This window comes from Diadema antillarum, unplaced genomic scaffold (assembly GCF_040938485.1).
Source record: "Diadema antillarum isolate AM-2024a unplaced genomic scaffold, OU_Dant_1.0 seq00001116_RagTag, whole genome shotgun sequence".
Lineage (NCBI taxonomy): Eukaryota > Metazoa > Echinodermata > Echinoidea > Diadematoida > Diadematidae > Diadema > Diadema antillarum.
Window position 1 is genome coordinate 257,787 of NW_027271930.1, and position 121,896 is coordinate 379,682.

Below are 121,896 nucleotides of genomic sequence, written 5' to 3' on the forward strand. Positions count from 1 at the left end.
AAAATATTTGATAACTTGGAAGCTACTTTTTATCGAAATGAGGGGTGAATGCCTTTAAAAAGACCATACTTGAGCTCGTCAGGTTAACTGCTCAATAAATAGGTCAATTCAATTCAAAGTTTATTTCATTTTCCGACAAAACATAAGTTACACTTCTTTTGACAACAGAGAATAAGGTAAACAGAACATTATGTATTGAAAAGAATGTACAACATTGAGGACCTTATAGTAATTATACATTGTTGTGAAAAAAGAAACAGAAGTGATCGAAATGAGGTACATGTATAACTTTGCTTAAAGTGCGAAAAATGGAGAGACCCACTAAAAAGACAGAGCTTGTAGAATGTGGGCCCCTCTGGAAAAATAACATCAGTGGGAAGATAATTGAAGCATCATAAATACAAAAGGAAAAAGAAAAGAAAAGAAGAAGAAGAAGTCTGGAAGCCCACTGAGAATTAGATTCACAGATAAATACATTTACTTTTATAGACGCGAACGAACATAGAAAACGACTAGACAACGAAACAACTACTGAAGAAAAGGTTGTACGGGACAAAACGGAATGGACAAGACTAACAAACAGAAGACAAAATAGCAAACGAAAATGCACAACAGAGACAGCGATCTCCGACAGAAGCATGTCAAGAGAAACAGATGATAGTTGTGGAGAAAAAAAGTGATATTGTAACGCCAGAAAGGAGAAAAGCAAGGAAATGAGGGGACGTATGAACTGGAGTAAGACAGAAATTCAAGTCTTGACGCTTTGGGCGATAGCGTAGATGGCAGCAGACATCCACTAAAAAGAATACAATTTTTTCTTCAAAGAGGAAAAAAGGTAATTAAGTCAGTAAGTGAGAAAGAAGGCCAAACGGCTAGTTCAGTACTGTAGAGTCATACGATTGCAATAGAAAGGACCTCAGTCTCCTCTTGAAAGAATATATAGATGGGGCGTTTTTTATATCATGATTCAAAGAATTCCAATAATTTGGGCCTATATAAATAAGTGTATTTTTAGCAAGGATCGTGCGTAAAAGGGGTAAATGAAATTCATTGGAACGCCTAGTGGGATATTCATGAAATGATTGGTTTTTGAGGAACATAGAATCAAAAATAGATGGAAGCAAATTGTTGCAATAATTGTACATAAATTGGCCTAAATTATACAAAAACAGATCTTTAATTTTCAAGAGCTTGCTAGAGGCAAACAACGTGTTTGTATGAGAACGTACAGGGGAATGGCAGATAACGCGGAGGGCTTTCTTTTGCAAGAGGGACACTCTTTCAAGTAAATTCTGATGCGTGTTGCCCCAAACTAAAACTCCATAATTCAAATGAGGCAATATTAACGACGAATATAACATAAGTAATACTTTTTGTGGAATATAAAATTTCAATCTATTTATAACACCTATATTACGCGATATTATGTTACAAATATTATCAACATGTGATTTCCAGGAAAGTTTATCATCCACAATGACCCCCAAGAATTTAATATTTGATACTCTTTGTAGATGAGAATCATCTAAAACTATATTTGTGTTTAAATTATCAACAGTATTACTAAAAATCATATATTTTGTTTTTTGAGCATTGAGTGATAACTTGTTAGCTCTGACCCAGTTGGTCACTTTTTGCAATTCAATATTGATTTTGTGAACGAGAAAATCAATATCGTTATGGGCGAAAAATACATTTGTATCATCTGCGAAATGAATAAAAGAGAGATCATCAGATACGCGACAAAAATCATTTATATAGATAATGAACAATAACGGCCCTAAAATACTTCCCTGTGGGACGCCACATTTAACTTCTCTGATAACTGAATCATTATTATTAATTGTAACAAATTGTTTTCTATCGACTAAATAACTCTTGAACCACTCCAAGGCCTTCCCACGTACTCCATAATGCGATAACTTATAAAGTAAAATGTCATGATTGATGGTGTCGAAGGCCTTGGAGAAGTCCAAGAAAATACTAACTAAATGAGAATGATTATCAATGGCATGAACTACTCTATCAACGAAATATAAAAGAGCATGCGAAGTACTATGTTTTTCACGAAAACCAAACTGAGAGTTCGTAAAAACTTCATGTACCTTCAAAAAATTGATCATTCTCTTATAAATAAGTTTTTCTAAAACCTTAGACAGTGAGGACAATAATGAAATTGGGCGATAATTGCTGACTACAAATTTATCGCCTTTCTTAAATATTGGTATTACTTTAGCCAATTTCATTTTATCGGGAAACACACCGTTAAAAATTGACAAATTAAATATATGAACAAGTGGATCAGCAATCGAGGAAATAACACCCTTAAGTATAAAATTATCTATCTCATCATAACCAGAACTTCGTTTGTTCTCAAAAGAGGAAACTATATCAATAATTTCAAATCTATTAGTCGGTGTAAAAAATATGGAATCAGAGTTGCGCTGGCCTAAAAATTCAGTAAAATGAGTTTCTGTTGCAGGAATAGTTTGAGCATAGTTTTCACCTATTTCTGAAAAATAGGAATTAAAAATATTTGCAATATGAAGAGAATCATTAATCAATTCATCAGGTCAGGCTGTATGCCGCATTACCAGTTAAACCTTGGCGTTCACCCCGCTCCCCCCTTTCGTCACACACACACACACACACACACACACACATACACATTTTGCCCTTGGCCCAGATCGAGGAAAGTGGGCCGATAGCCTTGATTGCTCTCAGTGTGTGGGTTTGACCGTCACTCGTCTCGCTTTACCACTAACGGGATCCGTGATGCGAAACATGAGATCGAGACCATCGTAGCAGGTTGCCATCAGTTAGCCTTCGTGTGATGTCGGTCGCCGGTTTGAAAGCGATACCGTCTGTCTGCTGTGGTCGCTGTAGGATGTCGCCTCGAATTGTTATTGCTGTCGATACCATGTATCGATACTGACACTACTGTCATTTTTATAGCTTGATACGTTAAAACATTACGTGAGATGTCTAAACAGGAGAAAGGTATCCTTTCAGGCAATGCAGGGAAGCAGGATTAATCAAGCCACTTCAAAGCATAACTACTCTCCACCCCCTGAAAGTCTAGATAATATACCTTCAGAAATCGTAACAGTTAAGCAAAAAACAAAACAAAACAAAACAAAACAATCTTCCATGCATGCGTTTCCTAATTACACAAGCTCCTTACACCACAAAAGTTGTCTAACCCAAACATTTCCCTATGTAATCAGCTCGAGCCCATCAACGAAGTTCTTCACCCTATACAGCGCTTCTCCTAAATATACACAAGCTTTGAAGTGCTTGCATGAGCGTCTTATACGTATGCACACCGCATCGCTAGTGCAAGAAAGATTATCCTTTAACTTCAAAGCTGTGATATAATTATAACGTTTATTTTCTTGTCGAAAAATGTCTTTCATAAGGTCTTTTTTTCACAAGATTAAAACCCATCCATTCTCCCAAGCGAGAAGTGAAAAAAAGGTTCTCTATTCCGTACAAAAAAAGAACTATAAAAGGTTCTCCTTTTGGTACAAAGTTGAAAAGAAGTTATTCCGCCTACACAGTCTCCTTTCTCTCTCCAGGTTTCGAAAGTTTTTCAGTCTACAGCATATTCACATACTGTATACTCGATGAAGTTTCCTCTTTCTAAACCTGCCCACACCGTTAAAAGGTCTTCATCTCATAGCGTCTCACAAGTACAGAGTCATCATTACTATAATTATTATAATGCTAATGATAATAATAATAACAACAAAAATAATAATAGTGATAATAATTATGATTTTTATTATTGTTGTTATTATCATTATTATTATTATTATTATCATTATCATCATCATCATTATTATCATTATCTAATTATAATGCTATACAAGCGGTTCGATGCATATTTGCTCCTGAAGCTCATCAAAAGCTCTTGACTTCAGATTTAAAAAATTTCGTGTGTGTTTAACAGTGCTTTCAGAGCAATGCGTGATGTTCATATCTACCGTAGATAGACAATGGATTTACACTGCGCGCAACTTGAATTAGCCCTCTTGATATTTATTGTTTTGAAGGCATTACGTTGTCACCGGTATTTCTAGTTGAGCATTCCAGGGAAACAACATAAGAAGGGTGACTCTTATTTTTCCCGTCTTTGTTTCTTCACATTTTCCTTATTTGCTATTGTATATTTATCAATCGGTATAGAGAAGTCAGGAATTATTACAAAAGACATCTAGTCTTCAAAGTCTCATCGAAGAGGGCGTCCTTTGACTTTTCGCCTTAACCTGTTCGCATTTTTTTCAGGAACACAGTCCTCTTGTACTTTTTTCACTTCTTGCTTGGGTTGAGGGATGGGTTGGAATCTTGTGAAAAAAAAAAAACCTTATGAAGGACATAAACGTAATGATTATGTCGCAGTTTTGAAGTTACCGAATAATCTTTCTAACACTAGCGATGCGGTATGCATACTTCTAAGACGCTCATACAAGCACTTCAGAGTACTTTGTTTTACATCAATAGTACAGCTTATAGGTCAACATGTCCACATACGTGGTTTTATAAATACGAAGATTATTGGAAATGCATTCGACACTACACGAGAGGTTTTGCAGCATGAAGCAAGCGGAACATCCGTATGGTTTCGTCAATGGGATTATCACTTCTTTGATTTATGCTCGTTCTGCTTTTACGCTAATTGTTAGAGTTGCGAATTCGTTGGAAGAGGCGCCTGTTGGGGATGATTGCATATAATTGCGTCATATTTTCCCCGTATACCTAGTGTAATAGATGAGAGTCGATTCTGTCGCCAGTCACTTCGATAAGGTGGATTAATCCACACGCCCTTGTCAAATCGGCAGAGAGCGATTAACTCGGGATGGAGACACGCGGCGTTAAAGATTTAACGGCACTACGGATTTTACATCCTTGCATGGGCTCAAGGGGATATTCATTTGACCCCGTAATTTGAAGTTGGAGAGGTCAGATTTCAGAGTTGGGGCCACGTAATTCATTTAGCAGCTTTTCAAGTGAAAACAGGATAGCTCGACTACAGCCAAGGACGCGGGAGCTAAAGCATATTTTGGTTTTAGAAAGTGATATTCTAGTCATGTGATTTTTATGATTGCCAACTTCCTTTTCTGCGTAGCGAAAAATTAATAATTACATCATGGAACTACAACCTTCCCCGTAGAATTAACCTCGTACTAAACCACTACTGAAAAGGCCGACACATAAAGTAAACAACATATCTGTAGTGAATGATATATCAACTTGTACATCGGAAAGTGATGCAGAAAAATAATACTCCAATAATAGATGTATGTTTGCCTTATCGGTATTCTCGTTATCTTTTTCGGGTTTCATAACCGGTACGATTCTGTCTGTATGACCATGTTCCCGTCAAATATCTTTCATGTTCCCTTTCATAATATCGATTTTCTGCTTCATCCCTTTCTTCGCAGTACACTATACTCGGCCAAAAATGTTTGTTCGTACTTTAGTGACTCGATTACTGCGATTGTAAGGGAGAATGTCAAGCAGAGGAGGGATTGAGTAAACCATTTCTCCTCTCATCCACCTAGAGACATCTTTGTTTGATTCCAATCACCGGGCAACGATGCTATCACTTTTACAAACCTTCGCCGTTCAGAGTGTCGCCGAAACCAAACACCCAATCCAGTGATTATTGGTCAAGCCAGTGTAATGAACGAGATGTTTGAACAGCTTTCACAACTCGCGGGAAAACAGTTCTTGGTGAAAAAAAAGAAGTGTGTTGCTGGTTAAAAAAACCGCACAAAAACACCCTTTGTATCAAAGCTTAAGAGAATTTCACCTTGAATAAGTATATATATATATATATATATATATATATATATATGACACGTTGCTGGATCGAAGCTTATGTAACAAACATGAAATTAGTCAGAGCTTGCGAGTAATAGTATCTTATAGGAGGATGCTATAGTATTCTAATTGTCTTCTTGAGAAATACGCCCTGCAGTCGCTGATGATACTTATTCACCTTCAAGAGGATGCTGTATTGTTATAAAAAACATTGCAGACATGATTCGGATTGAAAAAAATAAAATAAATCGGTATTACGGTAAGGTTCATCGTGCGTGCTTTGTATAAAGTATGCTTATCACATCCAACATGAATAGCGTGTCTTACAGATAGCAAGAGTGGACTAGCCGCAGGCACAATATCCGTGTGTAGTGCATGTAGTGTATGTATTGCAGTCAATGATATAATATATCAATATTTTGTTTTGTCCGCCCGAAGTATATTCCATTTCCAAGCAGACGATTTGATAAAAATAACGAAAGCACAAGCAAACCTCTTACGATAATATATCGATATGGGTTACGTTTTCTACTGGTTGTGAACAAGATCGATGTAACAATAATAAGTGGATAAGTGATCAAGTTAGTGTTCTATCACGACATAATGAAAAAAAAAGTAAAGCAATGATTATAGTGCAAATAGATTGTGTTCAACATTTAAAAAAAAATGTCGCAAATAATGAGATGTCTTATCGCTAGATCTTACAATATTACCAGCACAACATAACATATATAACTTATGTCTTATGACTGTTTGTACCACTATGAATTTATGCGAAAGTGAAGAAGAAATATTTCGTGCCTCCTATATCATAAAAGTCTACTTTCTCCATCTCTTACGTATTTCGATCTCTTCGGTCGTATTGCTTTTTAAGTTTTCTTTACGTTATTACTCGCTCCTGCCTTCTTTTTCCTTCGTCTACATTACAATACACAACATTCCTGATTTTTGCGTTAAACTTTAACCATCGCAACACTTCCAATACCTAACGTCAAGATGAAATTTGGATATTTTGCACATGGGAGGCCATTTCATCTAATTTGTTCAACTTCAGTGCATGGTTAACATGTACAGCAGAGATCTATGATATGCATAATATGATGTACAGCAATGAGCAATCTTACGTTGGTTTTCAGCTAACCAATCACTTTTGATAAGGCTATCAAGTTTTCAAACAAACCGAGTCGTTATTGTTGCTTATTGGATTAGTGACGTATCACACTTGTCCATGTAACAGCATAATTGAAAGCTCCAAGTCATTCTGAAATCGACAGGAAAATTGTACATGCCCAATTATGTAAGCGCATATTGGGGTTTGCTGTCCTTTCAGGGGTGTGTGTGTGTGTGTGTGTGTGTGTGTGTGTGTGTGTGTGTGTTCGAGGTCCTATACTTCGGTTCATTGAGGGGTTTCTCCATCCCATTTTTGACAATTTTTATGTTGAATATCTATACAGGATAGTGCTTATCAGAGGTTGCTGGTTACATGATATAAGCTGGTAAAATTATCATAAGGATATAGGGCACATAATTACTGCACAACTTAGGTTTAAATCTGACAGAACTCTAATGATAGAGCTGAAATATAATTAAATTTGGAAAATGAGCGGCAGTAAAGACCAAAATACAAAATGATGAATCAAGTTGGCATATTTCATTTCACAATAAAAGAATCTGAACCACTCTGTAAGGAAACATTTGTGGAGCTGATATCGACGGTTTTAATGCACTCGATTGTGGTGACGTCACAAGGGACTACGTATTAATATCAGCCCGGGGCTGGATTTTCTTACACATTGGTTAATTCCCTCCTTAGGGTATCGCTCTTGCGTGTATAATTACTGTTCATCAGTTTCCGACCCGATGCCACGCTCAACCTTGCCTTAGTAAAACCAGCTTTGGCTCTTTTGGTTTGCGGAGGGGCAACGAGGCTGGTAAATCCCTCCAACCTCAGACAAAGAACGGTGGGCATCAAACACCCACTCATCATGCTCGTAGGAGCAGAATGAAAATCAAATGTGTCCACAGGCACACCGGACTAAGCGTGGGTTTAGGGGAGACTCAGAACAAACCATATCCGCTGCGGTCGGGAGTTGAAAAACCTCGAGAGCAATATACCTGATTCTAAGAGTCCACAAGCCCGACCACCTGCACGTACTTTAACTCTATCCTTTCCTCCATCATACTTTGATGTTAAAGTTCATTCCCATCTCTTAACTTGAACACCCCCGAAAGATAAAGTAAAGCAAAAGAAAAATTAAGGGGGATCCATTCGATTTGTTTTTCTCTATCAATGGATAAGATAAAAATAGGAAATTATCGCTGAAACCGGGAAACTTTCTCTTTCCTGTCAGCATTCATGAAATAGCTTCTTTGCCACTGAACACCAGACTCAGACTATTGTATGACGTATATAAAAAGCCAAACAAAATATACACAGTGTATGTATCTAAAGAATTATTCGTTACCTGCTAATGTCGACAGAAGTGAAAGCAAAAACCCACTGCCCCCCCCCCCCCCCTTTAACCACCCCCTCCCCAGTCCTTATTAATTATTCGAGCGATGACATTCTGTGCACGCTTGGCATTTCATTTCAAACAGAGTTGTTTTGGAACTAAAACCTGCTGACTAAAAACCACAGGTCTGTGAAAGATGAGGCAAAATGGCACAATAAATTATTGATAAGGTATATTCATCTGTATATAAAACGTCTGCATATCACAACAACATGGCAACCTCATGGAAAACTTAATAAAAGAGCGTCAAGGTCTAGCGACTATAGCATGACCTACCCTATTATAGCACTCCCTGTCACTAATGCGTCCTTGGCCATGATAGTTCACAAATGGACGCTATTTCATATGACTTCCGACAGTCAAGTGACCTATACCTCTTTTGCAAAATTAGTTATGCCTCCCAAAATGTTGGTTGGTCTTTTGCTTCTGTTTCATTACTCAAAATTATTACACTGAGAAACACTCTATATACTATAAAAGGGCAACAACCGCGCTCTAAGTGAAAGGCTGTTGAGGAACCGTCCTGCTTTTATTTTTAGGAGGCAGTGTATTCTGGCTTTCGCCCCTTCGTGCTAACATTAGACAATCTACCAGCAGTATAGGCGATTAAACCTTGATAAACACTGGCAAATTCACGCGCTGCCGCTTAGGGAGGATTCGCTGAACTCGTCAACGAACCGAGCATACTTTGTTTTTCTCAGAATTTCATCCATGGGTGACGGCTGATGTTGGTGATGTGTTGCAGTAATATACGAGCTCTAGTCCAACTATAGACGGGGGTGGGCGTTGGGATCGTTTCGAGGCATTCGCAGAAATTGGGGAAGGCAGCGGACAACAGTGCTTTCACACTTCCAATACAAGACACAGTGAAGTCAATCTCCGTCACATGTTGTGTATGTGTGTGTGTGTGTGTGCGTGTGCGTGTTTTATTTTTACAATACAAAAACACCTGTGTTAACACGGGGCCTCACCTAAGATATGGAAGACAACGTGCGAAAGTGTCAATCTAGAATCAGTAATCATGCACTAATCGAAATAAGCAATTCGTGTTCATCAAAAATGTATCAATTACGATTGATCCACCTTGTATTTACGAAGACATTCGTGACAGTCTTAAGATGAAAGATTTATTATAATCATTCATATCGATATGCAAGCCGGATGCAAGCCAGCTGGCATCATTTTTTTCTATTATTTCGATGCTATGTATAGATACTGATCTCGTGCTCTGGAATTCTCGGAAGATAGCAGCTGCCTAAACATCATGAGCAGAGGATAGCAAAAGTGTATTGTTTTGCACTCACTCAGTTCCTAGGCATCTGTACCAGCACGCTCAATACGATTGTATTATATTAATGTTAGTACAGTGTACTGAAAATGCTCACCAGCAGAAAGTTCGCGTAATTATGATTTCGTATCACACGTGTTGCCTGAACAATAAACTCTTGCCACTGGCAAACGTGACAATAAGGATAATTCACATCAACAAAGCATTAAGGCGCCATCACTTCATGTTATATTCCATGGCCGGCGTGTCCTTCCTTCCCGCCCTTTTTTAACCAATGGGCTTCTTACGCTATGCCAGGAATGAAAAACTCCTGTTGATCAATGTCATTCACACATTTGGCGTTTTCTGCCAACCAAACGGTCATAGAGGTCATTCATAAAAAAAAAAACCCATTGTGTTTTATGAATGCTTAGCTACAATCCCCACACACATATTAACGTGTACACTGCAGTCAGAACAAGACATGTCCAAGAACCACAGACCTCTGTTGATGAAAGGATGGATAGAATTTGGTATCATTTACCACCATCCTATGCCCTGCCCTACATTTTGTCAGGGACTTGTAAAAAGAGACATGTGGACTGAATGTCTTGCAATTAGCTGACTGCACATTGAAGTAACCATCCTTCAGATTTATCTTGCGAACTCTGTGCTTTATCTCAGAGAACGACGACGGTTTGGGAGATGTCTTTCTTTCGTAGAAAGTGTGGCTACAGAGCGTATAACGTAGGTGTGCCATTAATATCATCAAACACCCTCTTTTGCCCTTCGTTCAATATTTGCCCATCAACACGTAATGATAGCACGTGCTTGCCTGATGGTTCCTCCTCAAACAGCATCTTTTATCCCGGCCCGATTCCCCTTGATTGTTTTTTAGGGGATAGCTTTGCCACTAAATCATCTCCGTAGGGTGCAGTGTTGTGAAATTTGATTGACGGGACTAAAGCCCTTGCTATTACTGTTCCAATTTCCGCTGCTATCCACCCTGTCGCCTCACGGCTTGGAAAAGGAATAAAATGTCTTCGAGGGCCGAAATTTGAGCAATGGAAAAACAAATACAATATGGAATGACCAGCTATTCTGCAAATTAGGCTAATCGATTCCTAACTCATCCCACTTATTCCAAATGAGAATCATAATGTGATCATGTGTATCTTTGAGACGAAACAAATCATTGCCTTTTAAAACGTTACTTGCTTAAAGAAAAAAGCCACACACACACACACACACACACAAACAAACGTACAAACAAGAGATCAATGACTATTGAAATTAGCGTAATGAGTGTTTTACTTTCTCCACGTCTGTAGATTCTGTGTTCGTGTATGTGTTTGTGCATATATATATATATATATATATATATGTTTATCATGTGGGTCTTCTTTATGGAACTCACCCCCTCAATTCATTAAGAAAAGTAATTTTGCTGAAGTATTTGAGAATAATCTCAAGAAGTATTTGTTTAATCAGGCTTACAATAATTGATTATTATTATTCCATATATGGCCTGTACTGTTTCACTTTGTCATTTTCTTTCTCTTACGTACCTGTATGTAATTCATATTTTGCACATGATTGTGCCTAGAGCATCTGTTATTTTGATTGTTCGATGGATTTAAGTCCCATATTATCATTATTATGTTTAAGCGGATGACTAATAAAGATTGGGGCAATGGTGGCCTTGGAAAACAATGTAACTAAAAAACGCGACTATCATAAGAAATCATAAAAAATGAAAATAGCACTGCATATTTACTTGGTCATATATGAAAAAAATTGTTTTCATCATTTTTTTATTTTTGATAGTCAAAAAGAGAACAGTGAATGCATTTATTTTGTATTTTCGAATTTTTCTTACAAACTTGGCAAAAATGCATTAGCTTCTCTCCTTGTGATCCTCAATGTGTAAATGTCAATTAATGCGTGGATAAATCAGTATATATATATATATATATATATATATATACTCTAAAATTAAATGTTAAATCAATATTTTAAAGCTTGTCACTCCTCAAACCTGTTTGAAAGTTGAAAATCTCTCTCCATCTTTGTTCTGTACGTGTACTGCACGGCATGGCCACTTATATACTGTCATGTAATATCCTCCTTGTCAACGATTCTAATTCATGTTCATACGTACGCCTTCATGCCTTGATTGTTCCTTAAAATTTCAAATTAAGAAGTTATTCGCGGACGAGGAGATTGAGAGAGAAGTCTCTTGGTGTGAGACATCCTGTCTGCCAGCAGTGCTGTCCACCAGACTATCATGAAGCGATGATGGCAGTCAAAGGAATATTCGTCCACGTTTACCGTGACATCCGGGAAGCACTCGAGAAGCCTCCAATCGACGTACTACACTGTCAGACGTATCCAAGCAAGACGCCACCGCGTTCTATAAGTACAAGAAATCCATTTTCCAAGCAGTCTACGTCATGATGACGTGCATGAGACTCTCTAAAATTGGACTGCTCGACTCAAAGCGGCTTTGAGGTTGAGTACATCATCTCTACTTTCCCCATTCTATCTCCTGCAGATAGTTTTCGAAATGGTAATTTCTTTTTTCTTTGTTAAAAAATATCTCCATGATACTTTGATATTTGGAGGAAATCACAGACAATATTGAACATCGATTAAAATTGTAAGTCATGCCAGGAGCGCTGGACTTTCAGTCTTCTGATGAAAGAACAAACTTTGAAACGCACACACACTTGAAATGATACAATAAAAATGTCATTATTTATAGAAAACGCTCTTATTGAGTATTCTTCCATATTACAAGACATCCACGAAGAAGAATTAACTCTACCTTCATCATCATCACTACCACAAAAAAAAACAAAAAAAAAAACACACACACAATAACTGCAAGGACAGCGATGACAACGACGACGACAAGGGAATACCAACAGCGTCTTTCTCTGTCCCACTCAAAATGTATTTACCCTGATTTTGGCATTGTCAGGTAGATCATAGATCTATGACCATTATAACAAGAAAAAAACAAGAATATTAATCGGCAGCCAACATGGCCAAAGTAATTTACCTGCAAAATTAGCCAACTTGATCAGTGTGATCGGAGTTGCGTGCATTTACAATATTCTATTGTTATACCAAAAAGAAAGAAACAAGGTCAAGAGTAAGAGTTGAGCCCCTTCCTTTCCACACACAATCTGAGACATCTGTATAATGGCAACTTATAAAAGGATCAAAGCACGAATTTTAAACCAAAAAACATTAGATCTGCGAACATAAAACGCCCTCAGAAGACGCTACATTGAGGTGAAAGAAATGAGGCCATGGCACTGAAGGAACAAGAGGGAAAAAGAGAGGGAAGGGAACGAGAAAACTACGCAAGACAACAGCTTCTCGAAGACACTATAGCCTAGAAGAGCATATTTTCATCGAAGTCCATAATAAATCACATTTTTAATGGCTGAAGTGTTTACGGCAGATGTAGATTTTCTCGCTTTGAGTATATATCCGAATCATCCTCTCAATATATGTGGACTCTGCGCCACACATATTTGACATTTAAAACATACACACACATAGAACTCAGCTTTACATTATTTTGTCCTTCATGGTCTGTACGATTCTACCAGTCTACGTTTTGGCTTAAAAAGAACAGAATAAGAAAACATTCAGAACACTGATTTCGGGGAAAATTTTAAACTTTAAAACGTGTATTTATTGAACAATGTACCATTCATTTCTGAAGGTGTGCGTGAGGTATGAGACGTTCTGTGTGCTAATACTCACTGCTTGATACTCATAAGCCTGATTGTAATTTAGGTGCCTGCGTCGTCTAGCTCTCAAATGCCAGCGATTTACACAGCATGAGACTTTGATACCGTGAGTGGATCGCCCTTAAAGCAGACCGATAGCATGAACTCTTCCTAAGGTTAGGTGGATCACTGACAAATCAGGTAAGATGAACCTCACTGCTATGTTTAGAGGAAGTCTCGACAGAATAATAGAGGTTTGCTGACAAAACTACGAAGGCAGGGGTGCCATAGCAGTGTCGTGACATTATACTAAGTTTCCTCAAGTGTACCAGCAATAACAGAATCATGATAACAATATTTTGCTGCTTCAGCATGTTTACGGAGTTCCATGTGTCGTCAGTGTCACGAAAGAATATACTTAATCACATTTGTAAATATATTCATTTCAGGTCTACATGTACCCTTCTTCATTATCACTGTTGTTGCACATTTAATTCTTTATGTTGATATTATTTCTTTCAGTTCACTTTCAGATACAATTTAGTACACCATGATAGTAGCGTTTTTTATCGAGTCATTTACCCACTGAAAACTTTGAAAGGACAGCTAAGATCCCTTCCCCCTTCTGACCACCATGTTCCATCAGAATGCAGGACACTTCACAGATCGCGTAAATCAAAGAAATTTGTACCACTGCAAAGACCTTCTCCCTCCCCCACCCCCCCCCCCCCTCTCTCTCTCTCTTTATCTATCTATCTGTCTCATTTGCTATCCGCCACACACACATAAATACTTAAATAGCAAAAATCACACTGTCACGAGTCGCGGGTAGATTCCCAAACCTCATTCATAGTTTGAATAGATGTAAAGGCTCATATTAACATCAATGATAGACACCCACACCCACACACTCACTTTTTTATCTCTTACACACGCGCACGTACACACGCACACTCGCACACACATACACACACAACCCCTTCCCTAACGAAAACATGTATTTGATATATTCATATTTAATGCTTATCTATATAGATAAGAAATAGTTGGAGAAACATTGTAACCAGTTCATGGGGGAAAAATGAAGAAGGCCTTGTTCCCAAAAGCAGTAGCGTGATCATCATCAACAGTTCCTGGAAGAACGAGTTATTCCTGGAACCTCCAGGTTTGTAAATCATAGGATTCACTGGATGTCGCATACATGTCTCCCAGCTAGTGTGCTCAAAATGGAAATTCGCGCATGAAAGATGCAAAGTAAGTGTATAGTAAGTATCTAGCATGATTTGCATCAGCTTCGTGATTCTTTCACATCAGATGCTTGTATCAAGTGGAGCGAAAACAAAATATCAACCCTAGAAGCAATCGTGAATGTAGAATGTTGATTACTATTGAAATTCTTGGGGGAGGAATGACTGAAAATGATCGACAGATTCTTTCAATGATTAGTAAGATAACTCGACGGTTTCCCTGAGTGGCCTGTAAAATAAATCAAGATAACTTTATCGGTTTTCTAAATCGTACTACCCATATCTATCACATGATTTCAAGCTATGTATGGAAGATGACAATAAAAAAAAAAAGTCGCCTCTCGGTCTAATAACCGCATACTCATTGTATCTTATCACAATTCATCGTTTCCAGGATCAGTGTATTTATCAATTTTTGGATATTTTCTGTAACAGTATGTTTATTCTTCATTGATAAAGTATGCGATGCTAGGTCTAGTAGGGGAGCTTCTGGACTATCCCTGCTGGCTGGAAAGAACACAGTGTCCCACAGTGTGTTCACAATGTTTTCACATTGTCGACTATATGAAAACGCTCGAATCTAACAGTTTGAAGATGATTTCACACTGTGGTGTGGTTTTTCACAGAGAGTTCACATAATATACCGTTTCGGGTACTGTTCGTTATTCCGAAGGTTCGCTATTCCGAAGGTTCGTTATTCCGAAGGGTCGTTAATCCGAAACACGCAAATTCCCTATACCTACAGGTTCGTTAATCCGAAAATGAAAAAGGGTTCGTTAATCCGAAAATTTGTGGCGTTATTCCGAAGGTTCGTTATTCCGAGGATTGGTTAATCCGAAAATGAAATTCGGAACAATGAACCTTCGAAATAACGAATCTTAGGAATAAAGAGCCTTCGGAATAACGAACCTTCGGAATAACGAGCTGTAACCCCTGTTTCACACCTTGCATTGATGGTTCACACTGTAATGATTCACAATGTGTTTACATAAAATTGTTAAAACGCTCAAATTTAACAGTGTGAAGAGATTTCGCACTGAGTTGACAATGTGTCCACACTGTGTTTCATATTGTGTTTTACATTGTGGGACACTAATGTCGTAGAGACATCCAACATGGCGCATCCAAATCTAGCTCCCAAGGTTAGCTACCAAACATAAAACAAAAGATTACTACCATGCAAAGGATGACTAAAGTCATCTAACTGGGTTGATTAGCTTTAGGAAGGTCCAAGGACACATGATATGCAGCATAAATTGTCACTGAATAATAAAACAATTAATAGATGATAATGATTTATGAATAATACATGTATACTGTCACAAAAATGTTGTATCTTTCTCAATAGTTGATACCATGCACTGATATGCTGCTTTTACGACTATTTCTTTGAAAATGCTTTTGTGGAGGAGCAAACAATAATGGTTATAGTGTACCGTCTGAGAAATCACGAGAGGTACAAATTATTGAACCAATGCCCTTTACCAAAATGAATGATAAGAATTAATAATCAGATTGCTAACTTGAGTCACATTATATACGTATCAACTCGCACACGGCCTTTCCTGTCCATTGCTCGATGCATCTGCGCTCTGTAAGGCTTCTACAGGGGCAGGTGATCACGGCCTTCCCCGGGGGTTTCATGTGCATTCAGCGATTTTCATTGATTTTCGAACCCCGAAAAACATAAAGAATGATGAAAATGGTTTATGATAAACGGCTTTAACCATTCAGCATTCCTTTTTTGTCACAACTCAATGCGTAGGCGATAAGTGGGGTCAAAGTCAGTACTTAGCCATCACGTGATGGGCACGCAGTGGCTTCTTCTTGTCATTTCTCCAAATCTTTTTATCAATTAAGCAGTGGTGATAGCAAAATGTGGGTCAAAATACGTTGGCGAGCAATACGTGTGATACAAAAAGGAGGAACAGGTATTACTTGAATTTATTTTCGCTCCGCAACGAACTTTAAAGTTCATTCAAGTCGTCTTCAAATTAAACGCCCTATATACTTAACAAGATACATAGCTCCATTGTTATCTTTTTTCAATGCAATTTCACACCTGTCAAACGACTTCACATGTGGAAAGCTGCAAAATACATTTATTTCTAAGACATCAAAGTGATCTGCATGGTTACGTTGGTTGATCCTATTTCTGAAGTGCTGTGAAAATGCTTGCCAAACATTGCCAAGTTTGTGAGCGAGAAAGTTTTGTCACGGAACTATATAGCTATAGATATGCTCCCGGAAGTAGAAGTTTATTAAAAGAAAAACCATCAAAATCCACCATCTACCAAATATAATTCTCCGAATAAGAAATTAGTAAAGATTTTGGTTACGATACTGTACACGTTCTTTGTCTTAACTATCCTATCAAAAGTTGTTCATATTGTTATGTACAGTGGTAGTTATATGTTTCTGGAAATTTTCGCAATGACACCAGAAATCCCATCAAACGACGTCAGGAAACAGAACGGTTTCTTCACAGCACACTAACTATTGATGTCCGCTGAAAGTGATTTTATCAAAAATCATATTCATAAACAATGCTGCATAACAAAAAATGCATACGTTGACATCTGAGCAGAAAGAACAAAGTCATAAAGGACGACATTATGACTCAAAGAATTTGACGACCGCCTCAGAAATTACGAAAAGGTTACCTTTGACGTTTCAAATTGACGATTATGATGATGGTCCCCTGCATTTCATTTTTATCATTTCCTATTGCTTCCTTTCATGTGTGATATTCGTTCTTGAAAAAAAAAAAGAAAATGTATGTAAGATCCAAACGTTACGAATATTAGCTGTGTAAATGACTATGTAAGTATTTTGTTGATTTGTTGATTTGTATTGATTTTGAAATGCAGAAATAAAAACTGAACTGAACTGAACTGAATCGTAAGTCCGAAACATTGCGACGATCACAAGATGCACTGAGGTAGGTTGGTTGTATATAGTTGTATAGGGAGGGGCCGGGTGTGAAATAGTGACGTGTATAATATGGCGGATATTCAGACCACGTGATGAAGACCGTCGAAGGACATCACTCGTGCTGGGGACCATGTGACCAGTGTGCCTCGCACGTGATTTGAAGTTCATAAAGCTGATGATGGATAGCTTATTCGGCTTGTTTTCTGGTTTTCTTGTTGTCAAGAATTGCTAACTTCTTGTCAATGAGTGTGGAGTTCAGAAAACATTGTTGACTAAAACTTTAAAACAAAAGCGAATGAACTAAGGATTTTGACTCAGAAATAGCCCAATGAAGACACAGACACACATGAATACACACAGCAATTGGGAAATGTATTAGGCCCTTGTGCACACTAACATTAATGTAATTCGTTGTCCTCGGATATGTTACGAATGACTCACGTGACATTAATTTGCCTCCATGGACAAATTTTCACGCCTCATGAGGGCGTATGCCCCCCCCCTTCCCATTCGCTTGCAACGTACCACTAGAAAAATTGTACAGACGCGGTGACAAAAAGCGAGGGTCAGTATAATGTTATGTAAAAACGATTTGGTCAGTTTTTAGTGTACTGAAAATTGCATCTCGAGAGTGTGAAAAGTAAAGGATCTAGTTCGTCAAAAGAGACAATCATCGCCATTTACAAGTCCTCAGATCTAATTATTTTTCTTCAAACTCTTGATGAAAACAAAGCAGTCATGCCGCAGAGCGTGATACCCAGGCAGCAATACATTGATTATCAGATTGCATGGGATGTCGCTGTACAACAATGGCAAATAATCACCCAGCTCTGTGCACTCCGGGCTATACCCAATTACCATACGATAACATCGTCTGCTTTCCGAAAACACCCTGTGAGGTCAAATCTGGGGTAAATGCGCCATCTTTTCCCGCGCCTGTATACATACAATGAAACTAGTAGGATCTGAACCTATATTGTGCCCTTTGGGTAGATATGAATCGAGAGCAATGCGTGATTTTTTTTTATTCAATGGAAAGACAATATTGACTTCTATTGCAGTTTTACATTCTATTAAGAATATAATTGCAGTACTTTGTTCTAACACAAAAGTATTTCATTAGACAATCACTAAGTAATTCATACAGGTCACTGAAAAATGGAAGTGACAATTCTAATGAAAGGTTTTCAGAAAAGAATCAACAAGAACAATTTTGCTATGTTTCAAGCATTCTAAAAAAGGTCCCGACAAGCCCGACATTATGAATGATGCGAATATCAAATTAATTTGTGTAAGAGGATGTGGTCTTCTGTGAATATCTCGCCTTTGTGGTTTTGAGAGTTTTGTTAAAGTATTTCGTGCATTTTGCTGTTCCTTGAAGACTCACCAGACTGATTATAACATTCAAGAAACAGGAGACGAAATCATATACTAGTAGTAACGACTTGTCAAAACTTAACTTCATTTTTCATACAAATTCACCACAATCACAGCCATCATTATTCAGGTTGTATTGCAGGGTGTATGCTCCAGACATACATTTTGTAATTCCTTCTAGATTCTTTTAATTTTTGGAGTGTTAAAGGTCAGTGAGTGAACGCAGAGATCAGGATAATTGTATGTAATATTTGAATTCAAAGTGGCGTTATTGTGAATCAGCGAAGGGTTACGGTTATGAGTGTAGGTCACGCATGTATCTATGGGGTGTGCGTCGTTCAGGGCTTGTCATACAAGATGGGCTAGTGGCTGGGCTATTATATGAAGAATTTATTTTTAATGTGTATACTGCATGCTCATGTCAGAAGTGGCGGCCCATAGAGTAAATTTCAGTTATCATACATTGTCTTAGAGTGTTGTCATAAACGTATCTGATACTGTGAGACAAAATAAACAAAGAAATGGCGGGAGGCAGTTGTTTGGGTGAGCGTATATTAGTATCCCAAAACGTACTATGGTTATAGATGTTTGAGGCTTTGTCCCTCTACTTCTCTCTATATTATTTAGAACGTTTCCAACAAAAGAGTAGAACAACCTTTTATTTTGCTTCCTATTACTTGTCAAAAGCTAAAATCTCAACCCTGACATACTGAATTAAAAGATGGGACATTAATGGCAGCAGGGTTGCAACCTTTTCCCCGATCAATGGCGAGTTCGTCAAACCGCACTATCAAAGCTGCGTCTCGACATTATATTTGGTGGGGAAATTTGTTTTATTACTGCTGGATTAGATTATGCGTGTCGCGGGAATAGATGGTAATTGATGATGTTATTACAGGATCGGACGCGCACGGCTAGATAGCACTGCGGGACTAAAGCTAATTCTTCCGGTGTGATAGGTTGGGCTTAGGACATGATGAGCAGTTAGTCTCCAATACTAATACCTGATTCATCTCGTGCGTCATTCGGAATACATTGGATATAATACTCATAATGCTGACCCAGAAATGGAGCAAGTCACATCTCACAATTTATAAATCGGTATCAATCAAATACAAGTGAATGTCAAAAGGAAAGAAAAAGAGACTTTCTTGCGGCGTTGAATGAAAATGTTACTTATTCTTTCAAAACATTTAAAGTTGTTATAGAGATGACGTAAGGTTATTTTGAATAGTGGATCCATTTATACATTATTTTTTCTAATGGCCCACATTTATTATTCAGTGAGTCTACCAGGCTAAGGATGGTCAGGGTTGTTGGACACCACTATCTGGTCAGGGTGTAGACTGATAAACATTATGAGAAAGCTATACTTCTGTTTGAGAATTGATGACATAGTATACCACGTGGGAAACGTGGGAGACCACTTTGGAGACTAAACATGGAAGACCGTTGGAGACCACTTTAAGAAAAAAGCAAGGTTTCTTACTTGCTTAAGGTGAAAAGAAAAAAAAGCACGCCAATTCACAACACGTTCCCCATCTTAGTTGACTGTTGTTTAACGCTACGCACAAAAATCTGACTCGCTTCGAGTCACTATAGACTCCTTTTTCACTCGTCAGACTTAAGCTGCATTTTCATACTTGAATTCTATTTGCAATCATTCGACATTATTCTGTCCAGAAAACCTCGGGAAATCTTTCTGGTCGTCAGGAGTATCATTGGTTATTGGATACGGAGATATGTATTAAGTATGAGTGTAATTAGAAAACCGGTCTGTTGGCAAATTCAAGGGCGAATCAAAATTTGTAGACATAATTTTTCTTGAGGACCTATCGTAACTAACTAATGTATTACAGCGTTATTCTCAACTTGACATCACAGATTTCATTGCCACAAAGAGAGCCAAGTCCGAAGTTGTCCCAAAGCGCAGGTGAAGGTACCGCAAAATACTCAGATCACATGCAAGAAGCATCCGTAAATAAGGAAACATTAGACGAAACCCCCTCACTCATTCTATTGCTCGTGAACATACTTCTTGTACTTGGAATAGAGTTTGCACCATGCTACATTCTAAGAAAGATGGGTTCAACTTTGCATCTTTATACCAGTGCCACACTGAGAACGCCTTTACAGGTGCAACTTCCCACCTCTAGGACCATAAAGGTGCAACGTTGCACCTTGATAGGTATTCCCATTGTGACACTGCTCTTAAAGGTGAAAAGTTACACCCGTAAAGGTGCTCCCAGTGTGGCACTGGTAAAGGCGTATATTAGGGTGTATACTGGGAAAAAAACAAACAACACCTTTTCTTTTTTATGTAAAAAAAATCTTCGTCAAGGTGATACCCATATAACAAACCAGTCTACTCTTATGTTTAAATATCATGCTTGCCTCTTTAACATGGGCATTTCATTGCAGCCAACAAGCTTGTCCGAAGCTTACCTAGGCTTGCCTGACATAGCAGCAGCTAATGCATGCAATTGTATTTCAAATATGAAGAGCTTGTTGCTAAATCTTTAAAAAATCCAGAGGTTTGGATACTCAAGTGAATTTACCTAGTTGAAAGAATTGTTATCAAACTGGTCTACCGGCAGAGATTCCCGAAATTTCATTATACAAAGACTGGTTTACCAACTTACTCATGATTTAAATACGCAACTGTCATATAGACAGTTTGCTATGCAAGAAATGCCCGACGGAGTGAGAGCTAATTTTGCAAACTGGGTTTCAAGTGTTGAAATGCATGAAGTATAAACAGGTGGATTGCAGAAGCTTGTTACAGGCCAGAAGAGGAATATCCATAATTTGAAATTATCGCTCATGTTTGTATGTGTGTGTATGTTTGTGTCTGTGTGTTTGTTTGTTCTTACACTCATTCTAATAGCTTTGAGGAGTGACGTACAAACTGCATTCTTCTGGTAGAAGAGCGATTGTAAAGCTAAATATAGCATTGCGTGTAAATATACCGTGGGGACAAAATTATTCATGATGTGATACTATATTACAGGTTGTTGGAAGTTGTTGGGCGGTAAAGGGTCTGAAGCCCAGAGACTAAATTTTGAGATTATATTGGGATAATGCTGTTTTATAGGTCAATATTTTTATTGCATACACTGGCTGCCCGACTGGCGGAGAAGTGATGGCCAAGTAATTGGTAAAGGTGATGGTGAGGCCATGGGATCGTGCGGCGGAGGTTCGCTGGATCGCCGCCCCGACAGAGAGCAAGTGAGGAAGGAGGAACGGGGCTGTGCCTGTTACATTGTACGGTAATATGATTGATTTGGGAATCATTACAAGTCACGTAAACAACAATATGTACATCAATGTTCATTTTTAAGAGAGTATCTTACAGAGGAATAAACTAGAGCAAACATGTCGTTTTATTCGTTTTTTTCGTCGCTGTTGCCACCGGCAACAAAGCAAGAAATGCAATTTCCTGACTGTGACCTATACCCATAAAGATTATTTGTAGAGACGGGAAATAATTTGCATTTGACTGTGTTCCCTGGCTAAAGTCCTCATGTAGAATCAAATAAACAAACTTTAAAAAAACGAATGAATTACATGATGACTAAATTGTCAGTTTCCATGTGTGTCCTCGGTGAAGTCTATAATTGTGTGTGGACTGATTGTCCACAAACGTCCGGCACAGTTATAGACGCATGCATTCTGCACGACATCAATGCGTTGTCTTCCATAAATAGCAGGACTCTTCTGATGATGTCAGAGAAATGGTGCTTTTGCCGGAAGCTGCCTCTCCCCTCACAGAGTCAAGTTACCGCAATATTTCCAGCTGCAATTACCGCCTGGAAAGTTCTGTCGCGGATTCCGGTCATCTATAAAGCGGATATGAAAAATGACAACTAAACAATTAATGGAAAAACAAAAACAAATAGGATATGACATAAAGATAGTCACGGGTGATGGGGAAAAAGACGGCTTTAGGATGTGGAATGAAACTGAAGAGAATTTCACATACAGTCCTGGATTTCTGGTATAGGAGTGACTCTTCCAGTGCTGTAGTAGAGAAAAAAGGGGAAACAAAAGTTTGCCGTTGCATGCTATAACAAGCTACCCAATAAAGAATAATGATACAGGCTTTCTCGTCTTCTTCTGATTGTTGGCAGGAAGGAGACAGATAGAGCAACGATAATATCGATATCCGTATGAATGCTGATCGAGTTAGCCCCTTTCAAGATCAACGTATCAAACTATCGTCGCATATAACGCACAAACAGGATTGTTTTTTCTTCCAACTCTTCGGAGAAAAAAAGGAACAATTCTGTCTCGTGTTGCTTTACATTTAGGTTAATCACAATGTGTTGTCACTAACGTTAAAAACAGTGTTTTTTTTTTCTTCCTCCCCCTCCCTCTCCCTTTCCCTATCTCTCCCTCTCACTATATTTCTATCTTATCTCTCCCTCTTACTATTTTTACCTTCTCTCTCCCTCTCTCTCCTCTCTCCATCCCTCCTTTTCTCACCCCCCCCCCCCTCGTTTTCATCCCGCGGTAAATTTGATATTGCCACCCCTTTCCAATTTTCTGCGAACCTCTGTGGAACCCTGTGGCATGCAGTTTGCGTAGGACAATGGGCAAGATTCACGCCAGTATGCTTTCGCCCGAAGGTAATAACTATTTTTACCGGTGTCGGTGGAGTGAGCGAGAGAACAAGAAAGCAGAGAGACACAGTAATCCAGCGAATTGAAATTATTTCAGCAGATTTTAGCGGATGGGGAAAGATCTTACCTGAGATTGTGCACAGAAATCGCTTTCCTTCTTGGAGCCCAATCTCTCCATGAAAAAAAAAATATAACAAAGCAACGAAATATTCTAAAATAGCATTCATGGATTTACAATCGATATTTCACCATCCAGGCTTTACGTTTAGAAAAGTTTTATCTGATTCGCCGTGAGGAATATTGTAATATCTATGCTTCGTTTGTTTGGCCGCTCTCCACTTATAATTCTTGTAACATCGTCGTTGTTTCTTGTCATTTTTCATTTTCTTTTTTCTTTTTTTGCTGGAAAGCGAACAGGTACCTTCGCATCATGATGATGAAGTTTGTTTGTTGCCATGTCGACTGTTCCTTATATTTCCCTCCCCAGCCCCCCCCCCCTTATTCAAACAACGAACCTTTCATCTGCAATTATTAGCATTTCGTTATAATGTTATTTGGCACATTGCGATGATCTATAATCCATATACATCGTTCCCGTAAGGCATACTGTGCTTGTTGAAAGATAATAATGTATACAGGCACAAGCACAATTCTCCAACCCACGGAACACAATTAAGACTCACACATCGGCACTATTAACCCCCACACACGACCACATCACACGCACACATGCACCCATTGTCGCGCACACGTACAGGGCTCACACCCGTAAATAAAATGGAATGTCCCAGACCCCTTCACAAATTCGTACCAAAGATACCAAAATAAATGAAGAAAAAAATTAATTAAAAATCAATGATGTAGTTTGGCAAAAAACTGGAAAGCTGTAGATATTGAGTATGAATTCCCCTACAAACTGCATTTGAGTTGGAAGATGAAAGCGTTTCTGATGGAATTTGAGGGGACTATATTTCATTGGGTACGTGTACGGAAAATAGGTGATTTTTTGAGTGACAAGAACTCATAGTCTGGCTTTGCGGACCCCTGAACAGAATTTGGGCTGAAGAATCCACCCTGAAAATTTGATGGATGAAAGGGTATATCTCACTTATCCAGGTTAGTGAAGCTGAAACATCTCATTTCTCCCAGCTATTTTACAGAATTTTTTGAAATTTGATTTTTAACACACATCCCTATGGGGAAATATTTATGGGTGTGAGCCCTACAAGATTCCCATAACAATGTAGACATAATGATTAAAGCTCATAGAGGGCGCTAGTCAAAAGTCGGTCTTTACGGTGCTTTGTTTCGTTTTTCTTTTTTCCCCTTTCTATTCTTTCTTTCTTTCTTTTTTGTTTAAACAAAGGATGTACTACGAAATTATGCACCGTTCATTTCTGCGAAAGTGCTTGCATGTCCACAAATCTTTCTCCTGCAAAGCAATGAAGAATAAATAACGTTTCGATGACATTCAAACCATAATTTTGATAATTTGAAAATTATGCTTATTAAAGTAAAACAACCAGTCAGATGATGGCGTCACAGCAGAAAAAGGCTGTAAGGATTTATTACAAATCCTCATATATTATGACTCATACAAACCCTTTATTTTATCGATTGGAAGTCCTCAAACCACAAGATATCAATGTTCTACAAAATTTGTTTTCAAGTACAAGAAAAATGTACTTATATTATTGTGTAATCGAAACTTCTACTCTTACCATTATAATACCTGTAATAATATCAATTTGAGGAAGACTAAATTCTACATTGCTCTTCCTTTATAGACATCATGGGACGCTCTCCCTGATTTTCTAAAGCACCAGTGGTCACTCCTAAACTCCGCTGACAGAAAAATGAAAGAGAAAATCTGAAATTGATACTGTACTAATGAGTTATCTGAAAGTTTTTGATAAAACGCGTGAGTAATCAGTTAGTCTTGCAATGTGTTTAAGTAAACCTATAGATATTAACCGAAGTAATATTGACCATGCTAAGATAAACCAAGGATGGACTCTACTGCTCAACACTCCTCTCTATCTCTACGCAAATCGGAAAAAGTCTAGTTTGTTTGTTTTTTATCTGATTTTACTGATCTGCTTGCTGATTTAATCTACACAGGTTTTCTTTGTTTTGTTTTTTTCTTGTAATCAGCAGATTACGCTTTCATAAAATGCATTTTCATTTGGTATATTGGGCGGTTATCTCGTCAAATAACTTCGCTTTTTGTGACAGCTCTGTCACAAGTTTTGGTTATTACTTCATAACATTGCGTTTGTTCATGGTCTGAACTATGTCATCAAGGGATCATACAGATGCAAGTCATGCAAGTGGAGTAGAAAAATTAGATTGTTTGGTATAACAGTCATCAGGTACGAGAACGAGATGTTACATTTTCAGAAGTGGACTTAGGAGATGATTTTTACAGTGAAATAGACGATTGGAGATGGAAAGACATTGAAATGCATAAGTGACGTATTCTGAGGCAACTGTCTGCTTCATCTGTATTGTCCACCTTATTACTGTCTTCAAAAAGAAAAAAAGCATTCTCTTACTTCTGCCTAGAAAAGTTACGTAATAGCACACAGACTCCAGCACCGTCACAAATAGAAGAATCTTGTAATGATTGAATTACCAACACGTGATAACGTGATAAGATGAGTGTTAAGAAAACGACAGCTAATCATAACTACAGATTTTTCTAAGAACAACACACAAGAACCCACTTGTTTATACAGTGCGCATCAAAAAAAAAAGTAATCCAACTTTAGAAGGCTACTATTGCATTTAAATGTCTACAAAAGAGAGCGCAATGCCGACTGAGAGGAAAGAAGAAGTCTTCTTCTTTCCATTGTACCTAATTGTGTGAACTAATGTCATGTATGACTGAGCACATTCACTTTATACCCCCATCTCACTAGATGGCGATTCCGTTGCGATCCTAAAAAAAATCGACATATCGGCATATCGTGGCTAAATCGCTTCAAATCTCCATCGTATCTTGAGCGTTTCAGAAGCGCGAAGGGTCGCAACCATCGCCGTGGTCGCCGCCAAGTTTTGAACATGTCCAAATTTCCGTAGAGAGAGCGCGGTAGTTTTAGAGCGTATCACAGTCGGTTCATGAGCGTATAAAAGCGTCATATTCGTAGCTTTAACGTGGTAGCAACGCGTAAAGTTGCATTTTTCCAGCTTTGAGCGTTATCATGAAGGAGCATTCAATGTGTCACCGAGATGGATGAGATATGTCAATGAAAGTGGTCAGATAATCAGGCCAGCCTGCACAAATGTAGGCTTGTGTTGAGGGTTTCCTCTGACCTTTTATGGTCCACAGCTTTCAACATGGCCACCTGCCATTTTAACACAGAGGTTGAAGCGACGGACCATGTCTTGAAGGCAGCTACTTCGTTGTGAATGCGTCATTACAGCTCCTGGAGATTACAAGGAGTCACATACATTTTGTTCTTTAGTAGCCCCATAGAAAATGATCAAAAGTTGTGAGGTCTGGTGATCTCGGTGGCCATTCAGTGTCATGGCTGAGGGCAACAACTTTTTCTCCGAAGAGTTCTCTTAAGCCCTTTTTACACTTGCGTTTCTTAACCCCGGACTTTCTCTGACCCAGGACTATCGTTAGTCCCGTACCAATTTTTTCAGCTTTTTACACTCGCCAATTAGTCCCGTACTATCTCTTGTCCGAGGTTAAGGAGAAAACTGACCTTTTTACACTCGCATTTCTTAGCCCCGGACTTTCCAAACCACATGAATATTAATGATTACGCTGTGTACTGTACATGTACACGCACGCACCGGCAGCACTTGATTACCTCGTTTCTGATTGGTCAGTGAGGGTCGGACTTCGTCCGCGTCTCCGTCACTTAGCCCAGGATTATTTTTCCGTTCTGTTTACACTCACTTGCTTGTGCTAGCACCGCAATAGCGGTGCTAACCCTGCTATTTTGCAGGGCCAGATAGTACGGGATTATCGGTGGGGCTAGCCCACTTTGGCAAAAACGAGTGTAAACAGAAAGTGGGCTAAGGATAGTCCCGTACCAACGGTGGGGCTAAGCCCCCCCCCCCCCCCCTTAGCCCCACCGTTGATACGGGACTAAGCAAAAATTTACAAGTGTAAAAAGCCCTCTAGACAATCTGCCGACTGCGACGACACAAATGAGCTGGTGCACCATCCTGTTCTGTTCCGTGAGCCTGTCGCTCAAAGTGTTCCTCTATCTTCGTCTCCACGTCTTCATTATTAAGGTAGGGTCTACATGTTACCATTCACGTTCTTTTGGAAGAAAAAGGGTCTGATAACCTGGCCACTCCGAAAATGCCCAACCTACACAGTCCATTTTGCTCTGTTCGTATTTGCACATCGAAGTTGGCCCCTGGGGTTGTCCTACAGGGGCATATTCAATGACATTATGTGAGGTCATCTTGTCATCCATTCCAAAGATTCCGCCAGAAATTTACATCTCCGTTCTTGCGGGGCTATCAACTATCTGGAGAATTCAAGTCTTCTGGAGAAATCACATTTAGTCAGTTGATGTCTGATTTGTACTCTGTAAGGGTGCATATGTAAGTCCAATCCATTTCTCCATAAAATGTTCCCCTTGGATGCTACTGGAGCTGCTGCCTTGTTGCTTCAATGTTCTGTTCAGATTTTCCTTCAAGAATTGTCCTTGTTGCGATTCAGCCTGGTACCATGCCCTTGATACTTTCTAATATTTGCCCATATTGTCTTTAAAGATGGTGGTTCTCGATCGGGAAAGCGTTCCTTGAAAGCCTCTTACAGTCTCACGAAACGTAGTAACAACAAATACTCTCAGCTCAATAGACCGCTTCTGTAATTCATTACAATTTATGAATGTGTCTTTCCTACAGCCTAGTAATGAAGTATTTCGTTCACATGCTCCCTCCCGTTAAGTTCCATAGGCAGGAATTCGCTCAGTTGTTGCTAGGTAGGGCAAGCCTCCGGCAAGCTTTGTGGTTGTTAAGGGCATGCAACTTTTGTAAACAAAGCATGCATAAAATCTGAATACATTACGGAATCGGTCTATTGTAAGCTGATCCTTGTGATTTTTGCGTAAGATATGTCAATATACTTACTTAAATACACCCATTCACAATCTGATAAAAGCTGCATCTGTCATGCTCAGTCACTTCAGTAACAATCAATTTGGTATGTAAGGCATCAAATGAATAACTCATTTGACTGAAAAAAAAAAATGAATAATGCAACAGATGCCTCACATATCCCATTACATGCATAAGATTTATTGAAAAGGTCTCGTCTGGGTGACAGCAAGAACTTGGGTTGAGTGTCTTTGTGCAAGATATGGAAGTTAGAAAAAGTGCATTACTGCATTGTCTTATTCAAAAACATTTTTTTTTTTCATCAGTGAGTGTGATCTGACAAGTGAATTTGGTATCAGTGAAAAGAATAAAAGTTGCAATTTCATTACATGCCAGCTATGATTTTTTAAATTCTGGCATTTTTTAGGAATAATGCCTGGAATGTGGATAACTTTTTTTTTTTTTTTTTTTTTGGGGGGGGGGGGGGATACGCACTGTAATTCGAGAAATACTACTTACATTGACCCAACGACTTCAACTGAAACAAAGTATTGCAATACAACTTTTTACGAAATTAACGGTAACAAATTAAACAACAGAATTTAATTTCAAGCTTCTTTATCGAATTTGCCCAGTAGTGATACTTTGTTTAACTGGGGGGTTCTGATGGATAATTATGTAATATTTGTAACTGTAAAGAAACTGTAAGTCTTTTTTTTTTCATAATGTAAAGGAAGTCATACATTTTATTCGGATTATTTTAGATCCTGAATTTGACATTAAGTATAAGGTTCATTTCTGGTCATTATATAGGCAACAAAAAACTATAGAGTACACATTGCTTGTCTATATTAGACAAAAACAGGCCCAACAGTCGCGATTAGTGTAATACAGCTGGATGGTGTTGTTTTCTCGTTGTTTTTTTTTTTCAGTTTTTAGGTGTTTTTTGTTTTTGTTCAAGCTTTCGTTTTGCAGTAGATGAAAATTTTGGGAACCTTATTGGTAATCACTTTCCACTCTGTAAGTTATCATGGCTAACCGTTCACCCGTCAGAGTTGACTCTTGTGTTTTCAAATGTCTCAATTAAAGGGATGGTATAGTTTTGGTTGAGATGGGGCTTCAGATTTTAACTTTTTTGTGTGTGTGAAATAATGAACAAATATCAATATGAATGAGCATACCATTCTAAGAGGAATTCAGAGTTTATTTGATGAAGATCAGTTATGGAAATGGCTGAAATATGAAAAAAATAACAAAACAAAACATAACACAGTGTAAAAGTTGGGCCCTAACCTCTATTAGGACCACTTTGTTTTGAGGTATCTCAGACATTTCAAAAACGATTTTCATCATATAAATTTGAATTTTTCTTAGAATTGTATGATCTTTATTCACAAGTGGTTTTTCATTATGTCACAAAGAAGTTACAAATCTGAAGCCCCATTTCAACCAGAACTATGCTATCTCTTCAAAGTACTACTCAAAACCTATGGAGTAATGGGTGGTATATAAATATTTTTCACTTGTATATCACTTCTCTTCCCTTTATATGTGGCCATCTTTGTTTTATATATTAGGCCTACAGCTGTACAAGTCCCTCTTCTTATAGGCCCTATCATGTTGCTTTTGCCTTTCAGCTAGCACTGTTTCATGACAATGGTGGCATTTTTTTTAAACATTATGATTATTCCCAGACAATTATCTAATCTCCCCTCATTGTTTAAAATGCTATACATTTGAGAAAATTTATACGGAAAATAATCGCTTGAAATTGATATTGAAATTGCCAACATGTACAATATATGCAAACATAATGGTACAATTCCTGCCGAATGTAGGAGTACTGACTTTCTTGTTCTGGATATTCATATACATGTATTATCTCGAGTTTTTTTTTTCCATTCCCTGTTTGTGGACTGTTGAATAATTTGCTGAAATGGCAATTATATTCCATAAGTTTTGTCAATCCTTCACATATGTTGCAACAGAAAGATGCTACATTGCAAGGATACAGTGGTAAATGTCGTCCTCAAAGAACGTTTTTATTACAAAACAGAGATGCATATTGCACTCGCACAGTGATAGAAATACACCTTAATATATTCCTCACTGTACATTTCCCTTCTTTATCCACACCCAATAAATAGAGGTAAAATTTGCAAATATGTACATCACATGTATAGTAAACCCGATAGAATATTCACTGTATAATCTAATATGCTGTATATATAAAACAAAGACGTGATTTGGTATATCGTGTATTGAAAGCAATAAGAAAGATACATTCAAACAAAAATTACTAAACGGAATATCTGCTTACAATACGAGGCACTTGCATTTTAAGACACACATATTACACTTCAGACAAAGCAAAGAAAGCTAAAGAAAATACTAAGACATGATACTACACCTGAAGCCTGAAAGCATGTCATGAAGGAGGGTACAGACATTGAGTTACAACAAGAATTCACAACTACAATGCAACAAATGGGTTCATACTTTCTAGGATGGCTCATAAAATGTATTATTAGCAAGTTCTACATCATCAGTAGCCTCTGCTATTGTTCATATCGGCATGAAATGGGGATGAGAAAAGGACAGACACTTTGGGTGAGATGCTACTGTTCTATCATTTCTGTTCCTAATGCTCCACACTTATCACACAATACAGACATTTTGTATGGACACACAAGAAGTTTGTGTGTCCATTTTTTTCAACAACATCAACAACAAAATTTCTGCTAGTGCATCGCCAATACATGACACTCTGTACAAACATTATTGCTGACTCATGACATAGGATTATGATGTGTTTACTTTGTTAGATCACTCTGCTGGTAATGAGAATACAGGCAGAGAACTTGAAATAACACCTGATTATTCATTAATATACAAATTGTTTTTAAATCAGAGAGGGCATTAGTAAGAATTACCCACACATAGTACCTTTGGTAAAGTCTAACACGTCTGAGGCAACAGCTAGGAGTGTTTGGACTGTGTCAAAAGTACTAAGTCTGGGTAAGTATACTGATGCCTGAACAAACTGATGTGCATTATTTGTTTTATGAAATGATGAAGCAGGTCCTTGTTGTTTAAAATTCTGCAGCAGCCATTTTCACAATTAAACAAAATGATAAAATCTCACCTGGTCATGTAGGCCTACCATGCACTGCAATTTGAAAGTGCTAATTACAGGTCATTATAATTTACTAATGACTGGTCATAAGCAATATCATGCATTGGGCCAAATAAAAGTCTGGTCATGTGAACACTCTCAACCAATCATTTGATGAGGAATTGCTTCATTATCTTATAAGACACTTAATGCTACAAAGAGTTGTGCGGTACAATGTACAATGGGGGAGAGCAGAAGTAGAATGTAATTTTGATAATGATGCTGATGATGCTAATACTCCTATTGCTTACAATAATGATGCAATGTTATTTACCCCAAGTAACCCCACTAGTGTCCACTGCACTCTTTTCACTTCAAGCAACATAGTCTCTGCCACACTTTGTAGAGGGAGCATTATAATGACGTTGCAAGGACAGCCAATTTTACTTTCTTATAACTGGTAACTCATTGTAAAAGTACCAAAAAAGAGACTACTAAATACAGTAATGGAAAATCAGGATTGCCAAATTCATCTCGTCAAAAGTAGTACCTCATTGTCAGTGAGCGTGTTATAATGGGGTTTCCATACATATCATTATTACACTACTGTGCTGCATGGCAGCTAGGCATGTAAACTCTAGGATTGACTGGAGCTTCCCAGTGGAGGCTGAATTGCACATCTAAGAAAGTGGTTAGGAAAATAAATGAAATTGATAACTAAGAGAAATGAAAGAGTTATTTACCAAATCCTGGCTCCACAGATCCAAAGGTTAATAATTCCCAGTTTGCAATAAATAAGCAATGAAAATAAAAAGAATCATCAATCTCTTGCATCTTAGTTCCTATTACATTTCTACAAATGATACAGTAAAATAATTATATCCTGTAATCCATAATTCTGTATTACTGATGATAATGATATCAAAAGTTATGAAACAACTTTCATCTTTTAATTCTATAGCAGGAGAAAGTTTCTTCCAATAAAAGAAAAAGTTTTGAAAGACTTTAGCAGAGATATACATTTGTTCTCTATGAGTTTTAGCTTTAAAAAATTCAGTCTGTTTCACAGGGGATGTACAATTCAGGGCCCATGATAGCTTATACTAAGAAGATTTACTATTTCACAGATTTCTTTTTTTTCTTTTTAAACATAATTCAATTCTTAAAGACCACTAAACACAGTGTATGATCACTATCAGATGATTTTTAGACTTCGTCATTCAATGTGGTTAGCCATTTACACACAGAACAGCAAAACCGGCTGATGGTTATGAGTTTTTAGGCCACTACTGTAATCACATTGACATCTAACAAGTCTCTTTGTTTGGCTGATTATAATATTCTTTGTTTCATATGAAATATAATATTCTTTGTTTCATATGAAAATTTCTGTATATGCATATTAAAAATGTCTGTTGAAACTATATCTTTTGAAACCCTACCTTATGACAGATCTTATGTATTTTTGCCAGTTCTAGTGAGATAGGAAGATAACTTTAACCCGTTGAAGATGGGCCGATTTTGCTACAACACACATTTTCCATAAACACTTGGGAGGGACTCATCCTAAAAAAGTTAATGAAAACTAAAAGGAACTCTACGGCAGGTGGGCACTATGACAGACGGCTGACTGTAGACTCCAGTGGCAGACCTGAAGACAAACTAGCCATGAAAGACCTACAATTACACATTTTACTTTTGAGGCAGTCTGTGAGGATAACCAGGCTACACTTATTCTGTCAAGAAGTTACTCTATCAAGAGAGAATGCATCACTAGTTTCAGGAAATCTAATCAAAGGATCACTAATGGCATGTTCTGCCAATCAAGGCCATCATGCAAGATTGTCATCTAACCTGCAGTTGACACTCCACTTGACAGAGACACACAGCAGCTAACAGCACCTCAGCGTTAATGATTAAAGAGGTTACATATCAGAGATGTCACATCATAGTGCAAGTAGACTGCAGCATAGCAGATTATTACATAAGCATCCTTGTGAAAACTCGTTCCAATGACATCAAGAGAACTAATGGAGCTGACTTTCTGAGCTCTGGCTTCTGGTATTGCTCGCAGTCTTTGAAGCACACTTCCACTTTTCTTCAACACTTGGAATCACATAGCAATTATGGACTGATGGTAATGTAATGATACTTTATAGATTATATAACACTTTTTGATAGTGGAGTAAAAATGAGTTGGAGCTTTCAATCCTAGCAGGATTCTAGCTGGTATAAAAAATGCTCAGGCCTCTTTTGACTCCACTCTCCTCAACTGGCTGGCTACTATTGGATAAGCAGTTTTCAGCAGCTCTTTTGCCTCTTTTTGCCTGCTTTGTTTCTCAATATTCAAACAATCAGGTGCATATCGAAGTCTCCAAAATGTTTCAAACCAATGTTGTTCACTCACATTTTGACTAAATGCTCTTTATCTTTGCAAAATTTTACACTCTTGATGTAACAGCCCTACATGTCTTGTGAGTTCTTCACAAAATTTTACAAAGGTATTATAAAGCACAATGCAAAGAATTTAAAGACATTTTGGAAATTAAATATAGCAACAGCCTATCCCCAAATGTCATCAAAACCCTTCTCTCCTTAAAAAACAAACAAACAAACAAACAAAGAAGGGATAATTTTCATCAGCAAAAGGTATTCAGCTGGCTGTGGTAGATATCCTACAGATTTTGCGATGCACAACACTGTATTTTTATTCTCAGTCATCTTACATGACATATGAGTTAATCAGTACACACTAAAATGGAATGAAATAGAATAACATGCATGAGGAATGCATCATTTATCCCTGACCACTTGAGCAAGAAAAGCATTCACATCAAGTGCTTAGCACATGTATATCCATCCTTCTTTATATTTGTCCAGAACACACACAAAAAGTTTCAACCTATTCGGGACAATTTGATTTCTCTGGCTGACTATCTAATACTTTCCTGAAGCTATGAAGCTATCACTTGTTCATATCATAAAGGACAAAAGAATGTCACACTTTGTAGTTCTCACAGCATTCCTTTTATTGTGGAATGAAGGAAGGGATTTGAAGTAGAAATAACTCTAAGACATCACTGGTTTTAAACATGTGTTATATATTCAATATTATACAAGTCCAAAGCAGTTAATATGTTAACAATAAGAAAAGATATACCACTCTATCCCATGTGGTAAATAGATATAGCATGTCACTCTCTAAAGGGGAATCTTTAATTCCAGTACTAGCAGCACAGTCAATTCTGTAATACAGTACATTTTATCAAGATAGAAATTTGTAATCAGCTGACAATTGTTATTGTAAACACAATGCACTATTGCAAGATATGTCTTTCTCATAGTAAAATCAACTCAGAGCTGACAAGGAGGTGATCTGATGGATTAAGTTCCTCGGGGAGAACATCTTCTATGAGATGCAGGGCTTCCAGAAACCAAGTTCTTGATAACATGGACAGCACTAGTAGTCCCAACAAACTGACTGTAAGGTTAACGAGAGCCAGGTTGCGGCAGGATGAAGTTACAGTGCGGAGGCAGGAGGCGAAGTGCAGATGACGTAGGTGCCTCCATGACGGGGCCAGAGGGAGAAGGGGACAAGTTCGGGTCATGCTGGAGCCCTGATGGCCGAGGGTGCTGCCTCGAATCATGGCCAGTACTATCTGCACCAGTGCCAGCAGAAGCTGCAGGCAGAAGAAGGCAAAGATCGCTCGCGCAAGGAGGTAACGACGATATGATCCTACACTGCACTCCCTGCAGTTTGGCAGAGAGCAAAAGTTTTTGTTGCCCCCAGCAATGCACACACCACAGCGGCACGATCCATGAGGGCCGCAATCATACCCACAGTCTCCGCCCACTTCTCCGTAGTAAGTCCTCCGCGCCGCCTCGATTACGGCGGCTCGACGAGCAAGAATAACTTGTCTTTTGTAGTTCACTGCATACTCCTCCCCCCAACCTCTCAGTTTGGTCCCGACGACACGGAAGTAGCGATTGCTGACCAAAATCCTGTCTGGTCTGCTCACAAAACCTGGTGAAGGCTGCCATTGAGAAAGTCAAGGTAGACAAAGAAAAATAATGTTAATCTACAAGCTAATAGCTTACTGCCTTTTTCATGTGTTTCTTTCTTTCTTTCCTTGTTTCTTTGTTTCATCAATATCAAATTTACTATACAACACAACCACTGAAACTCTGTTTGAATGGACGATGAAAACTTGATAACCTGTATTCAATGCTAACAATTGGGGTTTTTTCCAGTCGTTTTTAAAGTGAATGCTCGTTACGTGTTTTTTTCCTTCTGGTGATAAGTTACACATGAATGACAATCAATTCACACGCTTTTGTGACTAATGTGATGTAAATGGCATCTGTGCTTGTTCATGATAACGGTATTTTCAGATCAGCTACTGACTTAAATGGCCAGCTGGCTTTCTGTTTAGAAATGACTTGTTACAGTAAAAACTGTTTCATGAGGGAAACTGAAGAAAATTTGATAACAAATCCTTTACTATTACCTCATCAAAGGTAAAGTTTTGACATACTTATGAGTTTCCCTCTACATCATCAGTCAATGTACACGACTATGACTAGACAAACTTGGCACAATGAGAATTGTCTTGTCTGATTTTTTATTTTTTTTTAAAGGTAGCATCAGGCAAGAGAAACGCCTGTTTTGAAGTTGACAAGCTATCATTTAGTTGAAATACTGACTAAAAATTGATCACATCCCAGTTTATTCGGTAGCACAGCACAGCATTATGATGCCATGAACAGAGAAAGAAAACATGGCTATACAAACACTGGCAGCACAAACAAGTAAATCAATGTTGCCATTTCCAGTGATGACTCCCAAGTGGGCGATTTGAGGTGATTCACTGGTACCTCTCCCCATACATCAAACAGGAACAACTTGTCACTGTCATTCATGATCAAGATGAGAGTCCATCATATGGCAGAAATTTAAACACACAGACACAGACAGACAGACGCACAAACACAAGCACACACACATACACATACACAAAAATTCCTTCCCCCTGGGTGTGCAGACTACATCACTCTGGGGGCACACACTTCAAATTCTTCAAAACATACGATTCATTTTTGCCACTCATGACTGAAATTCTCTCTCTCTCTCAAAAGAGAAAAAGCTGACTGCAGCGATGAGCCTGTCATATCTAGGAGCCAGTCAGATGACAGGAGGGGCAGATCTCCCATCCTAATCACAAAATGGTGAATGTGGATGAAACGTGACATCCCTGGATGTGGACAGGAGGAATACATCAGGTTACTACTTCAGGGTTATTTCAGATACACAAAGGGCTTTCAGCGGCTGTTCTGTGATTGCATAGCAACCAATAACTTTTCATCATCAACGCATCATACATCAGCACTACCCACTGTTGCATACTCAGGAAATACTGTCTCACATACACAGCAAACTTACAGGTACAGATTATTTTAGACAGCAAAGCACTCTAATTCAAGTGAATAAATGGATCAATGGACTTTGTCCGTGGGTATGATTGTTAGTATAAAATGGGAATTAATCCAATGAAGACATTTTGATAGATTAATGGAGGCATGACAGAAACAAGAACAAGGAAATTGAAAAGAGGCCAGTAATCCCATTAAAGGGGAAAATAAGCTCACACAGACAAATTAAAAAGAGCCAGAAAGTTTCAGTGGTCGAGAGTAAAAGACATGCCTGGGTCCATCCCTCCCCATTTTACATCATCTTCACCAGACAGCTTGGAAACTGTTTCATAACTGAGGGGGAGACAAAACATCCTCATTCAGGCTGGCCCTTTTCCCAGGGACCCCCTCACACGAGGGAGATATATTGACTGGAGAAGGGAGCGGATGAAAAACAGAGTGAAATGAAAAAAAAGTTGGGGCTTTGACATTCAAAAGTGACAGATAAGAGTGAGGGGCATTACGAATGAGCCTAATTAGGAGTCTAGACAATAGAATCTGGAGAATCTTTCTGGGTATGATGGCTAAAGTTAGATAGTGGAGTAATCTTCCGAAATGGGATTTAAATGCCAGACAACTAGGGGATTTGGAGGAAATGGAAAGCAGGGTGGATAACTTTGGACTCCATCTTGCCAACGAGATGATGATGGTGATAATAGCACAGAGATGATCGAGAAAAGAGCCACTCTTAATTGGTGGAGGAGTTTCCTCCTCGTGTTTTGCCACGTGAAGAGAGACTCCTTGTGTTTTCCAAGTAAGAAGAGAAAAATGGGAGGGACAGGCACAACAGGGGTGAACGCCACCTGACCCGGGACCAAGAAATGGATGGAGAAAAGGAAGGAGTAGAAACAAATGGGAGCAAGTGTCAAAATCAGAGTGCGGAAAGGGAAGAGAAGGTAAGTAAAGATCTCATCAATAGCTAAAATGAAATGGCTGTGTCATTCAATGTAATGAAAGAAAAAGAAAAATCAAAGAAGAGGGGAAAGGGGGGGGGGGCTTGATGATCAGCTAAACTTCAAAACCAATCCAACTTTGATGCAACTTTCCTGCAGTGATGTATGATGGTACGAAACTAACTAAACTGCAATTACATTTTCAGGGGTCGCACAAACAATCAAAATGTACTATTGTCTACCTGTATGGTGTCTACACAACCCATTTGAGGGGATGGTATTATGATGATTAAAATTTACAGTGTCATTTCCCTCTGTAGCTCTGCCCAAATGTCCCTACAGGAACCAGATTCACCTTTTGTCTGCATTCCCTACCCATAAGAATGATATGATCAGAATGGATTGTGATATAGAGGAGAACACATTTCATTGAGGAGGGCATAATGACTGTACAGTATGTCCCCCAAAAAATTACAATCAAATTTTCGCACTGATAATACCCAAAATGATTAAACTGTCTAAATGCTACTTCAGGATCTTAGAATATAACATCTTCGCTCTATCTTACAGAAAACCCCATTCAATTTGGTTAAGTGGTCACAGAGAAATGTGGAATGTTCGAAAGCACGTCATGAGTCTGATTCTTCCAAGTTTAGCACTTCGATGCTTTTGTGTGTGAACACAAAAGACAAAACTTGGAAGGAAGATATTCTTGACATCCTCTACAAAATTTATCATTTCTCTTTGACCACTGAAGCAAATCGAATGGGGTTTTCTGTAAGATGTGGGCAATGAGTTATAGTTTCATACCCTGAATTTGTATTTGGATTGATTCACTATTTTTTAAGATATCATTGCGAAGGGTCCCGCTGTAATTTTTTTTTGGACATACAGTATAAGAGGTTGGTGCCCTCACCATATTGCTGAATGTGAATCCATCCAGGCCATAGTTGGCCACCTTCCAAGCATCGTCGTAGGCAGTCAGCTCCGACTCCACAGTAGGGTTCTTGGACTTGGCGTACTTCGGACACTTGTTCTGGGTGGAGAAGTAGCCCAGGTGGAAACCCTCCAGTGGACCCTCATAGTATACATAAGTGTTGAAGTCACCCAGGATTAAGGAATACTTGGGCTTCTTGTCTGCACATCACAAAAAGACAGATACCACAAAGAAAAGAGGGGAATATATGTCAGTTAAACATTGCTCTACAACCCTTATGATAACTAATCCATGCTAATTGAATGCATGAACTACCAGTGGTTCTGCTGCAACATACTGTATTTGTGATGGTATATCAACATTTCAAGACAGCTTGCCATTGTCTCTGCTACCCTAATAAACTTTTGACCCCTTTTTGAGGCAAGCTTTCACCTACCATATGCGACAACATGCAAACCTATTCCACCCCGTAGACTCTGGGAACACTACACACATTTTGGCTATAAAAAAAAGAAAGAAAAAGAAATGTTTAGAGAAAAAACAAAATCCAAAATTGACAACCAGTCATGTTTGCACCTGAGTGCTGTCTAGCACCATCAGCTTAAATTCCCTGAAAAAATATGGATGACTAGGTAAGTGCTGTAAGTCAATCAAATTCCAGGAAACAAGGTAAATAGCAGCTCTTCCTGGCAAGAACCTGTAAAGAGAGCAAAGGCGGTGTGAAGATGAGACAGAGGGAGATTGGGGAACACATGTATCTTCTCATAACATGCCTTTCTCTCATCCAACCTTGAGGGGGTAAACCAATTACTTCACTGATTGCAAAGAAGCATGTCAAGACAGATGCTATTGTCGCTTTAGTCGAAATTCTATGGCAATGACATTTGTGTGTTCTCTCATATTCACAGATAGGATGTGCCATTTTTGTCCCGTCTTTGCCATTAAAAAAAAGAAGTGGTGGAGGGTATGGTGGGGGTTCCTGGAGACAATGAACCCCTACTGAACTCCCCGTCTTTCCCTGGGGAAGTGGGTCTGCAGACAGACCCATCCATCCCAAATTAGACTCAATGCATCACCGTGCCATACTATATCTTCCCCTGTAATCTCCAGCAAACTGTCGCCCAATAATGCCGGGGAAAAACAAAAGCTTTCCAAACACAGAAACTTGGGCTCTAAAACATGGAAACAAATATTACAGAATGCAGCTCAAGTATGGAGTGAGGAATAATTATGGAGAGAGGTTCTCAAAGAAAATGAAGAGGACATTGACACTGCAGGACGCCACACATTGAAATAACCACAAATGGAAAAATGCAGAGCTGGAATGAACTACAAAAGAGCAACTTAAGTGAACAGACAGGTTTGTCGAAGGTATCAAAGTTTGCTCTCCAATTAATACCTAAGAATTATTAAAGGAGGTAAAAGAAGAACTTTGGTTTGGTATATGGCCAGTGACATTTTTTGTGCTTTTACTTTACAATCACAGACACCATAAAAAGTCACACAAATTTTCCAATAGGTAATTTCAGTCAACTTAGCTGATTTCGGGCTTTGGTAGTGTGGTGTGTGTGTGTGTTTTTGGAGGGGGGGGGGCAGAGTTACCCTTGATTTGATAGATGTTTGGAAGTGTAGCAATAAATATGAGTAGTTAAGAGTGATGTACCTCTATTTGATGATTTTTGTAATCAAAAAAATAAATCTCTCCCTGTATTTTGATGTCTTTTCTTCTCTTGAACTCATTTTTTCTTCCACTGTGTAATTTACAATCTGAATAATGGAGATATGTGCGATAACAATGAGTTTAAAAGCTTTCATGGAGTTGTCTTTCTCCTATGATATTTTCATATTAATTTTTTTCTTCTCTCTCTCTCATTATATATCTGAGTTACATAAAGATACGGACTGAATGGAGAATTCTACATCTGTACATATTGGATGTAGACAGAGTAGCACATGAAACATAGAATCATGATATGTTTATAAACATTTCCTTGCACAACAATAATATCTGTTGGTTCTGATAGTCTTTCATATCCTGTATATGCGACATTGTTAGTGAGTCTAATTTTTCATGAATCGGGACTTCCCGACAATTTCGTGAGTGTTTAACTTCGTGATTGTGGAGTACAGTACTGAAGAGAGAAGCGTGTGTGTGCACATCAAATTCATGTCGGGATCAGAGTTAATATTTTTGCATGATTTTAAATTTGCGAATGGCACCCGACTCATGAAATTCGCAAAAATAAAAACCTCACAAAAATATTGGAAAATATACAGAATTCACCAAGAAACTAGACAAAGTCATGCCAATTAACAATGTCAAATAATGGAAAAGTTTGTTTAAACTGAGGGCGCTATCCAAAGTCCACACCATGTCATGCATCCCTGTCATCTAACAGACAATACCGTACGAGCTGAAATTTTCGTGGCGGTTTTATTTTCGCGAATCGCCTTGGAACCGCAAAAATAACAACACATGAAAATAACAACACGTGAATAATAAGTTCAGTTAGACCCTCGCAACCACAAAATTAACAAGAGGCGAAAATATCCTCCAAGTAGCAATTCGCAAAAATATCTGTACGTGAACATTTCAGCTCGTACAATAGTTCCACATCTTCAGTAGATAGCCTTCGATTCTCAGCCTTCCTGCCATATATTACTAATTACCGGCAGTAAAATCCAACGGACTGCAAAAAGGTGGCTTGTGGAAAACTAGAAGGGTTATTCCAAGTCTACTAGTGAGTTTACAGCCTTTTTATTCATAACAACATTGCACAAACATACAGGATTTGGCAATTGGAAAATTGCAGCGATTCTCAATGGTAGTAAGATATCAAATTGGTTCTTCAATCACACAATATACACGCACACACAAACATACAAACATATGAACACGTAACTTATTGAATTATGTGTGTGTGTACACACTAAATACATGTAAACATGTATGTATGTATGTATGCATGCATGTATGTATGTGTGTATGTGATTGTGTGTATGTGTCTACATGTTCAAATGGCATGTTATGGCCATAAATTGAATACTAAAATGTGTCCTCAGTGGGTGTCATAATTCATCCTCCTATGCAAACTCTGCTGGCTGGAAGCTCAGTTAATTGGGGTCCATGCCTTGAATTTGAAGCCCAGGACGTCCGCCCCCCCCCCCCCCCCCCCCCCCCCATTTGGAGAATGTATCACTAGCTTCTATTATCCCCATTCGAGGACCCTTCTTTGTAATTTACACAGAACATCACGGCCGGCGTAGATAAACCACGCGACCAGACTTTCCCTTTCCATCTCGTCCCTCTTTGGGCATAAATCAAAACCTCCCACCATTTCCCCCTGCCTGATGCAAGAATAACAAACATTAATTCCCGTTTTCTTGCCTCCACCGAAATCTGGGCAAACTGTGGTACTGTTCACCGCCCTTTTCTCTCTCTCTCCTCCCATCTCTTGGATCTCCTCTCAAGGGACTGATGCCATCACTCGCCAAATAGATGCTGAAGAAAAATTTTGGCTCACAGTAACTTGCAGCAGTGATTCTTCAAAATTACTTTCTGAAGGTTGTTATGATACACATGAGACATTTTCATGACCCATGTGGGTGCTTTTCTCCAGAAAGCTGCAAGAGTTGTAGCCCACTGCAGAGTTAGCCCACTCCCGTAATCCATTAACGAAATTTTGAGAACTTTGGAGTAATATGAGTTCTACGAAAAGGGAGCCAATTTGCATAGGACCTCTTTTTAGTGAGAATCAGCCCTCTCTAGTGTGGTTACTTTCGGTCCCTAGATGACAGTCCAACGAATTTATTTGAGAAATGAAAGGCAGTATGTCTCAAATGATTGAGCACCTATACAAAAATAAACAAGCCTAATCTGCATTCAAGGAAGTACTTTATACCATATGTCCCCTATAAAAATTACAGTGGTAGCCTCTGCAATGATAACTTCATAAATAATGAATCAATCCAAATACAATTTCAGGGTATAAAACTATAACTCATTGCCCACATCTTACAGAAAACCCCATCTGATTTGCTGCAGTGGTCAAAGAGAAATGAGAAGTTTTGTAGACCATGTCAAGAATCCCTTTCCTCGAAATTCTGTCCATTGTGTTCACACATTTACATGCAGTTTTGAGAGCATCCAAGTGCATAACTTCGAAGAATCAGACCCATGACATGCTTTACAACAATCCACATTTCTCAATGAGCACTTAACCAAATTGAATGGGGTTTTCTGCAAAATAAAGCTATGATGTTACATTTTAAGACCCTGAAGTAGCATTGAGACAGTTTAATCATATTGGGAGTTATCAATGTGAAAATCCAATTGTAATTATTATTTTTTTTTTATTTTTTTTTTTTTGGGGGGGGGGACATACTGTACTGCTAAAAACTTATTTTCGTGAGGGTTTGATTTTCGGGAATTATGCAAATCACTGTTGGGCCGCGAATTTAAGAGCACATGAAAATATCGCCACCTGATCTTGATTGCAGTAGGTACCTTTGTGCATTCAGTTGCATACTATTAAAGTACAAGTGCATTAATCCGTTGAAGACGAGTCCCGATAACACTTGGGCAAGTGTCTATGAAAATGTGTGTTGTAGCAAAATTAAACCATCCTCAACGGGTTAAAGGTCCTGTTTACCTTTGGTAACAGTGATTTCAAAAATGTTCAAGATATCATATTTGATGCATATGTGTAGGTCTGTTGTATCACAAAACATCCTATCATATGAATTTTTGCAATAAAGCCTAAAATATAAGGAGATATCAGTATTTTTCTCACTAAACCATAACTGTAGACGGTTCAGTCTGGCAACATCTTTACTATAACTATTGTTCACATTTTGTGTATTTAACAACACTTAACATTGATTATAAGGATTCACATTTTTACAGTGGTTGTTTCTATCCTAAACCTACATTTTAGAACTATTTTAAAGCACTAATGCTGGGTTTTTGTTTCATCTGCAAATGGTAAATTATGCCTTTAAAGTGGGGAGTGAACAGACAGACATTAGTGCACTTACAACAACCTCTGTGTCAAATCATGAAAACATCTCGTGAAAACGTCTGTGACCTCCTCATTCTTAAACATATCTTTACACAAAAACAACAGCTTTTACAGTAGTCTCTCATATCACACAACTGTGGAGTAATGTTGGCAGCGCATCTGGAAACTAAAACAGAGGTTTAAGACTCCCTGCACAGATGCCATTCTGAAATACGAAGTTCGGGACAGCACGTGAATGGAAGAGTGAGGCCAAACATCATCCAATCTTCTGCCTTGCCTGTCACAAATGTACCCTCCCCCGACACTCCGAATCTACCCCCTTCTTCATCTGCTCCCAGCCTTCACATCAGCCCATTAAATGCCCAATGGGTCGGGACAGCCTGCAGCAATTGCTACAATGTGAAGGGTCGAGGTTTGGACACTTGCACGCAATGAAGTATGACCTGATCTGCTCCTCTCTATTCTGGCCTCTTGCTGAGAAGAATGCAACAACACATTAAACAGTCCTAATGGGTATTTCCACCTTTGTCTGTCAAACATTTGGGTTTTTTTTTGGTCAATACCAGGGTTCCTGCACCTCTTACAAAATTACATTCCCCTTTTCCATGACTTCTCCATGTAAAATTTTAAAAATCCAAGACGTTTTTTTGGACAGTAACTTCATGAAAACCTATGTGGTTGGTGTTGAATAAATGGAAATCACTATTAGATAAATAGTCTCCATGTTAAGTGTCAGTGTGCATACAATGAAATATTTTCCTTAAAAAAATAATATTGCAAAAAAGAAAATCACTAAATGCAAAAGAAATATATAAAAATTGATTAATTTCCATTAATTTTCCATAATATACTTATAATACTGCATTTTCTATGACTTTTCCAAGCCTGGAAGAGCATTTTCAAAATTCCATGACTCTTCCAGGTTTTCCATGATTAGGGGAACCCTGCAATACTTTGTCAAACTTTGGAGTAGAGGATGATGATTTGTAGAATTTAATTCAATACAGATTCCTTATTGATCTAAAAAAAAAAAAAATCATAAGATAAACAGGCTACGGTACTTGTCAACACTTGATAATATTATAGATAAGAAACAAGTGCTGAGATGGATCTATTATTTTAGTATAGAGCCCTAAAGCTTACTAATCAAGCATACATTCCAAATATGATAACCCTATAAGAGCAAGAATATGTTTGAAGTTTAAACTGTGAAATGACATGAAATTTATTCATATTCCACATAGTGGACATTATATCATATATATACAGAGTACGATATAAACAAAATATTGTGACTTTTTTTTTGGGGGGGGGGGATACAATCACAAATGTGGAGGGGACTACTAAGAAGCGCTGCTTGTAAAATGTAGACCCCCTATGAAATGCAGACAAATATGATATCAAAGAAAAGGCAAAGTTTAAACTTTGCTATATCATTCTGTTTTTGCTAGTGTACGAGCAAACAAAATTTTAACCTTAACTACGTCATCCAATGGCCTTCACATAATCATGCACGTGCACACACACACACACCCACACACACACACACACATACACACACACACACACACACATCTGCAGTTGTGTCCAGTAAGTCTTGAGCATCAGATGGCGTGATGATGTCTTACAAAAGCACTGATGAGATACTTTTCCCCATTAAAATCAAGAACATGTCCTGCTGATTTCTGGCCTACCCAATCAAACACATTTTAGGTTTGGACAAACAACTGACTCACAGTCACTGCACAACATCAATATCACCAACTCTTTAAAGGGGCATAGTCCCGGTAGTGTAGAGGGCGCTGTTGATGATACTGCCGATCACCGTTAGCATTGATACAAAGATTACCGAAGTTGAGCTGTCGTCAAGAGTAAAGTGCGTAGGTGTTGCTAAGTAACGTTGCCTTCGTTGTCTTCTCTGTGCATCGCGCAGTCTGTAGTAATGCCAGGGTGCGTGCATGTGTGCTTGTTATTATGACATCACAAAAGAAGTTTGCTAGAGCTGTCATCCCCCTCAGCCGAATCATGAGCCGAACTGTGATCGGACCACTGACTACAGTGGATCGGACTTCTTCGGACTCGGGGAAGTGGGCCAAAGCGTAAGCGCTAAAGAGGAGTCGATAGTGTAGGTCTCTATAGGAAACTTGCGCCGTGCGCCCGCGTACGCATTTGACTAAAACACCGGGACTATGCACCTTTAACAAGCACACCTACACATTCATACACTTACCCTGTCTTTCCGTTGTCCTCCTACTCCCTGTTCTCCCCTCCCCCTACCCCCCCCTTTCTCCTCCCCCTCCCCCACACTCATTGTCAGTATTTCCAAACAGGCCAAAAAAACAACAACAAACAAGGAATTTGACTGCTGTGTAGTCAACTGTCATTTTTTCCTGCATCTCACACAGTCACTACAGAAGTCATACACGTATATGACCCTTCATTTTGATATACTTTGGTGAGTTCATTGGTCTTGACCACTGACCAAGGATTGACCTTGAAGACCATCTGCACAATGAAAATATTTTCCATTTCATTTTTATCCATTGCACCAATTACTGTAATCACTGGACTTATCTAATAGAATATACATGTATGAGGAGAAAATGGCATTTTAACTACTGACCTTTGACTTTAGATCACTGCCCTTTTAAAGTAATACCATTCCAGGCTAAAGCTAAGGCTAGAAAGTCAAAAGATAACAAACTTCAATGACCTTTAACCTAGCAGTTTGACCTTCTACCATTATCATGTTTATGCAACTTAGACAAAAATTTGTTACTGCAAGAGTACAGTCACCAATTTGAGAACAAAGTCATCTGCAACAAATTAGCCAAAACTAAATGTTGGAGTTTTTACCAGATTGAAATTTTTACCTAAAAACATATTGATTACATTGTATAATATCTTAACTCTCCCGTATTTGAATTACTGTTCGGTAATATGGGCCTATTCTAGTATGTCAAATGTGAATAGAATATTATTGCTTCAAAAGAAACTTATTCGTTTGATAAATCACAGTGATTATTATGCCCATACTACTCCAATATTTTACCAATTGAAACTTTTGAGGTTTCAAGATATTTATATTTATCAGTGTGCAATATTTATGTATTTGTGTTCTAACAATATGATTCCTAAAAGTTTATTCGATTATTTTAAGTTATATACTAATTGTAAATATAATATGAGAAATGTTAACGTATATAGTGTTCCTTTTGCCAGAACCTTGCCGTCTCAAAAATCGATATTTGTCAATGGACCTAAAATATGGAACGGAATTCCTCCTGATATTCGAGGCAGCACATCATTACGATTATTCCAAAAAAGATACAAGTTATACCTTCTAAATCAATACATTGAATTTTCTGATTGTTAGGCCGTTTGTGTGTAGGCGTGCGTATGTGTGTGTGTGTGTGTGTATCTGATAGGTGTGTGCAGCCATGTTTCAACTTGCTGAATTTGAGATGTTTTATATTAATCAAAAATATTTCCATGATATGATTTGTTATAATAATTTATATGTGTATATTTTTACTGGAGACAGGCTTAAATATAAGGCTGTGCCTTTCTGCTTGTCTCCTAACACTATCCAATCATTTTGTTTTGTTATACTTCTTATGAATGTTGTTGTAATGATAATGCTTTTGTGTAGTCTAATTGATTGTAATGCTGAATGTTTTTTGTTATATGTTGATTTTTTATGGAAGTGTTAAAAAAAGTGTAAATAAAAGGAAAGGAATGTAACACATGCAGGTCAGTCGGTAAAGTGAACAAATACTAGAGAGGACATGTATGGCAGAGGAATACATAAGAATATGATGTCTGCTTGGTCAGGCAATCATTACTCATGGTAAGGTAACATGTGACAGTGTATACAGAAAGAAATGTTCATTAGGCTGGCTGCAGTAACAAAACAATATTGTAAAAGTGGATAGTCTCGCGTAAGTAATTTTTGGGGCTCAGCCGCGTAAAGTGAATTTTGTGTGTTTTTATTACATTCCATGGAATCAAGACATTATTGCTGGAACATATGGCAAGCAAAATCATTCACATGCTTTTGTTTTCACACTATTTTCTGGTTGCGTGAAATGTGTGAAAATTTCCACACTACGAAAATTTCAACATTATATCCCACCATATATATTGCATTGTGCCCAAGCAAAAGAGTTTAAACATTATCTGCAATCCTATTATGCCAACTCAATATTTGAGATTGTTTTGTCTTGATTTGGCTTGCATTCTAGTTTCAGAAATAAAGGTGAACAGAACTAAAAATATTTCAAAAGTTGATTACTACCCTGCCCTACAGTATTGCTTTGTGAGAGTCCTTAGGGTGATGAAACCTTAGAAATCATGCATCTGTCTCGGCAACGTTTTTCCCTTATTTTTTGCCTATGTTGGTTACCACAGCAACACACCATAAGCCACCAAATGTTTCATGCACATCACATCCATACCTCCAGGACAAAATGTGTCCTAAATTTCATTTCAACTTGAGTTTTGCAATAAACACTGAAAGTTGCTCAAGCAGCGTCATTTCCTGATTTTTTTTTCTGTTGTCATACTGCGCTGTAACCATGTCAACGCACTTGCTAAACACTACTCTTGCAGTGTCTTGCACATCTTCATATCAAAGCCAACCAATGTGCCAATATCAGTTTGATTCAGCCAATAACTGAGAAAGAAGTTTACTTGGCAAGGTACTGCAATTTACCAACCCAATGTACGGGTACCAATGCTATGTATATCCTTATCTTACTTGTACCCTCTAACCTTTGTCTGGAAGGTATGTAATGGTTTTAATCAGTTCTGATGCTACAAAATGAATAGGTTGAATTCAAAAAGACAAAAAAACAAACTAGGCTATCAGGAAGAGCCCAGAATTTCTAGATAAAAATCACAAAGTGCGATACATACAAAAAATAGATAATCATGTTTATTTTTCCTGACTCTTGTTACAGGATGTGCATGTCAACACAGCCTTAGCATAGAAAACCATTCATCATCTCGATCTTAGGTCACAGCCTGCTCCTGGGGTCCATTTCATGAAGTCATCATGTAGAAGTATCTACATGAGTGGCCAAAGTCACTCGTGTGTAGCTATGACAGACTTTCAAAGAAAAGTAAAATCCATTTCATGAAGTCTCTCATAAGTGTGTCTTATGGGCAAAAAGTCTCTCCTAAGACTTTCAGGAAATGGACCCCTAGTTTTGGCATATCATGAAAAGGTGGCCAAAGGAAATGCTGATGGCTTTGTCTGTGATCTGAAAGTGACTTTGAGGAGCAAATGATGCTGCTGTGTTCATTCCCCCTCTCCTCTCTCCTTCTGTCATTTATCCTCTCTCACTCTCACTCAAATTAATCCAGACACACACACACACACACACACATACACACCATACACTTTAATCACCTGTCTTCAAGATCCCAGAGTTCTTCACACTGAAAAAAAAAAAAATAAATCACCCTCTTCGAGCAGGAGTCAACAATGTCTACAGTACAGTGTAGCAGTATAAACACTAGTAGGCTATAGCAGTATAAACGCTAGTATGCTTAAGCAGTATAAACACTAATATTGTTGATGCATTAAACCTTTCACTCTCATTCATATCACATTTATGTTTGTCTAATGAATATCTAGTAGAATCTCTTGTTTGCAAGTTCGGGTAAAAAGAGCAGAGTTTATCACCACACTAGGAGCCACAAGCAGAGTATAAGATAAATTATGACATTTGCAGAAAATTACACACTCAGTTTAATTTTCACATGACCGGACAAAGTCACAAGTATTCCTGGTAAAGTGAAAGAATTGTCATGAATGATTATCTTCACTTGTCACAGACTTGCAAGAAGAAATGCAAGGAGACAGCTCTTGACATTACCGACAGTATAGAGGAACATTTGTGAAGTATAAGACAAATGCATAATGCCACATGAAATGATATAAATTGAATGTGTTTTTGTGGCTCAGTGGATAAGACCACAGGCTGTCAATTATGAGGTCCATGGTTTAATTCCCCTGGCTGCAGTGCTTGAATATCTAATGTGCCCCAAGGCAAGGCACTTTATGATCATTGCCTTGTCTGGAGGGGAAGTTAAGGTGTCAGTCTCTTGGTTGCTTGCTCACATGCATTCATTGCTTCTTTAGTGGCCATGTTTAGAATAAATCAATTGAACTCAACTCAATTCAATTCAAATATGCAAATATGAATGAATAAGGAGTGATTAAATGATGCAATACATGACCCTGCATTAGAAAACCCACAAAAAAGGCACAGGACAATTCAATTTTTGTTTCATAGTTCTGATCAAGTTCTGAAAATGTTGATTCTCAGCAACATGTGCAGCTCATTAAACTCACATGATCCTCACCCACTGAAGGTTTTAGACTGGAAAATGAATGTGTAGCAAGCTACATTTCAAAGAGGGCTTTGAAGTTAAGAGTGACATTAAATGTCATGGTGATCTTTGCAAAGGGTTATCTTATCAACCTAACATTTAATACGTTCATGCACAACATTTCATTGATTATCATATCAAAGTATTCATGTTGCTGCTGACTGCATTCAAAGTTTCTGTACGTCTTCACATACCTCATCTGTAGGGGAAAAACAGAGAAACCAACTTAAAAGAAAAAAAGGTTCTAAAATAAGTGTGAAATCTTGATTTCATGCTTTCAAATTTTGAATTTTGATAGAAAAAGGGCATGTCTGTCAGAAAAATACGGAAAGCCCCAAATCACCCATCTAGTTCACCCAAATCAGTATTTTCAGGCCTACTGAAAATAAATCAAACCGTGCGACGTTCTGTGGGTTTTATGATGACTGATCACATCTGGTTTGAGACACTGCCTCAATAGTAATTGCTGCGTGTTTATCCATTCTCTCATTATCCACCAAATGTTATGGGTGGGCAATAATTAGAAAGAGTGACATCTATTTTCAGTCATAGTGACTTCTGATGTGGCAGGGAGACTTAGTATACACAGAATTGCCTTCAAACACAGGCATAAAAAGAAACCTCTACAGTTAGAATTACATCATGATCACAGTGGAAAGGTCATGATGTTTACCAGACACAGAGACTCCAACTCTCCCGTTTTCGATGGGAGATCTCCCGCCGAATGCCCATTTTTACAAAATCTCCCGTTCTCCCGCTTGAGAATTAATTTCTCCCGACCTGGCTCTGTGTCTCCCGTTTGAAATGATTTCTTACTTTTTGTCTTGGTTTGTTGAAAAATAAGCCTTAGATAACACGAGAGAGCATCAAGAACCCTACTTATTAGAGCTTCCAGGGTCCAAACGGGCCCTCGACCCCGGCCGCAAGGAACTTCGCGCTCGTGATTATGCGCTTCGCGCACATCAAGTTGGAGTCTCCCGTTTGCTAGGGGTCGCAGGCGGGAGAATCTCCAGATCAGAAGGTGCTTGGGGTTGGAGTCTCTGCAGACATGTAATCACTTCTAACATGAATATTTTGATTGCTTGAGTTGATCCCTCCGTAGACTTTGCACATGAAGGAATTTTATCTTTTTAAAGAATCAAATGAGGGGGGAAATTGAAGAGAACATTCTTATCAGCAAAGTCCCTTAACCAGCAATGGTCATTGTCACTGTATCCCCTGGATCAACCTGAATGATCCCATGTGTGCCATTGTATGAGAAATAAATAAAGATTTGAGTCATTACTCATCATCTGGGTCTAAACATCTAAGCAATGCACAAACCGTCACCAAAAAATAAAAGACAAGCACCAAGATTTTGCCATGCTGTACATGAAAAGCAGAGTTAAATGAAATCCTAATAAGACCTGTTAAGAACGCACAAGGTATGTGACCCCACAGCCAATAAATGTTGGAACATGAAGGGCAGTATCACCAAAAACTAGAACAACTGACCACACACCTCAACACCAAGTTTGAATGAAATTTAGAGAGTAACAACTAAGTTATGGCATTTGTAAACATTTTTGCAAGTGTTCATCTGGTCAGGGTAACCTTTGACCCTGCAAAAGGAAAATCAATGAGGGTAGCACAGCCAAAACCAATGGCTGCCTTAGCTTACCAACACTACATCTGTTTGTGAACTTTGAAGAATATCTATTTCAGTTACTCAGCGCACAGAGCACACGTAACTAGACCTTCCAAAATCAACCTTTACTTCAGCACACAACATCACACCAATAAGGGTCTCCATTGTCTCAAAGTATACTGTAATAGCAAATCTTTAAGGCAGCGATAAATATGACAAGAATGCACACAAGAAATGTGACTGGAAGCACATAATTGTAAATATCAGAATAAATTACAGCAGGCAGAAACACCATAAGACTGCATGAACCTTCAGTGGACAACCCCATACATCAAAACCAAAATGGAAAAAGATCCATCAAGCAACAACCAAGCTACTACAGTAAAAAAAAAAAGAAAAAAAATCCAGTCAGGTTGAGATTTGACCCTGTAAAAGCTGTACCATAGGTACAAGGTATCAATGAAGGCAGCACAGTCTAAAGCAATAGGTGTCTTTTCCTAATTATAATCCACCGCTACTGGAGTGCATGCATTCAGACCATTTTCAAGCTGGAACTGTTAACAACAACAACAGCAGCAGCAACAACAACAACAACCAACCAACCAACCAACAATAGGCACAACAGCTGTCCTATGATACACCTCCACGGCACAGTTGCTTGAAAACAGTCAAGAAAATGTGGTCAGTAAAGAGCTCATACAATCTGTGACATTTGTGAATATAAAAGTTTTAACACTGAGGGCACTGTTATCAAAGACTAGACAGACTTGGGTTGTCCCATTCATTAAATACCTAACTGCCAGAGATGTAGCCAGTAAAGTGACACAATAATGATACTTCTGCCTCTAAAAGTCTGATCACTAAGATCTGTTTTCACCAAAATGAGATGATACACATCTATAGGAAATTTGAGCAAAATTGGTTCAAAATAAATTGTGATTTTCATTGTGTTCACGATTCTCATGACACACTGTAAATGTACTTTGGAAGATACAGAATTTGACATGCACAGTCCTTGAGCAAAATATCAAGGGCAATCTTGTTTGTGGTACAAAAAAAAAGAAACATAAAAAACTTTGATGATTGTCTTTGTGAGGAACCAATTCGTCAGGTGAGAATGAGAAGGGTGTAAAGTTGACACTAAACCCATTAATGTTTGAGACAACTTAACGCCCTTCTCATTCTCAAACCATTGAATTACAGCTTCCAATAAGCTGCAGTACAAAACATAAAGAAGGCAAAGCTTTCCCTAACAATCCTTCACAGTCTCTGTGCATTTCAAGGAAATTATTTATCAAAAGGAAAGCATTTGCTAAACTTATTCTTGTTACCTATTGTTAAGGAGATATTAAGCACCATTTAAAGGGACTGTATACAGTACTGGTTGAAGTGAAGATTCAGCTTGTAATGTCTTGCAAGATATTTAGAAACCACTCTATGAAATGTTATAGAGCATACAATTCTAGGGGAATCAAAAGTTTATTTGATGAAAATCGGTTTTGAAATGACTGAGATATCTAAAATCTGGGAAAAACAAAGAGACCCTAATAAAAGTCGTGGCCTGACAATTTTATTAGGATCGCTTTTTTGGATATCTCGGCCATTTCAAGGCCAATTTTCATCAAATACTAGTAAATGTTGAATCCTTCTTGAAATTACATGCTCTTTCATATTTCATAAGAGGTTTCTCATTATCTCACCACAAATTGTTATAAACCTGAATCCTCACCTCAACCAGTACTGTACAGTCCTTTTAAGATGCATGAAAATATTGTGAGCATTGCTTCAATGGGACTGTTTTCATTATGGAATCTGAATACCTGATGATCAAAAATTATTATGACAGTCACTGATTCCTCTAAAGGCATCAAATCCTATGCTATAAATACACATGCCAAAATAATAAACATCCAGTCTTTTAAGAGATCGAGATAAAGAGATTGAGCTTTGAAAGGAAAGAGGGAAGCTGGCTGGGTCTGACTAGGAGTGACAGCATGTAAGCATGCCCAAGAATCATAATATTTCACTAAGGCCCTCACGGCATTCCAACATAAAGAGTAGCATTCCTTGCTATCAAAACACATTTCCATTAAAGTTGTCAAAAACTGAGTGTATGTGTATGTGTTGGGGGGGGGGGGTGAGAGCTGACATCCAAGAATGGCACAGATGGGACTGAACCATCCACAAGTCATTACAGGACGAAAATTTTAAGTGTCAGCATACCTATTTTTATGCAGTTTGACAGCCTCTTCGTCTTAAGTACCACCACAGGGAGAAACAAAGGCAGACTTGAGCGTTAACCAAACAGTGAGTCATAACTAATACAATCTCACAATAAATCACAATAAACACTTTCTCATCATTCCCACTTCATTCTCTCCGATCTTCAGACAGACCTGGCTGCTGCGATGTGAAAGGAAATGAACAGGAAGCGGGGTCTGACTGATAAATGCAACAAATCAAGTTCTCAATTTAGCTCGGTACCAGCTAAAAGAAGCGCTGTTAGCCCATCATTTGCAGAAGACTAAGAAAAAGGGGATGCTGAGCCAGGAGGACATCTGTCTGTGCAGAAATTAATCCACAGTGGATTTCCCTCTCTTTGGATGCATTCATACGACATCCAGAAAGGTTTTATGGCAGTTTCTGTCAACCCTTTTGGGAAGTATGAAGGCAGAATTGGTTATGTGTGGGGATTATCCACAGGAATGGTAATGACTTCAAACTATGGAGAGATATTTGGCTTAATCCACCAAATTGTTGTACTTTAGAAGAATTGATGGAAGCTATTCTCAACTAGAGGTTCATGAACCCTACATATGTACGTCAGAATATTATAGAAAAAATGTAAATGACGCAAAAAGGTGGTTATGGAGAACTGTAGTATAGGATATACGGAAGTTAGAAAAAAAAAAAGAAGCTAACTATGGACATGCAATAGATCTGCTCTGATATCACATTAGCCAATTTTATTATCAAAGTACACCAGTGCAAAAATAAACATGTAACTTTTACCTGATATCAAATAATCTGGAATCCCCACAGTTTAACCTGACCCTAAGTGTTGTCTGTCAACGAACATTTTAGATTATTTTAGATTATTTTTCGCTGAACAGCACTATCCATAATTACGGAACAAGAAACTCTGCAAACTATCATTTGTATCACATGCGCACCTCATTTTTTTAAAATTCAGTTATATATTAGGGCCCTCATATATGGTATTCTATCCCTAGAAAAATTAAGGCATCAAAATCTATAAATAATTTCAAAATTAAATATAAACAATTTTATTGGAAGATTATAAACATAGCTAATTCAAGGCGTATTTTGTTGTTGCTGTTTTCTGTGTTGTTATCGTCCATACCTCTGTAGTTTTGTTTCGTAATGATTGCATTGTTTTGATTTGTTCTGTTTTGTCAACTTAACTGACATCTTTTTATTTTTTTTTTCTTAAATCTGTCAAAGGTATGTATGTTACAGTACATGGGTCAGCTACTCACAAGGGCTTTTTCCTTTCTTGCTGCTTCCCCCATCAATGGCATTTGTCTTTGTATGTAGTCATACCGCCACATTATTTCTAATTGTATGTTGTATGTCCTATGAATTTTTCTCTTTTTGTATCTCATTTTGTACATTCATGTTTTATTGTATGCTCTGTATATTTTTAATGCTTGGTGCAAAATAAACTAAACTGAAACTGAAACTGAAACATCTATTAAAATAATATATAAGTACATTATCTAATTATATCTTATCAATTTTGAATTATTGCTTATTGAATGTTGTTACATGCTTCTTAAAACTATAGCTATGAGCTATGAACCAGCAATGGCACAACTTTGTCCACACATGACCCCTGGTACAATGTAATGTCAATGGAAGCCAAATTTCTATGTCTGACATAGACCAATAGAGAATGAATGAATGAATGAATGAATGAATGAATGGTATATCAGTACCTTAATACACCAAACATCATTGTAAACTGCCTTGAAGTTAATGCAGTGAAGAAAAAGAAAAAGAAGAAGAGGTAATCATGAACCGAAACACAGATAGATCAAGGAGGTTCAAGAGAATGGAGTCACAACTGTTGTATTTCCTTTGAAGTCACGTTCGATGCCGCCACTCGAAAGTATTTGAAGCATGTGGCAAACTGGATCTGCCGTGCAGATAGGAAGACAATTGACTCATGTCTCATTGCATAATCATCAGCCACTTTTTTTTTAACGAAGATATGTCTTTGTGAGGGTAATTACTTTTCGCCATCCCTACTTATAAAAGATAGGCGAGATATAATGGTAAAGACACGAGGATGCAAGAATAGAAATTGGAACAAAATGAAGGAATGAAAATGAAAATTAGTCAACTGGCTGTGCCCAGACACTAATCTGATAAAGAATTATACATGAAGATTACTCCATATCAGTTTTATTTGGCGGAATTAAGTGGACAAGTGATAAAACCGGCTTTCCAGGAGGGTACAGTTTTAAACATTTTTACATGATACAGCTCTGATTTACACTTTTGCACATATTTCTGGAAGGGAATGACCTTTGTTTAGTGTGCTTTATCATTAAGTGAGATTTCGTTTCATTTAATAGATAAACAAGCAAAATATAGCCAACATTAAGTTAACATTCAAAATGAATATTCAGATTGCTCAGCAAGACGGCTGTCACATTTGTGGCCCGAAATGTGAAAATAACAGCACCATCAACACATGATTTACCAGTTCAACATCGGCACGTATTTATTGCCAGTATCCATATTGTTCCAACCCTTGAGCGCCTGTTTACATCGCGCACATGCGATCTGACCTGGGGTCAGGTTAATACGTCACACTCATCTGCATATACATGTATCTCATGCATATTCATTACCATGACAACGGCTGCATCAAACCCCGTCACCAAGGCACAGATGCACCTGTGGAATTCTTTTGTACATCAATAGAAAAGTGACAAATGTTTGGATAATTACAGCCAGTTGGAACTCCCATCTTTTAAACCTTCTTGAATAGATATATACAAGCTAAAAATATAATGCCCTTGTCCCCACTATCTATGCAGAGATATCAACAAGTATTTGCAACTGGAACTAACTCATAATTTGGCATGTATATTTGATGATCAGTCTCACACACATATATTGAAACTCTATGTTGATATCACAGTTATCATGTCTTTTATTTGTCTCTCTCTGTGCCACACAAAGAGAGGGACATAGCAGATTCCCACAGTGAAAATGTCACCATTAAAGTTGGCACTCCTCTACTTGCCAGCTGGCTATAGAGGGAGACATTTCAAAAGCCAAAGAGTACACTTTGCATTTCATTGCAGACGTTGGTTTGAAGCATCTTCTCTCGTTGAGAGGAGAGGATCCATCGTAGTGATAAAGGAACATTTGGCGGAACATAGTCACTAGTATAGAGAGGGATTGAAATGCCCCCCGAATAGGTGATAACATGGTAACTGTAAAACCTCACATGAGGTAAAACCTCGCATGCTGGTTTGTATTCAAAATGTGTTACAAATCATGAGAGTCAATAGAAATTCATGCTAAAAATAGTCCACAATACTAATGAGTCTTTGGGAAACAATAACTCTTATACAATACTTTGTTCTAGTTATTTTGTCTACCTTGTTTATCTTGAAAAGATATATCTCTACCTGCAACAATGTGTTATTACCTTTTCACAGTTTAATGCACTGATGACATTTCAAAGCTCCAAAAACACATTTTATATCTCATTTGATGATGCAGTAAAATTCAGTACTGATTTTGCTCTCTTTGGGTTTTGTCAATTTGTGATTTGTGTACGTACATCAGACAACAATGTGTGTGTCCTGTTTCACTCAAAAAGAAGTAAAGACTATGCTCAGAGCATACTGTGCGAAATGAAATTTTCCTGAATTGCTACTTGTTGCACATTTTTCGCACATTAGTAAGTTCACAGCTGTGAGGGTCTAAATCATTACTTCACCTTTCATGAAATAGCTAACAATCACTAACAAGCGACAATACTAGAAATGAATGTTTTTACGTGGTAATTCCCTATATATACACAAGTATTGTGTTCTGTATTGGAATTTTTTTTTTCCTGGTGTGTTGTAATGCCCAAGCAATTGCTATGCCACAGCAGTACACAGTCTGCTTGACCCACAGTAGTTACTAGTTGCTCCAGTGCTGGCATGGCTTGTTGTTTTACTGATTTACTGTTGAATTACTGAGTAGCAGGATACAAATCTCCAGATTTGCATCGCAATTTTCATCCCACAATTTTGTATGTACAGCTGTATGAATGCGGCAATTATTGGGAAATTGGGAGACTTCAGCTTGCGTGTATGGGTGGAAATGAGCTAATTGACAGAGGTCTACACTCTGAGAGTACTTTTCTAGCTTTTAAAGAAATTATATTTTTGTGCACTTTTATATCTGTGCGTTGCTATTTTGCAGTTCAATTCAGCAGTGATAAAACCACCTTGAAAATTTCAGCTCCTACTCAAGTCCTTACCCCGGATGTAGGCCATGATCTCAGCCACGTTGTTGCACTGTTGCCACTTGTCATAGGACAGGTGCACCACAGACACGAAGACCTCCACACCCTGGACCATCAGCGTGGCGTGGAGGACCTTCCGCTTCACCCTGTCCGTCCGAGAGTGGTGGGTAAGCTCCTGCATCTCTGACCGGAGGATGGGGTACTTGCTGAGGAGGGCGAGTCCTGTGCTGATGAAACAGCAAGAGATTGAGTAGGAGAGACTAGACCATCAGTTAGGATACAAAATTAGCACGAAAAGAACTGATGCATACTTTTAGAAGTCAACAAGGACAACGCCTCTCTCTTTCTATTTTCTGTACAGCAGAACAAATACTCTAATACTTCTTTTTTTTTTTCTGCCCATTTGGTCCACATGGATTTACATACATTGTTTGAAGTGAAGTCTTCACTGTTGACCTCTTAAAGAAAAAATGAGATTGATTTAATCAACTTATCAAGTCAACAAAGATATGTACAGGTGAAAAACATGTGATCATTAGTTGCATTCACACAGACAAAATAGCAAGATAACGATCACAATCAAAATCTTGAGATTTTTTGTACCAATTCAGACGGACAGAAATATCCAGCAAAGTTGCCCATTGCGATAATTTGTCAACCAAACTGCTCATGCCCAAAATTTATCAAAATGGTGAACCTTGCCCTTGTGTTCATGTGCTGATCAATTGTGTATATTTTGAATGATGGGTACAAAAATCTCAAGATTTTTTTGCCCCAGCATTCACACACACAAAATGGTGCCAATTATTGCACTGTTTCTAAAATTATCAGGATAGTTCCAAAATAAAATTTCCTGGAATTTTTATTGTGATGTTGATCATGCTATTTAGTGGGATTCTTATGTCCACACAGGTAAAAAATCTCGAGATTTGGATTGCAATGCACATCTTCAGATTTGTATCCAGCCAATTTGTGTCAGTTTGAATTCAGAGACAAAACAGAATGCTTTCCTGAATAATCATACAACAGTGCTCAAGTGTGGAGAAGGGTACTGTATTTCCCATGAAAAGCAATCATATTATATATATTATATTGGTAAACTTCTCCATCAGGCTGTACCCACACAATTTTTGCCTTGAAGGCAAGTGGATATTCAGAGCTGTAAAGTAAAACTAACCAAAAGTTAGGGGGAAAAAAAAGAATCAATTAAAATCTTTGGGATTTCAACACCCCCACTATCAATTCTGGGATATTGGGGGAGGGGGGGGGGGGGGGGGATCCCAAACCTAGCTGGCTGGTCTTTCCATCATATCTGCCAATGCCATTTTAACAGGACAGCATTGGTAAATACCGCCCTCTTGTGGTTGTGGCTATGACAGTTGAGTACTTTATGAAGGGTTTGAAGTAGACCCTGAAAAATAAAAGAGATCTACACAGTAAGCTTCAGTGGCTGAAAAAGACAAGATGCAGCAGCAGTATTTCAATTAACCCTCTGCATGCAACATAGATTTCCTGTCCATAGGTATGTGTGTGAAATCTGTGCATATTTGATTCCTAGGCACAGAAAGGGTTAAAGACTGCTAGTCATAGTTTGTGGTGCTAACATTAGTGGCTAAGACATTTATATATTTCAGGGGTAAAAGCCATCAAAGAGAAAATATTTAGAATATAACATTTAACAGAATTTTACAAATATTTGTTTCCATGACAAGCACACATTTCCTCTACTTGCTACTGAAATAAGGGAAGGCAAACACTACTCTCCATTTCTTCAAACTGAGAAAGCTTAAGTGGTCTTGTACTGTCCTATATTTTTCTTTCTGAATTCTATAATTGGTTTCTTGATATGTTTGTGCTATTGTGATATCACAAACTAATTGTCAAGAACCTAACTGGAGATAGTAGCACATAGAATTAATAATAATAATACTACTTATAATAATAGTGGCAACTTGTACAGGACACAGGTCCACCTTTCAGTGCTCATGGCGCTTTGAAGTTCAAAATCTAAAACTTCTGAACAGATTGTAAATCAAACTCTCCTAAAATTTCCACTGACTCTTTCCTCATTCACCGACTTCACAGACACGTTTGAGATACCTCTCCACTGAAACAAGCCTACAGTTGGCGACTGTCTCTCCTCTACCTCATGCTACAAATAATGGCTTGAGCTAGAGAGGCTCCATGTAATTTTGGCAACAAGCTTGTATCAGGCTATCAGAGGCTGAAGGAAAACAGCCAACTCTCTAAATGCCAACTGTCACAATGCTGTAATCTACAGATGATTGGGAGGTGTCAATTCAGGCAAAAGATGTATTGTTGACAAATACACTCCATACCAAAAAGGAATACAAAAGGGGGTCAATCTGTATACAACTTAACATTAGAACTATTGGAGAGACATGCAGTGCAAACTTACCAAAGTAATTAAACTTACCAAAGTAGGCAATATATTGATGAATGCATGCAATGAACTATTTGACAATGAACATCTGGCCAACTTCAGTCCTCTGCACAGTAGCAGAAACCTTTACTAGTGACTGGAGTTTTTTTCCATACAGAATGTATTACTATACTGCCTCCTCCCCCCCCCCCCCCCCAACTTAAAAAATAACAACCCACAAACGTATAGGGTGAAACAAGACAAAAAGTACAGACACAGCTGGTTCATCATACAACTCATATCTATAGACTTATCCTCCTTCTCCTAGCACAGATGGCATAGATCACATGATAATCAGTCAGGAAAGGACATTCTCACCTCCGAGAAAATTGCCAATTTGGAGACCAAGGTTGAGGCTGCTTTATTACTCATACCACTGCAACGAGATGCCATTTTGGAAAAGTCTGTCCTTAATTCAGCTTCTTCTTCCACCCTCCATTCACACAAGCACACATACATACTTTTTTTTCAATTTTTTTTTTTTACTATACACTCGAGCATGTACACACGCGCACACACACACACACACTTTGACAGATAAATTTTCCATACCTATTTCATACCAATATCTGCCAACTAAATATTTGACAACTAGCCAAGGCTATACAAAATGCATTGCATGAGAAGAATATTTCCCTTTACCTGCCAGACAAGACAATGTGCTGTTGCCAGCCACACCTTGAAATACAATAGGCCTTTGTGAGCCTTAGCACTAAAAGTGTACCACAGAAACCAAAATAATTACAACTATTCAAAAAGAATCACAGGAAAATATTAAAAAGGCAAATTTGTATAACATCTAGCTAGCTACAGCTGATGTAGAACTTCATTTCGTTGGAGGTTGAATATTTTTTCCATAGTTAAAAATACTGTCTTTGTTTGAGAAGACTCCTTATAGGCATGTACCGTTTGGTAGTCTTAAAGGATTATGTTAATTGAGTTGACGGGCACCTGAGCACAGTTTTAGCATTTAAAAGAATAATCAATATCAATTTAAACTTTCAGAATTAAAAAAATGAGTCCATTCACTTTTCTACCAGCATAAGACATATTCCATCTTTTGTATTTGGTGACTTTAATTGGCTACGTGGTAGCATCCTTGTATTGTGTCCACAGATAATTTGATGTATCTGGACTGGACATCAGCCATGGAGCAGGAATGACTGTACCTTCTATCTGCCACTCGTTGACCATCTTCTTGTCCTTAGGGTTAGCCACAGTGTGTCCACCCTGGAATGATGACCACTTATAGTCTGGGAGTAGCAGCTCTTGCAGCTCATCGACCTGGGTTCGACGTTGCCGACCGTGGTCAGTGGACACTTCATCAGCGCGTACCTCTTGGAGGCCAATAAAGTCAATGTTGGATGCCTTGATCTGTAGACAAGAGACAAATTATGTAAAATGAAGACTAAATAAATGAGCTTTTACAAGAAACAAGCAAAAAATCGGTTTAATACTGGAAAACCAGAAGCATTCATGGTATAAAACTTTCGCAAACTGGAGCCAAGGGCCTTTTTTGTGGCATGAAACTTTCGCGAATTGCCACTGGTTTTCAGGGCACTGTGTAGACAAAAATTTCACATGCACTTTCGTTTTGCGAATCTTGGCTCCTCGTGAAATTCATGGAAGTTTCATGCACGCAAATGTTTCAGGTTTTACAGCATTCAAAAGTGATTGTACATGGTAATGACTGTCTCGGATCTCTACAGTTTGAAACTGACTTCAGTCGCATGATTTCTACGGCTTTGATGCAGTACATGCACAGTACCTAAGCCACCCAAAATCCTTCTCAGTGGTTTGATGCTCTCTGCACGTACAGGTACCATGCACAGAATTCATTATTTCAGTGTTTGATCCTCAAAGTGCATGCACTTTGAGGAATACGTAATGTGAAAGTCCAACAAACATACATCCAGCCTTTTCTAATTAGATAGTGACCTGTGAGAGGAATTAGAGCAAGCTACAGGAAACCAAAGAATAGGGGGCTGTGTATCCATGGCGACGAGGGAATATGAGATGATAGAGAGATGCAGAGATGAGATGAGTAGCTGATACTCCTAGGAATGCACACCATGACCGAGAGGTAGGATAACAGATGGACTTTGATTCCACACAGGGTCAAGGTACAAGTATTCCTAATCATGGTGATAACTGAAGCATGCAGCCCTGAGATTAAACACTATAGTGTTTGCTTCATATCATAGTACAAGACCCGTTTACAGTGCGGGGCTGGGCCGAGCCCAGCCTCAATTGCGAGGCCGGGCCCCGCAATTTTGTCCGTTTACACTGCCAGGCTCGGCTGTGCTTTTGATTCAAACCTTTCAATATTTTGTCGTAGTGGCACTCTGCTTGTAAACAAATGCAATTTGGTATTGTCTGGTTTTCAGACCCTTTGCCGAATGAATTCCGTGGCGACGAAGTCGCCGTTAGGGCAAAGGCCTTTGCCGAAGGAAAGAATCCTTTGCAGGACAGAACCACCTTAAACTATACTAGTTTTCGACGTTGAGGGGGTTAATATCCTGAATAGCGAAAGATACAGGCAGAGGGTTTGGAAGCCAGACTAAAATTGGCCGCGCAATTGGCCGCGCATTTGGCCCAGTTTGCATTTACACCAAAAAAAGGCCGGGCTCGGCCACGGCTCGGCCGCGGCCGAGACCACCTCCAGAACGCGGCCAAATGCGAGGCCAATTTTGGCCTCGCATTTGGCCTTTTGCGCATTTACACTGAAGCGGGGCTGGGCCGCGGCCGAGCCTCGCACTGTAAACGGGGGTCCTAGTAATACTTGGCATTTCTTGCACCTTCCATCTGTCACTTGGTTTCCTTCTCTATTTCTTACCATCATGATTTATCAATATAAACAGAATTCCACTTGCCAAGCAATGTATATCTTGACATATCTGTCAACTTTGAGCTATACAGGTCTCAAAGCTTTTGGAAGAAGTACATGAAATTCCTTCATAGATCTAATTTGGCCACAAAATATCTGCCTTAAAGCTTTCTTTTGCCATGTGGTGCAGACATTGTGCCTTTCAAAGAAACAATCACAAGTTGTTGTACATAAATGGCTGAACTTTGCCTTCCAAAGTGAGGCATTTGTTAGGTTTACATGTGTAAAAGCTAAATAAACATGTTAAAAAAGCTACCACAATGGAAAGTATACATGTGGCTATGTGGGATAATACAGAAATGACATAGCTGCCCACACAAATCAATTTGACAAAATGTAATTACGCAAAAATACAATTGCATATACATATTTATATACATATATCATTTTTCACTAAACAAAAAAAAAACTCTATATGTGCATTGCATATTGTGAAATGCAAGTGATACCATAGTAATATTTTCATGAATGGTTTTCCCCAATCTTGATGAAAGCTTCAAGCTAATGACAAAAAAAAAGAAAAATTCTCAATGTCATAAAAGTAGCACTGCCTCTCCTTTTAAATAAAGTCATCATCTCACCCTTCTTTTATACACAAATACAAACCAGTTTCTCGCCAATGTTTGCTTAAGTGCAGAAAGATGTTATCATATAACATTCACTTCATACAATGTTCATGATCCTGTGGTTTTTAGCTAGACAATGACATACTGTGACATACAGCATTTCTGCTGATAAGAAGGGATATTAAAGGCTGACCTTTTCAACCAAAATAGCTTCATGTTGACCATCTCGTTCTAGTTTGGCAAGTTTGGTTCTCATAACAATGGTCTTCTTTTATTATCTATTTTCTACTGACCCCCCTTTTCATTAATAAGATTCAACTGTTAGAGCAAATAACAATCATGCAACATTCTTTGCTGATGAGAGAAGTATATGAACAATGGAAAACATATAAGCCACCTGCCCACAGTATAAAAGGCCAAGACATGACCTTTGTGTATGGAATGGCTCCTGTTCTCCTGTCATTAAAGTTGACTATTGCTCTCTGGGCACTGAAACAAGACAGGAGCTGAATGACCACATGGATTGAAAATCAAATGTCAACTTTTATTGCATCTGATGATCTATAACAATGGAATAGATATACATGTGTGTGTGTGTGTGTGCGTGTGTGTGTGTGCATGTGTGTGTCTGACTGTATATATGTAGGCTATGTGTATATGAAGCAACATGGTTTATGTCTCTACCTGTGTGTGTCATATACCACATTCACATTGCATACTTGTCCCGTGCAGTATCGCTGTGTACTGAGACAGGTGGCAATGTGAATGCGTACCTCCGAAAGTTTTATTACTGTGTACTGAGATAGGTGCAATGTGAATGCACACCTCCGAAAGTTCTATCGCTATGTACTGAGATGGGTGGCAATGTGAATGCATGCCTCCGAAAAAAAATAAACTTGGTGAAGTTTGTCATGGTATAGGCCTAGTCAAATAAAAAATTGATATCAGGCTGTGTCCCATTACAGCACTGGTACCCTACCTGAGTTGTACTGAATCTGGCAGCAATGTGAATGCATTTCGGTACATCTCCATTGCAAATAGTTTGAAAGGTCAAACATGTTGCAGTTTACGATATTGAGGGGGCCAGTTGGTTTTTAGAAAAGACGATCTTAGAATATTGGAACACAGTGAACATTGTTAACTCTGAAATCGATTAGAATAAGATGTGTAAAGCTGTGTGTAAAGGCATAATTTACAATCAGGAAAAGGACTTCTTTAAGTTGACTGACACTTTATGAACATGTCACTTCTTAAATCCCTGCGTAATCATGCACTTGTATGGAACAGAACATAACACTATCAAATATTAGAGGAAAACAGAAAGATATCAATGAGAAAAAGGAAGGGGATTTCATATTTTATTAGAGGAAAACAGAGAGATATCAATGAGAAAAAGGAATGGGATTTCATATTTTATTTTCAATGTACACATAGGTGCCTACACACTTGCCAAGCTTGGAAGCAGCTGGCTTTTGAAATTTGACGCACGACTTCTCAGGGCCCAATTGTCATCTTTATCAATCCATGATTAGTTGCTAATTTGTCAGTCATCACATTTCATGAGAATTGAGAATTGTTTGTCATTGACAGGTCTGCTGCTGGTCTGCTGGTCTGTAAAATGCCAATCCAAAATCAAATCTGCATTGTTTTCTTGCAGGCAAAATAAATGCAATTGAATTGAAGTGGGTCACACATACTAAGGATACGATATAGGCTGTAACAACATTGTTCTCTGGAGTGGAGAAGCTTCCTGTAAAAGGTTACCTGTTTGGGATTCACCAACTGTTCCTACTGAATCCATCACCTTCTTCCAATTACCTATGAGGATCATCATTCACCTCTGTGAGGGGGGGGGGGGGATTCTAATCCCTTCCTTGAATCTCTGCTATCGCCTGTATAGTGCACACTGAGTGCATTGACTTCGTGGAATCCACAAGGCCATTGCCAAGGCTCTTTGGTTCAGCTGGGGGGAACCAGTGGCAGATTACATTTGACAGCCCGATAAATCATCCAATGATCTGACCAACCTGCCATATTGCCGATATGGTAAGTCTGACCAGTAGTTACAGATGTGCCAAACTTTGTTTAGTCTTGGGTGCCAGGCTGCTTCACAAGGAGAGGACCCTCACCGATGATAAAAGGCCGACAAGCACTTGAGGTACCTCAGCAGTTCTCTAGAAAAACACTGAGAGTGAATCACCACTCTCTATGTTCATGCTGACTTTGATGGATTGGTAAAATCATGACCCCTACCACAAAAATCAAACAAACAAAACAGCAGGAGCTTCTTCAAAAGCAGGCCACCCCCCCCCCCCCCCCCCCCCCCCCCCCGGAAACTACAGACTTGTAAAGCTATCATGTTTTAGTGAAATGGTGGAAACAATCATGCCTACACAAATTTCACAAAGCAATGATGTCTGTTGCAACACGGATTGTCGCCCCTACACGGATTGTCGCCTCCTGCTCGGGGCGACAATCCGTGACGGGCGTTGGCGGCACGGATTGTAGCCCCCTACACGGATTGTCGCCTGGCGACAATCCGTGTAGGGGGCTGGCGGCACGGATTGTCGCCCGCCCTCGAAGCACATTCTGCTGGGTAATATCGTTCTGGACATAATCATTGAAATACTAACACATAACTTACATGGCTACATCCATGCAAACATGCCATGTAAAAAGTCATGATGAGGTTTCAAGGAAGTGTGTATGTGCGCGTGCACATGATAATTAGTGTCCGTTTGTGCGTGTGTGTGTGTGTGTGTGTGTGTGTGATGGAAGAATGTGTTTATTATGTCAGTTTTTTGCGTATGTGTTTTTTAGCTGCGCGTGGGGAGGGATACCTATGTAAGCTGTTGCTGGCATAAACATTGATATTGATTTTATCAGCAGCTTTGAATTTGATGAGTTTGTTTGGCAGATTTGTATATGAATTCGGAGTGGAGCTTGTGTGCGGGCGGATGCTGCTTTTCTGCATACGGTCCATTATGTCTTATTTATCAACATTGGGAAATCGTTTCATCAGGAAGGATGTGGTATCGGTTCGGGTGTGCGTCGGTATGTGGGAATGTGGTATAAATTGACAAATGGATTTGCTTTTATTTCGAATTGCCATTTGTAACTTTTTTTGTTCATGTTGCACCCAAAATGGGTCGATTTATGACTGATTTGAATGAAATCAATAAATATCAAGGAAAAAAGTGTTGAGTTGGTTTGTTTGCATTATGAGGTTTGTTTGAGTGTTTGTTGGTGTTTGTTTGTATTACGTATGTATTAGCGGTGTGCAATGGCAGTTCGTTTGTGCTAAAATCAAGTAACGATTGACAAATTTTTTATGGCGTGTGGAAATTATTCGCTCATGCATAAAGCATGCCAAACCTATTCTGGGACAAAGAATAGTGGTATGGACGTTCTAGTTTATAAGACTGATGGAAGAAAATGACTGCAGGGAAAAATGAACAAAGACAAATAACATTTGGGGAGGGTACCTCCCTCGTATGTTTTTTCTCTCGGTCTCTCTCTCGCCTAGCCCGCCTCACCGCTGATATTTGGTTGACACACCCATACTATTTTTAGATCAACGCTGGTGTGAATTCTTTAAACACGTGCTCATACACTCTGAAGGCGTTTGTATTGCCACAGTAGCGCCACTATATTCCACATACACACGTAAGCATACAGGCACACGTATACACACAGACAAACGAACCACTACCACTATGTAACCACCACACATGCACAATTTCTACATATTGTATTATTATACTCCAAACACGCACACAAACACACACACACACACACACACACAACAAATCATACACATCACATATCATGCAGCTCACAATACACGCACGCACACACACACACACACACACACACACACACACACACACACATACGCATAACTTACCAGTCATACCCATCCCACCAAAGCTTAACACCGGAGGAACCACCCCGAGCCCGGGGCGACAATCCGTGACGGGGCGACAATCCGTGTCACAACAAATTTTTTGCCAACACGGATTGTCGCCTTCGAGGTCAAAAACTGGGAACTGCACAAGCGTCACGGATTGTCGCCAGGCGACAATCCGTGACGGGCGCTGGCAGCAGGAGGCGACAATCCGTGTAGGGGCGACAATCCGTGTCGCAACAGATGTCATTACCTCATATTTCTTCTGTCTCATGAATTTAAATTTTCAAATTATACTTTGTTTTAACAATTCATCAACACTAACTCCACCTTTTCATAGTCTTCATTGCCAAATAATTTCAATTCCAAAAGAGTTGATGTGCCTCGGGATATCATGCTTGAATTCATGTCAAAGAGAAAATATAGTCAGGATTTGAGTTGTACTATAAGCAAATTGGATGCTAGTGATATCACTGTTCTGGAAAAAAAAAATCTAAAACAACCTTTAAAATTTCACAATTTTCTTATTTTGTCTTATACTTTTAACTAAACTGTCCATATTGTCATAGGTGAAAACAGATTTCACATGAACTTTCATATTCAACTTTTCACATCAACTTTTATATGATATACTAAAGGCCTAAATGAACATCACCTTTAATAGCTAAATTTTACAATCATTTTTCTACAAAGGATAACAAATTACAAGCTCTTTTTTTTTCATCCATGTGAAAAAAGAAGAAGATATGTGCATGTAAAATTTCTGTGCAAGTTTTTGGGAGAGTTATGAGGTCATGATATACTGTAAAACATGATATTTTTGCGACATGAAATTTTTGCGAATTGGGGCCGACGGTCTTTTGTGCGGCATGAAATTTTCGCGAGTTGCCTCTAACAGTCAATGCATATAGTGTAGACAAAAACTTTCATGTGCATTTTAATTTCGTGAAATTCGCGAAATTAAAATGCAGGCAAACATTCCTCGTTTTACAGTAACTACCTCAGCTAATTTTCACACAACAGTGGTTCAGACAGCAGTTCATGGCACTTCTCAAATCGCCGAGGATCACATCCAAGCAATGGCAGAAGGCCATGAATATGGTACTGATATATGCTCACAAGATTCAATGCAGCTTCAATGCAGAGTAACATCGCGGTAATACAGAATTTTTTGAAAATCCATGGAGCAGGTTGACATGCGTTAATTTTGTTGCTGATAGCTTGCATTTAATAGATATCTCCATGAATTCAGAACAGAAGAAAATTGGAATAATCTCACACCCGAGGACATTTGGCGTTAACAGCTGCTGCTGGGTTAAATGCAAGACAGTGTCATCGTGATTTGAAGGTATTGTAACTGAACTTGCCAAAGAAGAAGAGAAGAAGAAGAGAAGAAGAAGAAAAAGAAGAAGAGGGATGACAAAGAAGAGACAAGGAAAGACTGGAATAAGCATTTGGGTGAGACCATACATGTACATGGCTGCCATAAAGATCACTGTATGGCTAATATGAGTGTCTAAGGCTGCGTTCACATAGAAGTATACTATTCGGGTATTCGGGGCTCATTTTCGAGGGCACGCGAATAGCTTGAATCGAACGATAGGATTTCCTCACACCGGTTCATATAGGAGGGCACTATTCGAAAGTACCGAATAGCTGCGAATAGTATAGCAAAGTGGGAATCGAGCTCGTTCGATTTTCTTGCAGCGTATTCTGTCTCTCGTTCATATGAAATAATGACAATTTTGGTCTGGATTTGCCCTTTAGCAAAAATAAGCATGTAGACTGACATTCTGATGCAGTTTAGAAATTGTTAATAAGATTTGCTGGGATGTAGGAGGAAGAAATCCTCACTGCATGGGATGGTGAGTTGACGGTGCGGGTGATGGTGTACTCGGTGCCCGAATAGCGAATAGCGAATAGCGAATAGCGAATACCAAATACTTCTATGTGAACGCAGCCCAATGGCAGAACTTTATCATGAAGATTTGGGCAAGGAGGTTCAAGAGTTGGAATTCTAACTGGCTATAAGTATTCATTCAAACAGCTGTCAGTTTTCTAGGGATGCACAAAAGAATTCCAAAGTTCCCCTTTGCACATGAGCAGAAAAAGGTAATTTGTACAATCAGGCATGTTGGTTTTAAACTTCAGTGAGATAAGCATCCATTATTTAATGATAGTTCATATAATCCTTGAAGTTAATTTGAATGATGCTTGCTATCACACCTGCCTCACAGCAAGCCTGGTATTTGGCAATATCAATAGAAGACATTGCTAATGCATTCAATACAAAGCAATGAAATAGATGCCTGCTGAAATGCCAATTGATGGCCCATTCTGGTCACCAAATCTACACACAAGTTAATTCTTTGAACATGAATTCCATAAATTGTTATGTAGGGCAAGCTTATGCAGTATGCCACTTTGAAAATGAGTAAAGGGCCTAACCGACTGAGAACAGAGAAAGGTCATTTGTATACTGTGCACATTTATGAGCTAACTGTGAATGGGTTATTGTCTTCCAATCTTTGGGGCAGATCCAGTTTGGCACGTAGGCCTACTTCAAATATTTTTGCGTGGTGGCATTTGATTCAAAGGGGATATGACTGTTGTGCCTCCATCTCCATCTCAGGTGTACAAGTACCGTTTAATAGTGCACCAGTTTTCGATGGGACCCAGATTTCGGCACCCAGTATATAATCCTTATTAAATTTTATACTCAATACAAACGTCTGACTTCAACAATCAACCAAGTTATCAATCACATTTCTAGTCTTATATAAACACCGTTTGTCACTTGTCATCATAATCCGACGGTAGAATATTTAGGAGAAAAGCAACACAGTGTCAGCAGAAATGTTGATGTCAGCCATTTTTAGGTGTTCAAAACAATATGACGCATTTTTGTATACATCGCCGTAAAATGAAATTCACTTATGCTGGTTATCTTACTTTAATATCAGTTTGTTTGCCAAATCCTGATGTTTGATTTCATAATCGTCTTTAGTAATTTCATGGCTGAATTCGTTATAAATGAGCAAACTTGTAGAAAGAGTTGGCTTTGAGAACGTGGCACCAGATTTCGACATTCCCATATTAAGACACGTTATAGAGGAAACAACAAGTTCTTGCGCTGTTATGATTGCTGGTTTGCGTCCACAGTGCAGTGTATGCGTACTGTACGCGCCAAGTGATTTATGTGTGATGCGCGCTGTGATTGTGTCGAAAAATGATGCTGGGTGTCGAAATCTGATGCCAGCCACGGCTGACGGAAATCGCTTAAAAATTGAACACGAGTGCATTCAAATGGGAATTCGAGGCATATTATTATTGGCCTTAGTAGCTCAATTTCATATCGAAATTCCAAGGTAAAACGGTGCAGTATTGATGGTAAACAAGGAAATGTGCTAAAGTGTCGAAAACCGGTACCCTAACTGTACACCTGAAAATGAAGCAGTGCAGTTATTATGCATTTGTATAGATAAGTCATTGCAAGTTTGAGCGACACATCCGTCATACCTGAAAATAAGAGAAACTGACTCTCCTCTGAAATTATGGCAAGGGTGACATCTTGAAACAAATAATTGATAGACAGGCCTATTAAAACTTGTCAAACTTTTATTGCATCACAGCTGCAGTATCTTGTGCAATATGGGTGTTCTTGATTCCTCCACTGCAGCTTTGCAATAAACAGTTCAATTTGAGCATTGCCATGTCATCTCTAATAAATCATTTTGTCAACCTCCTGGCAGAAGTCCAGTCTCTTCGCTCTATTCGCAATGCCAACCATTTGACAGTATTGCGCCTTGCAATTTCTCCAGCTCAGTCATCGATGCAATCGCTTCAGAGTCGTAACCGAGGCTTCCACATTGGCGAGATCCTTGAAGATACGCTGAAGATCGACTGCAGTCAGTTCGTCGTCATTTTCATATTATTGGTGTATGAGCCGAGGAATGGCTCCAGCTTTGGAGGCTTGCGTGTTGGTGGCTTGGCTAGAGTTTGTCTGGTCTTCTGGAACCTCGACAGGCAGCGAGATACAGACTCACGAGTCACTGTCACATCTTCGGCCTGTACCGTAGTACTCTCACTATCTCCATTGGCTTCAGTCCCTGTGTAGCTATATATACTATACGTTGTCGAACAGACTCAGACATTCGACCCATTCTTCTATGCTGAATGATATCAACAAAATAGGAGTGAACACTATTAGACCAACTGAGATGTGCACAGCAGAATATCAAAGCAATAATACACTGTGTCTACTGTCCGTGTCACCTTATGTACTCTTGCTCTCTTCAGCCACAGAAAGGGCCGAGTTCTGATTGAACATCTTTAACACGATGCGATGGCGGTGTTCTATCATGGCGAGAAATCGACATCGTTAATTACTGAGAAAGTATTTTAAGCTTTAAGTCGTTTCAAGGGGACTCCTGCACCCCCCCCCCCTTGCTTTTCCCCTTTCATTGATGTAGACAAACATGTCGCCGACTAGTTTGGGTCACTATGCATGCTATTGAGCCAGTTGGACATTCAAAGGGAAGAGCGATCAGCAAGCCTGGTATTTGACAATATTAATAGAAGACACTGTTAATGCATTCAATACAAAGCAATGAAATAGATGCCTGCTGAAGTGTCAATTGATGGCCCCTTCTGGTCACCTGATCTACACACAAGTTCATTCTTTGTCTGAACATGAATTCCATGAATTGTTTTGGAGGGTAAGCTTGGAACGCAGTATGCCACTTTGAAAACGAGTAAAATGCCTAACCGACTGAGAAAAGAGAAAGGTCATTTGTACCACTGTGCACATTTATGAGCTAACTGTGAACGGGCTTATTGTCTTCCAACCTTTGGGGCAGATCCAGTTTGGCACGTACTTCAAATAGTTTTGCATGGTGGCATCAAACATTGATTCAAAGGGAATATGACTGTTGTGCCTCCATCTCCATCTCAGGTGTACAAAATATGCCTGAAAAATAAAGTGGTACAATTATTGTGCATTTGTGTAGATAAGTCCTTGCAAGTTTGAACGACATATCTGTCATACCTGAAAATAAGAGAAACTGACTCTCCTCTGAAATTATGGCAAGGGTGAAACCTTGAACCGAATAATTGATAGACAGGCCTATTAAAACTTGTCAAACTTTTATTGCATCACAGCTGCAGTATCTTGTGCAATATGGGTGTTCTTGATTCCTCCACTGCAGCTTTGCAATAAACAGTTCAATTTGAGCATTGCCATGTCATCTTTAATAAATCATTTTGTCAACCTTTCCGAAGGAGTCGCCATAAATCAAAGCATGGATATTGAAAGAAACTCAAAACCAAAAGCTAACAAGAACCACAGACAATGGCTTGAATAAGGCATCCAGCTGCATGCTATATCCTGTATATACATGCATGTGGCCTGAAACAGGGACGCAAAGCAGTGACAGAAAAAAAAAATGAAAAAATGGGAAAAAAGGAACATTGGCATCACTCTGTCTGCAGATATGGTATCATATGCGACAAAGTTGGGGAGAAAAAAAAGATACACTGCCCTGAGGTCATGGTTGCAATGGTCTCTCACCCAATGTATTCAACATCTGCCGCTGGCTGTGACTGTCCAATATGAAATTGACAGTCTAGTGTGTCTAAGATTTTTTTTTTTTATAATTCTTTTCTGGAATGTAGTATTAGGACACATGATGTTAGGAGGCATCATTCCCCCTGAATTTACCTTGTCTCATTGTTTTATCACTTGTTTAAAAAAAAATAAGAGGAAATGGATCAGCATCTACAGAGACTGAGAATTAAGCCTAGAAAACAAAGTTGGGATAATCATCATAAAAGTTCTGGCAATGACATTGGGTGATATGGAGCTTACTTAACTGTGTTGGCAGGTGTCCATGGCTACACACAACTGTCTACCTTACATTTATCCCAAGCAATCCTCCCCAGGCACACACATTGGATATGAAAGAGCTTTCAGAGAGAAAAACAACAACCTTGGACATTCCTTCCAAAAGGTTGCTTTCAATTGCTGCTCTAAATTACCTAATGAAACAGAACATTCTAGCATAATGAAAGAGCACTTGACTTACCTCTTTCAAAAAGCAGGGGGAATAATATTACCCTTGACATAAGTCAGTAACAGGTCTAGGGATTTCTTTTTAGGTGAAAATAGTTGTGATTAATGTCTGTGAGTGGTGCACCCATCAGATGTGATCCTGCATCACAAAATGAACGAAGAGTCATATGACCTGATTTTACTTGAAGACTCATTTCAGGTGGAACGAATCAACATAGTCAACTTAGGGCTTTTTAAATATTTTCTGAAATATCTATTCTTCTATGTAATTTTATTATTTGGGATCACGATGTGGAAAATTGTCCATTTTCCATTTTTTTCTAGAATGCTTCATTTTTATCATTTTTTTTAAGGGGGGGGGGGTGTGGTTCTGTGTGAGTTGTTATGTTTTACAGGTTCCTTTTCATTTCTTACAAATCCTCTACATACTTTTCACTTTCAACTGTAATAACCTCTGAAAGGATGACATTATTGCACTGAAAGTTGGTGTATGTTATTAATTTAAAAATGTATCTTATTGAGTGTGCAAAATTTCAACTTAAACCGATACACCCTTCACAGTGGTTTCTAGAGTTTTATGTCCGGTTTTTTGTCCCATTCATTGCACAGAGCACTATTGGGTGCTATCAAGCTCTTGAATAGACCCTAACTTTTTTTTTCTTCATATGTGTTTTCACTACAAAATAGTTTATCAATTCAATGGCAGCATTAACACACTGATTCCATTACAATATCTATCCTTCACAAAGCAATTGCAAATGCTAACAGTTATCAATGAACTGAGAATCCTTTTTTTTTTTTTCATTTAACCTAGCTGGGACAAATCAATCACAAGGAACTCCCCATAGAACACATAATCTCATAATTGCATGAGCCATGAGAATACCAATAGACACCATCACTCTCTCAACCTCCATGGGAGTTTCCATGCATGGCAGACAAATTCTCCCACAATATCAGCCTCCTTTTCTCATTATGAGTCAGTACAGCTGAATGGCATCATTGTGTGCTAGACACACAGAAGATCTCCTTTTTCATTTGAAATGCTGTGCTCTGGTAGAATGGAGCTTCATCTTTTAATGGAAATAGATGAATAACAGTGTGATACAATCTACACCCTGCAATTCATCCAGTGTGAAATGTACATTAAGTGTGGCACAGCCTTTTGCAAACTCTCGCTGTACGAATTTCAAAAGAGACAAGCAGAGGGTGGGTCATGTGACAAGTATACGCTTCGATGCACAATTCGTTGACCGGTGTAATTTGTGGTTTTCCAATGTTCCCCAGTGGGCAGCGAATGAGTTGGGCCACCCATGAATCCACATGCTACAGCGTCATATCTAATACCCCTTTCCTGCTGAGCAAATCTAACCTGGGTGCACCGGCATGAATTTGGGAAATCCTGTAGTGTGAAAGGTCTTGCAGGTGAAATCCTGGGTGACTTTTCAGAAATGTTACCCTCAAAATGTCCTTGGTTAAAATTCTAGATTGTTCCTGACAGTTCCCAAGTGATGATGTGGTGTGAAAGGCATAGCAGGTAAGCTCCCAAGTAAACAGTGATGGTCAGCATACCAACAACGTTTTGTGAGCCGCTTCACACATGCCTGAATATTCAGATTCCGCTGCAGAAGAGAGGATGACAGAAATTCAGCTGAGAGATCAATTGCTATCAAATTTGAAATTAATTTTCTGTGGGTGTTCCACATTTGATTCTCCATTGAATCTCCTGGGTAATCCCCCAAAGTGTCTTCATGTGTAAAAGGAGTATTACACTATTGACCTATTGATTATTGCTTCCAGCATTTGGAAAAAAAAATCACAACAAATCACAAGAGCTATTTTCTGTGGAAGCCACTGTGCCACTAAGAAGAAGAGATAATTCCTTGCTTGCTCATACAACCTTGTCGGGTCCAAGAAGGTGAGAAGACAAGATCTCACATCTTGCCTTCATCAGCTCACCGTCTAAGACCCCAAAGAGGTCAGCTGAGGACATCTCATATCCTGCCTACTTGCCTTCTCGGACCTGAGAAGTCAAAAAGGCGATAAATTATCTTGTCTTCTAGATGGCACTCACGAGCCCCAGTACTTTTCTATTAGCAGTTTCACTGTAGATAATATTTCACACTGACAGCCAACGAGCAAATCTCGTTTTGCCATTGGATGAAGTGACTAACAGAATGATTCAGTAGAATTAGTATGCCAATTAACCTGTTCCTCCCACAAGTCTTCGAGAACCTTCAATACCTCCAAGCGAGATTCTTTTTGCCTGTCCACAAAGAACAGATAGGTTGGTAATTTGCCTGTGCGAAAGCTGTCAAGCAGCACATCTCCTTTCCATGGTCAACTGCATGCCTCGAACACTGTAAAATATTGATTGGACACAAGATATGAATAGAGCGCGGGCTGATGGGCATGCAAACTCATGTCATACACTATAAAGGAACTTAAATGGAGTCAGCGAAAGTCAAAATTTAGTGTGCTCAGCCTTGATGGCTACATACTGTATGTCTTCATACGAGTCTTATAGCAAAAAAGCGCACTACTATGATGGAAAAGTTAAATTAGACAAAAATACATGCAGCTTTGATACAGAAAACAAACAGATATTGATAGAAGAAACTCTAATTGTTCTATCAAAGTAATCTTTCTGGTCAGCATAGCACAAATGAATATGAATTTGGGCAACAAATGCAGACACTCTGTCATACATTTTGAAAACCTGGTAAACCAAGCTAGTGTATTGCTATGGGAACCTGGTAACCAGGCTCCCGAAGGAACAGGTTAAGCTCTCTTCCAGCTTTGAATAGTATAAAGCACATTTGCAGATTTCAAAGATCAAATTTTGGTAGGCTTTGCTCAAGGTTGTTGGTGCTTTCAATGATGTGAAAAGCCTTTGAAGAGGGCAACACTCTGCAAAAGTTGTGTGGGGAAGGGGGTGATGCCAGTAGCACACTCCAGTTTTGCTATCAGCTAGAGCATCTACTGTATAGGTCATGTACTTTAAGTGTGGACAGTTTGACATAGTTTCTGTTACTTATGCCTGGCACGAATTCTAAAGCTCACAAAAATATCTTTACAATTTTCTGTGCACACTTTGAATATGGGTTGATGATTGCTCAGCACGAAAACAAGAACCCGCAAAAAAACCTGCATGAAAAATCAATCACGCAAGAATATAAACGTTCACAGTACTACATAATGGGAAATACATAAAGATCATTTGATTATTCCTTGATTTATCTTGTTACAAAGAACATAGCCTTGCTATGGATATTTCATTAGCATGTCATCTGTTGAGAATGAGAAGGGCACTAAAGTTGTCTTGAACACTGTGGGTTTAGTGGCAACTTAACGCCCTTATCATTCTCAACAGAAGATGTGTACTTTAAAAGTAAATACAGATAAACAAAAGGCTCCTGCAGGGTCACTGTCATCTATAATTCCCATTTTATTGCTCTAGTTTTCAAATACTATCACTCACAGAATTATCTTACACATCTAAATTTACCAAAGACACGGTATATATGGTATCTCTGGTTACTATGTAATGATCTAGACTCTAAACAATATTCTGTGTTGTCAGGGGGAAACAAACATTCTGTATGTGATACTATGTGGTGGCTCCTTTAATGAAGTTAAATGTGGCAAAATCAAAGTGAGGCACTGTGGCTAATTCTGTCTGATGAACTAATCCACACATGGTAAAGCTCAATGCCCTTTCTAATTCTGGCACTCAGGTACACAGCCACTCCCTTGAACAGATATGTGTGGCAGGTCCATGTCTGAACACCTCCCGCTGATAATTCCCAAACCATCACCCACACCCTGATACAAACCACTGGTGTAAATGCATGTGTATACCTTCAGGATAGCTGTATTGGATGATGAGTCCTTTCAGATTGGAAATTGAGAAACCATGATGTAGAAACAAATTTCTTGTAAATCAACTCATATTTTGCACATCTGCGAGTAACCTTGAATCACTTATTATCAAGTAATATTTGATATAACTGAAAGCAAAATTTTTCTAAAACACAATTCTACCAATCACATTTCACCACATGTGATCAGAAAGTGTTTTTACAAAGTAAATCAAGTTTTTGCTCAAATCTGGATCTGGATTTGACATTAAACTGCTTGACATCTAAATCATATAGAGGGATGGGCGTATCTTTGCTTGACCTTGATCCATCTGTTAACTTCAGCCATACATCTGTACATCCTGTAGCACAGTATGCATATAAGTTGTGTGTTTGACCGGGGAGGTGAAACCCCCCTGGTTGACAGACCATGGAATTTCCAACACTGCTGTTATTGGCAGTAGGAAATCATGGAAGGGACTCTTACCACCCCGTTATACTGTAAAACACAATATTTTCACTGTATGAAATTTTCGCAAATTGGAGTCGTCGGCCTTTTTCGCGGTATGAAATTTTCGCGAGTTGCCTCTAACATTCAATGCGTACAGTGTAGACAAAAACTTTCATGTGCATTTTAATTTCACGAATCTCGGCTCTTGAGAAATTCGCAAAATTAAAATGCACGCAATCATTCCTTGTTTTACAGTACTTTAGCGGGTTTCAGAGCCTCCTCCACGAGGTTCGAAAGATGGCTTGAAAAAGTGGTGTCTTGTCTGTTTATACTGCTGAGGCTGGTTTCGTTCCCATGGTAACTGAGTTCGACTCCGATAAACAGTACAGGCTTTTTAATTTCTTACATGACCGCAAACATGATTGAGCAACAGAGTGTGTTATAAAATGGGTTCAAGAATGTAGCCAATTGGAAGCGCTGAAATGAGTCACGTGTGCATGCATTATTTTCTCACTAACATGCTCGGCGTGTTATCCTATGGGACATTGCAGAGAAAGCGTAACTGACGTCACAATGTTTACACTAGCAGTGCGCACTCAATCAGTTGTTACAATTTCGTGCGTCGCGCGCTACTATACGCGCTGTAAATCCTGTAAACAACTTCTAGTTCGGGCTGCCAGCCGGCATTTCTTGTGCATAACATGTGGCGTACGTATACTCTACGTATTGTAGTATATGTGCGGGATTTCCGAGTGCGACGTGCGGAAATGTTTGGGACGAACATCTTCGGACATCTTGACTTTTGAGCGAGTGCTACATGTAGCGGACTGGTATTGACCCACCAAGGTACATGAAAAATGTTGTTAGTTTTCGACCCATTTTATAAGTCAAATAATACACAGGTTTAAGCTCGTGACGTCAGTGGAGATGCAGCTCACTCTCGGGTATTTACAATGTAGTGCAACATGCACTCGGCTTGCAAATGCGCTCTAAAGCACATGCCCTGCTCGGGCGAAGCACTGCAGAGCTGGAAGTTGATGACGTAACAAAAGGCTTATAAGGCAATTTTCAGAATGTGTGTATGGGTGGAAATGAAACTGCCCATTGTCAGGTTGCCATCTGACTCTTTTAAAGCAGAAGTCCTCTATGTCATACCCTGGCCTTCCAAAGATCATCCATGCCAGTGAATACTATGAACAATGCCACAGACATTATTGTCAAGAGTTCCTTCTTTTTTTTTCCATCATTTGTGTGAAAGATTATGTTATACTTCTTCATACATGAAAGGATCTTTTGACAGGAAAATTGCATGACAATTTGGCTCCAGTGGTACTGTCACTTCGAGATGTCAGGGAATCTATAGAAATAGTTAAAAGTATAATCATTTATCATTACCTAGACAGAACTTCATGGTTTGGTTTCGTTTTTGTTTGTTGTTGTTGTTCTACACCTATAATATGAGGTTAAAGTTAAAGGCCTACTGGCAGGCTGCAATGAGGCTGCTATTTTAAAGGTAACCCCTATCCAACCAACCCCCCCCCCCCCCCCACACACACACACACCAATGTCAGCAACATAGGGCTTAGTCCTGTAATGTGGCTGAAGTTTTCTATTTGCAAGCTTCCCGAAATAAATATTTACCCTTATACACACATACAGTGTACATAAAACACACAAACAGTCTTTATCTCAATTTAACAGAATGCTGTAACATAACTTTGACTATTGGTGTAATAGAGGAAGGTCTGAGAATGCAGACTATGCTCCACTGCTCAACAGGTGGTTGTCCTGTCCAGGGAAGCATGTAAGTGTCACACCTAGTTTGCTTGTAATGTTGCATGTGACTGTCATTGTTGACACTGAGTGAAAATCATTTGGGTGCATGGACCTGAAGAGAAACCCTCCTTGGGACAAACAAGATTGCCTCCTCTCAGAGGCTTTTTTCAGGTTAAATGTCAACCTGTCAATAGAACAACCCATTAGAAGCAAGGTCATCTGTTTTAAACGGCTTGATGGACATGGTAAATTGAGCTGTATCATACAATATGCCACTGCTTCAGGTTATGCTAAATTGTTATGACAAGCTATTAGTGGAAGGTCAGCCCTGTAAAAAGTTTGATGTTCCCCATTTTTCTGGGCAATCTTTTCGAAAAGCTTTAGTAGTGGTTCTATTTTGTTCATGTTGTGAGACAAATTATAAAAATGAGAGTCGAGAGTTCAGCACAGGGCCTCTAGCCATTTAGGTATGAGTTCATCTATCAACCCATCCATATGGCAGCTTAAAGGCGTCACTTAGGCTGCATTTATCTAACTTGAGAGAGAATCATTTTTCAAAATCCGTTTCAAAATATATTTCGAATAGTACCCTGTTTACAAACGTGGTTTGAAACACAATTCTCGGGTACTGCGTGTATCTAACCATCATAATCATGATTAAAGTGTTGTCTCTTCGCAGCTGCTTTGCACCGTTCGACTCAGGAAATAGAAGTCAACTGCGTAGTGCGTACTACCCATGGTACCACCAAACATTCATCATGCACGCACAAATGATGGGAAGTAAACACAAATGGCACATGCTTTTCTCTGCAACCGGAAACAGCTAGAAGTTGACCTTGGTAGCTCGGAGATAATAATTAACGCTTTCAAAAACAGCACTGCGTTTATCTATACTCACAGATAGGCGATCGTGGTCTCAAACGTATTTCAAATCGCCCCTTGAATGGCCTTTCAAATATAGTGACCATAATTCTACTCCTCACATCAAACTAAACCTAAAACTCTACCACAACCCTAACTCTAACCCTAACAGAAAACAAAACCAGAGCAATTGTCGCCATATTTTTCGCAAAGCGGGACTTCCTGACAATTATTCGCAATTGTAGAATACAGTACTGAACAGAGAAATGTATGCGTGCACATCACATTCATGTTGGGATGAGAGTTAATATTTTTGTGTGTTTTTAAATTCGCCAATGGCACCTAATTCCCCAAATTTGCACAAATACCGGTAAAAGCCTTATGAAATACTCCATGTACACGGCTAGTATATGTACACTTTTTCATCGATAAGCTATGGTGTTCAGGGTACCAGCTGTTGTATGGAATGGACAGTTTGTGGTCTTTAGTATTCAGAGCCTGGATGGCCAACCCTAAACCCATTTTTAGAAACCAATTTTACAAATATGATCTCAATATATAACATATTTTTGCCAACTTAAAAGACAAACAAAAACAAAGCAAAAAACAAAAACAAAAAGAGTAGAGAATACAAATTGTAACTAAAAGCCACAAAGATGTAGAAAAAAACCCCACAAATTTAATTACAACACTGGCATCAGTTCATCAGAATACAAACCTTCCACAGGGGTATTAAAATTGTGTATCAGTATACATAACACGCACATGCTTTCATTTTACATTCAGAAAGCAAAACTGTGATGTGACTATAGAAAGTTTACATTCAGTCTGAGCATACTTTAATAATCCAGTCCAGTATAATGCGGGTGTATATGAATTTGATTAGTACAGAATCCCTGAAAATCTAAAAGAAATTTACAAAGTTCAGGTGGAAAGGCATGTCAAAATTACAATTTACATATCATTTTCACTGGACAACAAAACCGACTGGAGTGCATTCCTGTGTCCTGTGCTAATACTAGAGTGACTGCCAAAATTAAGAGCAGACCTTGAGGAACGTTTTTTGAGTCCCCTCATAAACAAGAAGCAAGGCAATATACCATCTCATATTCTGTACAATCACATCAAATGCCAATTTGTGGTATGACGGTGAAATCTTGAACAGACTTGAAAAAACATATAAAAATAGAGGCCTCATCCTTTGGGTCTTCAAAAAGCTGATCAGGGAAAGTGCACCTACCTCCAGCTGGCTCATTTCTTCCCCTTCTTGACTTTCCCCCCGCCATTCTCCTGATTGCTAAACCTAAGGGATGAACACACACTGCAGCTGAATGTCAATGGGGAGAGTGCTTGAATTCCCCTTCCCACTATCATTTCCAGTGTGTTGTGGCTTCCTTTGACTTTGAATATCGAAATCTCTCCTTTGTGGAATTTCTGTGTAGAATTATATCACCCTTTCCTGGAGTGACACACTTCAAACTGATCACCATGGAAACCCCCTTTTGGTCCACTTGCTTCTGCTCACCTCAAAACTTTCATTTCATTTTCTCCCTTACAAGTATCTGCTACTGCCATTTGTTTCCCTCTAGGGCCAATGTACTCGATAAAATTACTGAACAAGTTTTTGTGAACGTATGAAAGAAAATTCAAAATGCCTTTTCCTATTTTGCAGAGCCACGCCAAATGTAATTCATGCTAACATTCCCATTCAGTCTTACTTTTATATTTAAACATGATATAAGGAAATACTTCTAAGCTAACCACTTTTCATTTTGTTGCTAGCCCTCAAACACACATACAAACAATTTTGTTTCCATTTCAGAACATAGGAATGGATTGTGTGTCACAGCCTATCTATCATCCACAATGGACAAAACAATCAGAATGAAATCTTACCATGAGAGAATTAAATTTAGATCCTGGCATGTCACACGTGCAGTAAGTTATATGATACAAATGAGCTTTTGTCTACCACCTGAATATCACTAACATCCACGACAATGAAATCAGAGTTTTCATGGGCCACTCCAACTCCAACTTAATCAGTATTCCTGATTTACAATGCTAAACTAATGCTTGAAATCCAAATGCTTCAATGCAATTGATTGCAAAGTATATTGCTTCACCTTCATCATTTGTGATTCTTTTAGGCCATTTCACACAAGCTGAGAAACATAATTGCAATGCTGAATGTTATGCTTACAATTAGAATCATCATCCATACACATGACCAATGAAGGCTTTGTGGATTCTGCGATTTTGTATTTCAGAGCCAAGAGAGGAGGTGTGGTTTCTTCCTGAATTCCCATCAATCGCTCTTGAGTGGTAAGTAGCAGGCGCTTTGACTGCAGTACGAGCATTTGAGGAGCGTGGTTTTCTGCAGTAGTGGTTGAAAGGTCACCATAGGCTCCGCCCCCAAAACACAATATCGTCTCATCCGTAAACACAGCTGTTTATTTTGTAATTCTGGAGAATCACTATTGGAAAACATCTCCAATTGGAATTACGATTCAAGTTACCCTCCACGATTCCAGTTTGCATACACACAGCGAAAATGCATCATGTCATCTGATTCATAATTTTAGTGATGCCTTATTAGAATCATGATTAAAATTATGCACTCTTGCTACGTGTGAAAACAGGCTTAGCTTTCCTCCTGTCATCTGCAATCAGTGGCAGGCAGTACCAGTTTTCATTGTTTTGTTTGTAAAGAAGCAATTTTTCCACTTCTCCCCGACTCTCCCAGGTATGCCTGCCTCTATGCAAACAAAGATTGGTATTGATTAGCATTTATCACCAATCACATCATTGGCATATCAGGAGAGTCCCCACCCCCTCCATCCCCTGCACTCCTCTTTCTCCCTCTCTCCATCTTTCTCCTCCCCCCCCCCCACCCCTCATCTCTTTATAGCCTGGTGAGAGAAATGTGATATTCATGACAATGCACAAGATTTGGAGGTCCCCCTAGGGTTTAATCTCCTGGAGTGGGGCGAGTTATTTCGGGGGTTGAAGACAGTTCCTCCCGTCTCCTCGATGCAGATCGTGGAGAAATCAATGCTGGATGGATGACCTGCAGCTACAAGAGTGCGCTGCAGTTTGCGTGCTCTCTATCACATTTCTGGACAGAATTAGTCACTCACTTTCTCTGTTTGTCTATCTCTCTGATCTCTCTTTTCTCCTCTCTTCTGTTATCTCAACGCCTGATCTCTTCTCCTTTTGTTACTGTCTTCCTCCTTCTCTTCATCATCTAATTCTGTTTTGTCTGCATGTCTTACAACTTATCCTCCACTACACCATCACTTCCAAGTTGCTCCCACTGCTCCAACTTTTTAACTTCTTTCTCCATCCATTTATACCCCCCCCCCCTCTCCATTTTTCTCATTTCGCTCTTTAATCAAGGCACTGCACGGCAGTGATATGTGATCATCAGAACACAGAGCAAATTGCCATTCAATATATCCCAGGGGAAAAAAACAGATGGATCAAGAATATTACCCCGTTGAGGACAAGTCCCGAGTATACTCAGGCAAGCGTCGATGGGAAATGCGTGTTGTGGCAAAATCAAACCGTCCTCAATGGATTAAGAGAAAGAAAGGTGGATACGATTAATCTTTTTTTTTCTGCTCCGGTATTCCACATTCAATTTAATCAACAGACATTGTTCCATCTCTCATATTCATCCCCTTACTTCCAATCACATTATGTTAATATCGTATGTGTGAGAGTGATTTTGTGTTGTGAACTTGACTGTGATCTATGGGGGATATTTCTCTAGATGCCATGTACATAGCACACATCCTCTGTCCTCCTGAAGCAAAAATTCACTGCTCTGTTATAATTTCCTCTCCCTCTATCACCCCCTCGCTATCCCAAAGTCCACGCGCAGCCGATAGAACAGATCAGATCCCCGAAAATGTATTCCAGGTGCCTGGCACGATACTGTCCACTCTGATAAATCTACTCACAGTCTCTCTGTTCCTTCTCTTCTACCTTGACATTTCCTGTCATTCTAGGTCCAATCCTCCGGCATTATCAAACAAAATTACAGATTGTAGTGCAAGAAACTTTATCTACTCTGTCAAAAAAATCCTATTTTAAACATTGTAATAAATTTCATCCATAAGTATTCCTTGCATGATATTTTTGAAACAGATTCCTTCTTTTTCTCATTATTTGTTTTCCATGTGTAAAAAACAAAAGGGCAAAAACAAGGATGAATGCCTGGGGATTGTCTTTTTTTTTTTTTTTTTTTTTTTTTGGGGGGGGGGGGGGGGTCTATAATCCATGAGTACTAATATTTTGTGACATCAGGAAGGAATGATGAGAATGACTCATTCAGTGTAGAAATTCCAGAGCAGTGACACAGCAAAGAGAAGCTAGCTGTACAAACTTAGAGGAGCCATAGCAACAAGCAGACTTGACAGCAAGATGGAAATGACAAAATCTCTGGAACATTTTCACACCTTCTTCACACACCCACAGTGGTGGATGGGAGAGGGGGGGGGGCAACCCCCAGGCACTGCCCCCCTTATTTCTTGATAAAAACAAAAGAAAAGGTGTCAGCCGATGAAACCCAGAAGTGGCACCAGAAATATTTTTTTTGTACCCTCGCCCCTCCCCCCCCCCCCCTTTATGGAATTCCTGGATCTGCCCCTGTACCCACACCCACCCACCCACCCACACACACATACAAGTTACTTGAAGTTTCTGTGCATGTGTATGCAGAAGGAACCTCCCTGGAGACGGGGCTGCCTGGGTTCAGTAACACTCTGGATCTGGTGTCATTGTCCGCGAAGTGTCATGCTTCGCTAGGAGCCATGCCAGGTCCTTTCCCTTTACCATTTAAAGGGACAGGTATTCAGGTTTTAACTTTTTGAGAGATGATTAGAAACCACAAACATGAAATATTAAAGAGCATACATATTCTGAGCGGAATCAAAAGTTTAACTGATGAAAATTGGTGTGGAAATGGCTGAGATATCCAAATACAAAGTAAAACAAAGTGGTCTAATAAAAGATGGGAATCACATTTTATTAGGACCACTTTGTTTTGCTTTGTATCAAAATATCATTTCATACCATTTCAAAACCATTTTTATTGTCTATGCCAGAAAATGGACCTTTGTCATTTGAAATCAATGCATTTTAACATAAAACTAGACTTAGAAATTTGTCAAGACTGACAAACTAATTTATCCGTTCCATACATAATCGGGGGCGATTGGCCATGCAATATTTAGATATTCATATAGAGAACAGGGATTCAAACATCTTGTGTGCAAAAAGCTACAGGCTTTACCAATACAAAATGTGTATTGCACAAAATCTCAGTAAATCCAGGGCCAAGTTTCAAATTAATCCACATTTTTACAAATGATTGCAATGTGCAATCAACAATCCATGGCTACAAGACAATAGCCCAAAGCATTGGTTATAACATATCAAAATCTGGGAGAAATCCAGCAACAGTAAGTGGGCTACTGCTCAATAAATAAAGTAATGCTGATCAGCATTTTGCACAAAAAAAAAAGTAGCTGGCCATAGAGATAACATGTAAAATGGTCAAATTTCACAAGGGTAATTTCAATCAATTTTTTTTTTTTTTTCAGTGTCATGACGTCATCAAATTGAAAAATTGTCAGTATCAATTCCATAGAAAATAAGCTGCAACATACAGTTCGACCTCGATTATCCGGCCTCCTTTTATCCAGAAATCTCTATTATCCGCACGCGTTCAAATATATCAACTATCAAATATCAACTTGAAATCGAAAAATTTCTTCAATTTGAAGACTTACCAGTAAAGTTAAAGTATTGGCAGTAGAGTTTGTGCAACGTTTGGTTCTGCCAATAGTCCCTTTCTGTTTGAATTGATGACTTAATGTGACTCGTTCGAGAGGAACCTGGGAGAGCTTGAGAGCCACACTGAATTGACGGCCAGCGTGTGTGCACACATCACATGCGCACAAATTTACAGATGTCTGTGTGAGCATGCGCTGGCCGTCAATTCAGTGTAGCTCTCCCAGGTTCCTCTGGACCAAGTAACATTAAGTCATCAATTCGAACAGAAAGGGACTAATGGCAGGACAAAACGTTACTCGAATCCTGTTGTCAATACTTCACCTTTACTGGTAAGTCTTCAAATTGAAGAAATTTTTCGATTTCAAGTTGATATTTGTCCGTGATACTACCCTGTCGTGATCCTGAATGCTACAGTCCGCAGCCCCATTATACGCTATGCCTATGGGGCTGCTGGTCGCAGTTACGTGCTACTATGCGAACGAACACAGTACACCAGCTCGACGTGGTTGCGATTGGGTGAGGCCAAGGGATGCATGTAAAACTTTCGCTAGCGCTAGCGCAGCTCTGAAACTTTGTCGTCTAAATTTTACATCTATTTGTTGCAACACTTGGTAGGTACTTGTGAATGCCGTGTGTGAGTGTCTCACTGCAAGTTCCCGCAATTGTTTCATTTTTTAAATCTTCTACTGTGTCTTTTCTATTGTCATGTTTGGGAAGTCACAATGCAAATGGAAAAACGTTACGAGTACGTTAGCAAGTGTTTGAACGTGTTTCTCGGGCTTGGCAGTAGACCCTATCTACTACTACCAGTATCAATCGCGAATTTAACAACACGCGAAAATGCCACTGATACCGTGATTCGCGAAAATATCTGTACGCGAAAATATTGGCGTATACAGTATTACACCATCCTTGTATCACAAGACTTGTGTGGCAAAAGTTTCAAGAGCTAAGAGCTTAAACTTTTTGAGATCACCAAAAGACAAGATTTGTATAGAAAGAGAAAAAGCACTCGTACAAAAACAATAGGTGGTCTGTAAGCTATAACAGATCACCTAATACATACCATATTCCAATATCTATTTGCATGATGATCTTAATACCTTACCATTTCAGCAATGTGGTGCTTCCTCACATCCCAGTTGAACATCACGTTCCAGAGGTTGTAGGTTCCCACGGTGACGGAGACAGATCTTGCCCCGCCCATCTCCATCCCCATCACCACCCAGAGTAGAAGCAGCATTCTTGATGTCTCTGCCCACATGTGTACAAATTTCTTCCAGCAGGGCTCCCTCGTGTGTGCCCCAGCCATGAGCTGAGGAGTCTTTGAAGTCCTTGGATTAGCAGCACTCAACGGCTGAGGTCATCTGATACTTGTGTCTCCTGCTAAGCCCTTTGCTTCTTTCAGCCATTGGTTGCAGCGCTCTTCCCTCTCCTGCAAGATATCAGAGTATAAGACGAATACCCATACTACCTTATATACAGTGGCGGATCCAGAGGGGGGCGCACCGGGCGTACACCCCCTCTTTATTTTTTTTTTTAAACAAAAGAAATAAAAAGAAAAAGAATGAGGTGAAACCCAGAAGTAGCACAGAAATATTTTTTGCGCCCCCTTTTACGGAAATTCCTGGATCCCCCCTGATATATCCAATTACTACTTTCTCCTGTCAATTTTGCTTGTCAATATTTCTCAATTGGCCGATTTCAGTGGACTTCACTTGTTTCTAACATTGTGGCAAATATTTCTGTACATATAGTCTGATATCTTCAAATATTGTGTGTCATTTTTACACTTGCTTGGAAAAGAGTGAAATTCACAAAATTTGCCACCACGAAAATTGCATGTTTACAGTGTGGAGACGAAAAGTTGAACTCTGCTCAAGTGAGAAGTGATTGCAAAAATGTACCATGAAGTTCTCACACATAGTCAAAAGAATGTGTGAATATAGCAGTTCTATGCAGTTCAAGAGGGTTGGAAAGAAAACAAAAACGTCAGATTGGGTGGCAGAAAGAAAATGGCTTTGATATTGAAATGATTCATTAGAAAATAAAAGTCAGGCTCTGAGTCAATTTTCTTGGTGGCATCTGCTATGGCATAAAAGGAACTCTATTCATGGTAAAAGTTGTTTGAAACAGAACCAGCAAATGTTAACATGAACATATATTTGGATACAACAAATGTAAAGATAAGTGATACACTCAAAGAGTTTGAAGTAAATCAGACAATCCTTCACCTGTTGAGGACAATTTAATTTTGCTACAACACGCATTTCCCATAGATAAATGCCAGAGTATACTCGGGACTCGTCCTCAACAAGTTAACCTGCTTACTTCTGTGTTCTAACTCCCAGCTGTTTATCAATGAATGGACAGGTCTAGCTCATTCAAGTGCCTGTTTACCGTGTTCTATGTGTGTTCAATCCTGATTTCCTGATACAATGGAAATAAGTGTTACAACTGTTTTTAGTTTAGTTTTTTTTTTTTTTTTTGTGGGGAAAATTTGTAGCTTACAACAATTTTTCATGATGTATTTCATCAAAAGCTTATAAATGACCACATAGGCATCTGAACAAGGGTCATCTGGCCTCCTGTTACTGCAATCCAAAATGAAAGGTTTCTCACAATCATCTCCACATTCTTTGAGTGCTGATATTGACCTGATTGTACATCTTCTATCATAATGATTACTGCATGGAATCTAGTGTTTGGGCCGGTTTTCATCAAGGATATTTTTTTACCATTCAACTGGGTATACAGGTGGCCCCATTCTGTCAGGGTACTTTCAGGGCAAAGTACTTTGCACTGAAGATTTGTCTAGCTCTTCAAAGCAGACCACTGACAGAAAACATTTATATTCAAGAGACATAGCAGAATGCAGTGTATACCACTCTTACCCACTGATGGGGTAGTGAGCAGAGCCAACTTTTAAGAATTCATCAGGGAGGGCAGTCATGCTCCACAACCCGATTGCATCAATACATCTCTTCCGCTAGAAAAGACTATTTCCTTACACCAAAAGTCTACTTCACACCATCCCTGATCCCACCCATCTATCACTTTTGACTGCAGAGGGGGAAAGCGCATCAATCAAAATGAGATGGGAGTGAAAGGTGGCAAATAATTGCAGAGCGTGTATGTGGGCAAATCACCAGCAGCGACTCTGTGCCGGCGAGTCACCTCATACCTTCACGTCACCAGACTGATATCGTATCTACTGCACAAAGAACGGTTCAATCCAGCACATTAGTGCGGGATCAATGTTATGAATCAATTTTGCAATTACGGGGTGTCAGCTTGCATGCAATCAATACAACGGGCTGTTTGAAAGGTGTTAAAATCACTTCTTTCACCCAGTCTCATGAATAATTTAAAGCTAGGGTTTTTTTTCAATGAAGGCATACAGCTTGAAAAATTCAATAACATCACACATATTGCAAACTGAGAGGTTTCTACTACTGCAATTAGTATCTTTTGCCAGTTTTTGTTGCTACTTTGGTACTAAAACTTTGCTTGCTACTGACACATTCTCTGTATTGCTCTCAATGAAAAGCGATGTTTGAGAAGCTTTAAAAATATCTAATGAAGCAAATATACAGCTTCCCTTTTATCCAGCTATTCCAAGTTCTCTTCAATACTAGACTATAGAGTACATGATGCTCACTTCTCTTAGTCTTAGATAAACTTGAGAGGCTAAACTACAATCAATTCAGATTTCCCTCAGATTGATCTTGCTCTGACCCAGTGAGAAGGTGACAGTGCAGTTCAACGGTCTCCACAGTAATCCCAAGCTCGAGCCCGTCTCATCTCGCAGCCAGACGAAACTAATTTGAAGCTACAGCTCTCATCTGTGGGGCGGAATGCAGAGATCATCAATGAACCAGTCCCTCATCAAAGCCATAATCAGAGTCAGCTGGAGCGTAGTGATCTGGTAGGACAGGAACATTTCATTGCTGGAGAGGGTATTATTGTTGGCCTTTTTCAGTAATCCAAGCCTTGAACATTAGACAATGTTACTGAGGGAGTTGTAGGCCATTTCTACATATTGTCCAATGCAGATGGGACATGACACTATCTCAGTAAAGATTAAACTGTGGGTCATTAGGCTTTATCCTTTACCTTTAGGGGCAAAAAAAAAAACGGCATTACCTTTAATTTTATATAAGTGTACTTTTCACATCTGAGTTCTAGTATTCATATCATATGTGAAAAGAACACTCACCATATAATTTCATATACATTACACTTTACATTTTAATCAGTTTAATGATATATATCATGTTTTACATGAGTAAATCAATTCAAGGTATAATTTTGGAGCAATATTACGTTTTGAAAGAACCTACGGTTTTCAAAGTGGTTGCCTTCACAAATGACAAAATGGATTCTCCAAATTCTGGTAAATTACCTTCCTTGTTAATAGCAGTCCTATAGACTGAGAAACAACAATTTAAACGTTAACAAGTGGGATTGAAAAGTTATTGCTTGATTTTGGAATATTTGTCCTATAGCTGTAATCTAATCTAATGTATGTTATATGATGCAGTCTTCCACATAACTTTGAAAAAGTAGATTCCAAAAGTTCCTTCAAGTTTTCAAGAACTGCCGAGAAATTTTCTCAACAAAGGGAACATAATATTGCCTATGAGACCCATCCTATGGTGCTGTGATCCAGAGGGCAAACCACCACACTGACTGAACTCCATTTTCTACAATGCAATTGTGTAAACCCCTTTTTTGTAACACTACTCAGCCTTTTCAAAACAGGCTCAACTGCCTTACAGAACAAACTACTTATGAAATTAGCAACTTTCAAGATAGTTGTGTGACTTTGTAGGTGCACTTAGGATGACTCTCATCCAAATAACAGAAGATTCTTCTTTCAACAAAATGCATAGAGTAGACTGGTGCAATTCACACAAACTGTGCATTCTTTGTCCATGTAAAATCATCTCTTCCCTGCGGCTTCCAGTTTGTAGGTCAGAGGTTTTGCTGTACATGTGTTGCCTAACAAATACCTGGTAAATATAGCACACGCATTGGTTACCCTTCAGGGAAAACGTGACCTGTATCTTGGAGATTCACTCTCTTGCTGTCTTAACAGCATGAACTTTGCAATCTAATGGAGAACAGAGTGGTCAATTCTACCTACTGGCATACACATAAAACATTTCGTAGCTAGCAGTCAGGTCTGTACGCTGGCCGTATGCTACATTCAAATGAATAAGGGAATCTTACACACCTGCGCGCAACAAGCAGAGGTTAAGTGGGTCACACTTTTGGTGGTTCACTCGCACACTTCCAGTAATATGTGGAGTTACTGTGCAGCGGGTATGGGCAGAGCGTATATATGCGATGGTAAATCGCATATAATTTTTCGCCTTTTATCTTGACTGAAAAATTGCCACTTCATAATAGAAATGCATTTTTAAGATCTTCTAACGTGATATCTCTTTTCCCAACATGTAACAACTGTTTAGTTTCTAAACAGTTGTTAACAAAACTATGGTAACTTGGAGATAGAGATAGTGCTCCAAGTTTTTCGTGTACGATCGAATACAGCTCGTGCAGTGCAACGGCACAGCGTTGTCGACTCTCTGTTACAGAAATTAAATAGCACCGCTGCCATTTGAGTTTTTACAGTTATATGCTATAGGGAGGATTCATATTATAAACACAAACCAAGAGAAACAGGTTCTAATTGTCAGAATCAATGCCCCCTTTCAGACAGACATTCCTCAATGACTAACCTCTACACAATTTCCAACCATTCATCAAGGAGAATTCCACTTGAAATCTGCAAATAATTTTTCTACATACGTTTCTGACTACAATGCTATGGGGTGAAATGAAAATACTATGGACAAAATACTTAGGTCAGAGTCTGCTCTTTTAATAAAAGCCCCAAAATCACTGCAACACTGGTACTGTGTATTTTGCAAGGTGTTTATTTTCACGAATTTCGAGAGTCAGGTGCTTTTCGCGAATTGATACAAAGACAAGAAAACTGTAAATTAATACAGTTAATTTGCAGCTTTCTTCACAGGTTATTTCTCCTGCCTTCTCCCCTCAGGTCTACACTTTAACCTTATTTTAATATCTCATTTTTGCATTTCTCCCACAGGAACCTTTTCAGGATTTAACTGTCATCAATTTTCCTCTCTCCTCTGCAGCATTTATTTCTAGGATCCACTCAAGCTCCCTCTCCTTTACTTCTTGAATTTCAGTTTGTTCTTTTTCTTCTTCTTTTCTTTGTTTTCTCCCCCTCCCCTTTCTCTCTCTCTCTCTCTCTCTTTCTATCCCTTCTCTCAACATAGTCTCATCTCTCCTCTACTCACCTTCCTTCACGGGATTATTCGTCCTTTCTCCATTGATTCCGCATTCCATACTAAACACTGTTCGCCGACTTTGTTCTTCTCTTGGTTTCATGAATCTTCACTTCTCTCTCCTATCTCCATGATTCTCCAACATTCAACTCCTCCCTCTTCCTCTTCCCTTCTATTTCATCTTTCTCCTCCTAACGATGTCCGAACATCTTACTTGATTCTCACTCTATTCTTCCTTACCACTCTCTCTGTTCCTTTCTCTACCATCTCCACTAGTGCAACTTCAACTTCTAGCCCATTACTGTCCCCCATCCTTCACTTTTTGCCCTCCTTACAACCCCCATACGTCGCTTCCCTCTTCAATTCTCCTCTTTCTAGGCTCTTCTGCCAAACAACGATCCGGTTAAGGACTACATGCACATGGTGTCACCGCAAATCTTTCTCCCTCATTTACTTCACCATGCAAACCTTCCAACGACACATAGAACATACATGTAGGCAGGAGGGTAAATTTCAAAACATCTTCAATTAGACCTCTCCCAACACACAGGTCTACACATCTTACACTATGGTCACTCTTTAAAAATTGATTAAATGTGGAGACATGGTCAACTTGCTTATAATCATTTCATACAGCAATTTCTAGACCCCCCCCCCCCCACACACACACACACTACAAATTCTAATTCAGAGTTTGTTTGTTTTTTACCTCATCAAGAGGATCTTTCTGACACACAAAGTCACTGCCATCAATGCCTCAGGTATGTAGGTTGTTAGGTCAGAAACTGCTCCGTTTAAAAAAGCCTAGATGAGGTAAAGTGATCAGGAAATAGAATAGCCAAATGCCAGAGAACAGGGACTAAAGGGATGGGGGTGAAGTTACACCAGTTATCTGTCCTACAAAGTGTGTCCTCTGTGCCGTAAGGGCCAGTGGGGGGTCCCAGTAAGCTAGAATCACGTCACTCTCCATGATCGATTAAATCAAAGCCATCACTAAGACTTGGCTACTACAGAAATATTGGCACCATGCTGGGACACTGGAAAGGATCCAACACAAGCAGGAAGCACAAAATGTTTATAAGACTGTGCATTCACATTGGAATAAACGATGGTTCGCATTGGCAAAATATCACAGTAATAGATACAATGGTACTATAATATCAGGGGGCTGTTTTACTAAGCTCTAAACTTAAGTTCGCATTTAACTGATCTTAGGGACCATTTTGGGATCAATCAGTCCTTAGAAGTTAGGAAATTTTTCACTAAGCCATTTGGAAACAATATCTTGCGCCCACCTTACAACCTCCCACAATACATCTTGAGTGTCTATGAATCCTTCCTAGACAGATCCAATCTGAATCTGTCTCTACTTTAGGTTCATTGTTTGGCTCAAAATAGTTCCAATGTTTAGTGAATCAGGGCTCCAGTATTCTGTAAGCATTGTGGGTGCACATATCTCCAATGGGAAAAGGCACGTAGCTTGTCAAGTCATGTGAGAAATACATCTAATAGCCCTCCAGATCCCCTGCTTCAAAATGAGTTTTACAAAAGGAATGTTTTCTTCTTTTTTTTTTAGCCAGACAAAGGATAACTCTAAACCATTCTATTTCAATGTATGAACCAGTGATCAACAGGACCAGCAAATTGTTAGCTGTACTCCATTTCCAGACGAAAGCCCTGCTATACTAACCAAGAACACTAACAGAGGAAGACTAGGTGCATATATTGAAGAAGAGGTAACAAAACTTAGTGAAAACAGCCTTTCTAACCCACAACCCCCCCCCCAAAAAAAAAAGAAGTTTAAAAAGCCTTTCTTCAAACTTGTATGGGTTACACGCCCCACTGGAGAATGATAAATGCTGTGTGCTAGATGAGGGTAGCTCGATGGGGATAATCCATTTGAAGCTCATTCAGGATGATTTGAATATCAGAATCAAGTCCTAAATGTTGCCATTTTCACTTACCTTGGATTATTTCACCGTATAAGTGACTTTTCCTTCAATACAGTAAAGATAAAAAGCACACTTCCAGAATGGAATGAAGCTCTATGTGGTCTGTTGTGATATTGGATCACAGTACAGTCACTGAAAAAAAGGAAAATGAAAACTCAATATCAAGATGGGTTAAAGTGCTGGGTAAGTTGAAAATGGGAGTCCTATCACAATGGAGGCAGATGGAGTCTGTCAGTATATCCTCACTGTTATGATGATGGCAGTGCTATAGATTGATACCAAATTACCAAAATGACTGTCTGCATACTCTTTCTATACAGAACAAGGTATCTTTTTTTCTTTCACAAACTATGCATTTAGTTACATGATTCTTTGTTTGGGGTTATATTCCCCCCTTTCTAGTTAGCCTCACTAATAACAAACTACTGTATATGCCATATATCTCGCGAGTCCAAATTTTCGCGATTGGGGAATTCCCGACAATCTTGCAAGTGGTTAAATTCGCAAATCGTGGAGTCTTATACTGAACGGAGAAGTGTACACGCATACGTCACATTCACATTGGGATCAGAGTCAATATTTTCATGTGTCTTTAATTTCGCGAATAGCACCTGACTCACGAAAATAAAAACCTTGCGAAATACTCGGCGTATACAGTACCAGTTCCATCATCACATTTTACTATTTACAATTTACTATGTTTTTCTCTTTTTTTCCCCACTTTCAACCTGACACTCAATGGCAGAACTGCACCCTACACCTACACATCATGATACCCAGTAGATGTTTCATTTATGATTACATGTACTTCTATACAAATACGTATGCAGACATAACATATTAGCTATATACTCATCAGCAATCGATCATAAATTTTACACTCAACACAGTGGCAGTGAACATTATGCACATAATTGGTCATATCTTGAGGGAGGAGCTACAGTATAATGGGACATATTTTGGAATGTGAGCCCTATACAGACACTACCGAATTACTGAATAAGGTTCTGAACTGACAGGGTATAGATCATTTAAAAATGTTGGTTACTAGACACTTGGAAACCTCCGTCCACTCCTTCTCCCCCCCCCCCCCCCCTTCCCTAACAAAAATAGATGAGAAATAGCACGTACAGACAAGAATGTTCCTTAGTAAAGTGTACTTCACAGAGCAGGGGGTGATTCAGAGTAAGTGTCATCACCAATTCGGATCAAAACTTGAAACTGTTCATTCACGTCAGTCATCCGTTGAGTATTTATGTTGAAGTTTATAAATTTGTCATCAAGGGTATTTTGAGCATTCACTTTTAAAGCCTAATTTAGGCTGACAGAATCAGGAAAATATTTCCAAAAATGTTGTAAAATCTCTCTGTACTGCAACATCAGCTCACACAAAATAACAAACATGACACTTAACTCACTTATGAAAGTAATATTTGGATAAGGATGGGTTTGAAGGGCTTATGTTCATAAATCATCTACATGAAAGTTTTCTTCAAGTGGAGACAGCATAAATCACATGCATATTTTTTGAATTGTATTCATGAAGCCACTTTTCTCAATTTTGCAGGAATGGTGCTGTGAATACTAGAAGCAGGGATGGTAAATCACTTATCACTGCATGACAAGTTTGATCTCTGCATGGCTAACCTCAGGAGCTCCAATGAAAGACACAGATGACACCATAACTGTACAAAGACATGCCTCAAATGCAGAGAGAAACAATAGATGGGAGGGGGGGGGGGGTAAAGAATTTCATCCCTGTACAGACTAGAGTTTTTGTTTAGATATACAGTATATGTACAACAGATGGAAACATCTCATTCACACTACTGCTTGGTGTCTTGATCAAAGCTTTTTTGATTGGTACATCATATGAGTATTGCTTTCAAAGCCAATGGTTTGGGCATAATTTTGTTTCGGTTCATTTTACATTCCTTTGCTGTTTTGATTTTCTATATGTGTTCTAAAGGTCTCATATTGATATATCCTATACATGACATTTGTTAGAAGTGAATGTTGAAATGAACCAACCAACAGGTATACAGACATCAATACAGTGTGCAAGGCTATCCCAAGCCCATGATGCTGCACATAGTCAGATTCATACAAAAGAAGCTTCTACTACTATGCGATTACATAAATATATGAATGTTCTGATGCACTGGTCTTGATCAAGGGCATCATGTGTGGGTACTATTGACAGCATATCTGCCATATGAATAAACCAGTGCTCACTGAATAAAATGATACATTCTAATTCAATACCACTTTTTACCCAATGACTTACTGAATTATTTGTGGCTAGATTTTGAAGTTCTACTCCAAAGAACCATTTCCCAGAGCAGTCAAAGGAAACAAAATAAGAATGTAACACCAACCATGAAAAGAACTGTTCAAATAGGGAATGTGTCCAACAAAACATATACCTATATCCCATTATAACAGACCACAGAATACCGGGTATAGCCTCCAGAGAACGCTCAAAGAAGATTGTTACCTCCTGTCTGACAACCCGTTGAGGATGGTTTGATTTTGCTACAATATGCATTTCCAATAAACGTTTGCCCGAGTATACTCGGGACTCGTCCTCAACGGGTTAAGATACGACAAGCCTTTTGTAGCCTCCATAGAACCTCCAGGTAAATCTTACCCTAGACTGTCCTGGGTAGACTCAAGACAGCCTCCGGAAGACACTCAGGTGAAAGCTGTCTGTTGAGACGTACTCTCCCACAAATCCTATCTGGGGAGGACATATTACATCACCTCAGCTGGACGTCACAAGACCAGCACTGCTGACGCTGCCTCTTAAATCCCGTGTACGCTACACCACTGAACAAGTTAAAGGTCCTGTTTACCTTTGGGAGCAGTGATTTAAAAAAAAATGTTCAAGATATCATATTTGATGTATATGCGTAGTTCTGTTGTACCACAAAACGTCCTACCATATAAAATTTTCGCAATGACGCCTAAAATATAAAATATCAGTAGTTTTCTCAATAAACCGTAACTGTAGACAGTTTAATCTGGAAACATTTTTATTACAACTATTGTTCACATTTTGTATATTTAACAATACTTAACATCGATTTTACTAATTCAAATTTTTACAGTGGTTGTTTTTATTTCTAACTCACATTTTAGAACTATTTTAAAGTACTAATGCTAGGATTTTGTTTCATCTGCAAATGGTAAATTATGCCTTTAAGTGGGTTGAATGATATCGTAATACAGTCACATTCTGGTTGTAAAAAATGTCGCTGATTTTATGATTTATATTTTTTTTCTTTTCTAATGATATCCTAATAAAACAAGAAATAAAATGTGTTTACACGGCAAACACAATTTTAAAGAAGAAAACAATAATTCAAATGTATTTGTACACTGCAGATAATACATGTCTCTTCTAGTACACACCTGCACAGTATACACATGCTACTGCGCTGCCAAAGATATGATATTATGCATCAATGTCCAGCACATTGGTACCAAACTGGTCAAGTATGACTGGGTTTACTGTAGTAACGTACCTAGTAAAAGGTCTTTGAGCAATGCCTGTTAACCCGTTGAGGACAGTTTGATTTTGCTACAACACGCATTTTCCATAGACGCTTGCCCGAGTATACTCGGGACTCAACAGGTAAGATGGTGCACTCAATGCTCACCCTGAGTTTTAAAATTTATATGTGGAATGTTTCTTTGCATTTCATCTCTGGAGAACGTCCAAGCAAAATCTATTACGATAGGGCATTAGATTTTTCCCAGTATCATCATTCTTCCTGGCACTATGCTATTCACAGAAGAGTCTTATTATTTTCTTAAAATATCATGCCCAGTGCTGGGTATGAAGGTGAGAAAACTTGGCTACCTGCCCGGTCGTCTTGGCTCTGGTTACTTCTTTGATGCACCCACCTTGGGAAATTCTTCTCTAGCAAAGAATAGGGGGAAGAAACTCAGGATATTACTTGTTTCATGCAGGAATCAGGCCTGATTGAATTATACTGACCAATGCTGCTTCACTCATTTCAGGTTGGAGTTCTTTGCATGTATGTGTATGGTGGTAAAGGGGAAGGGGGTTGGGTTCTATCAGATGACCTTTTCTCCTATTACTTGCTTATTAGGAAGTCGTTGGTAAAAACAATTGGGCCACAGACCTGTCTTTCAACAGCTGACATCTGAGAGTCTCTTTTATGCACAAGTGTACAAAAGCAAAAAATTCCTATCAATACACACTTGCTAACTCTGTGTTTCTAAAATAAAGTAATATATCAGAGTACAGGGTAATATACAATATGAAGTTTTATTTTGTGAGGACTGCCGTACATCTTCTTTGCCAGTGAATACTGCTTTACATAACATCTGAACATATATGACATAAAATGCTTTTGAATCAAACAGTTGTTTGTTTGTTTTTTTAACACATAAATCAATAATTCTAGGTTACATATAACAGTTCATTCATAAAAACACAGTGCTGGTAGCACGATGAAGACTACTATCCGTCAGTAGCTTAAGCATCAATCAAAATTTGTCATGTGTCACAGAAATATCACAAACCTTTTCATCTTTCATTATGGAATGATGACAGTTATTCAGTGGAGGTAATTCCTCTTTGCCCTGTCTAACCAATAGGCCTACACCTTTTCACAGAGGTGTGAAGGTCATTGTAGTCCCCCCCCCCCCCCATTCAAAAACAGTTCCCCTATCCCAAAGGGGGAAAAAAGCCAAGAAACAAACATGTATACAAAAACATGTAAATGGAGAAACCTGTAATCTTTGATGATAAATTAGTCCAATCAGGAGCTCGGTTTATAACACTATTTTGGGTCATCAGTCATGTCATGAGAAAACCTTGCAACGGTAAATTGCAATGTATGTGAAAGAAAGGTCTAACTAGCCATTTTCACATGTACCAAGAGTGCATAATTTTAATCATGATTTTAATGACACATCACCAGAATCATGATTCAAATGACTCATTTTGGTGGAGGGTAATCTGAATTGTAATTACAATTGTGATTCAAATGACAGTCTGGAGGTGTTTTCCAATCACGACTCTCCAGAATTACGAAACAAAACAGTTGTGTGTACGGGTTGACCTCTAAAACATATTTAGGGGGCGAAGAATATGGTAACCTTTCAATCACTTCCATAGAAAAATGCATTCCTCAAATGCTTGCACTGGAGTTATAGCATGCTATTTACCGCTCAAGAGAGATTGATGGGAACTTGAAAAGAAATAAATTTTTAAAAAAATTATGCGGGAAATTCTTCTTCAATGAATAACTATCACTTTCAATTACCCGACTTCTAAAGACAGAGCATGGTGCATTATATAATGAGAGCTACAAATACAGCATCTCACTTCAGCAACAACATCATCAATCTCAAGAGAAAGTCATCAGCTCTCCGGAATATCCCGCAGTTGCCATGGAAGAATATGTAAATAAAATATCGCTAGCAATGTAAGTGACTGATAAATTCATGTGAATATTGCATGAAAACTGGGCCTTTTGGGGGTCCATTTCATCTGATGACCAATCTATCCAAACCCTACATGCTGCTGATATAATAGCCTGCTGCATGTTATATTTATGAGAGGCGTGACAAAGGGACAGTCAGTCAGTCCGCAGCGTGTGCGATAATGAGGCACGAACGACAATTTTATTCAGAATCACGTTTACGCAGTTTGTGTCCTTGAGACTGACGAGATTTCGCGATACTTTGCGAGAGTTTTTGCAGAGGTCGCAATAACAACTTTCATAGCTTTCACAGTGCATTGTTTGACCCAGGATGGTTGGGTAAGTTATAGAGCTGATTATGCTCATTAATTTGATACCTAATTTCCCTATTTTTGATGTCAATATAGTAGTCCATTTTAGCATCAAAGTAAACGATTATTTTGCCAATGTTCAAGAAGCTTTTAGATCATAGTTTGATGTTTTGCTAGTTCCTGACTGGTATTGAAAATAGATCTCCGTAATTTCTTCGATTTCACAATCGTGAAACTTGAGCGAGTATGATCAATTAAAAAACGAAGAGGGGCACCATTTTTAAGGTTGTGAATTTTCCTGTTGAAAACAAGGCAAATTATGTTTTCTTACTGGAAGTGGGGTAGTGAATGAACACGCGTGGAATGTGTTGTTGATACCCAGACAATGGTCGTGGACAATGGCCAGGATTGGAATGTTTCATGAGGAATTCCACTATCGCAGCTAGTCTCTGTTCATTCTGAAATGTGGTGTGTGCAAGCACATGGAAACATGTGCTTACTTCTTTCATGTGCATGCATTTCACCCTGTGTCAAGAATTCAGACTAGCAGTGCTCGGGGCAATCCACATGAATAATTGATTAAGCATTCATGTGCCTTGCAGCAGAGCGCGGGACAGGTGGCAGCCAGGTCCATTGTTCAGGGTCATTGTAAGTGCACACTCACATACACATCATTGGTTCCTGTGTAAAGTTCAAGTTTTGTACAGAGAGTGAAAATTTGATCACAATTTGGAACCTAACATTTAAAACTCACAGCATTGAGTCAGCAGCCAATGGATACTACGCAATGCGACACGCCGCGTCTTGCGACAGATTTCGACCAATCACAGACCCGGAATTCCGGTGCGAATGCGAGGATAATCTTTTTAAACTCGACGCTAGACATGTCTCTGAATTTTGCTAGTTCCTGACCCGTATTGAAATGAAGATGGGAAAACGTGCCCTTATTGTGATACTATATACCTTAGCGGACATAGTCTTCACCATATTTTAGAGGGGCATGAAAAATTTCAGGTTAATTTTTTGGCGTCAAACGTGAAGGAATATTTTTTGAATACAATACCGAACTTCGAGAGGGATTTTGATATTCTTTATTCTTCTTTTCCGTTTATTTTGATCATGAGCATATTTGCTTATGTTTTCTCTTTCAGTCGATACTAAAAGTGTCGAAAACTGACGAGAAATACTCGTTCTACACGGATTTATTCATGACCATGTATCTGCTCATTACGTATGCAAGCACCGCTCAGCCGTGCATACGACTTGAATAAATACGTGCGTTTTCGCTCACGCTGCGGACTGACTGCAGTAAAATGGAGGAAATAAGAGTGAGAGAGATGACATCACAAGTGGCATAAACATTGCTTCTTATATATTTGGAATAATTCTCCCATCGTTCTTTAAGTTCTTCATCCATGAAAGGTGAATGTTGGAGCAGATGTAGAGAATCACTACACCTTATGATTTTTTGCATTACTGCAAGATGAACACACACAAGTAATTAGACACCACTTTGACACATTCTGCCACTTTAAAGGGACAACACTGACAAATTCTCCTTTTTCTTACATTGATTCTAATCTGCTCGTCACAAGTAGTGTCAGTGGGACCACTATAAAACAAAAAACAACAAAAAATGGCAATAATAAGCTTCACATGATAACATTCAAAACAAGTATGTCACAAAATGATTCTGATGGCTAATGGATTCATATCATCCGGTGACAGATTCCACACAGAGTAGTATAAGTATGATACAAGTATAGTTAGGCTCAAACTAAATCTTTTATCTTAAAGACTAACTTCAAGTTTGGTTGGCTAGTAGTTTACAACCACATTGATGCACTCAACGGTTGGCAATTTCAGCTGCATTTATCAACTTTCCAATGTTTGAAACATATGTTTCAATACCCACTATCAAAATGCATTTGCAAATTACTGTAAAACGAGGAATGTTCACATGCATTTTCAGTGCCAAGATTCGCAAAATTAAAACGCACATTAATGAAAGTTCTTGTCTACACTTAGCCTGACCAGACATGACATGACTTAACCTGACATATGCTAGTGTTTTACGTTGTATACAACTGTCGCTTTTGATGGCAAAATCACATCAAAATGTCTTTTATTTTGTTTGATTTTACCAATAAGATGATTTTTACCACTCACCTACATCGTATTTTGCTGATGGTTGAGTTGAATTTGGTGTTTTTTTGGTATCCAGACCTTATTGTTGAATTTTTCGGAGTAGATTGTATGATGACATCTTTTTCTTCGAGAGCTTCACAAAATCAACGAACTACCACGCATGCGCAACCTGAAGTGGTAGCGTTTTACATAGGCCCGTGCGTTTTGTGTGTTACGTAAAGCTTGTCGTCTGCTACGAACATGTATGTTAAAGACTGACACGTTTCTGCGCGTGCTGCTCCGGCAATTCTCTCATGATTTGACCTTTGCATGGGTCACTTCCGTCCCGACAAGGTCATGAACTTTTCTGACTCGCTACGTTGTTTAATATACGAGAGTGATCGCCATTCAAATAACACGCAGAAGATGAGGAGTGAAGCAATACGGATGCTTATAGACCTGATTTTAATCATGGATTCGGTGAGTTTTTGACATAATTAAAAAAAAAATCGCATACCGATTATTGAATGAATATCATAGACTATGGGGATTCCTTATATTTTAGTTTTCTACAATTAATAGAGATATTCATGAAGGAAACGCACACCCCCCGCTGAAAATGACAATGTATACGACAAGGGTAGACGTGCAGCCGCTGTCGCTTCACGACAGTGGCTGCGTGTAGTTAGTCTACACTATGCATTGAATGCCAGTGGCAATTCGCAAAAATTTCGTGCCACGAAAAAGGCTGTCGGCTCCAATTCATGAAAATTTCAAGCCGTGAATATATCATGTTTTACAGTAACTCAGTTGTGAGTTAATTGGGAGGCCTTGTCACTGTGCAGCTCTATTGCGCAGCTTGACCCGAGGAGCTGGGATGTGAGTTGGCAGTGGTAAGCGTGGGCAGGTCTGAGCTACAAATGCGTTTCGAAGCAACTTTTTTATCAGCTCTATAGAAACATGCTTCTGGCCCAAACATGTTTGCCATCACACTTTTTTCGGCATTTCAGAAGCGTGTTTCTAACCCCATAAGCTTTGTTCATCAAATGCCCAACACTCCTTGAAAGCTGTTTGGAAACCTAAATTCTGGGCCAGAAGTGAGTTGATAAACGCATCCTGAGAGATTAGTAGATGATTTTAACTACAAGACATCTTAGGGTTTACATTCTATCCAGGAGCCGCAGGATAGCCTCACTTGTAGTTAGCGTCAGGTGGATATGACAATCAACCAACTCCAAGGTTGGAGTCTGTCATCTCTCCTTCAACCCTATCCCATCTTAGCTGTCAGGTCAACCTCAAGTGAATGTTGTACACTACTGTATCGGCGCACATTAACCGGTTTATCGCTAGTACTGCATGTATGTATCTTCTTCTGGTTCCATGGTTTAATCATCTAGTGGGACTCTCGTTCTCAAATATAATCTAACTGATTAGGTGACGTGTGGACATGCGTAAAAGTTTGAAACTACCTGCTAATCATCAGAGTTTAAAACTTCAAGGTAGTCTTTGAAGGATAAAAAAACACTGTGTAAACATAACTTATATCACCTTATGGGCACTAGTGCAAATGGAATTCACATCTAAAATTGGTTATCAGTCACCACTATCAAAGCTTTTAAAACAGAACTCCATATGGAAAATAAACAGCATACCACAAAATGGGTTTCAGAAGAAAAATGATATCAGACCAACAGTTAATCAATCATCCTAATATTGAATAACAGACCTGCTCCAAATACAGTATCCCCTTCAGAACTTTGCAAACTACACAACAGTTGACAAGTTTCTGCTTCATGATTTCAATTTTGTAGTCTATCCTGACAAATCCATTGTATAGGGATTTTTGCATTAACTATCAATTCACAAAATGATTAATGCAAGTAATTTCCCTGGTGTATATTATCATTTAATTGACCCAATGGCTTTAAAAGCATGGCAAAGTGTGCAGCAATAAACCCCAACGATGCATCTACTCACTATACTGGTAGATTCTAGAGAATGTGGCACAACACTGAAAGGGGGGTAGAATCAGCAATGTACAATTTTTTAATAGAGCCATATAACCAGGGTGGTCTACAGCTTGAAATCTTAGCATGTGAATGGGGGAAATAAAGTTGCACGGCAGTTTGGGAGGGAGATTTGGATCGCAATCCAAATCTCGCAAATTTGTCATACGGAACATCTGGCAAGATGAAAACTTGTGATTTACATCGGGATTCACATCACAATCCAAATCTTACTATCTGTGCAATTTTTCCCAAATAGTTGTGATGATTAATGCTGTCCCATCGAATAGTGATTTGAACATCAGTGTTTTTAAGCCCACAGTGAATCAGCTGCTTATGCTGGGAGCTGGAGCAGCCATAGTATGTCCCATTTCTCAATGTAGTGAGCCAATTGAATCACCTGTTGAACTCTTTATGTGCTATGGTGGAAACCCCTGTGTGCCACATTATTCTGAGACATTAACATAGTTATGTTTTGAGAAAATATTCGGTTTTTCAAGTCTATTTAACTTCTACAGATTTCTGTTAAGCTGGACAAATAGTGAGGGAAGTTGTAGAGAAAATGTCAAGCTTTGCTTTTGATGCGAAATGTATGACAAATATATAGTTGTTTTTCTTTCAATTGACCAGTAGCTACGTTATTGTAAAGGCATGACTTATGTACACAAATTTACCCAAAAATCCAGCAGTTAACATCGCTTGATAGTCAATCACCACATAAAATGCAAGCTATTAAGTGAGAGGAACAGAAGCAGGAGTAACGCTTTCATTGTACTGCGGCATTTGGCGATTTATCGATCGGACTGGGCGGGTTTGTGAGTTTGAGCAGGATATGCGAAGTTGGCACGCTGCCGACTGAGTCGGATGTGCGAACGTGGCACATTAAGAGTTAAACAGGTCAGCAGTGAGCACATAAAATGCACAATGATGATGTGTATAGTGCATTTGTCCTGGTCCAGGCCTGAGTTAAGTGTGCTGCGATGTGTGAACGCATACGACACATACATGCTTGGTAGCTCTGGTGGCTGGAGGTCAGGCTGACATCAGAGGCATTCCACTCAAGAGAGCTAGTGAAATTTTTTGGTCACTGTGTGAATGCCCCCCCCCCCCCCCTGAAAAAAAAAAAAAACTAGATATATCGCTACGGATACTGATATGCCTCCGCCATAATGCATGGTTCTCCTAATAGGTCTATAGTACAATGTCTTGACAATGTGTGATGACAGTTTCACACAATTGGCAAAATATCAAAATGACAGGTTTGACACAAATGTGCTGAATGTTCACTTTCCTAGAACTAGGTTCAATTGGATGAATGATTAAAATATCAGAGTGCAGGTATTTGGGGAACTGATGATTTTTACTTGACTTTTGACCCTTTTATAAGTTTATGCATTGAGTAATTTTCAAGGTATTGAGAAAAAGTATAATTTCAGTATCAAATGGGAAAATAGCATTATCTAAACCTGGCCTTTGACCTTTGACCTCACAGTTCCAAAGAGAATCACTGTTAGGTTGAACATGCATAAATATGTAAGTTTCATGATGATACCTTGAATTACTTTCGATATGGAGGAAAAAGTGCAATTTAGCACTTTCACTTGACCTTTGACCTTTTGACCTTTGACCTTTTGGCAAGAAACTTCCCCAAAAATATATATTGGGTAATACATGCCATACATCAAGTTTAAAAAAAAAAACCTTCAGGCATATTGCATTTTAAGGAAAGTAGTGGTATTTTGAGGAGTTGACCTTGACCTTTGACCCCCCTGACCTTTGACCCATGACCCCCAACTTTCCTAGATAATCACTGCCCATCGGTACAAGCATATATACTAAGTTCCATGAAGATACCTTGAACCATTTGCGAGATATGGAGAAAAACATGAAATTTCAATTTTTTTTCACAAAATAACCTGTGACCTTTGACCTTTGACCCTGTGACCCTAAAATCCACACAAAGTATTATCCCCCAAGGACATACCCTCATACCAAGTTTGATGTAAAACCACCACACGGTTCTTGAGATATCGACAAAAACAAAACGGGACGGACGGACGTACGGACGTACGTACGGACGGACGGACGGACGGACGGACGACCCGAAAACATAATGCCTCCGGCCACTTCGTTGCGGAGGCATAAAAATATATATATATAAAATTATATATGTATCGATGTTTAGATTGTGATATTTCAGTAGAATTATTGCCATATTTGAACAGTGATCTGAAAAGTGAGGTTTGGATCGCATTTGGGATCGGGGTCCAAATCTCACTCCTTCTGCCGTTGGAAAACGCCTTATATTATCGTGCACATCATGAGTGCAAGGTCCCTTGGAAGTTGGTTACTGGGGCTGCTCAAGGGACCTGGAAGCTCTGGTGGATTTAATGCCTTCTGGTGCTATCATGGTATCACTTGTACAATCAGATGACAACATTTATTGAGCTACTATCTGCAGGCAAAATGTTGTAGCCAGGAGATCTTTAAGAAGCTGTGGACACACTTGACTCCATTGCAAGTTTCCTATGTTCAGCATGTCTTCAATTTTTGGAATGGTGCTTCAAGCATCACATGCTTTTTTTTAAAGACACAACAAAAAAACAAACCCCCCCCCAAAAAAAAACAACAACAACAACAAACAAAACAAAACAGCATGTTAGTTGCAGCACACATGTATATTATCATGCTAATGACTGTTCACAGACACTATGGAATGTGTGTGGTCATATATATTTCAAAGCATCCACCCATCACTCAAACGCGATGCACCGTGACAACTGAGAATTACTCATTAAAGGTAAATGGGAATAACTGGTTGCTTGGGAAGCAGTGGAAGAATATGTTACTATGGAAACAACGAAGAAGAAGAGCACGCGAAGCTTCCTTTCAGAAAGAATTGATTGCAATGATTGCGGCTGTGCTGCATTGTCTGCTCCAGAAATACTGGGCCTCTTCTTTGATTAATCTGGAACAGAAAATGAACAGATGTTCCTCATATCATTGGCAAGAAGAAAAAATAAATCAATTCTCGGTACAAAGTGGAGTAATGAAATTCTCACAATACAATGATATGAGATGTCAGAAGACCCCACAGAAGTGATTGACACAATCTCAAATCGCCTTCTGAAATACTTGCTACAGTGGAGTGGTCTGTGGTCATAATTTACAGTTATATCCAGTGACAATTTGTTCTCTGTATTTTTTTTCTGTTTCCATAATATGCTAATGATATGATTTTCTACTAACCAAATTCAACAAATTTTACATTATTTTGTTTCATATATATATTCACATATATTCAAATACTTGATGTAGCCATGTCATGAATGACTCGGGAATTGGAAATATTGAAAAGACTACATTATTTTAAAACAAATAAAAATTTTACAACTTCTGACAACTGGAATATCAAATATTTTAAAGATCCACTCATGTTCTAATTTCTTAGCTTTAGATTTTTTCATAGGTATGATCTATCACTCCAAACTCAGAGTATTTCATTTAGAGCAGAATATAAAGCATGTATCTCTTTCAGAGGGAATTTACCCCAAATATATGATGAATTCAGGGAATTTCACAAGTTTAAAAATTGATAACATTTGAACAGATTTTCCTGTTTTCTTAAATTTTATTGTGTTCTACAAATGTTGTTGCATTCACCCAATCAATCAATCAATAATCTACATAAAAGATGCTGAATCACCTAAAATCCCCTTTTGAAGACCTGTTACATGATCTGTTTTATCACTCAAAATAAATAGCAATGTGTGTTGTCACAAACTAAAGTATATTAGCACAGTTTGCAAAATAGAAATCTGTGGTACAAATTATCTGTTTAAAATGGAGTGTTTTAAACTATTTCATTCACAATCATTACTTTATAATTTATGATAATGAAGTTAATATACAAGCCCAGTGAAACAACTGATTAGATTCATATTCCTCTAATACATGTGGAATTCTCAGATCTTTTATCATTGCCAGCAGGTCCCATAGTTTGAAACACAATGCAAAGAGCGTTTTGAGTAAGAGTGTTTTACTTCATGCAGTTCAATAAAAGTCCATATTATTTGTTGGGATGTGTACATTACAAGTAACCAGAAATAGCTAATGATTGTTTTGTTTGATAGATGTCATACGATGCATTAGAGTTCTGTTTTACTATGGTTGGCACAATTAACAGAGTAGCTGAGACAGGTCAGTTCTTGAGTTGTTGATATTTTTGCTTCACATCTACTCTCAACATAGTTTAACATGTTTTGTGTTCATTTTTGTACTCTTCTCATTATCTTTCTTGTACATACAATTCAGAATTCAGCTAGAAAAAAAAAATCAGTTGAATGACAATCGTAACTTTGATGAACAGTTACATTTTCTCCCTCAGGGAAAATATGTTCATATTTCTTTACAAAAAAAAATAAAAAATACTCACCTACATTAAAGTGTCCTCAGAGGGCCCCTACTTGGCTTCAGTAACTCAATAACGTATTATACTTCAAAGCTCTGGCATGGTTTGGGACTTTGCAGATGAAACAAAAACCCAGCTTTAGTGCTTCAGAATAGTTCTAAAATGTGAGTTAGGGATATAAGCAACCAATGTAAAAATGGTAATCAGTATAATCAATGTTAAGTATTTGTAAATATACAAAATGTGAACAGTAGTTGTAATAAAATTGTTTCTAGAATAACCTGTCTACAGTTACGGTTTATTGAGAAAAATAGTGATATCTCCTTATATTTTAGGCTTTATTGCAAAATGTTTATAATGGTGTGACGTTTTGTTATACAACTGACCTACTCATATGCATTAAATGTGATAACTAGAACATTTTTTAAATCACTGCTCCTAAGGGTAAACAGTACCTTTAAGCTTTCAAAAGAATAAGCCCAAAGTCGTGAATACGTGTTTCATCTTCATAATCATTACTATTATTACTCCTGGCAACCAGAAGACCAAGAGGCTTTTAAGTATCTATTTGGAAAAAAAGTCACATAATATCTTCTCCATTTATTATCAATGAAACAGACATAGTTATCCCTGCGTTGATACTTTTTTCCTCTATGGATAAAATGCTATGGACAATGAGTTTATTGTACAAGATCACTGCTAGCTTTGCAGTCAGTTGTCAGATGACCTACAATCAACTATGGCATGAATGCTGTGAATCCCCCCCCCCCCCCCCCCCCGATTGACAGACAAAAACACAAATCTGCAATTAACTGAATGTAATTAACTTGGCCAACTGCTGCCTGAAAACTGGGGTTTCTGTGCACAATGCTTATAGGAACCTAATCAATAGGGGAATTTTTTTTTAATGTCAGCGTATTCATTACGGTCCTGTTCCATTGCCATGGATATGTACTCATGACGAGAAACCCGTCAATGAAGTTAATTTGCATGTCAACATGACAATCATGCCAAGTAGAGTTGTACCAAGAGTTCTACCAAGTCCTTATTAATGCTTTGGTTGAGTGCAACTGTACATTTAGTATCTCCAGTCTCATAGAGAACCCTCTTCTTTAAAAAGGTAAAATGTAATAAGAGCACTGGACAAATCAAGGCATCTCTGAAAGTCATTTTTACATTTGTTTGAAGCCTTATGACTTGGTGATAGTAAAAAGATGTATGGGCACAAGTGTCTGTTTAGACGACATGTTCTTTGTCTCATAATCTGTGATCAACACTGGCAGCTGTGACAAAAATCTATGATCTTTCATGTATCAAACAGTCAACTACAACATTTCTGCATTAAAGCCATGATTTAACATTTGGAGCAGTGATTAAAAAATACTTATGTGTTGTTTGAAGGTTTGCATGGTGAAGTAAATGAGGAAGAAAGATTTGCGGTGACACCATGTGCTGTATACACATGGTGTCACCGCAAATCTTTCTTCCTTAAAAAATACTTGAATTACCACATGGGATGCATACGAGGCCCTATAGTTCAGTTGTATCACAAAACATCCTACCACATAAAAATTTCACAATAAAGCCACAAATATAAAGGAGATATCACTAATTTTCTCAATAAACCATGTTCTGTAGACAGTTTATTCTAAATGCATTTTTAAAAATAAAACTATTGTTAACATTTTGTCTATTGATCATATGATTAACCCATTGAGGACAGGATGATTTCTCTACAACATGTATTTCCCATAGGTGCTTGCCTAAGTATACTTAGGACTCCTCCTCAATGGGTTAACATTTTCATGTTGATTATTTTTATACCTAACTCACATTTAAGAGCTATTCTAAAGCACTAAAGCTGGTTGTTGTTGTTGTTTTTTCGTATGCATATGTCAGCCTGGGCTTTGTTTTATACAAAACCCTACTTTGATGGCATAATAACATATTTTTTTCATCTTGTAGAACCTGATACATTACATCATTTGAACAGCTCTTATTTACTTTTAACCTATCCAAACAGAAAATGACACAGCCAGGGAGGTCTTATAGAAGTAGTAGAATCTCTTTGTAATTTGTGCAAATGTATGTGTAGGTTTTATCGCATGACAAATGAGTGCTCAGCATTTTTCTGGCTTTGATGTTCCATGGTCCACAGAGTTTGGATATACGGAGACCGAAGAAGAGGGAAAATGTTGAAATCCTATATAAAACTAGGTGGTAATATATGGTACAGAACAAATCCTTCTAGTTTTCTGTCAAATTACTCAATGCAAACGCAAACAGATAATAAATTACTAATCAATTACTAATACCTCAGATTAGAATCCCTTGGTTAGAATCACACAAAAAGACAACATTTAATCATCTTGCACACATTTGTGAATAATTTTGTTTGCCAGGTTTAGGCCCAAGTCACATATAAACACGGATCCTCAAGGATCTACATGGCGATCCGGGGCGATCCGGGGAGATCCGGGATAGTTTCAACCTCGATGAAGTGTCGATGAGCGTTGATATGACTGTACACACAGTATCAAAATGGCAGCTACAAGGATAAGGCCGGAAGAGCTCAGCGTCTACAGAGACAAACACAGCATCTACACGGATCAACACGGCAGCTACACGGCAGCCACACTGACCATCCCGGATTACTCTGCCAACACGGTAACCCCCGGATGACGCCGGATGTTTTTGATCTCCAAAAGTTGCCGTGTTGGCCTCCCGGATGTCCCCGGATCTACACAGACATGCACAGATGTCCAAGGATGTCCAAGGCGTCAACACGGATCTCTTCCTGGATCACCTCGGATCAGAGCTGGGGTGGTCCGGGGTGATCCGGGATGTCTATGTGACTGGGGCATTAGCAGTTGAATGCTAGGTCTTTCAAACTAAAAAGGTAATTGGCTAATGCCTGTTTCTGTGTGTCTATATGGTAGTATCATTTTGCATTTAAAGGCGAAGGCTAGTAACTGATCAGTGGGAATCAGTGGAAATGCTGGGAGATGATTGTTGCAATCCTTATGGGATTCATTCAAGAGTACATTGTATATCTATTGTTGTGTGAAAATTATTTGCTTCAGAATGGTCTCATATTCAAGTAATGTGCAGTTTAATGCCCCGTCACTGACCAGGGACGCTTACCTGGAAACATTAAACTGCACATTACTTGAATATGAGACCATTCTGAAGCAAATAATTTTCACACAACAATAGATATATAATGTACTCTTGAATGAATCCCATAAGGATTGGAACAATCATCTCCCAGCATTTCCACTGATTCCCACTGATCAGTTACTAGCCTTCCCCTTTAAAAAAGACAACTTTTTAATGGTTTTTGCTCACATGTCCAGTTCTCTGCACACTAAATAATTGCTGCCAAAATATTGCAAGGGACCGCAAACAGTTGCTCGCCTGGTTTGTTGTTATTGAGGAATGATGCATACTCAAACAGAAGAGCTGTCTTTTGTCAAAACAAATTATCAACACCTGCGATGGAGCACATAACGTGTCTGCGGCACAGAGCATCGGTACAAAGGAGAGATTCTTGTTACTTCTCCTTCTCTAGCATACATCTGATACAGCTGTGATGATCCTTCCTTTCCATTTAATTCCTGGCAGGAAATGAGCAATTTTAGAGTGAAATCTCTGTATCTAATGTAGATGAAAATTGACAGGTATTCACCTGTGTGGATGCATACATTCCTTTACAGGGCAAATTCTATCATCAGCAAGACTTGCCTGTCCACAGACACAAAATTCATGCAATACAGAATTTTTAATGTGTCGTATTATAAATATTTGAAGGGAAGTCCTCCTGCTATTTAATGTATCTGCATCATGCTCTGCACATGCTCTGCACAACAAGTCCATCTGAGTAAGTGAATAAATGCATGAGGATGAATCAGGTGTGTGTTTGTGCGTGTGTTTGTGTGTGTGCGTGTGTGTAAATACTACATCAATCTGTCTGTATGTGCGGCCAAATATTTACATATTTGTCTGAAGAGAGTCCATCTCTCCCGCCAAAAGTGGAAGATCTCCCACTTAGACGTTAGAGGCTGTTTTTAAAAAATCTCCCGTTCTCCCCCTTTGAGTTTGAATTTCTCAAGCACTCGCTATGTGTCTCCTAATTAAGATGCCTTTTTTTCTCACTTAATGTTTAACTTTCTCCCACCCAACTGTTTAAGAAATCTGTTCAAAAATAAGGCTAAAGATATGCTGCACCAGAGAGCATCTATAACCTTAGAGCTTCCAGGCACTGGACATTGGCTGCAAAGGCTGTCGCGATTCGCGCTTGTATTGCGAGCACGCCTCCTGGCGACTACGGGCAAGTTACGTGCCAGGTACTGTCATGAGCTTGCCATCTGCAGGGATCTCAGGGTAGCAAAAATTGCTCTCTGCAAATCACACGCAAGGCTTGCCCGGAGAGGTGTGACAGGGCCTTTTAATAGGGTGCAATTTTCACACAAAGTACTAGTTCTTCTTGAATCATTTACATTGTGATCAACATAAGATTTAGCAGAACCCTTGCAGACTAAACAAGGCTGTTTTCATGAAGTCTTTTTCATCTGAAAAACATTGGCACCCAAAGGATATCCTTTTCTCTTCCACCACTTCCTTTCATACACATCAAGTGAAGTAAATAATGACATGAAAGAATTAAAGCCAAAACATAGTATAAAGAAGGACTCAATAGTCAATCTTCCAACATTTGGAATTTGCTTGCAATACATCCAAGGGGTCTACCAAGAAATTTACCTGGTCTGACATGAGTTGCAATGATGGTGAGTTGTGTTGGAGTATTTTGGGATTAGAAGTATAGAATAATTTCAACAGTAGTACATGATTTCTATTCCAGAAGATCCCATCCCATTCAGCATTGTGGGAAGGTAGAACATTATGTGATGATCAATCATGCCCTAGCAGTCATATTTTCCAACAAGCTCCATGCGATTCACTCTAGTGTAGAACATCAGTGAGTACTGCTGTTGCATGATTTGTCAATTATCAATTAGAAATACAAAATTATGTAGCAAACCTAAATCATACAAGCTCTTAGACTGTCATACTACAGGCAAACCTTTTTGGCTAATATACTACATTTTCATCATTACCAAAAATTGTGTTATTGCATTGTTATTTCACATATTTTTTATGCATACTGTATGATACATACATTTTAGAGCACAAATCAAAACTTCTGCAGGCTTACGAGTACTGCATATTTTCACTTTAAAATGAAATAGATCTATACAGAACCTTGAGAATTATTAATTGAGTATCTGAAGGCCTCAAGCAAGTATCACCACTGTAAAGATGTAGAGCATTTGCGTCATTAAGAAGAAATCAGCTAAACCTCCCATCCGTTGTCCAGTCAATCAATTCCAACCAGAGTACTGTAAACGTCAATATTTTCGCGCGATTAATTTTTCGCGCTGAGCGGCTCGAAAACGTATTCGCGGGTTCTTAAATTCGCGCTCCGCAGCAGGTTACTTTACTGTAGTACACATTCACTGCTTTCATCCAAAGCCTCTGCCACATAGCTTGCTATGCCAGCGTACGACAAGCGACGTAGCGAGCGGCTCGACTGCGAGTACAAGCACTCAAATACGTAGTACAGCTGTGACTGTAGTACCGTAGTCATGGGGGACTGTAGCATCGGTGCGTGCGGTGCACACATGCATGCTACAGTACACAGCAATCTAGGGTATCGTCTCTTCGCACAGTACTAGTAGCGTAAACATGCCTGTACATTGTACTACGTAGCAGTATCATTGATGAAGCGCACACAATTCATCCCGTTCAAAATGTGCGTAGAAAATTGTGAAGATATATTCGCGCGTTTTTGAATTCGCGCTAGCCGAGCGTAGCGCGAAATCCGCGAAAATTAATGTACCGCGAAAATTTCCACGTTTACAGTATCACACATCACACACTAGGAAATACATTCTGTTGCCAGGCTAGGAAACTTGTCAGTCTGTTAAAGGTTAATTTGAATTTGTCATCTTTCATTTGTAATTGGTTAATTGGCCTGGGAAACAAGTCATTTGGAAATGAGTAGGCCTATGCCCAGACAACTTTTGCTTGAAAACTGAGACCATAGGAGAGCCAAGAAAGGGATGCAACACTCACCCCCCCCCCCATTTCAAATGTAGAATAAACTTATGTCATTTTAAAAGGATAACACATTTCAAAAGCTGTACAATGCTACAGTTCCCATTCTTCCCAAAAATTGCCATATCGTTCACTGCAGGGTCACTTCTAAAGGACAATTAAGTGAGGTAATACTGTCATAAGGCGTAATCCCTTGAAGAATTTCACACTGGCTTCCACGCTTATCTTCACCAAATCTCCTTTCTTGAAATGAATGCAAAGTATTAAAATGTATCCTTTGTATTAATTACAACTTTCTTAGATTAGTTGTCCAATCACAATGAAACTTTCACTGTTCTGGTTGATTTAACTACATTTGTCTCACCCAAGGAAGGAAGTTATGTTTTCATCAGCATTTGTTTGTTTGTTTGTTTGTCTGTGTGCAAAACAACTCAAAAAGTTGTGAACGGATTTGGATGAAACGTACAGGAAAGTTTGAAAATGACACAAGGAATAGATGACTAAATTGTGGTAGTGATGTGGGAATTTTTATGGATTTTATGCAGGATTATTGATAATTTGATGTGTAGGGTCAATGAACTTGGGAGTTCAAGCTGCGCACATGCTTTGCCCAGGCGAGGCACCATGGAGCTGGAAGTTGATGACGTAACTAAAGGTTTCTATATTGGGAAATTGGGCAATTTTCAACATGCATACGTATGAGTGGAAATCACTGATCTCATTTGGAGAACAAGATCAGTGTTGAAAATGAGCTGCCTGGTGGAGGTCTGCGCTCTCAGAATGCTTCTTTAGTTTTTTTATTTTTTATTTTTCATATAACGAAAAGCAAATTGAACGTGGATTTGTGTTTCCCTCTACAGGGAAACTGATCTGCAATCATGAACTCATACACTCCTAGTCGTGCATATCAAAATGGCACTTTTTCTACAGAATTTCATACAACGGTGGTTTCTGATGTCAAAATAGCACATATTTCATCAGACTAGAAGTACGTTCTTGCCTAGTTAGCAGTGAGCAATGAAAACAGTGGGCCTCCGTAGAGTTTCCTCTCATATTCCCTGAATATGGGAGATGAGATACCATTACCAGGATATTTCCTTGTCACATGCAGCATTGAGAGCCTACACTTTTGAAGTATGTAGCATAGCATAACCCTAATATCAACCAATACTGCATATCCAAGACATGACTTTCCATTCTATACCGGTATCTGAATTACAGTTTGCATGAAGACATCCCCTCCCCAACTGATCGCAAACTTTGCAATGAATAATGCACGCGGACCCCAAGGGATATGTCGATTATAGCTTTACACTGTGACTTGCATGGTTTTAAACATATCACAGTCAAGTTTGTCTGTCCTTTTCTATTCATATGACACTAGTCCATTTACAGGTGTAATCTCAGTGTTGCTACATGTAGGCCCTACAGGTAGTCTGTATCTTCAGCAACTCAAGCAACACTTTAAAGTACCAGTAATAAATAGATAAATAGCGATTGTTGTGTGTGTGTGGGGTGGGGGTGCAGTTCATGCAAATATAATGTATATTTATATGGTTCAAATCATGCCAGCAGCACAGAACTTTTTTTTTCAATATCCATTTTGAATGTATTCACAATCAATTTTGCCCACACCCATGCAAAATGATTTGAAATTCACTTCGAACAGTACACAGAGGTTGACAATATATGAGACATCTCCACATGACATTACAAAGGGGTAAAAGAAGTCTGCTTTCTCTGTATCACTTGTCAGCATAAATGACTATAAAAGTAATAAACTAAGTTGGCAACAATAGATTGATCTTGTATAAATAAAAACTGCTTCTGTGACGAGTAGGTAATTATTTATTTATTTATTTAATTCAATTTAATTTAATTTACCTGGTAATTTCTTTTGCATAGAGGAGTCTACATATCTAAGGTGTGGGTCAACTGTGCTTTGACAGTGAGGGTAACATTTTCTAATTCTCAGTATAGTGCAAAAGTCTCAAACATGAATTATGTGCAATAAAGCATTGATAATTTGACAATTCAGTTTCATAACACAACACACATTTTATTTCAGGGTCTAATGAGATTTTCCACGTGAAACTGCAATTTTATCTTTGGACAGCAACTCAGTGATATTTTGGAGGTAGACATAAATTTGAGACACCATTTCTCTCTCAAACCCTAGTATAATAGTACAGTTCCTCCTAAACTTTGATGCAAGCAATTTTCAGAAGAATTGCCATTGACAGATGACATTTGGGAATAACTTGGCTGGCTTGCTGATGAAGGCAATTGGTACTCAGTATGTTCAGGAAATGACAATTCACTACATTTTATGTGTATGTCATAGCTACATCAATGTGATCATATCCCCATTTCTACTCGGAACAATTTCTGACAGCTCTAAACTGCATGCCAACAGGAGAGGTTCAAAGTGAATTTGGTAATAGATTACAACCACCTCCAGGGGTGGATCCAGGAATTCCGTTACAAAATTATGAAATTAAAGGGGGGGGGGGGACGCATGCACCCCTCCCTCATTTTCTCCTCTTATTTAAAGGCCCCCGGTGCACTCCCCCCTGGATCCGCCACTAATCTCAGTTTTGTGAAGTAAACATAATGGCAATGCTCATTTTTACTTTTCACACATGCAGGTACAATGTGTATTAAGATTGTGATTGTTAAACTGCTATTTCTTTCCTCTCTTACCTGCCAAACACAAGGCAGGCCATATAAGAAATATACACACTTGTATTTGCCATGTCCTGCACAGAGCAATAAATTCCTTGTAGTAAGGAACATAATGAAAAAAATGTGATCTAAATTGCACTGACTCATGAAGAAAATTTGTGACTCCAATTGCTGGTTCAGGCGAGGCCACACTGTGCATGGGTAAGTCTTGGAGTTTAACCTGTCTATGACCCAACTCTCCAGTGCACCATGCATTATGGGATATAAAAACCTGGTGCGATTTTGCACAGTGTTCATACCCCTTTCACATCGCAAATAATAATTTTTTTTTTTTTTTTAAAGGTATTTCAGATACCTCTGACTTTTAGTGGTGTTCAGATTGCAATTGCAATCTCACTAATACTCGCAAATTTTATGTCCACACACATTAAAAAAAACAAACATGGTTTTTGCATCATGATTCAAATCACGGCCCAAATAATCACGACTATTACTGCTGTGTGAATGGGTCTTCTATGTGTCGAGGACCTACATACATTGTAGCTAGAAACTCTTTACCAGCATTCAACAATCCCTCCAAACTTGACCGAGTTGTATAGTTAGCAAGCCCACTCAGATGAATGGACTTAGTCCAAAAGGAAGACCAAGGTGACACAAAAGGGATTAGAAGGATAAGGTAATTTCTTTTCATTGACAATTAATATCAACACATCCGTGCCAATCTGCAATTAAAGCACTCAGCCATTTGTGCTGATTGGCAAACACAGGAAAGGTTAACAACATAAACATCATAGAATAGAGCTCTACCACTCAGTATGCAATGACAGTGGCAGTCAAACCATGCGAGACTTATACACACTTTCAATGATAGTACAGGAAGGATATAACATTCACGTTTTGCTGCCCATGCCGATGAAATGTTGGAAGTGGGCCAGTGGTTTGACTGCATTACATGGTAAAGACAGCTGACATTTACTTGAATGATATTATACCAGAGAAATCAAGTTCAATGGCTTCTCAAAGGTGGCTGGAAGTAGTCTTTTTTTTCAGACCCTCTGGATTTGCCATTAGTGCAATGTCCTTGAAATTTCTTGAAGTTGCATAACATAGGAGGAGTCTTTTAGAAATATAATGCAATTTGTTCCCCCCCCCCCCCAAGAAAAAAAAAAAAAAATCTTGGGATCTTCTCTGCTATGCCGGCTATAATGGCTCAGTAATATGACCCAGATAGCTCCATTTTTACCGGCAACATACAGCTTTAAGCAGTGACGATGCAGTGAATATGGTCTATAACTACATGTACACCCTTTAATTTTTGGGAGGTTTTTCTTCTGTAGTAGGTTTCTAATATAATCTTCATTGTCAACTGTCTGTTGCTTTTAGTTTTACTGGAATACTGCTTCATGAAACTTAAGGTTTCCCTTACCTTGGGCAGTATTATCACTTCATTTATATTATCTGGATCTGGATGTGTGCGATGCAGGGCCCTACTGTCACTGAGTAATGGTAGGGCCTACAATCTACTGGGCATTAAACGCATCGGATGAGAGAAACCTCTACTGAAGAAAAACCTCGGATGTATCTACACTGCAACAATACCACTCAATTTCATATTTGAATTTAGAGGGGAAAGAAGGAGAAAAAACAATACTTACACTGACAAAATAGATCTGTGTTCTACAATCAGCTGAACTTAGATTACAGAGTAGACCCTAGTCATCCTCTGACCCTTGGCCTTTCTGGTTGTCTGGTTGTCAGATTCCAGTGAAAAGCACTCAGAATTCTCATTTGGGACAGGAAAGAGAGCTTTCAGGATCGCAGACGAAATAGCTTGAGACACAGTCACAGAACGCAGTTCAAGCTAGTAATCAGATGCTACTAGCACCCATTCACAGCGGGACACCTGCTTACTTGCCACCAGTGAGCTGAACGCCCTCGAATTCGAAGGGGGAGTTGCAGTTCGAATTCCCCCGGGTGTAGCCCGGGCGCATCACTCCTCCATCCGATGGTTTCGCTCAATGAGCCGTAGCCAGTTTTCCCACCTGACAGATTACCGACGTGGGCGTAGCGTAGAGTACACGACAGCTATCGGAGTGCCACTACCACCTGCACGCAACTTCCGTGATCCCCTCGTTGCACGCTGCTAATGTGCTGGTACTGAATACGAGTATCTGCTGCGCTTCAGCTGGTCATGGTAGTGAGAGTAATGTCGCCATCTAGTGGCAACTGGTGAGTAATACTACTAGTAGGTCGGTATTGGAGAGGTTGTCACACAGAGATAAGACTGGTTTTCAAAAAGTGCTGGTAGGTGGCATCTTACTGATATCTCTAAAATAGATATCAGTGGTTTCACATGGTCGTGTATGAAAGATGGCAAGCCAAGAGGTGGTGACGTCACACTGTCCCTGGTCCCGTAATCGAGCAAATTGGACACGCGAATTCAAAATGAACCTTCACAGGGTCTTCGTGCAATTTTCTGACCTGCCAAAGATTTTATCATCGATCTCGAAGTTGCTGCCTGTGAGCCTGATAAACGCCACTGACGGCCAAAGTACCATGGCTTCATGATGCCCTCATGAAAGGCCAGATGTTTATGCGATCAGAGCTGAATTTGAACATATTCTTTCGTTGATTGTCCATTTTTGTTCAACTTTGGGACATTATGTATGACGTCTGCTAAAGAAAAACAAACAAACAAGAAGGCCTATCATACTGTGAATTTTGTCTGATTTCTTCCAGTGTAACTCACAAAATCTGCAGATATGAAATGCATGAAAATGTTGCTGCAAACCTAAATATATTTGACATCGAAAAGGAGTAACACTTTGAAAAGGAACGATGCAAACTATTGTATTTTTTAATGGTTCTAAACTAAGTTTATGATCAACGCAATATTATATGCCAACAAAATATAACTATGCTGGAAAAGTTTGGTTTGTTTGTTTGTTTGTTTGTTTGTTTGTTTGTTTGTTAATTAGTGGGAGACCAATACCTAGAGATAAGACTGAACATTCATGGAAAAACAACCCCAAAAGAAATATCTTTTGATTGAAATCGTTGAATTTAAAAGGAACAGAATCACACACAAACATAATAAGAGCGTATAATAAGCACACACACACGTACCATAATGAAGTGAGTGTGAACATGCCTTTGCATTTTTAAAAAATATATCATCCTTTTCACACACTACAGATCAGAAAAACATATTTTTCAAAATCATGTGAGAAAAAAAAAACCAATACAGCACATGATTATGCCGACTAAACATTAGGGCCTACCAACAGAGGCGAGGTTGCGAAAAAACGATAAACATTCTCCGC

At 38.8% G+C, this 121,896-nt stretch overlaps 1 protein-coding gene across 1 annotated transcript; it reads right to left on the minus strand.

Moving 5' to 3' along the window:
- Positions 1 to 34,523: 34,523 nt before the first annotated feature.
- Positions 34,524 to 120,601, minus strand: LOC139743848 (uncharacterized). Its single transcript, XM_071654305.1, has 6 exons — positions 120,229 to 120,601; positions 88,291 to 88,617; positions 62,172 to 62,376; positions 58,575 to 58,781; positions 38,993 to 39,213; positions 34,524 to 35,748 (listed from the first exon to the last, which is right to left on the minus strand). The coding sequence occupies exons 2-6, from the start codon at positions 88,492 to 88,494 to the stop codon at positions 35,053 to 35,055; spliced, it is 1,533 nt and encodes a 510-aa protein (XP_071510406.1). The 5' UTR covers positions 88,495 to 88,617; positions 120,229 to 120,601; the 3' UTR covers positions 34,524 to 35,052.
- Between the last annotated feature and the right edge of the window lie 1,295 nt (positions 120,602 to 121,896).

What these genes read in the sequence shown, in the direction of transcription:
- LOC139743848 (XM_071654305.1), bottom strand. Translation starts at nt 88,494, where the DNA reads ATGGCTGGGGCACACACGAGGGAGCCCTGCTGGAAGAAATTTGTACAC. An exon ending in AGCACCACATTGCTGAAATG is followed by an intron (nt 62,377 to 88,290) that starts GTAAGGTATTAA and finishes TCTTGTCTACAG; the next exon opens with ATCAAGGCATCCAACATTGA. An exon ending in GATTCACATTCAGCAATATG is followed by an intron (nt 35,749 to 38,992) that starts GTGAGGGCACCA and finishes TCTCAATGGCAG; the next exon opens with CCTTCACCAGGTTTTGTGAG.